The sequence below is a fragment of the Amia ocellicauda genome, chromosome 2 (genome assembly GCF_036373705.1).
Source record: "Amia ocellicauda isolate fAmiCal2 chromosome 2, fAmiCal2.hap1, whole genome shotgun sequence".
NCBI lineage: Eukaryota > Metazoa > Chordata > Actinopteri > Amiiformes > Amiidae > Amia > Amia ocellicauda.
This window is the reverse complement of record NC_089851.1, coordinates 35,498,687-35,613,413: the sequence shown is the minus strand read 5'-3', so window position 1 is coordinate 35,613,413 and position 114,727 is coordinate 35,498,687. Positions and strand designations below refer to the sequence as shown.

General features: G+C 39.5%; 1 protein-coding gene across 2 annotated transcripts; it reads right to left on the bottom strand.

The window, feature by feature from the left end:
- Positions 1-40,117: 40,117 nt before the first annotated feature.
- reck (reversion-inducing-cysteine-rich protein with kazal motifs) lies at positions 40,118-99,813 on the bottom strand. 2 transcript variants are annotated; one of them, XM_066723361.1, is made up of 21 exons: positions 99,621-99,813; positions 84,150-84,208; positions 76,279-76,353; positions 75,319-75,355; positions 74,990-75,075; positions 72,423-72,470; positions 71,214-71,247; positions 70,357-70,554; positions 69,201-69,468; positions 68,469-68,645; positions 65,617-65,829; positions 63,762-63,898; positions 59,433-59,573; positions 57,864-58,052; positions 55,320-55,442; positions 54,345-54,516; positions 52,230-52,425; positions 46,163-46,373; positions 44,682-44,755; positions 42,727-42,882; positions 40,118-41,645 (listed from the first exon to the last, which is right to left on the bottom strand). In XM_066723361.1, the coding sequence occupies exons 1-21, from the start codon at positions 99,688-99,690 to the stop codon at positions 41,439-41,441; spliced, it is 2,871 nt and encodes a 956-aa protein (XP_066579458.1). In that variant the 5' UTR covers positions 99,691-99,813; the 3' UTR covers positions 40,118-41,438. The 2 variants fall into 2 exon arrangements, with proteins under 2 accessions (XP_066579458.1, XP_066579459.1); XM_066723362.1 differs by having other exon boundaries at positions 99,752-99,770.
- Positions 99,814-114,727: the final 14,914 nt, after the last annotated feature.

Below are 114,727 nucleotides of genomic sequence, written 5' to 3'. Positions count from 1 at the left end.
CATGTGACACACCTTAATTGCACAGAGGTGGACTCCATTCAATTAATTACGTGACTTCTAAAGACAACTGATTTCACCACAGCTCAATCAGGTGTGTCATAGCAAAGGGGGTGATTACTTATGCATTCAAGTATTTTCTGTTTTATATTTGTAATTAATTTAGAAAAATCTGCAGATTCATATTTTTCATTTTGACATTATAGACATTTTTTGTGTTGATAAGTGGCAAAAACTCCTGATTAAATCCATTCTGATGTCATGTTGTAACGCAACGAAATGTGGAAAAGTCCAAGGGGGGTGAATACTTTTGAGAGCCACTGTATCTTCACTGAACTGCTTAATCAATCCTTAACAGTCTATAGAAAGAGATTCATTCATATAAATTGCACAGGGGATCTCCAGGACAAAGGCTGAACAACATGACCTATGGAATGAGTAGAAATAATAATCAATAATAATAAGAAAAATATATAGATATTTTAAAACCCTTTAACCGACTCTTCATAATATATACACACACACACACACACACACACACACATAAACAGATGTTCATTTATACAAGTTCATATATGTTTATGGGAACCACTGTTAAATTAGAAGGTTCATAATTTGTTTAAGCAAGAATCTGAATGTGATGTGATCACACTGAACCTGGTTTAATCACTCTGGGTGTTGCAGATATAATAATACTGGTGGTGAACTGAGAACATAACACATAAAGTTGGTCCACTGAAGCAGTCCATTTGGATTAACTGAAACAACACAACAGAAGGGGGATTGTCACTGTCTTACAGAATTCACCATCTGGGGGAAAAATAGGTCAATATTAGATGCAGTAAATATTTTACGTTGTGGGGGAAAATATATATATATTCTAGTCTTTCTTTGTATTTTGTGTGCCATGACTCTGGCCTGCATCGGGTCTTAACATTTCTATCACTCCCTTCTTCTGTTATCAGCAGTTCACATTCCTTTCTTGCAACGTTTTATCTGCATATTACCTTCCAATGCAACTGGCAATTTAGAGGTTAATGATTATTATTCATGAGTAATATTGATGAGATGGGAAGGCTTAGGGCTTAAATCAAAACTTTGACCCACCTGCTAACAGAAAACTACAGAACTGTACTCAGTTGCGGCTTCATTTTTAGTAAGATGCCACTTTCTTCGAATCAGAAATGTAACCGATATGATGTACTGGTTTGTACTTTGCGATTAGCGAGTGGGTCAAAGTTTTGATTTAATCCGGCCCTTAGTTTAGAATGCTAATGAAATCACTGCTATAGTTTGAAGAAATGACCAATCAGACACTGTTTATGAAATGTAATTCCCCTTGAGGGTATGTCCCAGAGGGGGTTTAAAATCTTTGTTCTACCTTAAAACCTTTGGGGAACAGTGTCATGCTCCAACACCAAAACTTTCTTACACCATAATCGTCACACGTCAGTCAAATAATGTTTTAATAAAACAAGGAAAGATAACAGAAAAAAGGTAAATGATTACTTAAATGATGGAAATTAGTAAATTATGAGTGTAAACTAGGGGTGGGCAGTATACCGGTATAAATGTGAATACTGGTATGAAGTTGTGCCATGATATGGATGTAGTCATAATGTGTATCTCATGATAAATTAATAAATTAATTAAATAAGGCGTTTAGGTCTATATAGTTTTTTCAAATTTTCAGTCGACAATTGTGCTAGACAATTCATCACGGACAGAATAAGACAAAAATATATCAAAAAGGTTTTCTGTAAGGAATCACTACTTATAGTCACCAGTTAAGGCCACAATATACAATTAGCTGTGCTAAAAATAAATAGCGCTATAATAAATCATAACTATGATGCAGATTCTGTGAAGAATGATTAAAGTCTGCTTGTTGCACCTCATGTACACAGGGTGCGAAGCTTAACAAAGTTAGTTTGAAAAGCTTACATTGTAATGACTGGTGTTATGCTGAAAACAGAATACTTTTAGAATTTGGAAAAAAAAAGACTTTTCACGTAGCAATAATTGTTTTAATTTTCTTTACATTGATAATTTAAATATTTTCATATTCATTTTTACTTAATACCAATTTAATGAATATACCTTTAAGTATGTTGTGTGTTTGCAAACTTTTGCTACAGAAAAAAAAACATTTGCACAATAAAAAAAGCTTTATATGTCCATAAGTCCAATGCCTCATCCTCTCAGGTCTTATATGGTTAAAAGCAATCTTTTGTCATTTATTATCTGAAGGGCTCATAAAATGTCATTCAGGTTTTTTTTGTATAGCATATCATATCATATTATCGTCCAGACAGTAGAAAATATCGTGATTACTTTCAGTTCATATCACCCACGCATAGTGTAAACTAAACTAAAAATGGGACGACTCATTAAAAAGGCTGTGTTTGTATACATTATAAAGTGTACCGCATCAGTTACCTTTCTCCTGTTCCATCTTGCATTAACGACAATAAGGCCAATATTTGACAGGAATAGCATTTAAAAACGGGGTAAAACATTAACGGCTGAAACAATGAGTTAACCTGGATGATATTCTGAACTTTGCTCAATCCAGTCGGTGGACTTCACAGTCAATGTCCACTAGGTCACACAACAGATGATATCCCATATCTAACCTTTTACAGAGACTTTCTCACCAGTTTTTGATTAGAGGGGAATTCTATGCTTCAATTAAAAGGAAATATGTAAGAATTAAAACACTACTTATTAAAAAGTTACAATTTAAAGGAGAGACACAGTAAGATGCTAAGAAATCCAGAACAGCTGTGGTCATACTTTAAAAGATAAATACTCAGGTAATGGAATGTTTGGCAGGATGTAGCAAAACATTATGGAAGAGAAAATTACAGGCTCAGTGTGAAAATAACACAAAGTAATTCCCCCACACTGATGCAGCCTCAGCAGGATAAAAACATTCAACACTTTAAAATGGGCGCATTAAATGGGAGGTAATCAAACAGGGATCTCTATAACATTCAGTGCACAGATCGACCGTACTTTCATTTATGCATGTATGCTGTGATATTTCCCCCAGGCTGTTCTTCATAATGAAATGCAGGAAACGCATTGGTGAAAAATGTACTTTCAGATCCAAGTAGGGAGGGGGTGGGCAGGGGGGAGTCCCTCAAGCCAGCGCTTTTAAACAGCACTTCACAACACACAGCCAGTTAGATTTCTGCTCATAAAAAGGTCAGTCAGCTGCTGAAAAGAAGTCTCACAAAGACAAGGTGGCGAGGAAGATTGGCTCACTATGCAATTTGTTAACGTCTCAAACATTTTACACATGTTGTTCCTGTAACTATCCCCATGGTCTGAGAAATGGAGAGCCCTGCAGTCACTCAAGAAATCTTCACAATTGTTAAAGAAACATTTATCAATGGCAAAAAGGGGGCAAAAACTGTTGCTGACTTGTTGCCTTGAGTGATCAACCTGGTGAACACATTCAAGTACAACTGGGAGTCACTTTGCCTTAGGACACCGCTCTATGTATTTTTTCTTACGTTTTATTTTTCATGCAAGGCAACATGTTAAATTCCAGCTGGTCATATTTCATACTGGTGACACATGGTTAAAGAAAACATGGGAACAATTCAATGAAATTAACATAGTATTTTGGAGAAACATTTTATTTTACAGGGCCAAACAAATTGGAATTCTTCAGACTTTTCAGGGCTCTCTATCACAAACAATTGAAATGTGACATTATGTGTTACTTAGGCACCATATTCTATACACCTCTATTACACTTAAGGTAACAAAATTAAAGACTTTTCAATCAATACTTTATTTATACAGTTACATCATCATATTCAGTGAATAATTAACATTGATATTAAGTGCAATAAAATAAAATTAATTGATAAAAAATAATTAAGAACTATCACTGCTAATTGGGCACCTAGAACTAATTTTAAGTCACTTATAATTAATCAACTTAATTTGATACAATTTATTTATGCACTTTAAATTAAACTAAATGAGAAGAAGGTTGTCCCAGTAAGCATATCTCCAGATTAATTTATTACAAGGCTTTAATAAAAAAATCTCGTCATCTCTGGAATGGACAAACATTGAGAACAAACACGTGGTCGCATATATACGAGAACGTTGCACGTTTTGAAACTGATTCTCCTGCTTGGATGTCCGCTTATAAATCGTGTTAAAATTTGCGTATCACAAGGGATTACTGTATTAATATTTAAAGAGACATAAGGATGCAAAAATAAAAGCTTGCAGTTAGCGCACCATTTTTTGAGAAGCAACTGAGTCAAAGGTGCATCTCCCAGGGGTTGCATTTCCAGTCTCTAAGGTTTAATGCAGGTTAAGATATTAAAACACTGAAAGTAAACGTGTTTTTTTGTCTTAAAATTACGAACTGCAATTAGTTCTCACCGTCAAGCCCAAATTCATATACAATACAATGACCATATATGTTTTATATTTCAGAAGAGCGGAATATTAAATCTCGCTCTCATTTGGAAAATCTACTTATATGCATGTTCCGCATTCATGAATATTTCAGAACTGTTAATGAAGATGAAATCAAAGTTTCATTAGTAGATGATTAAGAATTTCAATTTTTTGCATATTCATGAAAATGTAAATTAGTGCTGATCTCATTAATGGTTTATGAAAATAAAAATTCAGAGGCAGAGTTTCTAAAAGACTGTACTTATCAGTGGACCTATGATTGATGATAATGTACTTTTAAAAATTACAAGTTTTAATTTTTTTAAAGAAATCTTGTCACGGCTTCAATAAGGATGGGCAACTTCTGTTTTTTGTTGTATCGCAATATGAACCATGTGACAGTCCATGACCCATGTATCACATACACTGTTTCATTGTGAATGTGAAGGTAGAAATTAGAAACATCAATAAAATAGTCCACAAGGGAAAATATTGTGACCAGCTCATATTCACCCAGATTGAACAGACGCACAGGAATATCACTGGTTCTCCACCATGGTGTCAGTCCTGCTAGAATCCAGATATTTTGAAAAATAAATATCACTGAACATACTGACATTTTGCAGGCGTTTTGTTTCTTAGTCTGATGTCACTTCTCTTCAGAAAGCAACGCCTTGTCGATTCAATACAGAAAGATGAGCTTTGTCTACAAAGGTCAGGTCCTCCATTATAACTACTGAAGGTGTTGGAGGGTTAAGGTTGTGATGATCAGGGCCCTGTACTTCATGCAACTTATTTATTACTGTAATTCAACTGCAATGCCCTAGATGTCCCTACAGCCACTCCAGTTAGAGAAATCAAATTCACAATTCAACACATTATGCTTTGACTAATTAGAAAAATAAAAACTAATGATAGAGAAACACTGAGATACCTAAACATGGAGTCAAAGACATCACAATCAAAATTAAATTAATTAAAGGGATACTTTGGTATTTAGGCATTTTAGCCTGATTTCTTACTCCCCCAGAGTTAATGGAAACCTTTTTTAATTCTGTGCGTCCAGTTTGAAGGAATTTTAATTAATCATTTATTTAGCATAGTACAATTGGTGGAAGCAAGTGGTCTCTTGCTGACTCTCAAAAGCCAAGAAACAGACCTTTTACATACTCACAAGCTATTGTGCCTTGATATCTTACGTCCATCGAAAAATTACAATCTACTACTAGAAAATAGATACAATACATTGTGGGGACAAAAAAACAATGCCTTACTTGGGACAAGAATAAAAACAAAAATCAGAATAATAAATGTGCTAAGAACTTGTTTTGCTAGAGAAAAACTCTACATTATTCTTCCAAAGCACATTTAATCTTAGCAAGAGAAATTGTGTATGTATAAATAGTAGACCTATTTATAAGAGAGAAGCCAAGCTGCCTGTTTGGTAGCCTTAAAAAAATGGGTCTTCAGAAAGAAAATGCTCTCATTCACACAGAGATATTAAAGTCTACTTTATAAATGAACTCTTACGAGTCCTTAGTAAACATGCACACTTCAATGGTTAAATTCATATGAAGCCTAGGTATATGTATACAAATGTTAAAACTAAATAATTTATTTGCAGGTTTTATCTATAGCATTTACTATTACTTTGACATGTGGCAAAATTAAAATGCAGTAGGACTTTGGCTGTCAGAACATGTTACATAAAATTGGAAAGACTATATATTTCTATAAAATTTACTAGAGACCTTTAAATCCTTTTTACAACAAAGGTTTCTGTGTTGTGGGAATACCTCCATGCATATGGTTTTATACTGGCATATATATCAATTTGAGCTGCATGTTAAATGCATGCACATGACTGCTCTTATGATGGTGGAGGCTTTACCCTTCTGGAAACTGTGCAGACAAGGACATCATTACCTTTACCTGTTGGTGGAGTCGGCGGGTCTTTATTGCAGAAGTCCGTGTTGCAGCAAAGAGGGAAGATGCTGGTGTCACCTTTAACAGACGGAGAGCACAAGAAGGGCCGGTCCCTGGGAATGAGCTCATTCTCATCGATACACATGCTGTGCTGCTCGATGATCTTTTTACCAGTGCGTGTGATGGACACGATGCAGAGGCCATCTGTATTGCAGGTCGAGTTATGGCAAAGGTGACAATAACACTGTACAGCTGCAAAAGAAAGAGGGAGAGAAAAGGGGTTATACTAAAAAGGATCACTATTTAATGCAAAACAGCTTTTCTTATCAGACTGGGCATCGATGTTTGCATTTTCTGTGACACAATTTTATTTAAATTCATGGTAAAAGGGGGCTGAGAAAAGGTTCCTCCAGGCACAATATCAGAATGTGATGTTGACAAAGAATATGAATGTGGAGCAGTGCACTGTGGTTAACAGATTATGCATTATTGGGATAACAGTTCGTTCCCTTACCAAAGGATTTCAAAAGCTGAAAGTTACACAATAAAGCCATTATCAATGAAACAATGGGGAATCATCCAAAACATTTCACAATTAGCATAAGAAACAAGGCCTTAAACCACACTACTGTCCACCTGTTAATGTTATTTTTCTAAGTATTTTGTTTTTGATATGGCATGTCTCAAAACACTTTACTGGCCTACCTAGAATAAGATCTGGACACCTTTTGGCATAAATGAATTCCCTTGTAAAAGAGTACTTGGTGTAGTGGTTTCAGGTGCTGTGGTGGATGGACATTATGTGCCTGCAAAGTATCCGTCTTTACTGGCTAACAGGACCACGGACAGCACCAGAAAGCAGCCTACAGAGTCAGGACCAGGGACAGCTCAGCAGCCACATCCACACTGCAGCAGAGTGGAGCCACCTGGCCCCAGGGACAATCAAGTTAATCCTGCAAACAGGTGGCCCTGATCAGCTGAGCCTCTCTTTAACCGTGCCCTGTACTGTCTTTCTTTTGTCTTGGATCATGGCAGGTGAAGAGACAGGAGAGTGGTAGAAGTGAAAGAGAGCTAACAGAGAGAACAAACTGAACAGCCAACGCTGATTTAGGATTAGAATTGAGGAAGCACACTGGCACCTGAACTATCCATCTGCATGAGGACCCAACTTGGAAATGAACCCTGAAATAACTGATTACAAGACTGAACATTCCCTGTGGTGATACTGCCTGTCAAAACAAATAAAGCCACAGACTCAATTTGAACAGAATATTTTATTGTTAATGCTCTGTTCTCACCCTTTCCCAGAAGCCCACCTTACAGCACGCAGTGAACAACAACAACAACAACAACAACAACAACAACAAAATTAAACCGATAGGTTGCGAATGCAATCCCGGTTATCTGAAAAAGGTAGCACTGCCATAGGGGAGGGGTTTCTGCACACTTCCATAGGAACCCGATCGAAAACGTCACTCTATCAAAGCTGCCATTGGCCCCTGCGCTCGTCACTCAGAACAGGTCCCTTCCACTTCCTGTTCTATAAATACTGTTTTATTGTGTGTAGTATTTCACATTACATAAAAGAAAAACAATTCAAATTTTTAATACTTATGATTAAAAACTTTTAAAATCAATTCTTAAAATCACTTACAATTTTTTAAATCTTTGTGATTTAACGAAAAACAAAATAATTAACTTCAAATAAACATGTGCACAAAACAACAAAACAAACGTGATTAAAGCAAAACTGCTCACCAACATAAAAGTCAAATACATTGAAAATAACTGAAAATGCATTGGACAAAATAAAGAAACAATTAAAAAGATAAAAATAAAAAACAAACAAAAAAGGTCCAATGCATTTAAAATTAAATCCAAAACGGACAATGTATTTGACAAAAAAATATAACAAAACTAAACCAAAAAACCCCTTAACAATTAGTGATTTAAAAACAACTAAATCTTTAAAAACAGTTAAGAAACATTTTAAAAGTCATTTTAAAAACAATCATCCATAAAATGGTTAAAAGATCTTGGACTCGGGCTCCAGCAGGGGGAACTGACCGTCCCCGGAGGTGGGTCCCATCATGGGATCCTGAGCTCCCCCAGATCTTGTATGTGCCAGTTCTTATAGGCTTCCTCCTTGCCCCTCTGATGGACCTCCAGATTGACGTAGTCCCTCACGAGCACCATGCCCCTCCGTGCGATGACAATCGGGTCCAGCTCCTGCTTATTGAATAGACAGATGTTCCGTCCCTCCCACAGGGCCTGCTTCACTGCGCAGACGACACGCCACCAGCACCTCAGGGTAGAAGATCTTAGTCCCCTGGCAGGACCGTACAAGATCTGCTGGGCGGTCGCCCGCGCAGGAACGGCAAACCTGTGGAGGAACGGAGAAAACAGGAGCCAGACCCTGTAGGCGGAGGGGCAATCTCTAAAGATGTGAGCCTCCGTCTCCTTCCCCAGGCAACCCTTATAGGGGCAGGTGTCATAAGGAGCTATGCCCCTTCTGTGCATGAACACTCGGGTGGGGAGACACCGACTCACAGCCATCCAGGAGACATCTTTCTGTGTATTCGTGAGGCAAACGTGCGTAGCGTTAGCCCAGATAAACCGGCAGGTTTCGGGAGGGAAATCTTCTATCCGGCTGGTCTCCTGTGTAGATCTCATCTGACTACAGATGGTCTTATAATCCCAGGAGGCCAGCACGACTTTATGGAGGCCTACTTCGAGCGCAAAGGCTCGGAGCGCCCTGTAGAACGGCGGGGGATCCCACGAGTGCGGCCTGGTGTTATCCATGGCGCAGAGGCCGAATGGTCTCAGGCTGCTGGCAAAATAAAAGCGGTTCATGAAACTCACTTTCTTGCCAGCAGCCTGGATGTTCTTGACCACATAGGCCAGCCCCTGCGCCTTTATCAGCCGCACAACGTCCGGGACCCCCCTGCCTCCATCCAGGGTACCCTTCACCATCTGCACTCTTTTCAGCCTCTCCATTTTGCTCCCCCAGACAAACCGAAATATAATTCGGGTCACTAGTTTTGCGATGACCTTGTCTGGGGGGAAGATCATTCCTACGTAGAGGAGTATCGGGAAGAGGATGGCCTTTACGACCAGCACCTTACCAGCCATCGTCAAGGTCCTTGTGCTCCAGCCGTGGATCTTCTTTTGGACCTTCGATATGGCCTCCTCCCAGCTCCGGGTGCCCGTGTTGGTCCCGTCGATTGTGATCCCCAGAACCTTGATAAACGGCTTCACAGGGAACACGGTCGGCGGGCCCCGGCCGACAGGCCATGCCCTGGAGAGGTAGACCTCGCTCTTGGCCTTGTTGACAGCGGCCCCCGTCGCCCTGCAGAAGCCGTCCAGCAGTTCCTCGACCCTGGCCACGGACGGAGCGTCCGTGCAAACCACGGCCACGTCGTCCATGTAGGCCAGGGCCTTCAGTTGCTCTCCGCAGGAACCCGGGAGATGGAAACCTGTCACCCGGACGTCCCGGCGGATCGCCTGCATGAACGGCTCCAGACAGAGGACGTACAGCAGGGCCGACAGGGGACAACCCTGCCGGACCCCCGACCTGACCGGAAATGGTTCGGTCAGGTGGCGGTTCACAAGGACCCTGCTGCTTAGACCGCTGTAGATGATCTTAACCCACTTCCTCAGGCCAAGAGCGAGACCCATCCTCTCCATGACGAGCTGCAGGTATTCGTGGCCCACTCTGTCGAAGGCTTTCTCCTGGTCCAAGCTGATTAGGACCAGGGGAAGCCCTCTCTCGTTCGAGTAGGCCAAGACATCCCTGAGCAGCATGGCGTTGTCGGCCGCCGATCTCCCCCGGGCACCACAGACCTGGTCGGGACCCACGACTTGAGGGAGTGGCCGCTGCAGCCGGAGCGTCAGTGCTTTGGCCAGTATCTTGTAGTCGGTGCACAGGAGGCTGACCGGCCGCCAGTTCCTCAGATCTTTTTGGTCTCCCTTCTTGTGAAGAAGGGAGAGGATACTCTTCTTCATAGAAGGGGCCAATCTGCCCTCTCTGTACATCGACCCCAAGACCTGGGCCAGATCTTCTTTAAGCACCTCCCAAAAGATCTTATAGAACTCAGCAGGGATCCCGTCGGGACCCAGTGTCCTTCCAGAGTTAAGACTCTTTATCACCCGGGAGAGTTCAGTGGTGGTGATCTCTGGATCCTCCTCCTCCTCCTCGTCCCCCTCATTGCGGGACTCCAACAGGGACAGAAAGTGATGGATCAGATTTTGATCCACCACCTTCTGATCGTACAACTCCCTGTAGAAATCCCGCACCAGTGTCTCAACAGCCTCTCTGCCCTCCACCTCTTGCCCCGAGGAGTCGATCATGGAGGACATTGCAGGCCGCCTCTCCTTCGTTTTCTTGAAGAAGAAGCGGCTGCATTTCTCATCGTCCTCCATGATGCGGACCCTGGAAAGGACCTTGATCTTCTCTTGCTCCTCCCGATAGAGGGCGGAGAGACTCAGTTTGACCCGAGCCACCTCCTCAGCTAGGTCGAAGCCTCTGAGCTGTAAAAGACTCAGGCGCTGGAGGCAGGCGTTTAGATGGGAATATCTCGCCCGCCTCTCACGAGCTTTCTGTTTCCCCAGCTGAATGAAGTAGCCCTTGGTCCTTTTCTTCACCATCTCCCACCACTCTATGGGAGAAACAAAAAGGTCCTTCAGGGTCCTCCACTCCTCGAGGCGTCTGCTAAAGGTCTTAATAACACGAGGGTCATCGAGCAGGGAGGTGTTGAGCTTCCAGACCCCAAGCCCCGACTCCCGTGTGCTCGGGATGAGCACCTCTGTTGTCTGGAGCCTGTGGTCTGAAAAGAAGACCGCCTCCGAAGACATGGCGGTCCTCTCCAGTGGCTTGCTGAGGAGGACGAGATCTATCCTGGAGAAGGAGGAGCCAGAAGAACTCACCCAGGTGAACAAGGGGACCAGGTCCCGACCTGCGTCGCAGAGTTCAAAGTCCTCCACGAACGCAGCGAGGTCCCTGCTGGATCTATCGTTGCGGGGCTTACTCCAGTCTACATCCCTCAGAGCACAGTTCCTGTTCTATACAAGGTGATGTCAGCTCAGGTTCGTCCTCTTTTGCTCTCTGATTGGGGGCGGGGCCTGTGATACAGTTGCTGGGTCCGGGGCCTTAGCCAGCTGGGCCAGGTAACGGGCCAGCAGGCTTTTGGTGTTACGCAGGCGAGCTGCTTGGGCTCCAGCCTCGTAGGCCCTCCGGAGCAGGGTCTCCGTCATGCGACATTGCCTGTCAGGACAGGCTAAATCACGTGACCCCGCGGACATCAGGGTTAAGAAGACCAGCATGGTGATGGTGGAGTTCACACGGGGGAAGTCCACCAGGCCCGCTTCAGCCACACCCTGGGTTCTAGCATAGGCCTCCCCCGCCTGAGCCTGGGTGTGGGAGGGCCCGTGTGGGCTGCTGCGGCCGGTGCTCTCTCTCGAACCTGGAGCGTGGGGGGGTGGGGTCAGAGGGCCAGGGGATCTGCAAGAAGTCCACAGCCCTCTGCATCACGGCCCAAAACTCCCGGGCAAGGAACAGGGGAAGTGAAGCGGGGGCGAGAGGAGCTCATCGCCGAGCACACACGCGCGTGCACAGGGAAACGTGCAGCGGAGGCGTCTGTCAGTATTTGCACCAGGGGCACACAACAACTGAAATGCCGCTGCAACAAGTGGAGCACCTAGTGGGCTCGCCACTACAAGTGCGTCTCCACCCGGCAACGTTTATGTACACAGGAGCACTGTAACACCAACCAAACGCAACCTTGCTGTTGCCGGACAGAACGCTGTGTATGCAAGCACCAGGTGCTGGATACAAGCGCCATGTAAGCCCGTAGGCTTAACCACACCATGTGTGCCGGGTTTTCCGGAGACACCAGGTGACACAGAGTCCAGGGTCTGAGGGGGCCGAGGGTAGTAGACCACCAGCCGGAGCGGGATCTAAAACCGAGGCCTGCACACACAGACAATGAGGCTAAGCAGAGCTTGTTCTTAGCGAACTGAGAGAGCGGGCGAGATCTCTTATGACACACCGAGGCTCAGGCCGGGCAACTTGGCCTCGGATTTCACTGCCGCTGCTAGCGCTCCTGCCATCCTGTGGACAAGAAAAAAATAACACAGCGAGCAGTCAGAATATATAAGGCACTATATCAACATTTTTAAAGTGCGCTATTTGTAGCCAAAACTGAAACCGAAAGTGCACCGGAGTCCAGTGGATGATGTGGAGGCCTTCCTGAAATCAACTTGAGTGCACTGCAGAACAAAAGATGTGGCCCAAGCTAGGGATGGTCAGATCTGGAAGCAGAAGATGCCAGTGATTATGACAAACTGAAGAAGGAGATTGGGAGTTGGGAACTGTAGGAAGGACCACAAAACCATGAAGGGCACATCAACAATGAACAGGCCCATCGAGACTCAGCTACATCTCCCAGGGAGAAGAAAAGAGACAAGCCTCCCAAAACACACTCCATATGAAAGAAAAGTTACCAAGTTGATACTGGCCAGCCTGAGTTTCCTGTCCCACCTACCTGTCCTCCTTGGAGAGGACAATGCCATACCCAAAGAGGAAGAGACAGAGGACAGGACAGAGAATGGTGACTATGGGGATGAAGTATCCATTCCTGAGGAGGTAACCGGTCCAGAAATGGCAGAAGATGATGAGACTGAAGAACCTGAATGGCCTGCCAGCTCCAATGATACAGCACTATATCCACTAAGATTTGGGACTGCGCAGATGGAGGTCCCCACCCATTAAGGTAATTAGGGTAATTGATGGTATACCTTTAAACCCTGCTTCTGTTCTCACCTTTTCTCATTTTGCCTTGAAAAATAACCTCTTGTATCAGGTCACAGAGTCTAATGATGTCATCCTGGAACAACTGTTGGTACCAACTCCGTTTTGGAGAACAATCCTACAGAAGCTCTCAAAAGTATTCACCCCCCTTGGGCTTTTCCACATTTCATTGTGTGAATCAGAATGGATTTAATCAGTTTTTGCCACTGATCAACACAGAAAATGTCCATAATGTCAAAGTGAAACATAATCTGCAAATTGTTCTAAATTACAAATACAAAACAGAAACAAATTGAATGCATAAGTAATCACCCCTTCAAGCAATATTTAGTAGAGGCACCTTTGGCAGCAATTACAGTCATGAGTCTATGTGGATAAGTCTCTACCAGCTTTGTGTATCTGGACACAGCAATTCTTGCCCATTCCTCTTTGCAAAATTGCTCAAGCTCCATCAAGTTGCCCTATCCTCTGTTTGTCCTGTCCCACTCCCCTTGTCTTACCTCTTCCTTCTAGTTCTCTTCTGCCCTCCTGGTCCACTTGCCTCCTTCCTGGATGAACTCAACTTCCTTCTCTCCTTCCTCCCCTCACTGTCCTCACCTACCATCCTCCTGGGAGACTTCAACATCCACCTCTCCAATCCCTCCCACTCTGCCGGATTTCTGCCCCTCCTCCACTCTTTTAACTTCTCTCTTTCTTGGACTCGGGTTTCCCTCCAATAGTGAGAGAAACCTTTGTCCAGCAGGGGGCATCGAACTGTACTTGACAGTCTTTTTCTTTTCCTTGCAGGGAGCTGATCCATCAGGCCAGACCAGACGAGACGGGGAGGTGCCGGTTGACAGAGCTGTAGAGTCCTGGGTCCTTGGAACGGACCGGGAGCGACAGGGGACCTAGCCAGAGGAGTCGGCGGACTCCTCACGGAGTGGGTCCCATCCAGAAGCCCGGCCGACCATCTACCCGGAGCCCGGCCTGACCAGGACTGCTCCCTGCTGACGTCACCAGCCAGGATCCAGGAGAGGCCTCGGATCCCAGGGACCGACCAGGCCGATCGGCAACGTCCCTGAGGGAGGCCTCCTGCAGCCAGGGCCCGGACTTCTCCCCGCAAGGCCCGCTCCCTGCAAGAGCCCCGGAGGTGGAAGCTGCTCCCCAGCCAGGTGGACTTGCCCCGACCTCCGGATTGAGAGCCTCTGGACCCTTCTCCCAGGTAGGAAAGCGCAGCATGGCCCAGCGAACCGCCGGTGTGAGGCGCCATAATGCGGTGCGCTTCAGCCGTGAGGCTGGAGCCGAGACCGCGGCCCTCACCCGGCTGGAGTTCAGCAGGTCCGTGCTGCAGAGGGGCCTGGGCTTTGTCCCTTCTGAGCTGAACTGCGTGGTTAAACTGCCTGGACCTAGGGACGTGTTTGAGGTGAGTTTTAAGAACCCTCAAGTGCTGGAGAGTTTTTGGAATCTATATAGAGAAAAAAAAGATAGTATGCCCCTGAGTGACTTTGTGGTCGATGCCCTGACTGATAGAGAGATAAAAATAGTAACTATTCAGTTCTATAATGAAGCAGTGGCAGAGTATGATGTAGTGGTATGGCTGAGGAGACACTGCGAGATCCTGTCTGAAAGCAGGAGAGTTAATGATGAGGATGGGGTCTGGACCGGTGCTCGGCGGTGGCAGGTGCGCCTGCAGGTGGAAGTGGCCGCCATCGGCGGAGTACGCCATCTGCCCAGCACCGTGGCATTAGGAGCAAATAGGGGGCTTGTCTTCTACCATGGCATGCCCAAATTATGCAGGAACTGCGGGGCCCTGGGTCATTTAGCCGCAGCCTGCACTGTTGTTAAGTGTAAGGTCTGCGGCAGAGAACATCTGACCAGGGCCTGCAAGCAGGAGAGGGCCTGCAACCTGTGCGGTGGGGGAGGGCATCTCTTCAGGAATTGTCCCTCCTCCTATGCAAATAGGGCGCGGGCCCTCGGGGGTGGTGGAGAGAGAGAGAATCAAGTGGAGGCTCCTCCAAAGGTGATACCCCAAGATGGGGGTAGAGAGGAAACAGTCCTCAGGAGCCTCATAGGCTCCCTCTCTGACTCTGGGTCAGAAGTGGAGGCAGAGGGGGAGTGGACAGTGGTAGCGGGGAAGAGGAGGAGAGCAGAGAAGAGGAGCATGGGTAGGGGGGGTATGATGAATAAAAGGATCCACTCTGCAGATTCTCCCCCCCCTGCCAGCTCCTCCCCCGCTGCAGAGACCTCTCCCTCTAATTTCTACACACCCCACTCTGACTCCGGAGAGGAGAGCAGTGGGCCTTCTCCACTGCCCCGAGTGAGCAGCCTGGTGGATGAGAGGCCCCCTAGAAATAACATTCCTCCTGCCCCACAACTGAGACTCTCCCAGGGGAGGGGTCAGGTATGCCCTCCTGGCAGTAGTGGGAGAGCCGCAGGTCCTCAAGAGACGAGAGTCGGCGCCAGTGTCCTTTCCCATAAAGACCTCAGGGACGTAATGGCAAGGTCACTGGCGCTGGGGGAGGAGGCCTGCGGCGGCAGACAGCCGGGAAGGGAGAGACCACCCCCTCCCCCACCATTAGTTAAAAGAACAACTAGCGGGGTCTACACAGTTTTCTCCCCAGTTGTACACAAAGCCTCTGCCCTGCCATCTGCTCGTCGGGCCTCGGCCACAAAGGAACCAGGGAGAACCTCCAGCACCACGGGCCCTGAGCCCAGTGGAGTTTCGCCAGCCTTACCGGGTGGCGGGAGCCGAGCCCCCCCCATAGTCTTCCTAGAGGATCAAGCGGTGAGGCAAATGATTGAAATGATGGGTGCTAGCGCTAAGCTAGGTGAGGGAGAAGAGAAGAGTGGGGAAGAGAAAGGTTTCTTTACATGATTGTTACGGAGCGGGTAATTGCCCTCACAGCCATCATGGCATTAATTATTATATCAATAAATGTGAGGAGCATTGCTGAGGTGAAAAAGAGGACCGATGTTTTAAACTCTCTGGCTGGAATGAAGGCGGATGTCATCTGTTTGCAGGAGTGCGGCATCCCGTTCCAAAAGGAATATAAAGATCTCCGGGACACTTGGACCCTAGGAGAATCTTTCTGGTCGGGGTCCAATGTGTCCCGAGCAGACGGGATTGCTGTACTCCTGAAAAACCCCTTCATAGAGGTTAAAGCGTTTAAGATTATAGAGGCGGGCAGACTGGCCAGCCTCGATTTTAAATACAAGGGGGCTGTATTGAGGCTGGTCAATGTCTATGCCCCCACCAGCCAGAGAGAGAGAGTCCTCTTTCTCCCTCAGCTATGCCCGCTCCTGATCGGCACCTTACCAGTTATCATTTCAGGTGATTTCAACTGTGCTCTGAGGGATGTAGACCGGAGTAAGCCCCGCAACGATAGATCCAGCAGGGACCTCGCTGCGTTCGTGGAGGACTTTGAACTCTGCGACGCAGGTCGGGACCTGGTCCCCTTGTTCACCTGGGTGAGTTCTTCTGGCTCCTCCTTCTCCAGGATAGATCTCGTCCTCCTCAGCAAGCCACTGGAGAGGACCGCCATGTCTTCGGAGGCGGTCTTCTTTTCAGACCACAGGCTCCTGACGACAGAGGTGCTCATCCCGAGCACACGGGAGTCGGGGCCTGGGGTCTGGAAGCTCAACACCTCCCTGCTCGATGACCCTCGTGTTATTAAGACCTTTAGCAGACGCCTCGAGGAGTGGAGGACCCTGAAGGACCTTTTTGTTTCTCCCATAGAGTGGTGGGAGATGGTGAAGAAAAGGACCAAGGGCTACTTCATTCAGCTGGGAAAATGGAAAGCTCGTGAGAGGCGGGCGAGATATTCCCATCTAAACGCCCGCCTCCAGCGCCTGAGTCTTTTACAGCTCAGAGGCTTCGACCTAGCTGAGGAGGTGGCTCGGGTCAAACTGAGTCTCTCCGCCCTCTATCGGGAGGAGCAAGAGAAGATCAAGGTCCTTTCCAGGGTCCGCATCATGGAGGACGATGAGAAATGCAGCCGCTTCTTCTTCAAGAAAACGAAGGAGAGGCGGCCTGCAATGTCCTCCATGATCGACTCCTCGGGGCAAGAGGTGGAGGGCAGAGAGGCTGTTGAGACACTGGTGCGGGATTTCTACAGGGAGTTGTACGATCAGAAGGTGGTGGATCAAAATCTGATCCATCACTTTCTGTCCCTGTTGGAGTCCCGCAATGAGGGGGACGAGGAGGAGGAGGAGGATCCAGAGATCACCACCACTGAACTCTCCCGGGTGATAAAGAGTCTTAACTCTGGAAGGACACCGGGTCCCGACGGGATCCCTGCTGAGTTCTATAAGATCTTTTGGGAGGTGCTTAAAGAAGATCTGGCCCAGGTCTTGGGGTCGATGTACAGAGAGGGCAGATTGGCCCCTTCTATGAAGAAGAGTATCCTCTCCCTTCTTCACAAGAAGGGAGACCAAAAAGATCTGAGGAACTGGCGGCCGGTCAGCCTCCTGTGCACCGACTACAAGATACTGGCCAAAGCACTGACGCTCCGGCTGCAGCGGCCACTCCCTCAAGTCGTGGGTCCCGACCAGGTCTGTGGTGCCCGGGGGAGATCGGCGTCCGACAACGCCATTCTGCTCAGGGATGTCGTGGCCTACTCGAACGAGAGAGGGCTTCCCCTGGTCCTAATCAGCGTGGACCAGGAGAAAGCCTTCGACAGAGTGGGCCACGAATACCTGCAGCTCGTCATGGAGAGGATGGGTCTCGCCCTTGGCCTGAGGAAGTGGGTTAAGATCATCTACAGCGGTCTAAGCAGCAGGGTCCTTGTGAACCGCCACCTGACCGAACCATTTCCGGTCAGGTCGGGGGTCCGGCAGGGTTGTCCCCTGTCGGCCCTGCTATACGTCCTCTGTCTGGAGCCGTTCATGCAGGCGATCTGCCGGGACGTCCGGGTGACAGGTTTCCATCTCCCAGGTTCCGGCGGAGAGCAACTGAAGGCCCTGGCCTACATGGACGACGTGGCCGTGGTTTGCACGGACGCTCCGTCCGTGGCCAGGGTCGAGGAACTGCTGGACGGCTTCTGCAGGGCGACGGGGGCCGCTGTCAACAAGGCCAAGAGCGAGGTCTACCTCTCCAGGGCATGGCCTGTTGGCCGGGGCCCGCCGACCGTGTTCCCTGTGAAGCCGTTTATCAAGGTTCTGGGGATCACGATCGACGGGACCAACACGGGCACCCGGAGCTGGAAGGAGGCCATATCGAAGGTCCAAAAGAAGATCCACGGCTGGAGCACAAGGACCTTGACGATGGCTGGTAAGGTGCTGGTCGTAAAGGCCATCCTCTTCCCGATACTCCTCTACGTAGGAATGATCTTCCCCCCAGACAAGGTCATCGCAAAATTAGTGACCCGAATTATATTTCGGTTTGTCTGGGGGAGCAAAATGGAGAGGCTGAAAAGAGTGCAGATGGTGAAGGGTACCCTGGATGGAGGCAGGGGGGTCCCGGACGTTGTGCGGCTGATAAAGGCGCAGGGGCTGGCCTATGTGGTCAAGAACATCCAGGCTGCTGGCAAGAAGGTGAGTTTTATGAACCGCTTTTATTTTGCCAGCAGCCTGAGACCATTCGGCCTCTGCGCCATGGATAACACCAGGCCGCACTCGTGGGATCCCCCGCCGTTCTACAGGGCGCTCCGAGCCTTTGCGCTCGAAGTAGGCCTCCATAAAGTCGTGCTGGCCTCCTGGGATTATAAGACCATCTGTAGCCAGATGAGATCTACCCAGGAGACCAGCCGAATAGAAGATTTCCCTCCCGAAACCTGCCGGTTTATCTTTGGCTAACGCTACGCACGTTTGCCTCACGAATACACAGAAAGATGTCTCCTGGATGGCTGTGAGTCGGTGTCTCCCCACCCGAGTGTTCATGCACAGAAGGGGCATAGCTCCTTATGACACCTGCCCCTATAAGGGTTGCCTGGGGAAGGAGACGGAGGCTCACATCTTTAGAGATTGCCCCTCCGCCTACAGGGTCTGGCTCCTGTTTTCTCCGTTCCTCCACAGGTTTGCCGTTCCTGCGCGGGCGACCGCCCAGCAGATCTTGTACGGTCCTGCCAGGGGACTAAGATCTTCTACCCTGAGGTGCTGGTGGCGTGTCGTCTGCGCAGTGAAGCAGGCCCTGTGGGAGGGATGGAACATCTGTCTATTCAATAAGCAGGAGCTGGACCCGATTGTCATCGCACGGAGGGGCATGGTGCTCGTGAGGGACTACGTCAATCTGGAGGTCCATCAGCGGGGCAAGGAGGAAGCCTATAAGAACTGGCACATACAAGATCTGGGGGAGCTCAGGATCCCATGATGGGACCCACCTCCGGGGACGGTCAGTTCCCCCTGCTGGAGCCCGAGTCCAAGATCTTTTAACCATTTTATGGATGATTGTTTTTAAAACGATTTTAAAATGAATCTTAACTGTTTTTAAAGATTTAGTTGTTTTTAAATCACTAATTGTTTAGGGTTTTTTTTGGTTTAGTTTTGTTATATTTTTTTTGTCAAATTGTCCGTTTTGGATTTAATTTTAAATGCATTGGACCTTTTTTGTTTGTTTTTTATTTTTATCTTTTTAATTGTTTCTTTATTTTGTCCAATGCATTTTCAGTTATTTTCAATGTATTTGACTTTTATGTTGGTGAGCAGTTTTGCTTTAATCACGTTTGTTTTGTTGTTTTGTGCACATGTTTATTTGAAGTTAATTATTTTGTTTTTCGTTAAATCACAAAGATTTTAAAAATTGTAAGTGATTTTAAGAATTGTATTTTAAAAGTTTTTAATCACAAGTATTAAAAATTTGAATTGTTTTTTTTCTATGTCATGTAAAATACTATACACAATAAAACAGTATTCTCTCTTTCCCCGTCTCCCCCGACTCATAAGGCTAGCTAGATCTCATCTTGAGACTCCTCCCCTTCAACGCTCTCTCTGATACCCCTTGACATCTCAGAGCACCACATCTTCTCCATCTCCCTTTCTCTCCCCTCCTGATCTACTCTCCTTCATCTCCTCCCTCCTCAACTCCTCACTCCTCTCTGGTTGTTTCCCCTCTACATTTAAACAAGCTGCTTTCAATCCCACTCCTCAAGAAACATACCTCTCCTCAGAACTACCGCCTTGTCTCCCTACTCCCCTTCCTCTTAAAGACCCTCGAGCATGTGGTCCACCGTCAGCTCTCTGCATTTCTTTCCCATCACTCACTTCTTGATCCTCTGCAATCCAGCTTCCGCACAGCTCACTCCACTGAGACGGCTCTCCTGGCTGTCACTGACTCCCTCAGCTGTGCTCGGGCGCCTCCCTCTCCTCAGTCCTCATCCTCCTTGATCTCTCTGCAGCGTTTGACACTGTCGATCACTCCATCCTCCACTCCTGCCTCACTGACCTTGGAATCTCTGGGACTGCTCTCACCTGGTTCTCCTCCTACCTCAGCGACCGGTCCTACCAAGTGACATGGCGAGGCTCCTCATCCACCCACCAACCTCTCCTCACAGGTGTACCCCAAGGCTCCGTCCTGGGCCCCCTCCTGTTCTCTCTCTACACTCGCTCCCCGGGCCCCCTCATCTCATCCCATGGTTTCTCCTACTACTTTTAAGCAGATGATGCCCAGATCTTCCCGTCTTTTCCTACTCTGACCCTCTCATCCCCTCTTGCATCTCTTCCTGCTTGTCTGCTATCTCCGCCTGGATGCACTCGCACCACCTCAAGCTCAACCTCTCCAAATCTGAGCTCCTTTTTTTTCCCCCCTCTTCCTCACCTTCTGCTAACTTCTCCATCTCAATCCCCTTGGAAACTACGATACTCTCTCCCTCTTCTCCCACTAAGAACCTAGGAGTCACCCTCGATCCTGCGCTCCCCTACACTTATTGACATGCACCTGCAGATTCTTCCTGAGCAACATACACCGAAACCATCCCTTCCTCACCAACTACTCAACTCTGCTGCTCGTCCAGTCACTGGTGCTCTCCTGTCTGGACTACTGCAACTCCCTCCTGGCCTGTCTGCAACTATGCCCGCCTGCTCCAGCTCATCCAGAACTCTGCGGCTCGTCTGGTATTCTCTCTGCCCCAATTTGCACACGCTACTCCACTGCTCCGCTCCCTCCACTGGCTCCCAATACCGGCACGCATTCAGTTCAAGACACTGACCCTCACCTACCGCTGTCTCGACCACACTGCACCGAGTTACCTTCAGACCCTCGTCTCTCTATACATCCCCACCAGACCACCGCAGTCTTCCCGGGCAAAAAGACTAAGACACCATTGACACTTATTAGGCCGGCCCCGGGCCGCCTTACATTTAGTCCGGCTTTTTTTCTGATCCCGTTCACAGTTGAGGTTTTAGGAGACCTAAGAGCATTCACATATGCAGCTGAAAAGGGGGCCCAAATGAAATTGGAATTAAACAAATCTGTTCAAACAAACACACAGTTACGCATGACATTAGATGTGCTTACAGGTGTATGTAATGTACATTCACAACCTATTAATATTGATATATATATATATATATATATATATATATATATATACACTCACCTAAACGATTATTAGGAACACCTGTTCAATTTCTCAGTAATGCAATTATCTAACCAACCAATCACATGGCAGTTGCTTCAATGCATTTAGGGGTGTGGTCCTGGTCAAGACAATCTCCTGAACTCCAAACTGAATGTCTGAATGGGAAAGAAAGGCGATTTAAGCAATTTTGAGCGTGGCATGGTTGTTTGTTCCAGACGGGCCGGTCTGAGTATTTCACAATCTGCTCAGTTACTGGGATTTTCACGCACAACCATTTCTAGGGTTTACAAAGAATGGTGTGAAAAGGGAAAAACATCCAGTATGCGGCAGTCCTGTGGGCGAAAATGCCTTGTTGATGCTAGAGATCAGAGGAGATTGGGCCGACTGATTCAAGCTGATAGAAGAGCAACTTTGACTGAAATAACCACTCGTTACAACCGAGGTATGCAGCAAAGCATTTGTGAAGCCACAACACGTACAACCTTGAGGCGGATGGGCTACAACAGCAGAAGACCCCACCGGGTACCACTCATCTCCACTACAAATAGGAAAAAGAGGCTACAATTTGCACAAGCTCACCAAAATTGGACAGTTGAAGACTGGAAAAATGTTGCCTGGTCTGATGAGTCTCGATTTCTGTTGAGACATTCAGATGGTAGAGTCAGAATTTGGCGTAAACAGAATGAGAACATGGATCCATCATGCCTTGTTACCACTGTGCAGGCTGGTGGTGGTGGTGTAATGGTGTGGGGGATGTTTTCTTGGCACACTTTAGGCCCCTTAGTGCCAATTGGGCATCGTTTAAATGCCACGGCCTACCTGAGCATTGTTTCTGACCATGTCCATCCCTTTATGACCACCATGTACCCATCCTCTGATGGCTACTTCCAGCAGGATAATGCACCATGTCACACAGGTCAAATCATTTCAAATTGGTTTCTTGAACATGACAATGAGTTCACTGTACTAAACTGGCCCCCACAGTCACCAGATCTCAACCCAATAGAGCATCTTTGGGATGTGGTGGAACGGGAGCTTCGTGCCCTGGATGTGCATCCCACAAATCTCCATCAACTGCAAGATGCTATCCTATCAATATGGGCCAACATTTCTAAAGAATGCTTTCAGCACCTTGTTGAATCAATGCCACGTAGAATTAAGGCAGTTCTGAAGGCGAAAGGGGGTCAAACACAGTATTAGTATGGTGTTCCTAATAATCCTTTAGGTGAGTATATATATATATATATATATATATATATATATAGGCTATTGATCGGTTCTATATTTTCGTTGAAAGTAATCTTAACCCTTTGCAGCCGAAGCTTTCTAATACAATTAAAAACAAATTGCTGGTTCAATGGGGAATCAAATTTCCCTTTTCAAATGTATATCTTCGGTTTTGCAAGTCTAAAAGTGCTGTTATACAATTCACCCGAAAGTGAAGCACATTTAGTAGGACATCGACATTAAATCACAAGAAATCGTATGCATTAGTTATCAATAGCCTATTGAGATTTATAATCTGAAAATGTGTATTACATACACACACACATGCATACAGTACATACAGTGAGGGAAAAAAGTATTTGATCCCCTGCTGATTTTGTACATTTGCCCACTGACAAAGAAATGATCAGTCTATAATTTTAATGCTAGGTGTATTTTAACAGTGAGAAACAGAATATCAAAAAAAAAAAAAAAACGCATTTCAAAAAAGTTAAATTGATTTGCATGTTAATGAGGGAAATAAGTATTTGATCCCCTATCAATCAGCAAGATTTCTGGCTCCCAGGTGTCTTTTATACAGGTAACGAGCTGAGATTAGGAGCACTCTCTTAAAGGGAGTGCTCCTAATCTCAGCTCGTTACCTGTATAAAAGACACCTGTCCACAGAAGCAATCAATCAATCAGATTCCAAACTCTCCACCATGGCCAAGACCAAAGAGCTGTCCAAGGATGTCAGGGACAAGATTGTAGACCTACACAAGGCTGGAATGGGCTACAAGACCATCGCCAAGCAGCTTGGTGAGAAGGTGACAACAGTTGGTGCGATTATTCGCAAATGGAAGAAACACAAAATAACTGTCAGTCTCCCTCGATCTGGGCCTCCATGCAAGATCTCACCTCGTGGAGTTTCAATGATCATGAGAACGGTGAGGAATCAGCCCAGAACTACACGGGAGGATCTTGTTAATGATCTCAATGCAGCTGGGACCATAGTCACCAAGAAAACAATTGGTAACACACTACGCCGTGAAGGACTGAAATCCTGCAGCCCCCGCACGGTCCCCCTGCTCAAGAAAGCACATGTACAGGCCCGTCTGAAGTTTTCCAATGAACATCTGAATGATTCAGAGGAGAACTGGGTGAAAATGTTGTGGTCAGATGAGACCAAAATCGAGCTCTTTGGCATCAACTCAACTTGCCGTGTTTGGAGGAGGAGGAGGAATGACCCCAAGAACACCATCCCCACCGTCAAACATGGAGGTGGAAACATTATGCTATGGGGGTGTTTTTCTGCTAAGGGGACAGGACAACTGCACCGCATCAAAGGGACGATGGACGGGGCCATGTACCGTCAAATCTTGGGTGAGAACCTCCTTCCCTCAGCCAGGGCATTGAAAATGGGTCGTGGATGGGTATTCAAGCATGACAATGACCCAAAACACACAGCCAAGGCAACAAAGGAGTGGCTCAAGAAGAAGCACATTAAGGTCCTGGAGTGGCCTAGCCAGTCTCCACACCTTAATCCCATAGAAAATCTGTGGAGGGAGCTGAAGGTTCGAGTTGCCAAACGTCAGCCTCGATACCTTAATGACTTGGAGAGGATCTGCAAAGAGGAGTGGGACAAAATCCCTCCTGAGATGTGTGCCAACCTGGTGGCCGACTACAAGAAACGTCTGACCTCTGTGATTGCCAACAAGGGTTTTGCCACCAAGTACTAAGTCGAAGGGGTCAAATACTTATTTCCCTCATTAACATGCAAATCAATGTATAACTTTTTTGAAATGCGATTTTCTGGATTTTTTTGTTGTTATTCTGTCTCTCACTGTTAAAATACACCTACCATTAAAATGATAGACTAATCATTTCTTTGTCAGTGGGCAAACGTACAAAATCAGCAGGGGATCAAATACTTTTTTCCCTCACTGTATAATATATTACAGTAGTAGTACTTCAAAAGTGTCTGTCTCTTCGGTGCTGTCTGCTGCAGGTCGAGGTGTCCCATGCAGTCCAAGCTGCTGCTCAGTATTTCTTCTGAGTTCCTTGGAAAAACATGCAACCTTTTCTCTGGACTCCACTGCATTTGTTATCATTTTTAAAGTCTGAACTTTGCATTTTTATTTTCCTTTTAACTTGATCGGGTGAGTAATTGATAGCCATCAAAAGAAGCCTTCTGTGATAGCTTCTATAGTTATATCCTCATAGACAGCAGCGCTCGTACACTTCCTCGGTTTCTGTTTTAACTTTATCTTCATCCACATTGTAAACAGCGCTTTCATTTCTGCATCGTCCCAGTTGTTTCCTCCAACGCCAGCACGTACTGCTCAGCTCAACATAATTGCCTGTCGGATCGCATAGTAAACAGCAGGTCTCATTTTAAAATGCATTGATTTGAATGGAAACCTGCTTCGGTTAAATTTATATTGTTTTAATGCACAATTCAGATAAGTGAATAGTTAAATGGTCCCGTTCACAATTTTACAATGCATTTTACACCTGAAAATTGCATACTTTTGAAGTTCAGACTTCAATCATACATAGTAGAAGAGTAGTTTGAACTATTTACACTGAAACTCATTACTTAGCCCAGGGGTGCCTAACCCGGTCCTGGAGGCCCTGCTGGTTTTTGTTCCAACTGAGATCTTAATTATATAATTGAGCCTTATATTGCATTGTTAGTTCAATTAAGGAATCAATTAAGCAATTCAGATTTCGATTGGATTAAAAAACAGCAGGGCAGGGGGGCCTCCAGGACCGGGTTGGGAACCCCTGACTTAGCATATATATATATATATATATATATATATATATATATATATATATATATACATACTTAGCCTTCAACTGCACTGTATTATTGCATTTTGTATTGGGCTTACATTTTGAATGTCACCCTGGACAAGGGCGTCTGCTAATAAATAAATAAATAAATACATAAAAATAATTAACAGAGCAGTGCCAATCACAGGCCAGGCAGACTAGAGCTATAGTAGGTGTGATTCTTCAATTGTTTATCAAAACTAGTGCATATACATAAACCTGAACAAACTAATAATACAATACACTTTACACAATAAACTGTGTAAACTGGTGTAGAAATTGAAATGCACGTTAGCAGACGTACACAATTATAAAACATAAATAACCAGATATTAAAATAGCATAAAACTAAATATAGCATCTTATGCAACGTGAAAGCATGTCCGTCTATTACAATGTGGCTTGTTAACTTTACAGACCCCAAACACTAAACACTGAACACGCACTGACAGGCGTCTTGCCGTCTTCACGGAGGTCCGCTCAGAGACAGCTGTCCTGGAAATGTGTTGATGCTTCTGACGGACAGCTGCTCCTAATGTCTCCAATCAGGAATCAGCTGAGCGCACCAGTGTGCATTATTAGGTCGGGTACATTGCGTTGTGAATGATCAGTTACATGAGCTAATCTGTACCAAAACTGCCTACACATTTTCATATATTGTTCTTTACATACACACATCACACATCGCATCAGCACAAACGTATTTACAATCATGTTCTGATGGGGTGCCATTGATCTGCCATCAAACTTCTCCAATCCAGAGCCCTAGATGCATCTCCCCCCGGCTCTGCGGTTCTGCTTACCTTGGGTCTCATGAAGCCCAGTCCCAAAGAGCAGGACTATTAACGTTAGACAACAAGGAACCGCATCCATTGTGATTCAGATTTACTCTCCAGACTCGCCGTCTCTCACACACAACTTCTCTAGGCTCAGCTTGAGGGCAGCGCTGATTGGTCCACAGCGTCACCACACCCCGCCCAGACGGAGTATGATTGGTCCTCAGCGTCCCCAGGCCCCGCCCAGCCGGAGTAACACACTCACACACAGCGTCTCATTGCAATTGGATGCTACATGGTAAATAGATTTAAAAAACTGGAAAACAGCATCCCAAACTGGGGAGGAACACCAGTAACTCTTCTCTTGGAAAAATCAAATGCATACGCTAAATCGAGAGAAGAATGCATAGCTGTGTCAGCTATGCATTCTTCTCTCGATTTAGCGTATGTATTTGCATTTGCATTAGTATCAGTATTTGCATCAGTATCCTAATGATATCAGTGTGTGAGTTTGTCCGGTATAGTCACACCATTGATAAAATGTAACAAACCGTTGATTTAAAAGAATAAATCCAATCTTTGTTTCTAAATGAAAATTTGAGAAAAAAAGAAAAATGCACAGAGTAATATCACGTGTTTTACAAATAATGGCAGAACAATCCTGTATGAACTCGCTGTAACTGTCTGGAATAGGAAGCTTCTTCTAAACTTTCCATGAGGTATAAAGGCAGTTTATACACAGAAGCACCCCCCCAAGTTATCCAGAGAAGAAGGCTACTTAAACATGTTAAACATAAGTTAAATATGTATTGCAAAATCATTATGAAATAAAAGTATTTAGTCATACTATTTGCACCATTATTGGCTGAAGCCATTTTATGTGAACCTGGAGTTGTATTGGTTAAAATAGGCGCGTCTGCTCCGATTGGCTAGAAAGACTGAAGTGGGTTTGGCACACAGCATGATTGATAGCTGGTCTGTTCGTCTGGAAGTTGGTCTGGTTGTCTAGAAGTTTGTCTGTTTATATGAATTAATAGCCACATTAATTTGGCTGAAAAATTACAATGACCAAATTGACGGACGAACATTTTTGGCAAAAATGGCGCTCCATAATTATTATTATTTATTGATTGGCAGACACCCTTATCCAGGGCGACTTACAAAACATGAGTGCCCTGGATCTTTAATACAGGAGTACAGGATGTGTGTTTTCAGTGTTTTCACAGTCAAAGGGGATACACTGAACACTGTACATAAACAGTGGCCCCCACATTTATTCATACTCTTCAAATATTATAACAAAGAGTTGATTTAACAGAATAAATGAAAGTGTGACATCTTTTTTTCTCAAATAAATGAAAATATGTAACATTTTTACACTAACACCACCACACAGAGCAACAACCTTTGTTTACAAATAGTGGCATATCTTTGTAACTTTCTCGAGTCACTGGCTGTTTTACCAATTAATTCCAGAACATTAAGATGGACAATATTTGGGACAAGCATTATGGTAGTGATTGAAAAATAAATCTCCATAATCAAAATGAGAAAGATACTGTTACAGCTGAAAATGACAAAATTGCCAAAATAATGCATGTTGTTTTTACACAGGATTCAGATTATACAGCTTTCCTTGTCTTGTGATGTAATCACTTAATACCAACCAGCTCACAGAAGTTGTCAGATATGTTATATCGTGGACAAGTTAATCCCAAGAAAGACTGTGTGTCACTCAATAATTACATTCAAGTTTAAGGTGGAATCACACTTACTGAGAACACTGAGATACAATTGTTGTCTAAGAAGGTCCAATGTTTCATGTCGGCTCTAGGGGTGTGTTGCTGGGCAGACTTCAGCTGGTGACCTCTGACCTTTGTTGTGAATACTTTACCCTTATTTCACAGATGCTTTGGGTTCAGGAGTCTTATGTTTGAGAAAATGGAATACATGAATGAAAAGGAAGCATTTTACTAAACATTCATATGCATGGGAATATATGTGAAGTGAAGTGTTAACATCCAAGGATAGAATCATTGGTAGAATCAAACACAGTACTGACCCTTGCAAATCAACAGGGCTTGGAGAATGGTGGGCCAAGAGTCCATTGCCAGAACATTTTTAATACATGGGAGGAAAAGCCTACCAAATTGAAATTGAATATATGCATCACAATTCCTACACAAAAAGGAAAATAATAAATAACTGTAGTAAAATGTGTTGTTACCTAGTATGCTATATGCTATTGTCATGTCTGTCATGTTGGAACAGACAGGGGTGTAGCTGATTCAGGTGCAGGGTGTAATCAGGTCAAAGGAACAAGCGAGGGGTCAAGAGCCGGGGAACAGGGTTTTGTAGGGAATCCAGAAGACAAGGTCAGAAAACACAAGCAATGGGTTATTGCTTATTCATAACTATGTGTTAATCTCAGAATAATATAATAAATGTCAATATAAATGAGAAAATAACAGGAAATCAAAAAGTATCATAACACAGATACATAACATTCTCCCCACACAAACATTTTGCTAACCATCTGGACCTTGGCCACTGCAATCTCTCACCATTACAACAGGATGGACATGACAGGACAACAAAGCTACTGGCAGGCCACCTTCAATGGCAGGTTTTAAGATCTATCAGACTGATTCATATACTGTACCCTCTCTATGTCTGCCTTTATAGTTGCCTCTAATGCAATAACATAAAAAGTGGATTATAAGTAAATCTTACCAAATCATTTTATATGACATATTTTTCCCTTTGCACAAATTAATCACAATAAACGCTTCTGTGCCTTTGGAGTTTTAACATTGTTGAAAATACTTCTCAATAGAAACTAGCCATTACTGGTTACATGAAATATAAGAAACATTTACAGTAAAGTGCTGAGAGCAATTTAAAGGAAAAACACACACACAATAATGAGTCAGTCATGTACAGACAGTCATTTAAAAATGCGCACTTGATAATTTTCAGTCTGGGTTTATTCTGATTAAAATACTGAAAATAGTGGTTCACATGCTGTTCTTAAAAAGTACATTTCACACTGTACACTTGAGCATACAATTCTGAATACATAACAAGCTATTTTCACGATTCTTAATTGGTTTGTCTAGCATCTGAATAAATATAGCATTGCGTGGATTGTCAATTAAAATGGTCCAATGTCACCACAACACTTCTTGAGACTTAGTATAAATTACAATCCATTACATACTGTACTCAATGGGCCTAGGTCCCAGCTGCTGATATATTCATTGTATATTCTGGTTCTTGTTTGGTGCGAGTAACAGTAAAATATTAGTAAAGCTGTTGATATTCATATGGCAGGATCTGTATTACTTCACATTCCCACCCACACATACACTGCTGTAATAAAGTCTAAGTCAGAATCTTAAACTAGACTGTTTACTTCAATTTCAGACACAATTATGTAGATATGTGGTTACAGGTAAAATCGTTTTGGCTAAAAAAAGTAATTCCCCATATTAGGTGCATAGACGTTGTGTCATTCCCCTGTACAGTCGAGCTTCAGACTCCAACAGACGGAGCTCATCCTCTAACCACACCTGGAAGTTATAATAATGAAAAACTTATTTTCAAGACAATAATTTGTTCTGTTTTCTGTCATTTTTAAAATTGTTTTGGGTCGTAATTTCCCATCAGATATATATTTGTTTAATTCCCATACGAGTATTGCTCAAGTAACTCAAGTGAACTGTCTGTAATTGTATGATAAAATCATAAGAACAAATGCTATATAATCAATCTTGTTTTGAAGATTAACTTCTGACCTTTTCACTGCATGCATCTGCACATGAATGGCCAAGGTCTGGACGTGTTCAGGAGTACACAGTGCTTGTGAAAGTGTGTTTACCTTGGTAAAGATGTTCCAGTCAAATGCATGGTTTTGCAGAAAGTGTGTGAGAAGTGGCTGCAGCCAGGTGGACGAACAGCGCGGGAGCCAAGTCAAGCAGGGCAATGTGACAGGAGTGAATATTAACTCAAGCGCTACTTTGCTAATGATATGGGATGCAGAGAGGACAGATGGTGCAGCTCGTGGCTCTGGAAGACTCTCTGTTTTGGACAGCTGGTGAAACCCCAGCAAAACCTACAGAATATGTGTCCTCTAGTTGAGAGCATGTATACATAATAACTGTGCACTGATTATACAGCGCAAAGTCATACCCAGAATTTATACAAAAAGCAGTACTTTGCAGTAGCAGAGAAAAAAGTATTGGCACCCTTCTTTCTGCTCAGCATTGTTATTATTGATAATAATTAAAAAGTATATAATTTGGCTGATGTCCTTATAAAAGGTAACTCACAAGGGCTCAATATAATCAATATACAATCAACAATACCATTCACAAAATAATTTATTTAAATAAACATTTAAAAAACACTTCTCAGACACATAGACTTTATCATTTACATTTCTAAAAGTGAATTAATCAGTTTATTCATGTCCAGTTGAACTAAATGCTCTGGTGGATCACAGTGAGTGAAAGCAGAGTGCCCATACTTATGTCTGCATCTTCATAGACATCTAGTGTTGCAGACGTTCAGTAAAGGCAGCACACGTGTTAACTCCGATAATGTGCTTGGGATAATTATTAGAACACATTGAGAGACATTTGTGTTCAATAATCTTCTAAGAGATGTGATTGATACATTTAATAAGCAATTTCTACAGGAGTATTTCACATCAAGAGTGACCTAGGTTTGTTTCTGGCCCTGGGTGTCTGTCTGTGTGGAGTTTGCACGTTCTCTCTCTGTCTGCTTGGGTTTTCTCTGGGTGCAACGGTTTCATCGCACTTCCCAAAGACAGCCTGCTTAGGTTGATTGGCTACTCTAAATTGCCCTGTAGTTGTGTGAGTTTGGTGTATGTGTAGTTTATTTTACCATCAAAGGGCACTTACTACTACTTACAAAAACAAATTCGATTGGGTACAACTTTGTAATTCAAGGTATATATTTTCTATAGTAAATGGAAAAGTCAGTATAAAAATAGAGTTCTTGTGCTTGCATTCCTAAGGGGAAAAAAAAGTTGAGTCTGGAAACTGTTACCATTATTACAGACACTTTCTTGGGATCAATTATGCAACATTTTCTTCCCTCTTCCTTTGATACATGTGTATCCTTAGAGACAGCTGCTAGTTGAAACTTGGGAGTCACAAGAGAACATATCTTTTAAAATATAAAAAAAGTCTCTTGACCATTCCTTCACAGAAAGCTCTGGACGTAGAAAGGAATAAGGAATGAATGACAGGTGGATCTCACCCAGTAACAGAGAGCAGGGACAGGAGACAAAGTGTGAAATAAGTAATCTTCAGTAATTGTTGCTCCCTGTATGACAACTCAAACATTAAAGGAAATGCGTACCGCCTCTGTTTTCAAACAGGAAGGTTTGTCCTTTGTGTGTAATTCACCAGTGTCTGGACTTTGCAAGACTTCCAGCATTTCAAAATCACACACTGACTAACACATTTTTAAGAACATATCCAATACTAATATGATACCCATTCATTGCCTGACCTAACATCTAAAAAAATGATGACTGCAGCAATACAGAGATGAACTCACTTGAACTCACTGGCTAGTGTGAGTTTTTATTTTGATTCTCGAATCTTCCCATTTCATTTTCATTATTTTTGTAATTTCAGTCATAGGAAATTACAACCAGTATATAACCAAATACCTATATAGTCATTAAACAAAGTGACAGGAATAATGAAACCCAGATGAAGACTGTGAGATTCACAGGATTATTTTAATTCTTCAAAAGAAAGTAATTTTCCCATATTAACTGAAACAGTTCTGTGTACTGTTCACTTTTTGCAAATTAATGTTTTATGTACAATATGGCAAATCTTGATAGCTATTTTATTATACATTGTATCATATACCTCGTAAATTACATTAACTAAATGAATATGATAGAAAAGAACAGAAAATTAAACTAACCAGGGTTTAATATATATACAAACTCCCTGTATACACACATTTCCTAAGTTTAGACCAATAAGTTACCGATATAAAAGGTTGAATTACCTCTGAATTAGTTTAAAGGTACATACATACAGCAGTGTATCGATATACACCAATCAGCCATAACATTATGACCACTGATAGATGAAGTGAATAGCACTGATAATCTCGTTATCATGGCACCTGTCAGTGGGTGGGATATATTAGGCAGCAAGTGAACATTTTGTCTCCAAAGTTGATGTGTTAGAAGCAGGAAAAATGGGCAAGCATAAGGATCTGAGCGACTTTGACAAGGGCCAAATTGTGATGGCTAGATGACTGGGTCAGAGTATCTCCAAAACTGCAGCTCTTGTGGGGTGTTCCCGGTCTGCAGTGGTCATTACCTATCAAAAGTGGTCCAAGGAAGGAAAAGCGGTGAACCGGCGACAGGGTCATGGGCGGCCAAGACTCATTGATGCATGTGGGAGCGAAGGCTGGCCCGTGTGGTCCGATCCAACAGACGAGCTACTGTAGCTCAAATTGCTGAAGAAGTTAATGCTGGTTCTGATAGAAAGGTGTCAGAACACACAGTGCATCACAGTTTGATGCGTATGGGGCTGCGCAGCCGCAGACCAGTCAGGGTGCCCATGCTGACCCCTGTCCACTGCCGAAAGTGCCTACAATGGGCACGTGAGCATCAGAACTGGACCACGCAGCAATGGAAGAAGGTGGCTTGGTCTGATGAATCACAAGTTCAAGGTGTTGACTTGACCTCCAAATTCCCCAGATCTCAATCCAATCGAGCATCTGTGGGATGTGCTGGACAAACAAGTCTAATCCATGGAGGCCCCACCTCGCAATTTACAGGACTTAAAGGATCTGCTGCTGACGTCTTGGTGCCAGATACCACAGCACACCTTCAGAGGTCTAGTGGAGTCCATGCCTCGACGGGTCAGGACTGTTTTGGCGGCAAAAGGGGGACCTACACAATATTAGGCAGGTGGTCATAATGTTATGGCTGATCGGTGTATTATGATTATATGATTATAATATATAGAAAGATATATAGATAGATATAGATATAGATATTTCACAGTGAGATTGGAATAAGAACATGAGAACATAAGAAAGGTTACAAACGAGAGGGGGCCATTTGACCCATTTTGCTCGTTTGGTGTCCATTAATATCTAAGTGATCCAAGAATCTTATCCAGTCTATTTTTAAATGTTCCCAAATTTCCAACTTCAACCACATCGCTGGGGAGTTTGTTCCAGATTGTGATGACTCTCTGTGTAAAGAAGTGTCTCCTGTTTTCCATCTTGAATGCCTTGAAGCCCAATTTCCATTTGTGTCCCCGGGTGCGTGTGTCCCTGCTGATCTGGAAAAGCTCCTCTGGTTTGATGTGGTCGATGCCTTTCATCATTTTGAAGACTTGGATCAAGTCCCCACGTAGTCTCCTCTGTTCCAGGGTGAACAGGTTCAGTTCCTCAGTCTCTCAGTAGGACATTCCCTTCAGACCTGGAATAAGTCTGGTTGCTCTCCTCTGAACTGCCTCTAGAGCAGCGATATCTTTCTTGAAGTGTGGAGCCCAGAACTGCACACAGTATCCAGATGAGCTCTAACTAGTGCATTGTACAGTCTGAACATCACTGCCCTTGTTGTCAATTCTACACTTTTGACAATATATCCTAACATCCTGTTTGCTTTTTTATTGCTTCCCCACATTGTTTGGATGGAGAAAGTGAGGAGTCCACATAGACTCCTAGGTCTTTCTCATGCGTTACTTCATCTAGTTCTATTCCTCCCATAGTGTAATTATAGTGGACATTTTTGTTACCTGCATGTAATACCTTGCACTTGTCCACATTGAATTTCATCTGACAGGAGCTGAATATTATCTAAGTCCCTTTGAATAACCTGTGCTGCTGAGATTGTATCTGCTGAGCCACCTATTTTAGTATCATCTGCTAATTTGACAAGTTTGCTAACTATCCCAGAGTCCAGATCATTAATATAGATTAGAAAAAGCAAAGGCCCTAGTACTGATCCCTGTGGAACTCCACTAACAACCTCACTCCAGTTAGAAGTTACTCCTCTTATCGACACCCTCTGTTTCCTAGACATCAACCAGTTCATAATCCCTCTACTTACATTACCCTGAATGCCTACAGCTTCCAATTTGAGGATCAGTCTTTGGTGTGGAACCTTATCAAAAGCTTTTTGAAAATCTAAGTATATCATATCATATGCTTTCACGTGATCTACAGCTGCAGTTGCATGTTCAAAAAATTCTAATAAATTAGTAAGACATGATCTGCCTCGTCTAAACCCATGTTGACTATCTCCAAGAACATGGTTTTCATTAAGATGCTCCTCTATTTTCTGTCTAATCATTTTTTCCAACATTTTACAAGTAATGCAGGTGAGACTGATTGGTCTGAAATTTCCTGGCTCAGTTTTGTCCCCTTTCTTGTGAATTGGTTTGACATTTGCTGTCTTCCAGTCAGTTGACACATCCCCTGTTCTAAGTGTCATTTGGAATATTTGAGTTAGCAGCCTATAAATAATTTCCCTAATTTCTTTAAGTACTGTTGGAAATATCCCATCTGGCCCAGGTGATTTGTTTGTTTTTAATTCTGCTTGTCCCTTTAGTACCTCCTCCTCATTTATCCTGATCTCTCTTAGGGTTTGACTGAACTGGTTGTTAACCTGTGGCATGTTATCCATTTTTTATTTTGTAAAAACCTCTGTGAAATACTCATTTAGAACATTTGCACATTTTGTTTGAATATACTAATGACGTTGGCCGAACGCAACCAAAACATAACCTACAGATAACACTATGGGTACGTTACCTGTCTGCTGGGTGGGCACGAATATCAAAGCATTTCCTACGTTTTCAGACTGTTTTTTGCGCTACGACCTAAGATCAGAAACGGTCGGAAAGACTGAAAAGAGTTGGAACCACAAATCCAACAGTTTGGGAATGTTGAGGCGAGTACCTAATTAGTATACATACTGTACCAAAATCAAAGCTGTCAGCAGGTAGTTCCTGACAAAAATATATACCTATTTCAAGCTGTCCTAGTGGAATTGAACAATTTGAAAGAGGTGCTATCAGCAGACGCTAAAATAAAGCGATAGGTTGCGAATGTAGCCCCCGTTATCTGAAAAAGGTAGCACCAAGGTGAGGGGATTCAGCGCACTTCCGTTGGAACCTGATCGAAACATCACTTTATCAAAGCTGCCATTGGTCCCTTCCCACTTCCTGTTTGTATAAAAGGTGAAGCGTACACAGGAACTTCTTCTTTTGCTGGGATACTTGAACTGCTGCGCGACCTTGCAACCCTTGGGCAGTGCTTCCTTTTTCAGATAACCAGGGTTGCATTTGCAACCTATCATTATCTTTCAAGTCAGAAGCACTGCCCAAGGGGGAGGGGTTACTGTATAACCAAACTGTAGCAAGGGAGGCTGCAGTGGCCCCTTCCATGCAGCACAGTAGCAATCTCGCTCAACTGAAAGTAAAGAACGGGCAAACAAACTATATATAGTTAGGTCCATAAATATTTGGACAGTGACACAATTGTCATCATTTTGGCTCAGTACACCACCACAATGTATTTGCAGGAAACAATCAAGATGTGCTTTAAGTGTAGACTTTCATCTTTAATTTGAGGGTAGTTACATCCAAATTGGGTGAACGGTGTAGGAATTACACCCATGTGGTCCCCCCAATTTTAGGGGCTCAGAAGTATTTGGACAAACTAACATAATCATTTATAAAATTGTGAGTTTCAATACTTGGTTGCAAATCCTTTTCAGTCAATGACTGCCTGAAGTCTGGAACCCATAGACATCAGCAGATGCTGGGTTTCTTCCCTGGTGATGCTCTGCCAGGCCTGCACTGCAGCTGTCTTTAGTTCCTGCTTGTTCTTGGTGTTTTGCCTTCAGTTTTGCCTTCAGAAAGTGAAATGCTGCTCAATTGGATTCAGGTCAGGTGATTGACTTGGCCATTGCAGAACATTCCACTTCTTCACCTTAAAAACGTCTTGGGTTGCTTTTGCAGTACGCTTCGGGTCATTGTCCATCCGCAGTATGAAGATGAATGATTCTGTGTACTATATATGTCATGTGACCTCACGTGACATGGAACGTCAGCCAAATGTGAAGCATGATGGGCGCAGTATTTCATTGTAGTGAGCTCTGGTGGTATAGTGCATATTTTGGTGAATGTAGCAAGCCATCTAGGTACTTTCACTACACTACAAATTCATATACTACGTCCAAAATTGCATACTACTGAAATGTGGGAATGTAGTATGTGTAATATGGGTAGTATGCACAAATCTACTGATGAGGGATGTTTTCTAAATAGTTATTTATAATGTGTTAATTTTATTGATGTTTCCTGATTAAAAAAAAAAAATCGTTATTTTTAACTCTACGAAATGTTTAGTTTTTCTTTTTACCACACAACATGTCTACCACGTGAGGTCACATGATATATGTACTGTACTACTTACTAGTCAGAAAATCAGTATGTAGCATGCAGTAAGTACTTATGCAGTATGTAGTATATAGCAGAGTAGTATGTGATTTTGAATACAGCCTATGTATTGCTCGAAAATAAAGAAAACAGATGTTAATTAGTATGCATTTTTGATATACAATAAAACTTGATTTTAATTAGTAGCCTATTGTTATTATATCAAAAATAAAACTGGATTTTAATTAGTAAGCATTTTTGATCTAAAAAATAAGAACCGGATGTTAATTAGTATGCATTTTTTATATCAAAAATACAGTGCATCCGGAAAGTATTCACAGCACTTCACTTTTTCCACATTTTGTTATGTTACAGCCTTATTCCAAAATTGATTAAATTAATTATTTTCCTCAAAATTCTACTAACAATACCCCATAATGACAACATGAAAGAAGTTTGTTTGAAATCTTGGCAAATGTATTAAAAATAAAAAACAAAAAAAGCACATGTACATAAGTATTCACAGCCTTTGCCATGACACTCAAAATTGAGCTCAGGTGCATCCTGTTTCCACTGATCATCCTTGAGATGTTTCTACAACTTGATTGGAGTCCACCTGTGGTAAATTCAGTTGATTGGACATGATTTGGAAAGGCACACACCCGTCTATATAAGGTCCCACAGTTAACAGTGCATGTCAGAGCACAAACCAAGCCATGAAGTCCAAGGAATTGTCTGTAGACCTCCGAGACAGGATTGTATCGAGGCACAGATCTGGGGAAGGGTACAGAAAAATGTCTGCAGCATTGAAGGTCCCAATGAGCACAGTGGCCTCCATCATCCGTAAATGGAAGAAGTTTGGAGCCACCAGGACTCTTCCTAGAGCTGGCCGCCCGGCCAAACTGAGCGATCGGGGGAGAAGGGCCTTAGTCAGGGAGGTGACCAAGAACCCGATGGTCACTCTGATGGAGCTCCAGCGTGTCTCTGTGGAGAGAGGAGAACCTTCCAGAAGAACAACCATCTCTGCAGCACTCCACCAGTCAGGCCTGTATGGTAGAGTGGTCAGACGGAAGCCACTCCTCAGTAAAAGGCACATGACAGCCCGTCTGGAGTTTGCCAAAAGGTCTGGTATTCTCTCTGCCCTGATTTGCATACGCTACTCCACTGCTCCGCTCCCTCCACTGGCTCCCGATACCGGCACACATTCCGTTCAAGACACTGACCCTCACCTACCGCTGTCTTGACCACACTGCACCAAGCTACCTTCAGTCACTCGTCTCTCCATACATCCCCTCCAGACCACTGTGCTCCTCCAGCACCAGAAGACTAACTCTGCCTCCTCTGCACTCTCCTTCCTCCAGAGCCGCTCCTTCTCATCCCTGGCCCCTAAGTGGTGGAACGACTTGCCCACCGATGTCAAAACAGCAGAGTCCTTGACCTCATTCTGGCGCTTACTCAAGATGCGTCTTTTCCGACAGTACTTGTAATATTAGTCGTTTTATCCCAGCTAGATAGCACTTCACAGTTTTATTATGCTTCTTGCGTTCTTGATTGTTTTCCTCCTTGCTCCTTCCCATAGCCCTTGACTGTGACCCTACATCTTGACAGCACTTAGCTTTCACCGTCCAGGATGTAGGACCTCACTTACAGTACTTGTGTAAATTGTAATTTGTAAAATATATATTGAATTACTATGTTTTAGTTAAATTGAATTTGTAATGATTGATGCCTTGTACTTAACTGTATTTCTGCACTTTGTTTTGCACTTATGTTGTAAGTTGCCTTGGATAAGGGCATCTGCCAAGAAATAAAAATAATAATAATAATAATAATAATGTGGCAGAGGGAAAACAAGAGGAGGAGCCAGGGATTCGAGAGCAGCATCATGAGGCTGAGGGCACACTGGCACAAGTCCTGTAGGACTCCCAGTGTGTTCATTCTCTGATTTTCATTGAGAGCAGTTTTTCTATTCTATTTGATTCTTCATTTTACTACAACATTCTTCCCCCGCCCCCAAACAACAAAAATATTAATTATGACAAACACCACTACAACTTCATCAGCATAGGCCTAATTGTTTTTTAGCTGGTTTAGCCTAATTGTGGGATTTAGGCTGGGATTAAATCAAAACTTTGACCCACCCGCTGATAGAAAACTACTGAAATGTACTTTTTAGTTAGATGCCACTTTCTTCTAATCATAAATGTAACTGCTATGTAGTTTGCTATTAGCCTGGGGGTCAAAGTTTTGATCTAATCTGGTCCTTAGCTAGCTTGCGAACTATTATTACCTGTCCGACATGTTTGTTTACCATTTTTCCATTGGTTTATTGTTCTCAAATGATCCGATTTTGATTTTTCAATACAAGTTAATGTGCGAATTAAGTATTTATTTTCAATAAAGTTTGTGTCTTGGATAAATACAATGTCACGCATGCACTAAATTTAGATTTATTTCTCATTGTTGCAGAGCAATTTGTGTTCATACATACACTGAGTTAAATCACATTTCCAGTGAATGTTGCCCCAGTGAAGCCACCCCATGTATGAAATCCTGGACACACCACTGGTGACGCAGGCCTTCGTTTTGCAAGAACATCACTCTGACAATTTAATATGAATGCAGAATAATTCTTTCAAATACTGATGCAGCTGCAAGGTATACAAGGTACGCAAACCTGACAAACACAGATGGGAATATTGCTGTGTTGGCAAGAAAACAAAAATAAATTGTAGCTTAAATTGAATTGACAAAGTTGACAAGATAGATTACACAAAACTCACTGAAGGTGGAAATACTTAAACCTGCAGATTCAGACAAGGCTTTTGTTTGGGGACCCTTTGTAAATAAAATATTTTCTCCAGTCTCAAACAACTGCAGATTACAAAGTATTTTTCCATATCTAAGTTTGTACTGTCCCCTGGTGGTCAGCCTGTCATTTCACATGCAACAATACTTAATACAATTATTTCTATACATGTTGAAATTCCACATTACATTTGGTAACTATTTTTCATTACAAATGCAAACCAAACTAGAGACTTTGTTTTATGATAAACCTAAACACAGAAACAGATTTGGAAAAAGAAAAATGTAGGAGATGCATATTTTTGAAATTGAAGAAAGCGTCCGAGAAATCTCACCTGCAGTTAAACTCAAGACACAAACACACAACCATGAAAGGAGTTTGTTGGATTGGATTTTATACTTAATAAAATATGCATTGTTGGCATTTTAACAACTCACAAGTTACTGGCAATTTAACTAAAACACATTGATGCAATAAATTGAGGTTTACAGTTATGTAAGTGCCTACATTTATATAAGTTCTATATTTTGGCAAATCACATTTACATTTGTAAAAATAAAGAAAAGGAATGAAAAGGAACAAATCAAATTCTGTAAATATGTTTAATACTACAAAGCTGCCTAACACAATAATACTGAAACAAGGGAAATACTTCATGTGGCAGGTAGCACTGGCATATAGACAGGACGAAACAAACAAACAAACAAAACACATATGTGAAAGTAATTACAATACATTCTGGAATAAAACACTTCATAATTAGTTATCATGCATGTATAATAACATTTGTAATGGCACATTATTTTTAACTTGCTCCTTTAAAAAGATTATCCTGTCTCAAGGATCAAAACAACAAACACAGTTTTTGATTCTCCAAACCAAAATAAAACAAAACAAAACATTATAAAATTATTGCATTTTTATATATGAATTCTGTATAAATCTTAAGCAAGGCATCTTGTCGTATTACCCACACGTGGATAAGCAATGATTGTCATTATCAAAATGGCTATTATTCTTCACTTGAGCACAAAAAATATATAATATATACAGAGGAACATAATTATTCCCTTTTTCTCTTTCAGCTTATGAAGGATATGCTTTGCTATGTGTTGGCTTTCCAGTTTGATTTTATCAACCCTGTATTTCTTATTCACAATAAGAAATATTTAAAACCTAGATACTAAAGCTGTGTATACTAAAATAAGCCTTTGAGACTTTGCTATTTCTTATGCTAATCATTTCTCTGCTTCTTCAATGGTGTTACATCCCTTATTCACAAATGTACTGCAGTATAGCAGCTGAAAACCTCAGTATAGTGTGGAAAAGCCATGGGAAAACTACCAAATCACTGTGCAAAATTTACTGTGGTCAACTTCATAAGGGAATGTTTACGAATATCCGTCACAGAGTCCTGAATGTTTATCAGGAACTCGGCACGTGCACCGTGAAGCATATGAAAAAAAAATAGGTTTTCATTTTCTACACGGGTCAACGTTTTAAGCCTTGATAACAGTGATGGTAATGCTCCGTCGCTTTTTGGAGGGGCACCTCGCTTTTTTTTTTTTTTTTTTTTTTTTTCCTTTCTCGGTAACCTGACAGTTTGTGAAACGAGCTGAAAGCCCGCCCTGGATACAAAAAACCCCACAACACTGTGTTCTTCACACTCTCTGCAGGCACAAGTGTCTCGCAGTCTTACAGGTTAACCCAAACAGTGAGGACAAGACTCAAAAACAGTGAGAAAGACAGAGACAACGTGGGGGCACACCCTGAGAAGGTCAGTGTGGACACCTTCACCTCAGACGTAAGGAACGCCGACAGGGGGACGTGTGACACCAGCGTGGGACTCCCGTAGTTTATCAGCGAGTCGATCTTCTCTGCCTCCTTATTGCAAGCTTCAACCTGAATGATACAAATAAAGGGACACTTGAGGATGGAATAACAGTCCAGCACAGGGCGATGGAGAAAGGGACAATTATGAATTTTCCTCAATGTAGCTAATAATTAGTTAAACTGAGGACTGCAGTTGTGTAGTTCTGATGATGTCATTAAAAACAGGACAAGCCCTGAATTTGCATGTATTGTATTAACACCCTGTGTCTGAAACTACATCTCTGCGAGTTATTTAACAGAATGAATGGTGTTCAATAAACTATACTTATTTGATGAACAGATTTAAACAGAACAGATTCCTGTTGACTGGAGAAAGATACGGACTGTATGCTATTAAGTGCTTAAACCTTATGAGATACCTGAGAGCGAGAGAGGGCAAGGGATGAACTGAGCAATTTGGTTTGCTTCCACTTTCAGACCATTCTTCATTACAGCAGGTTTTATGGTCGGTACAGAATGACTGGGCAATCCATCAGGACACAATTGACTTTCACCTTACACACATCAGGACTGAAGATTAACTGTAATTCAACTCCAGTGTGATTCAAAAGGGGCCCAGAAATCCATCTCCTCTCGTCAGAAATGATTATAGTCAATCTGAGATGCAGCTTTTCTCACAACTCAGTAAGACATAGCCGAGGGACTACAAACAAAAGCTGTCATTTATTGCGTCCCATTCAGGGATTACAACACGCACACACACACATACACACACACACACACACACACACACACAGTAATATGATGGGATACAACTTCTAACACCTCAATCTCAGCTTGCCATCAGCAGCAGATCTTAAACACAGCTGGTAATAAATAAAAGAGCACGTCTTGTTATGGATTCATTAAGAGCGTGTAATTTGTTTTGTAGAAACAGAAGACCTATCACTAGCTATAAGTATGCCTGTGGGTACAGTTGAATGGCTGAACAGATTTAGGCACACACTAACTCCAATCCATATCATAATATCCTTGATCAGGCTGTGCTTTGAAGCACGGAACCGGTTACCACTTAGATTCAGCTACTTGTTAATCAGGAACTAATGGTTCCTCCAATTGTAGTGTCTGTCGGTTATATACGGGGACCCACCTGCAGAGACGTGGGCTGCTGATCAACCGGAACGATAAGGATCACGATCTCAGATTCGATACTCAGATATCCAAATATGTCACACTGTGGCACTGAGATATGAAGCCTCAGGATCTGAAGGATGTCATGGATAGTCATGGGCTGATTGTGATTGATCTGCAAAAGAAATTAAAAAAGGATACAGGTCAAAAACTGATTGTGTAAAACAAACAAAAAAATGTAATCCCCTTAAAGACACATTTAGGCACACATATGGCACACATATTTGGGAATTTTGTTGAAAGCTGGTGTTCTTGAAGCCTAATATTTGACAACAGACGGATTCACTAATTTTCATCTCTTCAGATACAGAATTAAATATTTGAAGATATTTATAGGTCTTCATTCAGTGTGATGCGTTAATGTTATTTTCTTTTCTGTACACCCGTGGTTTTCCATCGAAGTGCTTCGTAATTTCAACTGCATTTCAAATCCTTGACAAATGCAAGCTTCATCATTCCGACCAAAAGTAGCTGCTGTTCTTTTGAACCCGTCGTCATTTTTTCTGTCGCACCGGCTCTCCTTTCACATCAGTGTTTTCGAATACGCTGTTTTCATGGCTCAGAATTGCTGTATTATTCTGAAAGCTAGAGGAATAAAATCCCACCCTTTATATTCTGAATGTTCAGATCTGGAATATTGCCTTTCCTGTGCCCAAAATGCTGTTTAAAAGGTTGAATACTGTATATATTTGAAATTTTCAGTATTCCGAATACTAGTGGAATATTAGTGGCCATGTAGACACAGTGAGTGTTCAACTATCCTCCAGTGGCACTTTTGATGACATCTCATGATTTTACGGATTGCTTTTTGATTTGTCTTCTTGTCTATTTTTGTTAAAGTAAATGAAAACTTAACTGTGCGCTAGGTTCATGAGGGAGGCAACTGCTAAAAACAGCTATAGATCTCTGAACCACTTACTATAATAGTTTGTGCCTTTAATGCAGTAACTTTTTTTCCACTCCCTACCCACAAAAGTAGGGGGGTTGCAGTTAAGTAGGTGTTCTGCAATTAGTTATTTCAATTAGTCAAAAGCAGAGAGACAAACATATGCAATATCAACCAATATTGCAAAGATACAGTTTCCTCTGACTTTAAAACATTGTCGTGATGTTTACTATTAAGAACAAAACTACAGATAGCCTCCTTAAAATACTGGTAGCACTTATTTACCTCAATATCAGATAACAAACATTCCATATACTAGAAGATAAAAGAAGATTGAATAACTGATACAAGAATATGAATGGATTAGATTTACTGAGCTGACTCCCTCATTTCAAGGAAAGTAAATGGGAGAGCACTCAAATAGGCAAACTTGATTATAAAAGATAATGTCATTGGACAAGAAAGCTGCGATTTTGAAATTCACAGCTTCCTCAGAGCATACTAAATACAGTATTTATTCATTATAACAATGTTTCTTAATAAAGTTGTATTAATAGTGGTTTATAACTACATAAGGTTTTCACAGGTTTCTATTCACCTTAAAATTATATTATATAAACTATTAATTAACTTGAATTCATGCAATCTTATTATAAAATGTTGAATGCCATATTTGTTAAGAATTCTCCAGCTTCTTTAAACTACTTGTCTGGTGGTGTGAACAAGTCCAAAGCACATTTTGTACCAGGCTGAACCAGTAACAGATGTGCCTTATCGGTATCTGTCCACAATGGCTGCTTTCTAGTCGAAGCAACTATGACACTACTACATCAGCTGAAACCTAACTTCATATATCAAGGCCCAAAGTAATCCACACAAGTGACATGTTGTACATAAGGACCCGGAAGTTGTGCTTCCTCATTGCCCATTCATCTCTCAACACTTAAATCGGGTTACCTGTTAAATAGGGACTGAGGAAAGTACACACACGAGGAATGCAAAAGAAACAGAAGTGTGCGTACGCTTACCTCAGCAAAGACGTTCATTTGGTCTTTTGTCCACAGAATCTGTAGCATGCCGGCACACAGAGGACAGCAGGCCCCTACAAGCACAAACACACAACTGGTTCAGTTCCAGGGGATTCTGGGAGATTTTATAGTGCAAGGAAAACTGTTCCTCAGGAGAAAAGCAATGCCGTGCTTGACAGAGAAACTATATTGCCATCCTTGTAAGTCAGTTGCAATTGATTTCCTGTACATTTCTACACCTTTTTAAAGTTGTTGGTTAGGTTCCCTAACTTTATTATAATTATATAAAAGTTGCTTTTGGTTGAGCACCACAATCGGTCACAGCACAAGCTGATAAAACTATACTCTTTTGCCTTCTTTGTGCACAAGGATGGCCTTAGAAAGCTGCTGCTCAATTACTTAATGTGAAGTGTTTTCCCTGTATTTTATGTCACACAAGTTGCTTCACCAGGGGAAGACTTTATACTAGGACAGCACTACACTGTTCACAATCTGTTCACACACATCTTCACTGCGCTGCTGAGATGTCAATTATATTCTGTATGACTTTAAAAGGCCACACAGTGCAGCTCAGTACTTTATACAAGTTAGTATTTATGAACATCTGATGTGTCATTGGCTTCGTTTCCACAGGCGGTTTATTCTTCCCTGTCTAGGTGAAGCCAAAATTAAGAATCAGCATTTCCATGCAGAGCCCTAAAAATGCCAACTGCTGTATTAAAACCCAAGAAAGGCATATGTTGGGCAAAAGTTCTCATATGTTTTTTTATTTTTTTAAACTGGTCCCAGAAAGTTTGCATGGAATTAACAGAACACACTGGCAAACCCATAGCTGTCAGCTGACAATGTTTTAAGAAGGTACTAAAATGTATTTAAATGTAGCATCTTGTTTTAGTGTTTTATCTTAGTTGGTGACTTGAAACGTTTATCTTGCAATCTATAAGACCTCTTTGTAGACTTTGCAACAATGAAAGTGTGTGGAAATGTTGAAGTCTGGACTCTTTGAAAAGTTCTTTCCAGGTTGTTCTGTTTTCTCAAGGGGTTGGAAATGTCTCTATTATTGAATAGTGCTGCTAGATACATTCCTCTTGTATTCACAGGGCTCCCCTTGGGATTATTACAGTTGTGCAGGAAATAGCACAATGTAATCCACATTCCTGCCTTAACTGATGTATGTCAAGGGGGCTTTCTCTTTCCATTGTCTTGGCCTGCCTTGCACAGTGAATGGCAGTCATAGTGGGTCAAAACTTGGAGCTGCAGTTTTGCTTTTTACTGACTGACAGATAAATGCTGGTGTGGCAAAGTTAAAAATGAGCAACATGTAGATTGTGTAAATGGATGATATGTCATTGAAAAAAGAGCTGATTAAAAAGGTATCACATTTGTTGACCTACAACCATATGATAGTTTTGTAATACATGGACTAACAACCAAACACAACAAACACAATAGACATCTCATGCAGTGGGGTGGAAGCTCACCAGGTGGAGTCACTGGGTTGCACCCCTTCGTTGAGAGAGTTGGACAGCTGATGGAAGCACACCCCGACTCCGAACTGTATTCAGACACTATGCCCACAGCGTGGCATCGTCCATAGTAGTCCACAGCCACTCGGTCCGAATAGGCTGCACACACAGTGCTGTAGGTCTCCCCATTGTGGCCACAGATGGGTTTGGAGCACTTACACGATTCCTTCAAAGAGCAGTTTTATCAAATTAGCATTCAGAACAGCATGTTATGTTGATGGTTGTTAATTTACAAATGTTGACATATTGCAATTAATATACACGTTAATAAGTCATTGGTAAAATGCAACATTTACATTTAAGAAACCTTACATAAGATTCCTGGAAATACACATCTGCATATTTAAATTTGAATGTAATTGTGTTGCTGTAGCTTCTTCGCACACACCTACTTCACTACCTACTAATAAACAAAAACAAACACTTTCAACACTTCAACTTATTATCTGGCCCATAAATCTTTTGCATACCTATCCCTCTTTTCTCTGGAAACAGTGCAGTGAAATGTAGTCCAAAGTACCCAGTTATAGAGAGGAACTATGATATCAAAGAGCTCTGACATTAATAATCACCAAAGTGAACTCATTCAAAGACTTAGGAGAGCAGAGACACTGAGCGACTGAGAGAAGCCACTTTATGATACTGAGAGCTGTTCATGTACTTTACACATAAGGGTGTGTTTATTGATTTTTTTTATTTGCTTGAAAATAATGACTAATTATGTTTTTCATATGTGCTCTTGACAGTTGTTCTTCAACCTGGCTCTCAACTATGGCCTGTAGATTACAGCTCAGGACAGCTTACACATGTCCTTCCAAAAATGCACATAGCATGGGCAGTACAGCTACACACAGAGCATTATAAGAAAGCTCTCACTGATCAGTCTGTGAGTGTTCAGGTGCCCAGTAAAGCACAAGAGTGGCAGTTGTGTGGAAGGTTGGGGAAATCCTGGCCAACTTTAACTCCACCACACCCCTGCAGAGCTGCGTCTGAGGGGAATCCTGACCACAGACTGCTATGACAAAGCCCGATTTAAAACCAGTCATGTCTGCACTATAGTGCCCCCCCTCTCTGATGCTCTTGGGAGAAATGAGAGAACATGCACCCTTCCCCCTCTATTTTAGATAAGCTTAAATAGGATTTTATCACAAATAAAGAATATACTAGCAAAGTTATCAAATTCAACATATATTCTTCAAATAGACTGTATTAAGAACTCAACAGAGACTGAAAAACTGTTACAAACAACAAAGTGGTGTTTGACCAAAGCAGCGGACATTTAGACAAACACGGGCACTGTAATTGTCCTGCACTTAATAAAACAGGGACATTTCGTCCCAAAATGACCAAGAGAACATTATCCTAAATAGCAGGTAATTCAAACACAGGTGTCTTAATACAGGTGCTTTGTATAAAACCCATAGGGAGACATCAGAGATACCTACAGAGTGTAAGTCTTTGTCCGTCGCTACCAAAGTGCAGAGTGGGGAAGCCCCATGGAAAATTGGCAAGAGAGGAAAAGACAGAATTAGGAGAACTGAGAAATGGACAAAGATTTCAGCATCTACAGCAGATGAGGAAGAGAAAAACAGCAGGTTAGGAGAGAAAAGATGAAAGGAAAAAAAACAGCAGACCAAAAAAATAAAAGAAAAGGAAAAGGCGCTTGATGTCAGTAAGTGGAGAAAATGGTGTTTACAATCCCTGCGCTGAGATTTCCATCAGGACTGTACTCGACTGTGTGAAAGTGCGTCATTGACAGTGCATGCTGACAAATTAAATCCAGCTTGCTTTTAAGCATTTCCAAGCTTGTTGCTACAATTCATTACAAGGACAAGTTGTTTACTACATTTACAGGGCTAGCGGTCTGGGAATAAGGAGGTGACTGGTGGTGAAGTGCTTCACTGATTTTCCAGAATGTATCTATTAAGCATTCATAACAATCCATCACAAATCTTCTGTAAGTAAAGGTAAAAAAACATACTGTTTCCTATGGATTATTAGTTTTTATCCCTTGCAATACAATACGTTTGATTTAAACACAGAACGTGGAAATCTTCAGCCCATTCTGTGGTCCTGAACCAGGGATTGGAAGAGGGTTCTTTTACAATAGCAAGCGTTTTGGAATTCTGGGAGAGAAAACTTGGAAAGATATCTATTGCTGGCAGGATTTGACATGATCACTATACCACCTCAATAGCCTGTTAAGCTTTGGTACATGTTATAATAACAATGTTTTTACAGCTATGTCTATAATTTGATAAACATACCGCTATAAGGATACATAAATTCACCCTGTTACGGTGTAAGCACGGATAAGTAAATAAAACCTGTTTTGGCTACCTTATACAATCTCAGACTTGAGGCATTTAACCATGACTCTGGGTTACTTACCAGTGTCGCACAGTATACCGATACTGAAAAAGTACTAAATGGCTACAGAAAATTGGTGTTGTGCTCACAGATGATACTGTAAACTACCCACACTGCCCTTGTAAGAAAAGCATCACTTGCAAATGGAACAGAACCTGTACTTTGTCTTCAGTGTTTCCTTCCGAATCCAGTTTTTGAATCTCGACTGTAGTTTTCCCTTTAACTGTTTGTAACCCTGCAGTGTGTGTGGATACTGTGTAGCTCTAGTGATGGGATACCATACATTTGTGCTAGTTTTATTTGATAATTTCCCTTCTAATGCACAATGTTGCCACAATGTAATTTACGTTGCCTCAAAGTTGTACAATGTTTTGGCAACGTTGTGTGTTAGCAGGGTTGCCTAACATTATCATACCTCAGCGTTTAAAGAGCTATTGGTTAAAATACAAGGTTTAGGCTCTTGTAGGTAGTTCAAAATGTCAGCACTTCTAGTGTTTACCGAATAATCGCAAGTCATTATAATAGAAACAAAAATAAAAAAAATCTGCTTGATTAAATAGAGAAAATATTTATCGTCAATCAATTCATTCGTTGATTAATAGACCCGATTAATCGAGGCATCCCCAATAATAATACATCTATGATGCACAATAAAGCTTTAACATTTAAATTAATCAATCTTTTTTTTTTTTTTTTTTTTTTTAAGTATCGAGTATTGAAATTCATTTGGTATCGGTACCGGTACCAAAATTGTGACATCGTGACAACACTCATTTATGTTGGTAAAGGATTTACTAATGAGTTAGAGCAGTTTATTAGAGTTATTGTAGTATACAGCTTATCGTAAATTAGTTGCAAAAAGCCACCCTAAATCATCTTAATTTGAAAAACTGCAAACTGAATTCAAATTGCTGGTCTTATTCATAAATTAATTATGTAGCACCTATGGAACATTAGGCTGATTAGGCTCACATGGCTTCATCTCAGTAAGCAAATCAGCGAGTCTGACTTTTAGTAGCATATACCCTCTGCCTCCTTCATATCCTTTTATCTTACGTTCAGCTCTGCAATGTAGTGCAGATTTTACACCATTGTTTTTCTTTTTACTTTTAAAAACATTTTTCCTTATGCGTTTCTCTCAAGCAGATAGGTGTGGTGGTCTGGAACAAACTCCCCTAGCCATATTGTCAAAGCTAAATTCTTGGGATACTTGAAAAAAAAATAAAAAATTGAAGCAATTCTTGGCAAATGTTTTACCGTAACTAATTAAATTTCTATTTGTTATAGCAACGTTTAGGTAGTCATTGAACCCTGATAATATGGAGTATTCCAGCATTCACTGAAACAGTCAAATTATATAATAATTATGTATAAATATATAAAATATAATATAACATTGTGAAAATAAATATTAGCTTTTAACACTCGAACCACCATAGCCGCACTTTAAATGGTTTTGCCATTCAAATGTAAATATCTTTGTGTTTGTTCATATTTTGTCAACAGCTGTCAACAATCACAACATAGTACATATAGCTGACCGCCCTTCAAGGAACCTCATCAAGTTGGTCATGAGCGACCTTTATTATCTCGTCATGATAACACTGAAAACCACTTATAGTGAACAATGCCTTGATGAGCCACAAGGAACATCTTTTTCAGGTGTATGTTAATTATTTTGTATTCATAAATACAAATATTAAGTTGTATCCGATAGGTTGTTTTTCATTTTTATATCAAAGTTGTTTTAAAATGTAAGCTGCACATGCGGGTGTGTCGGTTGTATGTCGTTTGAAATCCTTGGGGTTCTGGCGTTAATGGGAGAGTCTAAAATGCTTAATGTAGAAAACACCCAACGTGGCCCACTGTATATAAAATGTAACAATTTTTTTCCAAACTTCACAAATTACAAGACTGGCACCATCTACACTGATACACCAAAGATTAATTTTTAAAGTGATATTAAAAGTATTTATCTTGTTAAGCCCTATTGTAGCCAAGCGTGTTGCGCTTAACGCTGAGTTAATGTTTCATGCTTCTTTTTAAACTAATGTTTGAAACTTACTCACTAAATTGTTGCTTTGATTGTCAATATATGATTTTCAATTGTAGCTCAATTCACAATATCTATGAATGTAGTAAAGCAAAACTTTTAAATCATATCAACAAAACATACAGTATTTGTTTAAACAGTTTGTCTTTTAATACAGAGTCTAAACTGAACAGCTGGAAGGTGCTAAAGGTCTGAAAACAGTATCAGTGCTGGGTGAGGTCTCTCCAAACAGCGTTCCCCTGGTCAGTGGGGTAAAAGGGATTTTAAACTTAAGACAGTAGGTTCTGCTTTACAGTAGTATCTACATATCTTATCTTATAGCAACTCACTATGGATGAGGCTCTTAGTCAATACGCTAAAATCAACAAGTCAGCTATGACACTTTGGCACTATGGTTGTATCTGTTCCACAATAATTGAATAATTGTCTCAGCTACCCTTAACTGGAAATGGCTGTGTTAATATAAGTGCCATGGATGTGTCTTTGAGGAATTTTGTGAGTCAGCTACATGACTTAATAAGAATAATGACCGAATATAGTACTGGATGCTGTATGCGGTTTTAATATGGCATTGCATCCCCATTCGATTCACCATTAGTCCTTGCTGTTGAATAGAAGTTTGGGCTGAAAAGTCTGAGCTGGTTCATCTTCCTGTGATAGTAATGAGTTAGATTTAAAATTGAACACTGGTCAATTTGAGGGGGGTGGGGGCACACCAAGAAATTTAACAAAACCTATTTAAAAGCCATGTGACTTACACGTTTATGTGGAGCCAAGACTCTCATGAATGTGGAATTCAGAGGTACTTTTAAGTCTCTGCATTTACTCATACTGCTGGGATACAGAATCTGTTCTTTTCCACCACTGACCACATGTGTGGGTTTGCTGTTTAAACCTAAAGCACATTTTCACAGTCCTCTCACCACAGACAAACATACTATTGTTTTTTACTTAATATTCAGATAAAATAAATATGTGTAAGAAAGACATTATTTCTGTGGCTTGCCATCCAGGAACATTTAACCATCACCATTCTTCTACAAATCCCTAACCTATGTATTCTGAGAGGCCAAGCTGGAGACAAACATTTAACAAGACAACTCACACAACTCACATCAAGCTTTCATTTAAAAAACAACAGCCAGTGGTCGGGGCTCTCACAGAAACTTTCCCACTTACAAAAGTTACTGCGTTTCATTCTCTAGGAGTGCAATAGATGTTCTAATATTTATTTAATATTATTGTTTACTGGTAGTTATTTCCAGACTGGATGAGGAACCTTGGAGATATCAAGAACCCATTAAAAGGGCCAAACTCTCAACAAAATTCCCAAAAGCCTGATAAATCCTTCACAACTTTACTATCAGTTGTAGCACAGACATACTTTTCTAAAATGGGGAATATGCAAAATTAACAGGTTTAAAAGATTTCAACACAAGATATAACAATGTAATATATACAATTTTTAAGACATCATGTATCTATTTTGGTGTTCATTTTGTGAAATATGCAGGAAACACACAAAAATCAAGCCCTGGCTTCACTGGCCCCCTGCCTCATTCCTGTCCCCCTCTAACCCAAGCGGATTCGTGTTCTTACCTGACAGTGGCCTGTGTATGCAAGTACTTTCTGTCTTTGGTATAGCATGCAGAGATTAGGATGCTCGTTATTTTCCGTGTCACACACAGGGTCCAGCAGGGACCTGTCACAGCTTGAAGGCCTGCTCACACATTCATATTGGTTGCAGGGATATTTGCTGATGCTTGTAAGGCACACTTTTCGTTTTGGTATACATCTGAAACAGGGAAAATAGGTACATGTAAACCATAATCTCAAGTTTGTTCATTATTAATTATGATTAGGCAAACAGAATAAACTCCTGTATGAAAATGTATAAAGTTTATTTTAAAGAAATGTAGCCAAGGAAGTATATTTTTATTGTAAACTTCTCCATCAGACTACAATGATTCACTGTGGTTAATGTCAGGCACTTGGGGACATCTAAATATGAATGTCAGCAGGATACTCTCTTTTTCTTTCTTACATTCTTTATTTGGTTTAAAAACACTATTTTGTCTGGCTATGTGGCCATAGCAAACCTGAAAAAGTGGTAACCCACTAGTCAAAGGGCTGGACCAAATCAAACCTTCTATATTGGCTTCTATCTTTTCTGTCAGTGGTGATTGTACTACATACTGAAGAAAAATATTGAATTTTATGCACCGAATACATTTCATTGTGAAGGGTAACTATGGATATGCCATCTGCCCAGAGTAACAGTTTCTTAGGAATAACTGATTGAATATGATTGTGAAATGTATTCAGTAGGATTTCAGTAAGATCTCCAAGTGACCCCTTTGTTTTCACCTGTCTGCTCCATTGATCTGCCATTGTAGCAAAGCAAATGCAGCAACGTCAGAAAGCCTTGACATGTTTAGTCTATTCCTGAACAGTGGAAGAGTTTAGACGGAGTACTTGCAGCGAGGTACATTGAAGATGAAAGACTACGGCCCTTTAATCTTAACACCGCAGTTTTGCAAAGAGCTCTTCTAAAGGGCCTTTGCCAAAGCTTTCTCCTCATGGCAAATAGGGCTGGATTTTCCACTTGTCTGTCCAGCGAATTCAATAGGAAAATAGCAATCAGTTACATTGTATGATTTTGTTTATGAAATAGCTTACATTACTGCTGACACAATGGCGGTTCTTTGAAACTCCTGCCAAGAGCCGCAGTTATGTAACATCTTACTCACATTTTAGGGTGGATTCAAAATATACTTTTTGAAAACAGAAACAATTAAGTGAAGTGGGTGAACTGCTGCACTGGAATGAAAAATACTTGCATGTTTGTTTTTCAGAAAGCAGAGGTATGTTAAAGGCAGATGTCAAATATTGTGTTTGAAATTGAGCTCGTATTGAATTTGTATTATGCAGGGAACCAGGTCAAAATCAGATTAAAGCTGCATTCCTCTATTATCTTTACATTATAAATTAGTGATCAAAACACTTTTCTAATATTGGTAACATATTACAACCAGCTCTAAACCATGAAAAACATCTAAATATTAGAAATGTAAAAGTACTATATTCCAAAAATAATACAAGTAAACTATACAGATTTAAGGTGCTTTATCTTGTCTCTGAGAGATTATTAGAGCTAACTTTAGGCAGGGATGAACTGTCTTTAGTGTAGACCAAATAACTTCTGATGGTCCTCATTAACCAGGCCTCAATATTTAGCATAGTTGTGTAACATTTATATTAGACAGCTCTGAATGAATGTTACAATTTTCCGAGTAAAGTTGGGACAGGATTTTCCAGGTTGGTGAACCAAAGAAGAAAGTAACAACCAGATGCACTGTATGATTTTGTTTATGGAATAAAATATATTCCTATGAAATAAGAAAAAATAACCTTTCTTCTTAAATCTATAGTGTGATTATTAACTAACAATCGTTACGTTTCATCTCCTTAGTCGAATACAACTGTAACTGAATTTCAAGGCAAAGTAAGAATATGAACGAAAAACCCCAGGAAAGCTTGAATAACATTTTCTTTGCTAGCTAAGAGTCCAAACTGACTTCTACTTAACGTTCCACTTGAATAGGTAATTTTACACAAAGATTCAAGCATGCTCAAGAACCAAAACTTAGACTGGATTTGGCAAAAACACCTTGTAAATAAATCTTATTAACCATAACCATACAGCCACCTTACCTTTGACTCTTAAGGCAGGGATTGGGCGAGCATGGGTCACTGTCTCGACAGGTGCCATACTCAAACTGATTGTCTGTCAGGCCCATACAGCGGGCCACACAGGCACTTGGGTATGTGCGCCCATTCTTGGCACACACTGGCACAAACTGGTCAGGACAACCACATGGTAGACCTAAACACAAGAGGTGACATTCCCTCATGTCAAAATGTACTCCAAGAGCCTTTTTCGTAATTTAAAGAACAAAACAAGAAAATATTTGCCCTGGTCCTGATAATCCCCATTCCATCAGGTTTAAACAGTCACAAATGGAGTATTGCTGTGACCCACTCACATACAGACATTTAAACAGGGGTTTCCTCCTCTGGTGCAAGGCAGATCCCAAACCCAATAGGTTTATAGGTTACTCTGATCAATGAGCAGGAGATGTGGTTAAGTCAGTGGTTTATAAGCCATGTGGAAATACCTGAATACCATTCAGCCCTCAATAACCCGATTTATCTTCACTGAACTGCTTAATCAATCATTAACAGTCTATAGAAAGTGATTAATTAATATAAATTGCACTGGGGATCTCCAGGACCAAGGCTGAACAACATGAGCAATAATATGATACGAGTATAATTTAATTTTAATAATAATAATAATAATAATAATAAATATATAAATATAAAAGCAGAGATATTTTAAAACCCTTTAACCGACTCTGCATTTATAAAGTTCATACACGTTTATGGGAACCACTAAAAAAACAAATGCATTATCAATCAGAAGGTTAAATCATTTGTTTAAGGAAGTATCTGAATGTGATGTGTCCACACTAAACCTGGTTTCATCACTCTGGGTGTTGCAGATATAACATTACTGGTGGTGAACTGAGAACATAACACAAAGTTGGTCCACAGAAGCATTTACTGCACAGTTTAAATTCTCATGGTATGACCTTTGCTAAGAACCCCCAAATGACTCCACAGTACCTGTAAAGCGCTGTCTGTCCTCCTCAGAGATCAGCTTGCTAAAACACTGGCGGCGAGAACAGACAATTTCTCCAGCATAGCAGGAACAGGGATTGCAGTCTACTTTGAAGGATGTCCCATGACCTGAGACACGACAGCTTTGATTAGTGGTCTCATCAAGAGAAATTGAAGCCCTATTCACAGTCAGTTAGCATATGATCAGATAAATGTCATGGCAGTCTCTGCAAAGGGACTGCATCAATATAATATCTGTTTCCAACTGGGAGGATTTAGTATTTCTGGACCCAGTTTAAATAAAGCAAATTTCCCCTAGAACTTGTTTGGAATCATTGTCACCCCCTCCCCCCTTAATTAATTAAATTCGATCACATCATTATTTAATTTACTATATAATCATGAATTACATTTTACTGTAGAATTAGAAAAGTAGTACAAAAAATGTAACTACTCAAATTAGTAATGCTCAGATAACAAGAACAAAAAAACATTTTTTTTTTTTTATATATATATATATATATATATATATATCATATTTCTTCAAAATCTTTTTTGATTGTCAGGTCATTAAAACTAATAATTTATAACATTTCCTGGAGAGACTATGAAGGGATTTGTCTGTTTTTCATGTCAATATGGCACAATGTCCCATGTGTTACAAATCTTGGGACAGTTGGTTGGAAATTCGTTGTGCAAAGAAAATGTTTCAACCACAAGGTGGCAATGGTACAAAGAAAAAGCTTTTTGGTATGACTGCTTGGTCACTTCTGGATGTGGTTTTAGTTTAAACTGAATTCCACGAGCACTGCAGTGCGCACACATGGCGATGCAAGGCAAATAGAGTAGGGTATTCTGGCAAGATATTTCTTTCATGTCAGGACAGTGAAATTGTGGGTATACCACAAAGACTCCACAGGAAGGAAATACCAGGGTGCGGTTGCTTTATTTTTCTTTTTATATTTAGAGCTTGTGAGTCAAATCCTTATAAATGAAGGAGAGTGTTACTGGTTATGGTAATCATAACAGCACCACGTGAGGCTTCAATCATCTCAACACTCAGTCCTCAACCTTTTCTCAATGTGATTATGGTAACTTCTACATCAAAGGGAGCATGTCAAATACTTTGTAAAAACATGCTGCTTAATTGTGCAAAGTGCCCTGTAGTATTTTAAAGGTTTAGTTGACAGTTTGCTTTACTATATCAGAGTAAAGTGCAGTAAATCAGAAGTAAAACCATGGTTAAGCATGGAGAACCATAGCTAACAAAGAAATATGGTTCAACCATAAGAAAATGTTCATATATATGTTATACACTGTAGCGGGAAAAAAATAACAACTAAAGAAACTTCCTGATAAATACGCATTATTCAAATGTGATGTGTTATAATCCTTTATCACACTGGCTGCAGTTGATGTGTCTTGTACTGTATTTTACTTCAACACATTATTGTACACCGATCAGCCATAACATTATGACCACCTGCCTAATATTGTGTAGGTCCCAAAACAGCCCTGACCCGTCGAGGCATGGACTCCACTAGACCTCTGAAGGTGTGCTGTGGTCTCTGGCACCAAGATGTCAACAGCAGATCCTTTAAGTCCTGTAAGTTGCGAGGTGGGGCCTCCATGGATCGGACTTGTTTGTCCAGCACATCCCACAGATGCTCGATTGGATTGAGATCTGGGGAATTTGGAGGCCAAGTCAACACATTGAACTCATGATTCATCAGACCAGGCCACCTTCTTCCATTGCTCCGTGGTCCAGTTCTGATGCTCACGTGCCCATTGTGGGCGCTTTCGGCAGTGGACAGGGGTCAACATGGGCACCCTGACTGGTCTGCGGCTACGCAGCCCCATACGCAACAAACTGCGATGCACTGTGTGTTCTGACACCTTTCTATCAGAACCAGCATTCACTTTTTCAGCAATTTGAGGTACAGTAGCTCGTCTGTTGGATCGGACCACACGGGCCAGCCTTTGCTCCCCACGTGCATCAATGAGCCTTGGCCGCCCATGACCCTGTCACCAGTTCACCGCTTTTCCTTCCTTGGACCACTTTTGATAGGTACTGACCACTGCAGACCGGGAACACCCCACAAGAGCTGCAGTTTTGGAGATGCTCTGACCCAGTCGTCTAGCCATCACAATTTGGCCCTTGTCAAAGTCGCTCAGATCCTTACGCTTGCCCGTTTTTACTGCTTCTTTGAGGACAAAATGTTCACTTGCTGCCTAATATATCCCACCCACTGACAGGTGCCATGATAATGAGATTATCAGTGCTATTCACTTCATCTGTCAGTGGTCATAATGTTATGGCTGATCGGTGTATATTACAGTTTGTGTTAAACCACTCTAATGATTGGACCTTTGTCAACCTTTTTTGAAGTTTGGCTTTTGAACGAGTCTTTGCATGTGATTCATGGGGATAATGCCATCAGATAAACAAATATGAAAGTACTTTCATGTTCAAATAATGCAGGATACACAATTCTAAACAAAGAGAATCGGCATGCTTGCATATTAACAAACAATACACGGAGATCGTACTTCTTCTTTGGCCTCCAACGACGCACGTTTTATCTATGTCAACACAGGTCATTTCCACACAGTTCTCCAGACGTCCACTTTGTCCGCAGGTGCATATTTCATAGCACCCTACTGTGCCTTTAGAGGAAGGCACCTGAATGAGAGCGTCTAGGTGGACAAGGAACTCCGAGGCCTCTCCCAGCTTACAGCCTAGTAGACGGAACAAAACAAGTTTACTGATGTAGAAAATAATGCTAAAGTGTTGTTTTTACCTTATAAAACTAGTTTTGTACCAGATACTCATCATGCTCTGAATCAAAACTCAGAGTCAAGATGTTCTTGACCTTACGAATTTCACAAACGTTTTGGGTAAACCTTGTTCTTTAGGCTGAGGAAGCACAGAGCAGCACCTGAAGGTCACTGGTAATTCCTACATAAAGATCCTAAAACAATAGTTATTTGGAGACAAATGTGTTTGATAAGATTACAAGTTATGTACGTGATTGTGCGAGGACGGCATCTCAACTTCACAGGTGTGAGTCGGGTGCTGGGTTGCGGCAGTCTCATACGGGACAGCTGTGCTATAGTGCCGTTTTGACAACTCCCTGATTGCGCACCTGTCTGCGGTGTTGCTTCACTGTGGCGAGCAGCCTCACCACACCCATATTCTCCCTTCCATAATCCTCTCTCCTTTTTTCCCACCAAGTAGTAGTGCACTCAAAACCAGACACACATGGAAGATGGAAAATTCTTGCTTTCTTTCCTTTTTTTTATTTTAACTTATTATTTAAGAATTTTTGACTGCTACCCTGAAGTAGTTGAAATATTCTAATTGTCCTTAAAAGCGTGGAATGAGTTTTCTCTTGTACCCCAGTTCTCTCGGGTCTTGCTTACTGAGGCTAATGCAATGATGTGCGTCTCTTAGTATACCATACTAACAAATATATATATATACAAACTGGGGGGTTTCAGGCTTGAATTGTGACATTCCTTTGCTGTAACGCAGAGTACAGGGTTCAGTCCACACATCTTGATCCCAAAGCATTCTCATTCTGTAGAAGTGAGGTAATGTGACGTATATTCTCTGAATATGAGAGACCACTTATAAAACCTGATACTTACCTTGGCAAGCCAGCCAATACATGTGAAAATAATCTGGAGAGGGTAAAAACAGCTTTACAAACCCTTTAGTCTTTTTATATTTACTAAGTTATAGTACAGCTTTAAAATTGTGTGCTTTTTCAATTCCTTTTTTAATTTTATTGCACATGAGAAAAGCATAAGCAGGAAATTTTGCATGAGAGGAAAGAACATAATAGCAAAACATATAATAATGACAGGAGGTCTCTTATCCCATCTAGATCATTTTTAAACAAAAAACATTTTTTTAAATATTGATCTTCATGTAGAGAGAGGATTCTGTGACGAAATCAATTGCATCTGTCTAGGCAGACTAACCTGAATTAACCTGCATTGGCATTAACATAAAATATATGCAGGGAAATGTTAAAATGTCACTTGAGTTCCATTTTAATGTAATATCTACAGCCATTATGCCCAGTGTAAACGAGAATTGGCGACTGTAGATACCTTGCACACAGAAGTAAGGTAGGCATTCCTGGCCTGACTGGCATCCCTTTCTGTTCACCTCACACAGATGGTTGCTGGGACAAGGGTTTGGGTTACAAGGGTGAATGACCTCCTCTATGATGTTTCCTAGGGAACTTGGGCCTGTAAAGATACAATGTCAATGAGAAACATGCAGAGGAGTAACAACAAGAGCAGATCAGCCATTCCCCCCCCCAAAAAACAACAACAACAACAACAAAGTCTTCAAGCCTCATGCTCAGTTCCAGGTACGATGCCTGATGCTTCTTCTTCTTCTTCCCTCCCAATCACTGAATCCATTAACTTTCTCCATTACACTGGGGAAAAACCAAATACAGAAGTGTCTATGATATTCCAGAACTTGCCTAACCCTGGTTCAATGTGCCAACACTGTAATATCCTGAATCAATATAACTTTTGAAAATCACACTTCTAAGCATTTACACTGTTTTAAAACACAACCATTTATGGAATATGACCAGACACTTGCAGAGGCAGGCAGTAGAAAGATGTGAGGGGCTGCCAGAGACAATTGCAGTCTACTTGACATTAAACATCTTTTGGAGAGAGAACTTAGTAAAGATACACTTTAAAGGAGTTCAGTGCACAAGCACATCATAATGTCACATCTGGGTGATTTACCAGCAAATTGAGATTTTATTTAAAACAATATAAGATACGTAATCAACATATGACACTTGAATGCTAAAAAAACAGCATCAATTCTACATCAATTCTAAAATCTGTACATGATAAAGTTAATTGATAGAAAGGTTTTTGTAATTATTTATTTGTAAATAGTTTGGACTTTTGCAATGCATCTTAAATTTTACATTTTTATAATGCATCAATATGTGTTTTCAAATAAACACAATTCCAATTAACAAATAAATACATAACATGCAATGGAGAAACGTTATTACTGAAGAGATTCGCACGAGGCATAACATCATATTTATGTTTGCAATGCAAAAGAAAAACAAAAGATTCAAGTGAATTTAAAGAAAGCAACAAGACAAATCAAATCACAAACAAATAACAAGCCATTCTGCTGTTGACAAGTGCACAGGTAAAGGAGAACTTTTTACTTGTTTCATTGGATTGAAAATATATATTTAAATGTTGTGATTTGACAAAAGGGCCCACAGGAATTTTAGATGTATACATTCAGTTTATTCTTAAAATTGAAATGTTCCTATTCCGGTGCATAATGTAAACTGGGGTGATAGGCTTGCATAGCCTTGAGCCTTCAAGTTATCCCTGAGTAAGTTTGGAAGTGAAATGAAGTTTGGGGGTGATTTGATTGTTGTGAATCTGGCATAAGACAGGAAATAAACAGCACATTTTACATCAACAGAAAACAAAGGGAAATGAAAAAGCATTTAAAAATAAACAAAATCTCAAGACCTCGTAGTCAAAGTTAAAGATGGAGGACTGGCTGTGATTCTTTTGCAGGCAGGAGTCTGGTGCCCTGGCCAAGATAAGTCTTCAAAGGAATAACACAGGTGCACAGTATATACAGATGTTTCCTGCTTTTCGCTGACAACTTTGCCGACAAAGAATGCTGGGATTATGCATCAGAAACCACTAAACCCGCTGAACAAGCTCATAAACCTCTGAGCTTACTGAAACCAATGAATCATGAAACACATTTGATAGACGACACCCCACGGATTTCGAAATACGACAGAGCGATTGGAAACGTACTTTATTTCACATGATGAGAATCCATACTTTTTCTGTCAATGAACCACACTACTGGTATACTGCAGAATATAGTTTCTATTCAATGTAGTCATAAGTGATACAGAAGGTATTTAGTATGTAATTTTAACCTCTGAGGTACTGACCACTGAAACCAACAGGCAAGAACCATCAACCATCATCCTAGAGAGTCCAAGTTCAGACAGTCTTACAGGTCACCCTAAATCACCAATTTCAACTGGAGCACACGTAATTTTATACTTTAACAAAGCACTTGCTCCCTTAAGAGAAATCTAGTCTTTATGATCTGAAGGGAATCCATGTGTTTGTTCTAAAGGATCTCTACATTACTGAGTTTACTATCTATCAATTCACCATTGCTGGGTGACCCATAAATACAACGGACAACAGCTTTATCCAGGAGCAGGTTGTGACATTGCTGCTCTGAGATCATTATGTAACTGAATCAAGCCAATACTGAACTAACACAATAGTGTAGCTTTAAATATCTTAGTAAAATTAAGTTTGATACCAGAACCTAAAGTCCTAAATAAATCACTATCAATTTACTGCACTTATGTATCACACTCAGTCCAATAGAAAAGGCTCGACAATCTGAAGGGTCTCTGATCTCTGAACCCATTGCCAGGGAACATTGCAGGTGGTTTTCCCCCAGCGGTGATCGTGTCTTCATGTGCTCGTACTGTTATTCTTCAGTGACTGTACACTTTTGTTGTTGGCTGCTTGAACATAAAAACAGTGTTGCACGTCTGTAATGCTTACAGATAAAAATGTTTACTGGAAACTGGAGTGTCATGTTTTTAATGAAAAATTTTACTTTTTTTCCTGAGGTTGAATGTAAGCCAGTTTGCCTGATTTGTGGAGAAGCAATGCAACATGAAGTACATTACATATGAAGAATTTGAAGGAGAGCTGCATGCAGACAAAATGAAAGCTCATAAAAATAATTTGAATAGGCAGCAAGCAATGTTCAAAAGACCAAGCAAGGAGATGGGACAAGCCAAACAACATAGGCCTCATTTAGAAGGAGAGTGAAGAAGTGCATCATTGTGACTGCAGCTTTACTGGCTCCAGACAAACTTACATTATTTTTGTTAGCTTATCTCGCAGGACTGTGTCGGATCAATTTAATGATATGGTGCAGGATATTGAAATATCTCTGAAAGAATCTGCGTCTGATTTTGAGTTCTACTCTTTGCCTATTGACGAGACAATTGTGTAGAATCAAAGAAGGTTTTGAGATTTGAGAGGACTTGAAGATATTTTACGGTTTTAGGTTACGTCGGCAGTGCATCATTTGAAACATTGATTGGTGCTCCAGCTACAGTTGAATCTCAGAAGGGATTAGTTACCCTAGTCAAAAATAACTGGATTGCCTCCAAGAAAGCTGACTGTGTCATTGCATCATTCATCAAAACAATTTAGCCATGCAGTCCATGCGACTGAACAACGTAATGTCAGTTGTGTCCCCGGGAAGAAGGCTAGCATTAATTCAAAACACCTCAGTAAACACAGAATGTTTATTCGCTTCACTATTCTCTCACCACACTTCAATAGATCAATAGTGTTCAAAATAGGCAGTGCCCTCTTCAGTCTACATAACAGTAGCTCTGACTACAGACACAAAAATGTTGATTTTAGTATCCAGCATTAACTTTACTAAAAGTAGAGGCTTAACCAGTATAAAGAGCTAATGAAAGACCATGAATCAGAGTATGGTGATATAGTTTATTACTGTGAAGTGCAATGGCTAAGCCCAGGGAGCATGCTGATGCGGTTTTATGAACTGAGGGATGAAGTGAAACTTTTCATGGAGATGAAGGAAAAACCTGTGGTTGAGCTGAGCTACCCCAAGTGGCTGTGTGAGCTGGCACTCATGGTCGACATTACTCAGTACTTGTCAGAGCTCGATGTCAAATTGCAAGGGCAATTCCCTAATTCCCTTCTTCAAATGTACAATCATTCGAAGCAAAGTAAAAGCTGTGGCAAATGCAACTGAAAAAGGGCAACAAGGTGCATTTTCCAACCCTGCCGGTACAAAAACCAACATCAACAGTAGAGTACGCCAGGGAGTGCACAAATATACACTAGACGTTTTGTGAGTGATTTCAAGACCCAGTAAAATTGAAGGAACTGCATTTGCAAACTTGAGGAGACATGCGCTGAAAGTTGCATCGCTATTTGGTACTAGTCAGTCACTGTAAGCATTCTATATTTTCACTGTACACAGATGGAGGTATGTGGATATATATGTAACACACATTTAATTTATTTTTGTTGAACATTTTGTTTACATTTTGGCATAACCGAGAGCATTTGCAGGTTATTTTCTTGCAGGTATTTCTTTGATTTAATATCTGCAGGAATGTGGCCATTCCCACGGTTGCGCAAAACAGAAGAAGGGTGGGGGGAGTAATCAATAATTTTTTTACTATGAAAGTTTAGCTGTACAAGATAATTTTTTTCTTTCATTGGCTCATAATGTGTTTGTTGACTTAGTGTAACCTTCTCTGCTGCTTCAAAATATGAAACTACAATAAACAGACATTGAAACCCACTCCCACCCACCAACCCTTCACTACTTACTGAGGTATCTTTCCAGAGGAATACAACGGTCTGGGTCATCTGTAGGTGAGAGAAGGTCACAGATAGATTCAGGACTAATTCCCTCGTGAAATTTACTAAAGTCTCCACAGTGTGTCAATATTTCCACACAGTCTGATCTGTAAAGGGGGGGAAAAAAATGTTATATTAATAGTTTTTTGGGCAATTAGTTGTCCATTAAGGTAGACCAGGTCTTTGAGGTTTTCAGATTGTGACGATAAATTCGAGTCTATGGCCAGCAGTATTAAAAACATTAAGTCTTGAGTTTAAAGGTATTTCACAAAATACTTGAACACGATTAAGTCAATGGGCTAATTAAGGGAGTTAATGCATCAGATCCAATACTTTAACTGTTCAAAACTTCATGAGTTTTATACAAACATATTTTACATATAGGCAAGAAATGTATGATCATTATATTTTTCATGTACCAAAATTAACCAATTTCTACTATATTTAAATCATATGGGATACATTTTAAATATATTTTAATCTGTAAATCAAATATTTATTGTGTATACTGTAAGCATAAGGTAGACAGAACTTTACCATATATTTTAAACATGGAAAAGGAATGATTTAATTACTGGCCATTTGTTTAACGGAAATAATACTAATTAATTTAGCGTTTCAGTATAAATGTAATAATAGTGTAGAACTGACAGGGTCTGTGTTTCCACATTTCTATGGCTCTGGGCGTGCCAGTCTAAATTCTGATTAATGTCTTTCAGGTCAAAAGGAGTAATCTTTCAATGTCACTCAGAGTCTGTCTAACAACAACAAGGTGAGTACAATTCTGACAGGAGAGAAAATGGGTGGCCTATTATTGAGATGGACTGAACCACAAAATACGAATTTCACCTTCCTTACTGTCTCAGTCTCTTTTTTTTATTCTGCAAGAACAAAGGAGGTTCGTGTGTATGGGGGAAAAAAATACAAGGAGATGCGACAAATCACATTTCACAAAAATCTTAATTCTTCAGTTGGAAATACAAGTGGATTTTAATAAAGGTGAACATTATGAAAGATTAAAATAAATACAGCTGCTGGAGTCCAGAGTTTGTGGAATGTCTAGTACACCTCTGGGTATTTTGGGGACAGTAAAAACAAACATCTCCTGTTGACTGTTAGAAGTTTGTGTTACATTCTGTTACCCTGTAGAATGTCTGTCTGTTACATAGTCTCAGTAGCATCAAAACTATTAATTCATTAAATCTCTGCAGCTTTTGTGAATGCATCACCAAGCAGAGATAAAATACTAACCAGGGCAACTTTAGCTACAGTGTTTAATGAATTAATAATAATAATAATAATAATAATAATAATAATAAATCATAATAATAATACAAACTCCTCATTACACAACTCTGTTTAGGTTGATATCGTTTCTACACCCCCACTAACAGGATTTACCATTAGTGGTCTGCAATTATTAACAATAGACCCTGCTTTGATCAATATGTAACGAGTTATAACACCCGCAAGGGCACAAATTCCAACCAAAGTCTTCGGCTGCAAAAGTATTTCAATTCATGCTTTGAGACAATCTTGCCCTATTTTGTGTATATTTAAAACATATATGTAATCCATTCTATTAAATAAACATATGGATTACAGACTTAAGTATATTTCAAATACATTTTATATATATTAAATATATATAAAAAAGGGGCACATTTTGGCATATAAAAAATATAAGGAAAACATTCTCGCATATAGTCAAAAACTATGATTGTTCTGTATGGGTCAAACGTCTTTAAGGTCTTATGTAACTTGCATTCAAAACAAAACACACACAAAATCCCCCACAAAGCATAACATATGATTATAAACATACTTGCAGATTACACTTCCCCGAGATTTGCTGTAACATGGCTTGATTTGGAGAGAGCATGCTACAGCCTTCCACATTTCTGGGCGGCACTTGCGGATGTCCAGGACTGGGATATTCATGAAGGGCATTTTGATGCTGCCCTTTTCCCAAAGTTTGATATCGCTCATGGCCCCTTGGTCGGACTGAGCATTGCAACTCCTGAACAGTTCTGTTGGTCTTGAAGAGAGAACACATAAAATAATCAAGTCAATGCTAACCACATGACAAGAGTGACTTTTAACAAAATGCTAATTCAGCTTCCTGTGTGCATCCCCTTCCCCTACGGTTTTATCATACCTGTGCAATGTCCTCGCTAGTTCATTGAATGAGATTAATTGGTAATAGAGACAGTATCTCTAAGGGTAAAAGGCTGCAAATTGCATCTAAAAACAGTTGTCTGTTTTCTGGGTATACGGCATATCAAACTCAATGTAGAATATGGCTTTGAGCTCTTTCCAAAGGTTATATTTAGGAGCCTTTTCTGCAGGGGCTTTTAGGAGGTCTATGGTCAGCGAGTTTTTACAAAGGTTAGCAGTTCCCAGCTGCTTCCTTTTACTTTTTGAAATAACTCAAGGCTTTTCCTGCACTGAGAAGTAATCACACTATACACAATGGTCTGCTTTTTCAAACTGTGGGTCGTGACCTTAGTGGCCCCAGACTGACCTCAGGCATTCAGTAATGGATTGGTAAGAAAAAAACATGCTTCCTTTTACTGTCCTGGGAAAAGGCAAGATATCTTATCATTTGAAAATAAAATGTATTTGTTTACATACAAGCTTTATTTTCAGGGTCAATTATTTGCACTTATTAACTGTTACAAAGTTACAAATATTAATACAAACAATAAAAACAATATTGGTTATAGATAATAATGTATTATTACTTATTTATCAGTGGTATCTGCTCAAAGTTACACAATTGTAACTTTTCATTGCATGATTATTAATGGTATCTTCTAATAGATGTTTCCATGTTGTTATCTCAAACCCTATCCCTCAGACAAATAAATAAATACATAAATAAATAATCTGTTAAGTAACAATTAACAACAAAATAAATCCATACACTTATTTATCACCCGATTGTTAACAATTATTACATGCCCCTTCAAATAAAGCACAAAAGTACATTAGAGCTACCCAAGCACTTTTGCATACAATTTCACAACAAAGCAATCTACAAAGAGTTTGTTTTGGTATTCAGTAAAATTATTCAAAAATGGAAATAAATCTATTCATATGCTATACTAAGATATATAAAAGTGGTATTCAGGATGTGTCCTGAAGTTGAAAAATATATTAAGATCAACTGTGTTAAGACTTCTCTCTTTAAAAAACTCAGTTACTACATTTTGAGCCTGATGAATAGATTTTTTTTTCCTTAAGAAACATAATATCAATAAAAGATTACAATTCATGTTTTAGGGGTGACGTTAAGAAATAAAGATGATTTATGTTTAATTGGAGTCAATAATGTTCTTTTGTACTTCAGGCCTGGCATTTATTTGCTGACCGTTTTCAAGTGCTCACAAGCTACTATTTGTACAAAAGAATCCAGAACATAAAAGGCTCGAGTTTCCTAGTTCTGAGATAATGTTTTTTTAACTTACTAAGGCCAAGATAAGACACTTTGGTCAAAGAAAAAACGTTGCTTTGATCCTGTGGGTTACGATACATACAATTTCTTGGAGGAATTGCCCAAAGGAAATTAAAGTGAATGTTTTTATAGGCAGCATGACCATCTATCAAATAATTAAAATAATAAATGTGACTTTAATAAATATTTCCACATTTTTTATATAATTAAATGTAGGATCATAGATTTTATGTATCAAAGAACATTCTACACCTAACATATGGCTAAATTATATATTTTTAATATTTAACAGCCCAAAGCAGAGATATGCTCAAATACAGAAATATTTCAGATGCTTCACAATATGTTTCTATTAATAATCTAGATCTAAGGAATGCCTCAGTTGTTTTCAAGAAAGTAAATTCTGCAGTCCACCAGGACCATGTAATTCAAGGTGAAGAACAAGAAGAACAAAAACAAGATGAACCTCCACACAATGCAAGATTAACTTTATACATAGTGTATAATGTATGCCAATTTATACATTTATTTATACGACTGTTTCTCAAATTTAAGACCTCTACATTAGCATCTTCTGTACTAGTAAAAATACCCTTAATCTATGTGTGGATCTTCACACAATGTCCACTCCAGGCAATATATTCACCCCCCTGTTGTGCCATAAGTGTTTATATAAAAGTATTTGTATTTTAGCTTCTCCCTCCGACTTGTTTGATTCCAATATAATTTCTGTTCCAGAAAGAGATGAAATGTATCAAGCTGTGTTTTTTCCTTCTAACATCAACTATCTTTGATTAATCCAGAACCCCCAGTCATCCTTGTATGGTACTAAAATCCACTGGAATCAAAAGGAACCACAATTGTCTGAGTGGCTTCAGAACAGCGTGCTCTGAAATGCCCACGACAGTTGAGCACCACAATACGAGTCTGACCAAGCTATAATCAATTACAGTTATATAAGCCCTCATGTATATTTGTAATATGCTTTTCACATTCACATATTAGTTTCAACTGGCACAAGAAAAAATAAATACATTGAAACCACATTTTCATTTCCATTTACACTAATTTGCCTCCATTGTTGGGAATGCTCACACAATGATGCTGAGGTCACTGAGTAACTAAATGAGTTACTGAAGAACACTGTTTATAACTGAAAAGTGTCAATACTTTCAGATCGAGCTGTGTACTCTGGATACTGGTGGAGAAAGATTAGTTACCTGTTGTTGAAGTTAGTACAATATGCCAGATCTTTACAGCCCAACTGACATGGCTCCCGGACATCAGCCAAGCAGTTGACCATGGCCGTCTCCATAGGATTGTATTCACAATGCTGATAAAACTCCTGCCAGCTTTGCGTACTGCCCCAGTTGGTACTGACTGTGTAGCACAGCTCTCTGTCAAAACACAATCCCAAAAGATGAGGTTAAAGCATGCAAAACACTGAATTATTATATATACTTCCCATTATATATGACCATTTTCCAAGATGGACATTTCTGTCATTCTCCCCAAAAATTTACGCTTTCCACTTTTTAATGTATTTATTTACTTAGTCATGTATTTGTTACTATATGCTGGAGTAGCACTCAACCCTTGTCCTGCAGAGCTGCAATCCATTTTCATAGGTCTTTCAAAATGTGTAATAACTGGGAACACATGTCAGTTATTGATTAAGCAAGTATACTTGTTTTATTAAGGTAAATCTGATGCCCAGGGCACAGGTGACCTACAAAAACGGTTGTATCAAGGTTCTCTAGGAAGAGGGTTGGGCATCCCTGATACTTTGAAATGGTCATTCAAGATGATCAGCTCCTATCTCAGAAGTAAATACTTACATCCAAGGCTGTAATACTTCAGGAAAGATTTCAAAAAGTCATATAATGTATACTGCCGATGTCCAATTGCTGCCATTTTACACCATGACAAAAAGATGATGGTTCTTCACTGACCTACAGATTGTCGTATTCGCCTTGTAACAGCAATGCAGCTTTGCCCCATCCAGCCCGGTGGAGGGAGACGTATCTATCGATTCACCATTGCCCCCAGGTCCAGAACTTCCCAGAAAGCACTGCCAGAGTGGGTCTTGGGGGAGGGGCTGTCTATCACACTCCTTGATGAGTCCGTCTATGATCTCGTGTTCTGTTTTCATTGTCCTCAGGATGTTCTTGCAGGCAGTCTGGCAGTGAGTGTCATCGGCTCTGTCGCAGCAATACAGGCCTGTTAATTGAAACAGACAAACGAAGCCCGGTTTTATTCTAGGCTTTATTTGCAAAGCGTGTGAAAGACACTTATAGCAAACAAAAATAGATGTATGCTGGTTTCGTGCCAGCCCTTGATCACACAAATGCAGCAAAGAACATGTTGTGTACAGACTTTGTTGAAAAGATTTCTAATAATTTTGATCAATTTTGATCACTTGTCAAGAAGAAACACATTTGCATGGAGATGAAAGCCAGAGTGGGATTTCATGGAAGGAATCTGGATTGATACCCAAAAACTGAAGCCAACTCTTAAGTGCAAACACTGTAGTGGGTTACTGATTTAAGAGTAACAGAGGTTTATTGCAAGTAGAGATATTTAAAGATATTGTGAATCTAAACAAACTAAATACTGTATTAAAGCTAGTTTCTGTGAAAATATCTGTATGTTAATGTATTCCAAAAGTAGATTGCAGATGTAATAACATGTAGCGGTTTTGGGAAAAGTCGTAACTTTACTACAAACCATAGTAGGACTACATTTTTGCCTATAGTTACCTTACAATGAGTACTGTAAGTCTTTTACACTAAACTACATTATTGGTTTGTAGAGACAGATGTAAACTAAAACTGTGCTTAACATAGTGCTTACAAATACAGTTAAAATTCACACTGTTGCACATATGCTGATATTTACCATAATATTACTTAGTTAAAACTGACTTAGTTACTTAGTTGTTCTACAACCATTGAAAATATTAAAACTAGACTTTCCACAAACTACCTCAATAAGCTACAATTTCCCCCCCTCTGCGATATTACATTGATTATTGAATTTATTATTATTTTAAATTCAATACATAAAGGAAACACAAGCAATTATGAATATTAACTACATTTTACTTACTGTCAATGGGGCTTTTAATGGGATAGGATTTTGTGTAGTTTCCAACACAGCTTATTAACTGAGGGCTGATGGTTTGACAGTAATCTTCGACAGCTTTAATTTGCGAGAGTGTAGGTGAGGAGTCTGTGCGAAAAATCGCTTGGCAATACTCTCTGCAGTTTGTATGTCTGCCTGCATAGCTGCAACAGACAGATCCCACTTGGGGAAAGAAATAAAATAATTATTCAAAATAATTTGAAAGACAAAACAGACAAGCAAAAGCAAAATCAATATTAAAGAGAGTCATGAAAAGGTTTTAAATGTAAACCCATTACATCAATTTTCAACACATACACTTCCATTTGAAGGTTCTACGGATCGAAGTTAAAATAAAGAGAATCAATGTTTAGAATTGTTTTGATACTGATCTGTTTCAGGCTATATTTTTCATGAGGAAAAGAGTTGAGGTGTTGGATTGAAGACTCTGGGAAAATCGTTGTTAAAGCGTTCAGAGCGTTCATATACAGAGCTACTGTAAGATTCTCTGTAAGCAGTTTGTCTGTCTTATGATGTCTTCGAAAAAAGAAAATAAGCAATTCATTCATTCTTGAGTTCCGTGACATACAAAATCATTCCAGCTAAGCAGGGGTCTTGACCCGGCCCTGGAGGCATATAAACAATGCTTATCAGCCAGGGTGGCAGCTAATTTCCTTTTCTGACAGATTCCTGCTCTATTCAGCTGCACAGGGAAAAGAAGATGTGCTTTTTGGGGGTTTTTGGAATAAAAACAAAACCATTACAATGCAGTTTTCAGCACAGCGTATTTTGCATTTCATACAGTGCACCTAATTCAGGAAAAAAAACAAAGACCAACTTACTTTCATTTCTGCTGATACAGCTGTAGAGAGCATTCTAGGAAATCAAGAAGGGAACACAGATTTGAATCAATATGTTTTCAGAATGAGCTGCACAGTGGAAAAATAAACTGGAGGAAAAATTAATTAATATCACACACTTTATTTATTTGTCACAGAAAGCTGAGGTAATGTTGCTTAATTACAGAGGCAAGGAATTGTTTGCTTAACCTCACATTTCTGAGACATCAGATTTCAAAATGTTTGTTTCTAGACTGAGAATCGTTTACAGAACAATCAAAAGTGGCATACAAGTTTATTCTCTTTTGTAAATAGTGCAGCCCCTTTGTGCTGTTTTGCTCCTTTTTTTGCAAGTCTTGAATTTTGCACAACCTACAAAATGAAGTACCTAAACAGCATAAAGTTCAAGTTCCCTTACAAGGGAGTTAAACTGGGCAGTTTACAGTAATTTACAGCATTCAAATATTCTGGCAATGCTCATAGCCATTCGTTTTGGATATTCTCTCTATGTTGCAACACAGTGATAAATATATGTACTTTTACCAGAAGAGGCAATGAACTTAACATGTTCAAATACCTTGGCTTTAGCAATCACCATCTATTCAGCTTAAATGAATATACTCAATACACAACAAAAGAATTACAGACAAAACAGAGACTTTTCGATGTTCACACATTTTATACTTTGTATTAGAGATAACTAAGCATGCTGGGATATGAGCCTGATCCTAAAAAGACAGGAGGATCACCTGTTTCCTGCAGGCATTTTACCCAAGACCAATTAACATAAAGGGGGTGATATACAGGTATTAAAAATTGCAAAACAAGTGACATGCTTTGTCAGTAATAAGAAAATAGAGTTAAGGCATAAAACAGGATTCCTATTTTCAAACAAATTAAGAACCTACAGCAATTAAGATTCTGACATTTCTCTGGCTGCAATTAATGTCTGTTTATGTGTTTAAGAATGACTGCCCTATTTATTCAGTGCCAAGACATTACAAATTACATTGTATATAGATCAAATCTTTTAATTTGAATTAAATCATTATAATAAGTCAAGAGTAAACGCTAATGACAGGTGAAAGGAAAGATAAACCCAATCCAAATGCCTAGTAATGCATTTCTCAATAGACTCATATTCCACCTCCAAAAAATTAATTCATAGCAAGCTTAGAAACATAAACTTGTAATATACAAAAGGTTACATACCTCAAATTCCTTCTTGCATACTTTTGTAATATCATTCTTGGAGGATGCCTATAGGAGAAGAAAAACAATCAATTTATAACAAAGTAAGGGAAAGAAAGAGAGAAGGGTCAAAATTCAAACTTGTACTTGCATCAAGTTTTTCTTTTTTAATCCAATAAAGGATATATGGTTGCACCTGACTAGCAACACAGAACTTTGCTGATGATTGTTCTGAACAGACCTGATCTCTCTCCTGTAGATTTGATGCTGTTTTAATTCCCAGTTCAGACCTGGGTGTAAATTTCAAAATTGTTTTTCTTTCTATACAAGATTTGCATGGTCTTTCTTGACCTGATACTGGGAAATGTGTATATTATTTTCACACTGCTACATTTAATTACGGTCATGGTCAATGTGCTGGTATTGCAAAAATAATAAATATACTCTAGTTTTTCTGAAAATGTTTTAGATTCTATTTCCCCAAATCTAGGGAGTACTGTTATATGACTTCACTTCACTTTATGCTGGCAGCCTGTTACATTTAGAACTGATTTTTAGATTATGCTGTAGATGTTTAAGGCACTGTGCGACTCATACTTGCCTCCCTACTTCAATCCATTGCTTTCTAACACTGACTGTATTCTCTCCTCTACTAATGCTGGCCAATTGTACAATAAGCAAGACTGTTTATTTCTGTACTTCATGGCACTTATGCCCTGTTTCCATTGGCTTAAGCGTCTGGATGGTTAGCAGGTCTGTTGTATAAAAGCCCTGCAAAGAAAATCAGTGTGAAGGCGAACACGATTTAGCCCAAGTTAAATGAATGAATAAGTAAATACAACAGATCTGGGTTTCCATCTAAAACATTGAGGACTGGTTTAATAAATGCGTCCATAAGTCCTTAAACACCATGACAAACGTGTACACTGTTAAATTATAACCTGCTATATTGTAGCTGCTGTTACTGTACGATTAATCATGAAATGTAACTGTAACTTGCCCTGGTTATGGACGGTCTGCTAAGTAAATTAAAAATAATACAGCAAAAAGTGTCGTTTGCAGTTACAAATCTGTAGTAATGGTAATAAGTTAAGGGAGTCAAGTTGTGCCATTTAAAATACATATCTACTATCACATATCTTGATGATGATTACAATAATAAATAAATAATAAATAGCAAATATTTATTTTATTGTTGCACATGGAAACGTTTTCTTACAGTAATGTAATATAATGTTGTCTATACACGTTTAGCTCTTCTTAATATCTCTTAATAGAAAAGTGTATTTATTACGCTGTCTCAAATCATGTAAAACATAAAGAATAAAATAGACACAAAAGTCCTTTCCACATCAGGCTCTATCGCTCGTAGTGTTTTCTGTCTTTGTTTTTAAAACGAAACACAAACCAAACCCACAATCGCTCTGCTCCTACCACAACAGGGACGGACTTGCTACAATGGCCTGGCTTGACAAAAAGCTCTGGGACGCGTCCGGCGCGTCATGGCACGGCATGGCACGGACGCTTAAGACAGTGGAACCAAGGCATTAGTTAGGACTCGAGAAAAAATTTACTGTTGAGGTAAAACCCTTTACCTCAACAGTCACTACTACTTTTTTAAATTACATTGACTAATTCAATATTTACTGTAGGGCTGCAAAAACTAAAATCGATAAAATCGATTACTTTGATTATTAAAAATCGTTGGCAACGAATTTCATCATTGATTAGTTGGGTCTACCGGGGCGCAGCTACAAATAAAAAAAGTAATAATTTAAAGATGGTGGAGGCTGCAGCTCCACCCGTGCCAGGTAAATCTTCTAAAGTATGGGAGCATTTTACATTGAACACTTCAAAGAAGACAGTTTGCTACAACATGTGCAAAGCTGAACTCACATATGCGTGAGCACCTGAAGGGAAAACACATTGGAGCCATGATGACAGAGGATGAAGACGCTCAGCTTAACCACTTATTGAATTATAGCTACAGTAGGTACCATCCATGCCCAACTCCTCCATGATTACTTGCCATATTGTCGGTCTATATTTATTTGCTCTGTTGTATAATATTTGTGGTTAGACATGCATATGTTAAGCTTTGCATATTCGTATTGTCTCTCTCATTTCAGAAAAAATGTAATACTTCTACCTCCATAGTCCAGTATTGGACTGCCGTTGAAGCTATTTCATGTAGAAAAGCCTGTAAACACTGAATTTAATGTTTTCTTCATTTTTCATTATTTATCAAAACAGTTTAGCACCTTTCAAACTGAAGAGTAAAACAGCTTTGAGAACAATGTAAAAACACCTGCTGCTATATGCAATAAAATCCTTTATTTTTTGCACATATGTTTTCTATTGGTTTTATAACATTATGCAAGATGAGGATAAACTCAAAACTATTTTTTGTTATTAAACACTTACAATTAATGGTAAGAATTATTTTGAATCGATTAATCGATTATCAAAATAGTTGTTTGTTGCAGCCCTAATTTGCTTGTTTGTTCTTGATCTTTGTATTCTACTCTTACACATACAGCACCTTGGGTTTTGCACCCTTTTGTTTCCCCGCCAAATATATCTCTTACCAGTTTACACTTCCGTCGACACTCTACATCAATTGCTAATTCACAGCAGCCGAGTCCAACCCAGCCTTCAGATTTTTTGGATGCACCTATAAATTAAAAGAGGAATAGGTTGTTTTTAGCAAGCTTTAGTAGCAACAACATTTGTTTACTTTTTTTTTATTGGTGAGTTATTAAAGCTTGGATGAGTGTAATTTTTTTTTTCTTTTTAAACTCCCACAAACATATTAGGCCATCTCTCATCACTCTTGTACATTTGTCTAGAAAAATATAATAACAATTCAACAAGAACACCCAGGTGTTAATACTGATTGCTCTGTTTAATATCTTACCAGGTAAGGTGGAGTTGATGCAAACCCAAAGGTCACTCTGAAACAACACAACAAACCGAGAATTAGATAAAGAAAATCTAATCTATCTAAAATCAAATTAAGAATGGTATCTGGTGATATGAAGAAATAAGAAAGGAAAGGAGACACAATTCGCCTGCTTATTGTTCATAATTTGTATTTCAGAAACCCACCATTAAATAACTACTACTCTTGTTGAGATTCACCGTAATTCCCTTTCTGTTTTAGATGTGTTCCAAAACCCATTTGTTTTGCTTGAAAAACTTGTCTTAATTCTGAAGTCTAGACATGTTTCTTCAAGAACATGGTTTCTACTATTATACTGTACTCTTCTACAGATTTGAATTAAGAGATCTGGGGGGGAAATCCACTGGCCATCAGCAGGCAGGACTGGTTAAGAAACATACTTATCAACTGAGAAATTATTAAATGTAATCAAATAATGTCCTGGAACCTATTATGGATGTCTTGAACTTAATTGTAACATCGTGAAATCACACTCTATCCGTATGTTTTCTGACATCACTTAGTTTTGAGGGACTAATATGACTCATGAAGTTCCACTAATGGCCTGGTGACTGATATGTTGTTGATTGTTCAATTGTGCAAAACGGCAGGAGCCATTTTAATGTAACTGAACTGTAATTAAAACCAAATTCTAAGCAAGAGAACTTGTGGGCAAAGATGTGTGGTTAAATAAAATCATTCAAAAAAATTAAACAAACACTCACATGGTTACTGAAGACAGAAAATAAATTTTGAAGAACACAAACAAACACTGTTATGAAGTACTTTCAGCCTCCAAACTGCATTTTGACAAGACAGTTAATTAAATAAACCCAATATCGTCTGAAACTAATTTAATATTTTGAAAGAAAGGCCCTATTTTACTTTTTTTTTTATAACACACTGCATCATAATAGATATACAATTCACCCTTACCATAGATTCTGGACAATAGCTTGGTAATCGCTGTAGTAGATGTTTCAAACGGGATTCACTTTTTATAGTAGAGAGCTATGGAAATAAAAAAGGTGCGACAAGATTTAATTTCCAATATTAATAAAGTATAATCACTGGATACACTTCAGAGCACCATTTTTTCCATTCCAGAAGCCTTTTTCAAGGTCACTATTTTTCGGAGATGCACAAGAAAAATAAAATCACCTAAATAGCAAAATGATCACGCATCAAGGCATTTATTGGACAGGCAAAGAAGTACTGGAAGCATAGAACAGCAACATGTTTGTGCTCATGTATTGTAAAGTGCTTGGTAAGGATTGAATAATCATTATCAGGAGGTATTCTGTGTAAACAGGTCGCTCAGGATAAGTTTAACAGCTGTACCCTCTCTGAATTTTCACTTTTAGGTTTTCCAAGTACACCTGAGGTGACCTTTATTCATATTTAGCAGAACTGCTGGGAGTATGGGTCAGCATCCTTTTTAAAAGTCTATTCTTTTTCTAGGGAACACAAAATCAAACCTTATGCTTCTTTTTAATTTTATATTGAAATCTCTCATTATTTGTACACCCAACTGGTCATCTTAGTCCACTGCCGTGCATCTGTACTTCTACAGGAAGAAAAGGCCCAAAGCATGTGTCCTCCGAAGCACACGTTGTCAGTGCCTTCCCCTAGATTTCATACTATTATGCTATTACAGACATCACACCAATCAAGAGGATTTGATGCAGCCCGAATTCCTAAAAACCCCAAACCACCAGGCGCCTTGAGAGTCAATGGTGAACTGAGAATTACCCGGCTGACTCCTACCCACCCCTCCCTGTCGGTGCTCGGCCACTTGTGTGCTGCCTCCTGCTAACTTCTGGAGAACGCTTGCAATAGCATAGCAGTGACTAGAGATCACCTCAATTCACACATAAGACCACATCTTGCACTTCATGCAGATGCTATAGGACTTACGAGTCAGAGCTGTATTTTATCAAGAAGTATGTCAGCATTGTAGACCAATTAAAGAATTGCCACTAAGCCACAACACTCAATGAGCAGAGGCTCTAGTGATTGGCTTTATTAGTGTAGTTTGTAAGTCTGAATAAAATCAACAGGAAAACTGCAACAATGCCTGCTGCCCCAAGATGAGGGGTCTGCACTTTTAAAAGAAGTAAACACACTATATAACCTGCCACAGAAAGTGTTGATGTAAATAGAACTCAAAATACATTTCAACAACCATTTGGTTAGATATTTCATTATTTGTCCTGCCGGTAGTTTTCGTGGTTGTCTCCAACAAATTGGGGGGGGAATTAAAAGAAACAGGCAAGTTTCTACCAAGTTGAATTGTAAATAAAAACTGACATGCATAATCACCCGTGGTAATTAATCACCTTAAGTGAGGGTGAAATTGAAAAACAGAGCTTTGCAAAAGTAAGACCAGACATGGATACGGGCCTGTTTAAGCCTGTGTTGTATTACTAATATATGCACAGTGCCCATAGTATTTACACTCACACACACTGTGAAGCCCTTGATCTAAATGCAGGTTACTTTCACCTCGATAAATCTTTCCATCTCATGCGAGCAGACAGAAGACACGGTCTCTGAAATAAAATGCACAAATCCATCCTTTTCAAAACGCGACCCTGCCAAAGGAGCCATCCATCATAAAGAGTTTGTCAGAAATGATACAGTAGCAGGCATTACAATCCACAATGATTTGCACTGTTGCAGCTGCCCCTTTATATGGGGTTACATGGAAAATTATATTGAAATCATACTTTGAAGGGTCAACTGTACTTATGCATGATTTAATATCCTTCTGAAAATGAAACCGCACATTGCATATGTTTAACAGCATGGTGCATACATTTATTTTTTCCTTTAGTTATGCAAACACTACTACCACTGTCAATGGAGTGTACATTTCCCTCTATGTCAGACGGCTGCAGACAGCTTTCAAAACTAGCTGACACACGAGACAGGAACATTCTGGACAAGCGATCTGCTGATAGGCTAGGTAACCATCTGCTGCTTCTTTTAAGTGAAGAGAGTGAAATAAGCAGAAGAGGAATATCAGTAAGTGGGTTACCATGGCTGCAGAGGAGGAAAAACCATTATGATCGTGTAACTACAATCTGGAAAATAGCAAGAAAAGTAAATGTTTAGGATCACAAAGCACAAACTGCAATCAACAGACAGAAAAAGGAGGTAAACAAACAATTGTGTCAGCTGCAATAACAAAGAAAACAAAAAAAGAGAAGATGGAGAGACTAGTTACCACTACCACTCAACTTGCTTCTGATTGTATTTAAACTTTAAACCTTTACACCAAGGTTTGAATGACAGGAGGTGACCTTGTTGTTAGGGGGAGAATGTCATCTCTAAAATACAACAATAAGTCAAAAGAGTATTGTGGAAAAGTGTTATGGGTGGATGAAAGAATGTTTAACTTTGCAGCTCCAAAAGAAAACAGTATGACATGAGAAAAACAATACAAAATTGTCAAAATGCTGTGTAATGTCTACAGTAAATCAAATTTAATACTGACCACAAACACATAGCCAGATTGTACCTAAATTACTCAAATGGGATTTGAAAGCGGTGCATAGACCTTGCCAGTTCGGTAACCTTTAACCCTAACTGAACTATTATTATATAAAGTGTCTGATAGGATAGTAGTAACTACAAATGTCAGTCTACGAATTTCCAAAGGTTAATATACCTGCTGTTCTTGAGGAATTTTCAATACTTAACCCGAATCAAAAGTTTTGCCTAATCCTGCCATAGCAAATTACATTTCCAATATTTTATGACATTTTTTCTTTTGAGGAATCTCCCTTTGACCTCATGTAAACCCGTCATCTAAAACAGTTTTGATTCTGTGGTCCGAAGAAACAGAAATTGAACTGTGTCTGGTCTGGGCTATTGTCTCTTTAAAATAAACACTGCACACTCCTTTTTAAATAATATGCATAAACAGAATATGCTGTCAAATTCTCGTGACACTTGGTTTCATAAGTAAAATTAATTAGTTTCTTGTTATCCTGTTATGCTCCAAAATATGCATGTAGAAAAACACAATTAATCTTCATAAACTGTTGGTTCTCCAGGGCCTTACTGAAGACTTAAGTGTACCCAGAATTCACTGGCGTGTGAAGTAGATTCTCTTAATTACTCTGCTTAGATATGCTGTGGGTTCATGCTCCCTGAACATTCCTTTCAGTTCACAAATCAGCCAAGAACTGAATGTATTCACATTTTGAATAAGCCAACTGCTATTCATATGCACTGTACACATTACATCCTTTATATATTTTAAAAGCTACTGTAATGAGGTGCAACTATACTTTTATATATGTTAAGCTTAAATATTATGCATGCTTAATACATTCAAATACATAAAAATGATTTACTATTCAGTACACAAAATGTGCCTTTCCCTTATAAACAAACCCAAATTTGTTTATAAAAGGTCTAGAAATACTAGCTCAGGCGGGAGACTAAAGACTGTTGACACACATATAATATCCCTACAATATTTAACAAAAGACACAAGAGGACAGAAAAATGAATAGTGAGGCTTGCAAAGCACTGCTTAAAAATATGTTTTATATAAATATTTGTTTTATGAGATTATAAAAAAAAATATATGATTTGCTCCAAAAGATCAGAATTGTTATTATTTTTCGGTTTTGGAAGCTAAAGAAAGAAATCTGCAGAACATTATAAACAAAGAAGCTTTGGCTGTGGAAAGGGATGACAAAACGTGGACTGTTATTAAACTTATATACCGGCTCAAGCCTTGCATGCCAGAGCTTTCTGACCATGATTTCTTACTTTCAGTAGAGCAGATTGGCAGCTTCTCATCAAAGAAGCAGTCTTCCATCTGGGTGTGCTTGCAGTACGATTATAAAGCACTAAAGCATATCTAAACCTTCCCCCCCCATAGAAATGACAGGAGTTTTGCAGACAGTAACAAGACTTGTATTATCTTTCACCGTCTGTCTGTATCTTTACTTGTGGCAGGTGCAGTAAGAACAGGAGGCCGTGTAGCCAGCGTTTGGGAATACTAGATGGTTTTGAATGACTCACTTTCATAGTTAGGGAAAGCTCAGATCTCCAAATTACCCACTACCAACAGGGTCAATAGAGTTCTGTGGGTGCAGCACTTTATGCAGAAAATGGTCTTTCAGATATTTCTTTTATGTCCCGAGTGAACAAGAGCAGGGAGACACACAGGCATCTGTGAAAGTCCTCGCGCCGGATTCCTTTGTATACTATAAATCTCAAGAATGGGAAAGTTTGGAGTTTGGTTCTTAGTGCTGGGAGAAAGTATTTTATTGCCATGAATAGCATGGCCTTTCTCATCTTGAAACTTCAAACGAGATTTTTTGTTTTTCTTTAATCTGACTTGAATATGACAGATTTCATTAAAAGGCTATAACTGAAATTGGGTCTGTGCTGTCCCACTCTGTGGATTTGAGTTGTGCTCAGGTTCGTTTGGGTTTGCTTGTGGATTTGATGGTTTGAATACTGCATTTGGATTTCAGGTATAATCTGTTCAAACAGAAACAGAGCTAACTCCGTGAACAATTAAATATGTCTGTCTGTTTTGCTTAGACTCCAAGAATGCTGAATTATTTTTGTAACAATACAAATCATCTGCACAAAGAACATTGGCATTCTCTACTCTTTTACACTTTACAAAATACAGCAAAGGACATCTTAAATGGGTTGAAGAATGTATTGGAGAATTGTTAATCAGTAGGCTACACATATCATTTTGACAAGATTTCAAACATCACTGACAGACAAACACTGAAAACATTAAATATTCTTCTATGGTGTTAAAAACTGGCAGTAAGACCATCAGCTGTCTACCATGGATAGGGTACAGCTTTAAATCTCATGGAAAACAGCTGGAAGAGGATTGGTGGTAAGCTTTTCAAGAAGAAGCCACACTGATGAAACTGCAAGAATGTATCATCCATATTTGGTTGACTGGACTGACAGTTAATCACATCCAACAACTCATTTAATCAATGCCAGATTGCTGCTGTGTAATTAAGGCAAAGGGTGGATCAATAAATGATCAGATTCTCAACAGTGTAAAACAAAACGTTTGGAATATGATCAATGCTGCACGTTTGGTCTTTTGATTTAAACAATTTTGAAATGAGCAGATAAAGTTTTGAATCAAAGTTTAATTGTTTAGAATATAATTGTATAGATATTACATAATTTACAGTATATTACACTAATAAAATATGTACAAATAGAAGAATGTAAGGGTGATGCAATTTTTGGAACACAACTGTATAGAATGTGAATTGTTACCAATAAAAGGACCTAAAACTTGTGAATATTCTTATAACATTCAGTCAACTTAACAGTGCAGTGTTCTCAATACAAAAGGAATCAAGTGCAAACTTTGGGGTGTTATCTAACTTATGTGGAACACAGCAGTATTCACACATCAGAAGATAGGTAGGTACTGAAAGATAGGTAGGTGACAAGGGACATTTTTTAGAACTTTTAATGGGACTTGCTGAAAGTAATAGGCAACCCTGTATACTCCGTAGCCTGGGGAACGTACAGAAGTGGTATACGGAAGAGAAATAAGCCAGCTATGTGGATGGGTTAATTGGAAAGTGGTCTGAGAGCCTCATTGTCTTTGGGGAAGGCAGGGATGAAAGAAGATGAGAACAGGAAATGCACTCAAGCCCAACTGTAAATGGATGCTCTCAATACATTTGGCCAATTCAGAGAGTGTTCTCCAAAACGGGTGCATGTGGTCTGAAGCAGAGCAACATGTTGTCATCAGAGAAGTTGCCGTACTGAGGAAAGGGGCTACGGGGGTCTTTTAGGGGAACCAATGGAAATATTCAGATTAGTATGCAATGCATAGAAAAAAAAGTGTTGTGGACTTTGATATGCTCCATTTGAAGTGCCCTAGTGGCAAGGCTGTTGAAAGACATCAGATCACTAGTGAATCTGAGAAGAACGCAGGATGAGAATAAACAGAAGGTGTGTTGTAGAGAGCGAGGGGAAGGACAACCAGCAGGAGTGATACGCTGTAGAATACAATTTGTTCCCTCCTTACAAAATGTCCGGTTTCATTTTAATTTATAAAATAAAGTCTTATTTCACATTATTGGCAGGGTCATCCTCTAGCAAAGATATATTTTTTTTATATAAATGGTCAAGTTATTAAGGTAAGTTTAACACGAGCGCAACTGTGATGTCATCAAGAAGTGCCAGATTCTGACTTTGGTAATTCTGTTTATGGCAAACAAGACGGACAGACAAAAAGAACATTTACAATAATACAAACACTCTCATCGCCATCATGTAACAGGTACAAATAAAGAGTATTCACACATCCAACATGTATAACAGCCCCATTTTCATTTAAAAAAATACAAAAAAAAATTGTAACCTGCGAAGTTACGTACCCTGGAAACTATTGTATCTTACAACATCCTCACTTATTGTGTTGCCAGGTCTAGGACAAGAGCTGAAATTTGCAGTAAGTTGGGTTGGCATTATAATGGGGCTGTACAGCTATACAGTAACGCAAAACAAATTAAATAAAACACTACCCGGGTGGTGTTATAAGTGGGGTAGACAGGGACAAATGCACTAAAATACTACTCAAACTAAATAAATAGGTCTGTAAGGATTGTCACTGGGTACAGCTAAATAAATTCATGCTGTGCTGTTTTTATATATATATATATATATATATATATATATATATATATATATATATATATATATGAGAGAGAGAGAGAGAGAGAGAGAGAGAGAGAGAGAGAGAGAGAGAGAGAGAGAGAGAGATAAACATAAAGGCTGGTAAGCTGAGACAGATAATATTTAAACAGCTTTTGTGATACCACTCAAACTAGGAAAGGACTTGCTAAGAATGTGTTAATCGTCAGATGAGATTTCCTGTCTGCTCCTACAGTTTCAAACACTTTACTCGCAGAACAATTCCACTCTCTGGTGAAGCAAAAGCCTCTTCTGGCAAACTCAACCAGAGAAGTTTTCAGTACAATGTAGAGGCAAATTTCTGTGATGAACATTTGCATGTGTTTTAACAGCAGTATATTCAAGTCAGCAGAAAATATGGACAAAATAAACAGAATAAACAGAACCAGCAAGAATAGATCAACAGCATCAGTACTGTGAAAAACAGATACTTTAAACCAGATATTTTAAACCAGGAAGAGAATCTGGTTATTGTCAGGGAGGTCCACAGAAACCGATTTTAAAAAAAGGACCAAAGAAAGAAAGAAAATGAATTACAGCAAATGTAAACATCTTTAATTGTAATAATCAAAACAAAGCCGATTTGGCTTTTAGATAATAGTTCACCCAGTCTGCTAGAAAGGTCGGGCAGCTTCGTAACCTAATACTCTGAGGAGGTCAGGGGAGCTAAGGCCAGGAAACGGCACAAGGGCTGAGTGCTGAGAGAGCAGGCAGAGAGGCTGATAGCAGACAGCTCTGTAATAGGAGACAGGCAGGGCAACACAAACCAGGTCTTCTGCACCAGGTTGCACGAGGCCTCTCTTAAGGGTTGACTGAGCAAACTGAGACAGCTGACTGTGCACCTCTCACTTGAAATAACGGTATTCTTCCATTAATTTAGTTTAATAACTTTTGGTCCTTAAATTATGCTTATTTATGCAGAATATCTTTCCAGAGTTTGCTAGGGAGTTAAAAAGGGTGGTGTACACTATTTACTGTGACTCAATAGAAATCAATGAAGTTGTGTGCTAGTAACTTTGAAATCTTCCATACTTAGAGCTGGATGTTCAGGCACATTTACTGATTGTAGCTTAAAGGCATCTTACCTGATCACATGCTTCCCTACATCGTGAGAGATCTCCTGCATGATGACAGCATGATGAATCTATTGATTAAAAAGGAACAAAAGAATACAAAATGTTGGCATTTTATTTTTGGTAAATTCCAGGACCAACTGAACAGGAAAATGCTGCTTTTGAACACACAGTCTTAGTATTAAATACACAACATTGATCATGATTCATTGGAGACTCCATAGCAAACAGCAATATGTTACTTTGTTGTTCCACCCTCTGCCTTAATTACAGCACAGCAGGAATCTGGCAATGATTAATTTAGTTGTTGGATGTGATTAATTGTCAGATCCAAATATGGATGAGAGGTTCACACAATTTCATCATTGTCTGTGGCTTGTTCTTGGAAAATTTTGCACCAATCATCTTCAAGCAGATCTCGATGGAAGTTAAATCTGTGTTTTTTTCCCAGGCATGTCTCACTACATTCCTTCTGTGACACGATGCAGAAACCTCCACAAAGATACAGCTATCGGTGTCGCCGATTGTTTCTATAATGTAAATGTATTCATCAGAGTTAACTGTTCAATGAGGAGCTAAGCAACACCAGAGTATGAAATACACTCCCATATCATTTAGCAGGAATTTCACAACAGACACCGGGGCTCCAGATTAACATTTTCCACTGGTGGCACTAACTTTTTTAGTTGGTGGTACCAGTACCTGCTTTGTTTGCAGCATTTTTTTTTTAGGACATTCATATATAAGAAAAAAAATGTAATTTTAGAAATTATTATAGCAAAGCTAAATCAAAAGCTCATCAAATGTCACAATTTGGTCACTGTACTGGGACAAATAGTGGCATAGAGATGACATTTTGACTCATAAGCAAAAATCACAGACTTTCACTGTTCTGCTGTTCAATTGACATTGTCCTTAGCCTACTGTGAACTAGCAGAATGTTTTTGGGCAGTGAGCTAAGCTTTCATACATGGATACTATGCCACAAACTCTGCAGACATTTTTAGAAAAAGAATCACTCCTGCATGTTCTCAACTATATGAATTCCTTACAACTCTATTTTAGGATGCATTTCACAACTGCTTACATCCACTTTCTTTCTACTGGGCCACACTAACTGTTACACAAAATGGCACACATTGTGTGTTTTTAAAGGGAACTAAGCCACAGAATCCTAAGACCAACTTCAATAAATTCTTATTCTTACATTATATATATATATATATATATATATATAGTGACACCATGTGGTGCATCTGTGGCTCTCAGGCGGGGCTTAGGAAACACAGAAGCAGGGATATTTTGCAAAGAGGTGTCTTATTTATATACATAGTGCACGATTGCTCCAAACAAAATAGACACACAAAAACTATAACAAAACCCTAGCTCCTCTGTAGCCTAACTAAATGCATAACTAATAATAATAATACAAACACTGACAAACACACTGGCAAACAATCAAAGTCTGTAATCTGAAATCCATATTTCATGTCCAAATCCAAGGCCCATCACGCAATCCTCTCCTTTGCTCTCTCTCTGTCGCTATATCACCTCCCCTTCACATCCCAGCTCTCCTACTGCCTCTCCAAACCTGGCGCTTCCTGTTTTATCAAGGGGGAGCCAGTCACGCAATGAACAGCGGTCAGGTGTTTCCCCATGTAATTTTCCTCTCCTGGAAGTCCAGGACGGTTTGGGGCAGATTCACACCCAGCACAACATCACAATATATATGTATATGAACAGTATATAGGCCTATATATACACAGCTCTGGAAAAAATTAAGAAATCAATGTTAAGTGGTCTCTTAATTTTTTCCAGAGCTGTATATGCTAAAATGCACAGGGATTCTAATGTGCTTCTACTCACAACTAAGCAGACATTATAGAACAAGGGAGCACTATTGAATCTGAACATCCATCTCAGCTGAAAGACTGTAGTGTACTTTGTAGACCAGACAGAGATCACACTTATAAACCAAACAGACTTCAAGCATCACTTAAACAGTTTGATGGAAACATGTTTCAGAAATAAGTCCAGTAAATGGAAGCTTTTCCAGTTTTACCCAAAGAGACAACATTCACACTTCCCTGGCATAACCATAGCCATGCACACTGCATGCACTCACTCAACCACATACAGAGAATGCTGAAAACCTCATCCATGTTATATGACAGCTTCTTCTGTAAGGCCTTCTGTTTACAGCATGTCTGGTTCTCAATAACAGCATTCCACAGACATTACCTGCTCTGTGAAGGACAAATACGTTTTACATTACATAAATACCTTTATTTTGCACTTTAAAAGCCTCAAGCTGAAATAAAGTTAATAAATGTTCTATTTCTGCGTAAAGGGATAGTGTTCACTGCTTTATGGATTTACCTAGATCTGATCAACTTTTTTTCATGTATTTATTTTTTATAAATTCCCTGTAATGTCTGTATGAATTTATATAAAGTATTTGAAATGTCTTTTTGGAAATAAAAACTAAGTGGCCTTGGATAAAGGCATCTGCAAAATGGCTTACATGTATATGTATATAGTAAACAATGCCCATTTATTACACAGACACTGAAAGGAAATTCAGAAACCTGTATGCACAACCCAAACAGCTTATTCAAGATGACCAGTGACCACTGCACACAAAAAAGAGAGAATGCTCTGAAACTATTTTCATCAGTGTACTTCATAATCAAAGACCATCACTATCAGTACAGTTTTTCTCCCCCTCCGTCTTTCATCTAAAACCAGACACTGCCCTCTTCGATATGCATCTAGTTCAAGATACACACTTTTATCAAGTTGATTCTATCTCGGTATTCTTAAGTGCAACTCCCATATCAAACACAGACGTGAATCACAACAAACCCTGCGCCTCATGTTTGGATTAAAATATTCCCACTGCAAAGCACAATTTCCCCCCCTTTCTTCTGCATCTAAATATTTCTGCGGTGAGTCAGTAAACAGAGGGTGATAGAGTGCTTCTCTATCCATTTCTTTCCATTAGTGCTAGTGAGCAACCATCCTTTGAACCCTGAAGAGGAATGCTACTTTTCAGATCAACCAAACAATCCATTTTAATTAGATATATTATTGTTGGTGATCTCCACTTAATCGAATGCCAGTGGAAGCAAACGGAAGCTCGATTAAACAATTTTACTATTGAAAATAAAAACAAGAGCTTTTAAATATTCTTCATGCAAAAAAAAATATATATATAAACAATACTACTACTACTACTACTATAAACACTACTGTTGCCATGTGTACACATATTTTTCTATGTTTGTTGTTTTCGTTCATCACTTCTAATATCATGTTCCAAACATGCTGTCAAACATACACATTTGTTAAAGTTCTATTGGACTTTTTCAAATGTACTTTTCATTGATCTATTCAGGAGATTGATTACATTCATGTGTTGGCAGTGGAAAAATCCAACTTCTTTAGACCCAATCCAAACCCTAAATGTATCAATATGCATAGAAACGTATGGTGTGGCATGCACTAAAGAAGGGAGAGCACCAAAGCTTAAAAACGGTCTTAAACTTCCACATCAGAAAAGAGATTGTTTTCAGAAAGAAAAAAAAATCTGAACTGCCTATATGTCTGAAACTGGTTGGAAGTGACAAAAGTTTATTTATCTTTTAACGCTGTTTAACCAGAGCATTGGCATGAATCCCATAGAGAATACATGCAGGGACAACTTAAGATAGGCAACTGGTATAAAAACATTGACATACCACTAATGTGTCCACACTGAATGAGAGACACACGCAGCTACAGTTTAATCAAGATCCAGCTAACTAAAGACCTTGTCAAGGCATGACATGCTACTTAAGGACATGTGCAACATTTTCTTACTTTTAAAAAAAAAAAAAAAAAAAAAAAAAAAATCCACCACGTGATTGATATGCATGAGTATTTAATTCAAATCCTTAACCAATCATTTTAAATTTAAACAGGCCTGAACCAAACTGCGTTGACCAAAGATAAATCGTAAAATCACCATACGTCAATTTAATTTCGCTTCCAAGAATCTAACTTTTTTTTTTTTTTTATCACTTATAAAACAAAAAACTGCATTCAATTTAAACTACCCACGCTGCCGTCATCTACATTACAGAAACTTACGAGCTCAAAACGCAGGACTGTCAATTGGAGACAGTCAAGACAGAATACGAGAGGCATCACCACAATTCGAGGACTAATTTCAATCGAAATGAAAAGAAAAAAAAAAAGAGAAAACAGATTAAAGGAAAGAAAAAAGAAGAATGGAGACACGCACGAGAGTTGGTCAAACATCTGGCACACTGCAGGAGTCTTTCCTCTCAGTGCCTGGGAGTAGTTCACTTTAAACACTGCACACATATGCATCAAAGGCTTCAATCAACTTCAGAGCACCAATGACTCTCATTTATATACAGAACTGCATTTAGCATTCCCTGCTTTTATTTACACTTTGAATTCAACGGGGATTTTTCTGTACTTCCATTCTTTAGTTAGTTACTAGGTACGCCGAAACCCTAACGAACATGTGCTAGTAGTTTAAGGGCAGCTACTGTGTCCTTGTTTTCGAAGGAATAAAAAAATAATGCCACCCACAAGCCACATCAAAGGAATCCCCAGCTATTCCGCCCTCCAGACCTGGCCCCAGGGACCACACTCTCATCTGCTTTAAATGCCAAATTCTTTTGCAGCAAACAACACAGCAGAGCAACTTCATGTGCGAAAGTCTATAAAGCACTCATTTGATGTCCAAATTTGAATCTCTGGCAGGAATTAAAACAACTTAAAAGGGCAGCACTTGACAGCCACGCACAACTGATCAAACAGGAATGGAAACCAGATACAGACAATTTACTATTACAGACATGTACTTCGGTCCCTCCACCGGCTTTCCAGTTCTCTTGGATTTCCTCTTTACCAAACCAGCAGGGTGAGATAATGCAGGGACAATTTGATTTGTTTGTCTGCTTTGTCCTAATCTGTTCCTTCAAGGAGACAAATTAGAGGGATCACTATTCTTTCTTCTTTGCCTCAAAGCTAATTTTGTATTTTTTCTGAGGCACTTTGAATTGTATTGCTTAAGAAAACTAATATCAAAACAGTTTCATGTAAAACTTACAGAGGGCAGCACATACCTCCATAATGTGCGGTTTAAGGGATTGCATCGTTAAGTTCTCATCAGTTATTGTGAGTGAACATAAACAGCAGGCAGGCTATGTACTTGACAATGACTGCTGCCAAGCGTTTGCATTGTCAATACAAGTGCAAACCAAAGACTGCCATTGGCTGCAGCCTGCCCCATAATGGGCTGCCATATTAATTACAGTTGTAAGTGCAGTGGACCATTTAGTTAACCCCCTCCCCCGCCTATCTTCAACTTTTACAATACTGAGCCTTTAAAGAGAGAAATAGGTCAAGCAAGGGAAAGTACAGAACCTGTTTATAAAAGACGAACAGAGTATCAGGGTCAATGATGTGACGCATGCATTTTGATGTCCCAAGCACATTACAAATATTACAAATATGTATTTCTTTGTTATTAAAACTGAATTATATGTCTCAACACTCCTATCTTTATTCACTGATAGGAGTATTTGTCATGAGTATTTAAAATTTTAGTAGCTATTAATCTCCAATCATCCAAAATGTCATACCAGATAACTGTCCACACCTAACTAAAAATGTTACAAAAACTTAAACAAATATAAAACCTTAGATCTAACAGTTGGCCATAATTGTGTGAATATTTGCATAATGTATACAAATATTGCAAAGACTCTTGTCTTGGAAAAACCCTCATTCTGGACAACAGACATTCTCTCCTAAAATGTTAATAATTTGACCTTTTTGATCACTGGTGCACTAGGGTACACAATTCTGTGTCATACTGGACAACACAATGTATATTTAATGTGAAAGATGACATTGAATAGTTGTAGGTCAAAGTAATACATTTATATAAATGTTTAAGTAATTGCCTGATTCATAAGTTAAAACTTGTATTTTGTCATACCGGAAAATGATTTTGTCATATATATATATAGCACAATTCCTATATATTTAAAATGTTATGATATCAAAACGTTCAATATACTGCTGAAATGTTAATGCATTGAATTGACTTCATGTCATAAATGAGTTACAACATTGTTGTTGCCATTTTTTTGTTTTTTAATGGCATATGTTTACATGTTTACAAGTCAGTGTCCTTGAGTCGGATACAACAATAATCATATCATTTTTATTAGATAGCATTTTCAGACATTTCCCATAATTTTTCACTATTCAGCATTATGTTTTGGGTGACTAACATCAAAAAATGCAACAGCGTCGATAGAAAAGACCAAATTTGTGAGATTAATTGTGATTTTTTTTTTGGGCTGAATATGTTTGTTGAGATCAAACTATGAATACTTATAACCCACTCTATGCTGACAAAAAACTAAAGTCAAATCATTTGCAAATCTATCACTGTTATCTGGTATGACATTTGTGATACTAGAAATATGATTTATAATAAAAAGTATAAATTATTATTTTGAGAAATAAAACTTTGAAATATATGCATAACATTCTAATGAAGACAGAGAGAGCTTTGATCTGTATTTTAAACTTTTTTTTTACCATTTTATAATCCTTACTCATCACTGACCCATCAACAGTTTCACAATTTTACAACAATGCCATATTTATTATTAAATCTGATGCAAACAAGCAATGCTTCATTTGATGTAAACATTGTTTCTCCTGTTATACATTTTCTAAACAAATATGTTTTCAAGATGCAGTCGTTAATAGTTGCTCCTTATTTTATTATTCTATTTCTTGTTGCTATTTTCAGTATTTAGGAGGGCCTTCCTTTGCTTAAAATAACGACTTGTAATCTGACTGCAATATCACACCCCAGTTCTCTTGCTAAACATCTGTCTGGGTGTTTAAAGTCTGGATAAACATGCACTTGTCTTCTCCACAATCATGACTTTGTGACATAACACATGTTTCATGACAAAGCAGAAGCACATCCCTCAAGGCGGTAGATCTTTCAGGGCAGGGTCAAACTCTTTCTCACTTTTAAAATAGCTTCACAATACACAGTAAAGAGGAACAGGATTCATACATGAGTCTAAGGACATTTCAGGATCTCACGTTGTTGTGCAGCACGAAAAAAGGGCCAACATGCAGAAACAAAATTCAAATGCTGGAATGTTCTTTTTCACGACATGTGGGGTGTTCTTCCTAAATGAGTGGGGGGATGTATACATTTTAATATCCCCTCCCATATATTACTATGGATTGAGTAATTTGCATAAGTATTGCTGGTTTCTCTACCTGCATAGCAATGCATTTCCTCAGAGGCAAGGCCAAAACCAATCACACATTTTCCATGTAAATGCTGCCAGGTTTTTCCACAGTTCAGCCTTACATTATGCAGTTCCTCTCATTCTCCTGGAACCCTGATTGCCTCACAGATTAAACTATGATTTGCTGATTCTGGGGGACAGGTCTTCCACCCACTCCACTTTCTCTCCTACACACTTGATCTTGTTGAAACAGAAACCTGATTAAATATGTCTTTGGAGACCTCTTCACATGCCCCTGAAAAACATCCCTGTTGCACATTTCTGCCTTCAATATGGGTTCTACCACTAGAGGTTTGCAAATACTGGAAACCAACAACCCCTCTGCATTAAAGGCCATGTAATAGGTATAATGGTAGGACATTTATATTGTTAGGCATGTATTAGTACAATATCTGTGACTTCTCTGTTCAATTTGATCATATTAGCAATGTTTGAAACTCGGAATTGAACTGTCAACTGCCTAAAGGAGCCTGGCTTTGGAGGTAAGTAAAGCACTGCTTGATTTTATGTCCAGTTCACATGGAATGTACTTTTTGTATAAGCTTTTTAGACTTTATAAGCTAGACTGAACCAGTTAATGTTCAAGGTCCTTCAAACTTTGCAGTTTTTGCAATCTAGTTGCCAACTCCTCAACGGCCAGTTCAGACAGCCTAAATACAGTGGTAACACTGTCTTTAGTGTTACATCTTTATATAAAGGGCAGGCTTTGCGTTTACTCTGACACACAAGGTGGAAATAAACTGACATTCAATTTCAATTGCAAGCCAAAACTGAAAAAATAAAAACAAATGGACACACTCAATATCAGTTGGTTAAAAAATGCACTGTATTTTAGAAAGTAAGAAGATATTATGTTTTAATGTAGAGAGTTCATATTTTAGCTTCTGTGACCTGTATCAAGAATAACCACAACTAATCCTACATTTCTCAACCGACCATGAAAATAATATAAATTCAATTGACGTGTCTTTCCTGGATTCAATTCTGCTCATTTGTCTTTCTAAACTAAGAGAAAATTGTGCTTTTTTAACATGCTGGTCTACCCATCTACTCTATTAATAAAAAATCTTCCTTTATAATTTCATCCTCCCGGTTCTGAAAAATCTCAACACAAACACTATCTAGAAAGAGCTAGCCTAATCCATTTTCATTATACTGAGACACCAGTATAGAAACTTTACAAAAGGAAAAAGACACAGACTCAAAGTACCTTCCCCAGGCTTTTTACAAAATTAAAATGAACAGTTCTGAGGATGTGACAAAGCTGCATAAGTGTTCATTCTTCTCATTTTTCATACACAAATAACCTTCTGTGGTAACACTATTCAATAAAGGAAGGGAATATGGTATAGAGTCAAAGTTCATTTCCTGTTACTTAGGCCGTCCTGCATTACTGTTTAAAGTGTTGAATCATCCCGGCCAAAAGGGTCTACGTAAAAGCTGTAGGCCCTATGTCTAAAACAAGGTCAGTTTTGTCTCACCTCACTGTCGGTGGTCTTCTTCATTAACTTAGCTTGGCAAAAATAGATCTCTGTATCTATCTATGCATCATGACTTCTGTACATTTTAATCTCCTTCAGAGTTTTGTCAGATTAACTGAATACAATAAAAAGCTTATGTTAGGAAAGGCTGATGAGACAATTAAACAGAATTTGCAAACAATTTGTAGTAGTTTTCAGACTGAACAGTTGTGTTAAATTACACGTAGACTGCTCTAAAATGGTTTGCAATAACATAAATAATGAGGAAGGAAAATTTAAGAAGAAAATGGGAAAAGGGCATGCAGGCCTTGCAGAGTTTGGTTGCTCATGCTCATAATTAGGGCCGTGCTAGATTTGCTCTATAATTGTAATCTCTTTCATTTAGTCAAACCACCACCACATTTCAGTTAAATAAAAACTCCTTTTACCACTTTTTATAATTGGGTAATTGTTCAATTATTCTGAATCTTTATATAGTCAGCTTTTTTTAGAAATGACACAAAGTTCAAAAATGATAAAGGGTACTTTTATCTTTCATCATATGGGTGATGGTGGCATTTTGGTTTTATTCTAATATTCTAATTGATGCAAAACTCTTATCCGGAATATAAAATTCATAATGAACCATCTTCCAAACAAGAAAGATGGTCTGAACTGCCTGCTCACCAGAACTGTCGTGAAGGTGGGGGCAATTAGACTATTACCTTTTCCCACTTATGGCAGTAGTTACAGCACTCATCTCTTGTATTTTCCTTGTTGATGTACTGGTGTGGCTATAGTGCTTTTAAACGTATTTTACTTACCAGCTTTCATAACAATGATAATGAGAAGAAGATGACATTTTGGTAAAGATTTTAAATATACTGTCTAGGTGAATCATTCAGTGATTCATCACTAGAAATGTGAATTGTATATTATAAGGCTGTACCTTGAGTTCAATAAGCTGTGTCTGCACTCTGACAATTGAAAGACCACTAATTGCTGAGCAGTCGAGCCCCAAGACGTCCCATTACAAGAAATTCCACGTTCTCAGTAAACGTGAATAACACATCCTTCCTGATTCATCTAAATCAGGGGTGTCAGACTCCAGTCCTGGGGTGCCACAGTGTCTGCTGGTTTTTGTTGCAACTGGAGCCCCAAATTACATAATTAATGTCATTATTTACTCAGGTAGTCTTATCTAAAACTTTCATATTTTATAGAACTTTTCAGAGTCTTAAGTGTTAAATTCATCCAGTTAATTGTTTAATTAGACCAATTAAGGAGCCAAGCGCTGGGCTGGAATGAAATCCAGCAGACACTGTTTAATCGAAGGACTGGAGTCTGACACCCCTGATCTAAATGCATGAAAAAAAACTAATTCTGTGAGAGAGTACACAAGCTTCTCTCACCTACGTGCAATTCTCACTATAACTCACAGAGAAGTGAGAATGTTTACAATCCTGCAACTGATTAATCTTTAAAAACGTATTTCTTAACTATAAATCTCCGAACCCAAAAGCAAAAACTATTGTAAAAACTACAAATAGGAAAACGATGACCCTCTTCACATCTGCCCAGGTATAATACCGTGGCGAAACATGAAATAAAATCTTTTGGCACAAGATGACACAGAAAATGCTGCACTCCATTACATAAACATTTTATCCCTCTCTCACACTGAGGTGGTGCGCAAGTGGTGGAGGTTTCAATTAGAACAGTATCTTGCTCTGATTGTAATGTACATTACTATAAAAGATTATAAAACATTCAAACTTGAATCCCTTGTAATTACTCATGTTAAATTGTGCAATCTGATTAAAACTATTGTCAATAATGCATACAAAATCCAGCATCAAGATGAGAACTAGTCCATCCTGTTAAGAAAAGAGCTTGATAGTTAATTGGTCAGCATGGGGCACATGACAACTGTCACAATGAAATGTCAAAAATTGAGTAATGAGAATGGATTATATTTAATGGAACATAATTCTGATAAATCCTGTTCCTAGACATCTGACCTCAAAAAGCTAATGGGTGGTTACATCAGAACACCTAGCCTTTGGTGGCAGGATTATTTTAACATATATTTCATTAGTAGTACATGCTGATGTTTACCTAAGCTCAGAGTGGGATTGCTTACATTTGACTTCTAACCAAGGGTGCCAAATACAACACATTCCAAGCTGCTTGACTTCTAAATCAATCCTTACATTTAAATACAAACCTATGCTTGTATACTCTTTAGAAGCATGTCTGAAAGTGTGCTGAATAAAGTAAAAGCAGCCTGGCATTTTCACACACAAAACTACTTAAATTGCATTAGTAATAATATGCCCACTCCATAAAACGTGCTGTTGCTTTGTAGATAGCACATAGTACATAGCAGTAACATGGAGTTACAGTGTTTATCAATTCTGTTCTCTTGCTTATTCAAATTCTGTGTGGCTTAAGGTATTTAATTGTAGTGTGTCTGCCTCCTTGGACTTGGAATTGAGACATTGTGCCAGTAGGTCTATAGCATTCATTTGTAGGTTTCAATGTAGTGTTATACTGTACTTAGACACTGCCTATTATGAACATAAAGGAATCAGCAACATCGATTACTGATTGGTATTGCTGAAAAATAAGCCATGATAGATACTGTGTAAAACCAGTAGTTAAAAACATAAAATGATCATTGTATAACATGCCAAACACAACATATAATCTTAAGTGTGTCACTTTTGCCAATACAGGACAATATTTTACAGGTAAAAACGTCTTGGTTAATTAAGACACCAGGCAATTTTTTCAAGAAATACTTTTAGTGTCTATCCAGCCAGCAAGAGTCATTCTTTACACATCATCTACTCCAAGAGTTGTGTAAAGCTCATATAAACTATATACAGTACATACTACGCTATGCTCAGGCATACAAATACACTTAATAGCAGGCCTCACCTTACCTTATCTCAGCAACGACATCAGGGATGAAATTAACCACAGGCTTGGGACCAGCTGTACAGAATATATTGAGCTAATGAATTCCTTAACTTAAATTCACCTTATTGTTCACGGCCTGAGATGGAAAAATCTGAAGCTGACTCCGGGCTTCAAAGGAACAATGTTAATGGTTTACTATGGTTTACGAGAGATTTTATGCCAATAGAACAATTAACATCCCAAACCTACAAGTGGCTTATAACCTGGGAACCAAAGTTAACCCCAGGTGATTTTCACCAATCCACACTAACTCTGGTAGACCATGGCCGACTGCGCACTGCCCTCTGGGAACTCCTGGATAGTAAGGCCAGAAACAGACTTCACTGAACCAGCAACCCCAGCCGGTTGGATCTGCACCCTGCACTCCAGTGAAGTTTTATTCCAAATGTGTTACTTGGGAGACTCTCTTTGCAGCTCTTGTGCCAGTCCCAAAGTGTGTGTTTTGGCTAGTGATATCATATTCTGACAGCTGCCTAAAGATGTATTTTTGGCTTGTTTTCATACAATATTTCTACAAACAAATCTCAGTTTTTATACACATTTCATTATTGTTTAAAACTTGCTGTAAAATCAAGGCAAAACCATCTAACTACACATGTCAGCAAACTACATCCTCCTGTGTTACAGAAATACAAGCATTCATATACCGAGTGAAAGCTATCCAAATCCCACTGTCCTTGTTTGAAGAATATGTAATGTAAATTATACAATCAAGAATGCTGATAAAAGGAAAGCATATAGTTTTGAGTGTTTCCACATTTTACAGGCTACATTGCACATAACAGCAGGAAAATCAAACCTCCATGCAGAGATGCACTAAAGCATACTGGTTAAGTATACCAAAATACCAGGCAATAATTTGGATGCATGCTCATGAAGAAATACCCAATATTCCAAATCATGATCAATAAGGGATCGTTATAAAGCAATCCAAAATATTTCCAGCCACTTAACAACTTAAACTAAATGAAAAGCCTTGTTGGATATATATGTATTGATTCTGATCTTAAAGCAAGCTGGAAATAGTCCTGACATTTTCAGGGAGCTACATTTATGAAAAAGAACGTAAAAAACAGCTTCGATTGAATTTTCTGCAGCATCTGTTTCAAGGTAAAGACAGATACAAGCAATACTGCTGACATGAAAGAATGAAGTCTTCCAGACAGAAGAAATGTGCACATCAAAGCACAGCTCTGGATCAAAAGTAACACCTTAGGGTGACCAGAAAGCTAAGTTGGAACAGTAAGGTTTTAAACTCTGTGCCGACTAGTGAAGCATCTGTTTTGCTAACATTAAATGGATTTGTCCTGTTTTGGATCTCAGAGGAACAATTTGACAGCACCAAAGCAGCACCAGATAAGTATTATTGTAACTCAGTGACTATTTAACGCAATAAGTGTCTTTAAGTAAAAAGAACACAAAATCTGAAATCTTATTTTGTAGCCTAAGTGATGCAGGATTTTCTGTTTTTCATTCTATCTCTGCTCCCAGTTACTTAACTGAACCAATTATTGGCCTTATTACTCAAGATTAATTTGATCCGTAGCCACTGAACCAAGACACCTATAAATCCTGAGAGAATGAGGCTGTCCAAGACTGGAGTTGGAAGACCACTAGTTTAGGATCGTCTTAGTAAAGTGTCATCAGTAGATATTCCTTTAAACAAAGTACACCGCAGTCCAAACATTTTCATATTTCAAAGCCCAATACATACATTGTCAAACTACACTGATCAACAAATACACTTATAAATGAATGAACAGAAATTAAGAGTGTATTTCCCATTTTCTTTCCAGTTTCATCCTTAACCCTTACTCTGACTTTCAACTGAATTCTCTTGAAAGCAGTTAAAACATGAGGGGGAAACACTCTTCATTACGAAGTGTATGCTTGTACCTTTCTTTGTGTGTTCATTGTGCTTTACTTTGTACAGCTGTGCTTCGGAAACCTGCTCTGAAGCTCTGTTACTCTTACACACGACTGGAAAGTGTTTGTTGGTCTGTTTGTGTGTTTAAGGTATTTTGAGACAAAACAATTGTGTTAAAAATCACAACAAATACAGACAGCACCCAACAGAAGGGAAAGCAAAAAGTACAGTGTTAATACTGAGGTAAGGGTTGCCATTTTTCTCTTTCTTTTTCATGTTACTGACTGAACTGAAAGGGAAAATTGGTAGCAGATGTATTGTCTGCAAAGGAGGGTGACCAATCTCAAAAGTCCAACAAATAGCAACTGGGGCGGGAGTAGGTGGGATGTGGTTACCATCTTAGAGCAAATGTTTTATAAGATTGCTGTGATGAGACAATACAGTGAAGTGTTAAACAACTTCACACAATAAACACAGCAGTATGCAAACTCTTATAATTCAAAGAAGAATAGAAGTATCCTATCAAAAAACTCAGAATAAATACAAAAACCGGGTTCTCTGACAGTTTACTACACAGCATCATGCATTATAAAGACTGCTGAACTCCTTTCACAACATATATGCATGCATTTTGATCACCTTTCCACCTTTGCTTAATAACAGAGCTGGACCCTGTGATGCCCTCAATACTGACCCTTTTTTCATGTGCGCTGCATACTGCGACAGATGTCTCCTGTCTGTAACTCTAGACCCATATTTACCCCCAAAAAATCCACATCCTGGGAACATGTGGACAAACAGCGCATTTCCAGACTTCAAAGTAGACCCAGATGCGACTTGAATGCCCCCCACCCCCACCGACCAGCCCAAATGTATACAGCTTTCACGAACATCAATGAGTGCGTTTATTTTTAAAGTGGTTATCCATTTCTTCCACTCACTATACATATCTTGAGCTTCAGCTGATGGAAAACAACGTCGTTTCCCCCCTGAATCTTGATGCTTTTGAAAATACATACAACTGTGACACTTTATTACGTGTTTGTACTTCACTACGTTATCAACGGATACATGCAGGCGAATAACTTAACACTGAAAAGGCTACATGTTTCTAAGACAGGGGGGAGGAGGTCCAGTTGAAACCAACAACAAAGAACAGCAAGCTGCCATAAATAAACTAAATGTATCCAAATTATGACATCTGGTTTACAGAAATACTTACTCTCACTCACAAAACACTTAGATCCTAAAAACACCCCGTTAAAACATCAGCCTCCCTTCTAACACCGACACATGATCTGATTTAAGAAGTGGAAAAGTTTGAGTATTTGTTTCATGTGTCAAAAGAAATAGCACACGCATGTACACGCCGGTATTGTATGTGTGAAGACTCGCGAGCCACAAAAAGTGGCCAGTCGTGTATTTGTCAAAAGACAGGGGTAACGCAAAAGTAACTGTTAAACAAACTGCTACTGTAATGTATGTAAGGTAACTTTTATCTACAATATAACGAGTATAGAGACATGGTTGTATGGCTGAGATATTCCTATATACTGTACAACGGTATGGGGTCTTTTTATGACTCTCAGAAGTGCAACTGGTTGACTGCACTGCTGCAAACAACACCAGATTCCTCTCATACCCCATAACAGACTAAATACAACATTTTATACAGCAGAAAGGAGCATAGGGGAAGAGCATGCTCATTTTACAGTATCTGCACACAAAAAAGGGCCTGGCGTGAGCTAAAATGTACAAAAACATACATGTCCAATGAGACACACGCACACATAAAGTCACTCACCCTGAGCCCGGGCGAAATCGTAGAGGTTGAAGGCGAGGAAGAAAATGATCATCTCAAAACACGCAAACATCTTATTGAAATCCTAAAGTGCATTGTGGACGAAAACAGGAAGGAAAGTGGGGCGCACTGACCAGCTCCATGAGACCCGCATCACTCGGCACCGCGGCGCTGCAGTCTGAGCCGCGCAGGCCACGGAGCGCAGATGGAGACCTGGCCCTGCGGTCAGCGCCGCGCTGCGCATGCGCGGCTGGGAGAGCTCGCCGGGCAGGAGAGGGCTGGGTCTGCGGCGACGTGAAAGCTGGAGCGGTTTGTGAAGGGGGGGTGGGGGGAAGGGATGGTTTGATGGGTGCATTGGCCCAAACCGGCCGGTGAAAGGATTACAGTTGACCACGATGGTGATGGTGATGGTGATGATGAGTATGGCAGTGACAGGGTTCCTGCTCCCTGGTGGCATGGTTCTTTGTTAGCACACGCTCTCTTCCACGTTGATTTCAACTTGTCACCAAACGTAGCTTCACTTTTCACAAAGCCTACTACAGTAAGATCGGAAAGGAAATGTGCATGAGTCTGAGGAGGTGTAGCTCAAGTAAAAACAAATGTGGTCATAGTAAAATCAGTGCCATGGGGTCAAAACAGGTATAATATTTGTTGTCAAGTTCATTACCTGGCTCATGGGTCAGTTCGTCCCTGTTTTCTAGTTCTGCAATCCCCACCATAAGAGACTGTGTTGTCGCCATTTGTGCCTCATGCCATGTCATCTATACATATTAGGTCAGAGGTCCCCAACCCTGGTCCTGGAGGACTCCCTACCCTGCTGGATTTTGTTCCAACCGAGCTCTAAATTACTTAATTAAACCCCCAATTGAACTAATAATTTCCTAAATCAGAGCCTTTTCATTATTTTAAACAGTTGGGGGTTTAAGTTAAGTGTAGAAATGTATAAAGAACATATTAAGGATCCAACTATTTTATTACACAATTGAAAAAGTCAAATCTAAGCAGATTGTTACTTCAATGAAGGTTCAATTAAGTAATTGAGAGCTCAGTTGGAACAAAAGACAGCAGGGTAGGCGATCCTCCGAGGCCAGGGTTGGGGACCACCATATTAGATAGCCAGGAGTTGGCATGCTCTGAGATCTATTTTTATTGTAGTGACATTTCAGGACTGTTATGCTAATCAGTGGCATTGTTTCTGTCTGTGTCCATCAGTTCAATGTGTTTGGGGATCTGCTTCAGGTGACTCCCCCATCCCCATAATTGAGGGGGATAGTGGTGGCTTCTGGGGTCACACGTTAATGCCACACAGGAACAATAGCTGTGATTGAGAAGGGAGGATCCTGAAGGCAAAAGGTATGTATAGGGGTGCCCCTGTCTCTTCAGGTTAGACGGACAGTAGTGTTGTGTATGGAAAGGCTGCTTTACTTTGGGAAAATACAAATGTGCATGAGGCGGAGGCACAGTGAATCAACGGATGGGTGGTGGCTGACCAAAGATACCACCCCAGAGTTGGAGGTGGTTGCCCGTGCTGCATGTGAATGATGCAGTGGGGGTGCACACCTGCTGGCCCCAAACATTTCAAATAAAGATTGGCCCAAAGGTTGCAAATCAGGGGTTGATTCCAGATCAGCAAGTGAGTAAATCGACTGGTCAGGATTTTGGATGGCCGATAGGGGGAAGCTGGGACCTCTCCAAATACTGAGGATCTTCGGGGCTGTTAGAGTAGCTGGGCTTGTTAGCAGCTGCCCAAATGAGTGGCTGCCCTGATCCTGGGGGGACTGCTTTGTAAGGACATTAAGGGGGCCCTGGGGGTGAGTACAGCCACCCCAATATGGACGCTAAGCTGAACCTTGCCCCCCTTGCTCGCCCCTCTGCTTCTCCGGGCCCCCAGTGCAGTTGTCTGTTTCCCTCCAGGAAGAGAACACTTTCATTCCAGATCATTACCAAGATTTTGTCTTTCCCCAGGGATGAGGGACTGATGGGGGGTGGTGTTTGGGGATGGAGGATCATAAGAGCAAAATGCATATATTAGAGTAGTGTTGTGTATAGAAAGGCTGCTCTACTTTCCTGACTTGTATTACTTGTATTTGTCTGTAGCTGACGAATCTAGCTAGCCAGTGAAAACATTAACATATATCACTATAACATGAACCAGCAAAAAAGCCAAAAACACAGAGACAAGAAAATAAAAACAAATAAGAAAAACAAGGAACCTACCAGACCTACTTTAATTGCTATGCCCCATTCATTTCAGATACACACGAAGAATTCCCAATGCTCACAATTTGTCTACATGACATTTAGCTCGTAAGCTTGTCAAAAATATATTTCTGATACCCACCTTGTATTAAATGTCAGCTTGTCTGTATGTCTGGTTTCTAACTACAAAGTTTCATGTCTACAAAAGGAACAGAAAGTTTCCTATATCTTTAGAAAGGAGCATATATATGGCCCTATAAGGAAAATGGTATGTATCTTCCAATAAGCTGAACATTAACCTTGTTGTCTGGTAGAACTGACTGATGTATGTTGCCATATTTGCTATATAACACTATGCAAGATCTGAACTCTTTGAGACCTTCTGCGAGATTTACTGAAGAGTGTCTCCCCTGCATGCTTGAATGAAAGAATCAATCTTCTACACAACCACTTGTCCTGAATTATTTAATTTACTCTGCAACACACATCCGTTCCATGTACATCATGTCATGAGAGCACTGCCTTTTTGTGAATATCTCATACCCTAAAGGTAAAGAACACCACAGGGCACAAATTTGTTTTTGTTAAGGTGCATGAGGGTTATACAGGCCTATAAACAGTATAAATTGTGCATACAACTATCCCACCATTTTTAACATACAAAGGAAAAATACATCTATAGGATTTTTCTAAAATATCAGACAGCAGACAGATCTGCAGAACAAAGATACAAATGAGACCTTTTTCACATTCCATTATCTACATTTCTATACAGACAGTCATACAACAGACAGAACGTGCAAAATGTTTTAATTTGAGCACTACAATCAATCATCTGATATCATGTAAACACCTCTGTCTTCATTATTTTTGTGAATTAGCATTTTTTCTTCTTTTCATCTTTTCTTCATCAGTTGTCAGATAGGCTTACAGTGCAAACTCAAAAACAGACGTCATGCATTGTGTAAAACATCAGACATTAAGAATACAATGATCAGTTTGTACACATTGAACTACAGAGGGTAAACGTTGTAAAGAAGTGAAAACCACCCAAAATATTGTTTGACTGACTCTTGATGAACCCTGCGTTGATATCCTCTAAAGGCAATCACAGCAACAAAGGCACTTGTCAATATCAGAGTAAGTGCCCATATGTTGGCAAAAAGCACAGTCGAAGTACAGAAGACAACATAACTCAGCTTTTGTACCCTGAACATGCATATCATTGTCTACATACACCATCTTAATAAAATTAGTCACACTGAACATCAGGGGATAATTTGAGCTGTTATGCCCTTCTGGCGTTATAAGAGGCACATTAACCTTGACATGGTTCACATGACTTGTTTGACCTCATGTGCAGCTTGGGTGCCCCTTCAAATCAGTAGTCACTCTGTAGCTTGAAGACTCAAAGGAGAAACACTCAGATATGGGAGGAACAATGAGAAATGCTGAAATCAACATATTTTGTCTACATCGATGATTATTCCAGTACAGAGTGTAGAGGGAGTATTTATCTCACTGAAATAGAAATAACACAAGCGGAGGAAACAGAGAACTTTCACATTAGGTTACACAGATCACTACCTTTAATTGTTTCAAGATTATACAATATTAAATGTATATATATATATTATATATATTATGATAAAATATGTGAATTTCAATATAAGCAACATAAAATGCATGTTGCACAGTTTTACTACAACCTTGTTCATGTGACTCAAGTGTTTTTAAATTAAATGCTTTTTGTATCTACTTTCTGTACCTTTAAACTAATTGACTTTGCTACAAAAATCAGGCTTTTAAAATGACTGTGTGACTTATATTGGTGCCAATTCTGAAAACAATGCTGACAATGTGCCATTTGCACTGATCTGGGAAAAATTGAATTGATGGAAACAGGGAGTGTGAAATACAGTGGGAATTCATATGCTGTCAAAATAACTCACGGGTTCCACACTTCCTATCCTTGCGCCACTGTAAAGAATGTAATAAAAAAAACAATGAAACTCTAAATAATAAATGTTATTTATATTTTGATTTTACATTGACGTTTATATAATGCCTTTTGCAGTGACTCCAATAATTATTACACTGTATGCATATTGAGTCTTTTTATGTCAGTATTTCAAGAGAGATCTTGCCTTTCAGGTATTTCCATCACTTGCCTATCCCACAATGTTCGGCTTTTCCAGATCATTTGTCTCCCCTGTAGGCTAAAAGTTAAATGTTTCAACACTTGTCAGAAATAATGTTTGACATTTTATTATTTCTGGAACAGGGCTTGTCTATTTCCTTTGGCAACTGGGTGTGAGTAAGGTTAACTGTTTTCAGTAATTTCACGTAACCTAACTGCCAATACAAAAGTGGGAGCTCTTGATATCACCCTATTGGATGCAATAATTAAGAACATAACATTTTCAAACGAAAAATAAAAACATACCAAAACAAAAAGGCTTCATGCCATTTTATACATTTGTCATGTTTTGCTTATTTTTTAGTATATAAATGTGGATCAAACATTGTTCACAAATTCATTCAACGTCTATTGGTAAGATGTGTTATCAGAATATAAGCAACAGAGCAATAAATAACAACAGTCCTATCCAAGTTAAATAAGCCAGAGATCAGCTGTATTTTCCAGTTGTGCATTCAGGGTTGGACATGATTTTTTCCTCTTGGTTGTAAGCCTGCGCTTATATTTAGCAGTTTAAAGTTTAACAGTTTAACAGCTTAAAGGATAGGACCTGACGGAAAGGCAGCTGCAGAATATTGCTGCCACAACCTGTTACTTTATTTGCCAACTTATATTTTCATTAGCACCCGCACAATGTATTTATATATTTCTGAAAGTTTAATGAAATAAGGTTTGGTCCTGTGGGTAAAGCAGACCTTTCGATGAGGCATAACTCTTTAAGTGTGTCTGGTTTAATTTTACATGTAACTTTATAGCAACAATTAAATTTTACACATCGTTCGTTCCATATTCATGGTCAGCTCTGCCATATCCAAGGTTTTTTTTATTTGCGGCTTTTTAAAGGAAATGATTTAATCTCTTGTATTTTCATTGGTGATATCACATCACTGAGGGGGTGGGGAAATAAGCATTTGAGGGCTGTACTTTGCAAAAATCTGTTCTATTCTATTTAGGGGTTTTGCTTCCGGAAGCTTCTCATTTCATTGAACTGGTAAATGTCCCCTTGAAAGATTAAAGACGGGAGTGAGACACAGTCTTGGCCTAAAATTGTACTTTAAATGGGCAAATAAGCAGCACTGGTTTGCAACATTATTATAAAACCCCACCCTCAAATTTACTGTAAATGAGCTGGGCGGTTGAGGAAGTTCTCTGCAGAGCAGTTCAGACAGGCACAAATGTTGTGGTGGAGAAGAAAAACTAAAAACAATTATTTAGTGTTACAGTATGGGACTGAAATATATATATACAAAAATGATTTGTGAAATCCAAGGTTTTAAATGTGAACACTCTCATTAAGCTTTAATAATCACAATGACAAAAAGTATGATAGACAATAATGTACATATACAGGGAGCTGGAAAAAACTGTTTTTTGATTGCTTTTGATAGGGTATTACAGGTAATTTGCTAGACAGGCCTTGTCTCATGTAGCCATCTAATGGTGAAAGGAGGAACTACTCATAAAGACTTCATAAAGACCAAATCAAAACTCTGACTTGAATCACAAAGTACAAAGCTGCACTCTATCACGGCTCAATTTATTGTTAGGAGACTTTTTCTACTATTTATAAATAAAATATGTGATACAGTAGAGTCAACGTTTTGATTTGGTGTCAGGGTTACCAGTATTTTGGGGGGAAACTAAAGCTATATAATCTATATTTAGGCAATGAAGAAAAAAAGGTTATGTGAAACTTAAAGTGAAAGATGGGACTCCTATTATTCTTTTCCATAAAAGGACATACAGTGAGGGAAAAAAGTATTTGATCCCCTACTGATTTTGTACGTTTGCCCACTGACAAAGAAATGCTCAGTCTATAATTTTAATGGTAGGTGTATTTTAACAGTGAGAGACAGAATAACAGCAAAAAAATCCAGAAAAACACATTTCAAAAAAGTTATAAATTGATTTGCATGTTAATGAGGGAAATAAGTATTTGACCCCTTCGACTTAGTACTTGGTGGCAAAACCCTTGTTGGCAATCACAGAGGTCAGACGTTTCTTGTAGTTGGCCACCAGGTTGGCACACATCTCAGGAGGGATTTTGTCCCACTCCTCTTTGCAGATCCTCTCCAAGTCATTAAGGTATCGAGGCTGACGTTTGGCAACTCGAACCTTCAGCTCCCTCCACATATTTTCTGTGGGATTAAGGTCTGGAGACCGGCTAGGCCACTCCAGGACCTTAATGTGCTTCTTCTTGAGCCACTCCTTTGTTGCCTTGGCTGTGTGTTTTGGGTCATTGTCATGCTGGAATACCCATCCACGACCCATTTTCAATGCCCTGGCTGAGGGAAGGAGGTTCTCACCCAAGATTTGACGGTACATGGCCCCGTCCATCGTCCCTTTGATGCGGTGCAGTTGGCCTGTCCCCTTAGCAGAAAAACACCCCCAAAGCATAATGTTTCCACCTCCATGTTTGACGGTGGGGATGGTGTTCTTGGGGTCATTCTCCTCCAAACACGGCGAGTTGAGTTGATGCCAAAGAGCTCGATTTTGGTCTCATCTGACCACAACACTTTCACCCAGTTCTCCTCTGAATCATTCAGATGTTCATTGGCAAACTTCAGACGGGTCTGTACATGTGCTTTCTTGAGCAGGGGGACCTTGCGGGCGCTGCAGGATTTCAGTCCCTCACGGCGTAGTGTTTTACCAATTGTTTTCTTGGTGACTATGGTCCCAGCTGCCTTGAGATCATTAACAAGATCCTCCCGTGTAGTTCTGGGCTGATTCCTCACCGTTCTCATGATCATTGAAACTCCACGAGGTGAGATCTTGCATGGAGCCCCAGACCGAGGGAGACTGACAGTTATTTTGTGTTTCTTCCATTTGGGAATAATCGCACCAACTGTTGTCACCTTCTCACCAAGCTGCTTGGCGATGGTCTTGTAGCCCATTCCAGCCTTGTGTAGGTCTACAATCTTGTCCCTGACATCCTTGGACAGCTCTTTGGTCTTGGCCATGGTGGAGAGTTTGGAATCTGATTGATTGATTGCTTCTGTGGACAGGTGTCTTTTATACAGGTAACGAGCTGAGATTAGGAGAGTCCCTTTAAGAGAGTGCTCCTAATCTCAGCTCGTTACCTGTATAAAAGACACCTGGGAGCCAGAAATCTTGCTGATTGATAGCGTTTTTCTGGATTTTTTTGTTGTTATTCTGTCTCTCACTGTTAAAATACACCTACCATTAAAATTATAGACTGATCATTCCTTTGTCAGTGGGCAAACGTACAAAATCAGCAGGGGATCAAATACTTTTTTCCCTCACTGTAACTTCGCATGGCTATAAATCTATCATTGTTAAACTGCAGCCCCATGTCTCTCTGCATCTCTTCCTTGTGTTCACACTATTCACTTCCCATACAACTGTTTTTTATTTCCGTGCTTGGTCAAATAGGTCTCCCTCGTCAGTCGGGGGAAGGACTTTTTCCCCACATTGTCTAGAGAGGGAAAATGAAGAGCCAACATAAAAACTATATTGATACTCAGTGTTACAGGCAGGACAGAGATTATCAAGATATCAAAATTAGTTAAAATGATTATCAATACAATTGTTATCACAATTAACAACCAATCAATGGAGAGCTATATGCAGATTTACTATCAATATGGTAAATAAGCACATTTTGGGACATAATATTCTTCATTCCTTTAAGAATGGTTATATTGTGTTTTAAACCTGTCATCTTTTTTTTTTTACTTGGTATTTTATTGCTTTTAATACTATTACATTTAAAGTTAAATGAAAACATACCACAATATACAATTGGAGTGAAATACAGGAAATATGTGATTATTCAAATTAATGATCAGACTTAAAAAAAAAATGTGAATTTGAATATCTCATGAATTTACATTTAATGGCTTTTGATTCAGGTTTGCTCTTCGGGTTTAAAACGAATAAAATTTACATTTGTGAAAGTGAAAGGTAAAATCGTATGCCATGCAAGAAGATAATGCCTGTCTTTAGGAGGGAGACTCTGTACCATAAAAAGGTCCCACAATCCAGTTACAATAATCATTCCAACTTACAGAAATGTCTGGGCAAACAATACGCTTTAAATAACCATGCCATGCTTTATAAATGAAATCTTGGAAAATGAAAATACACACAAGATGCCCAGAGCATGGGGCTGTCAGGAACACTTTGGCATTGCTCCTCTAATGACTTCAACCTGTCTTTATTAAATTGTCTGTTTCATGCAGCCAAAAATGCAAAACCATTAATTTGAGCGTTTACGTTGACGTGATTAGGTGGTATTTCCTCAGGAGGATGTGGAGTCTTACTGTGCTGGTTTAACACTGAACAACACACGTCTTTGGAGGTTAAACGCTGAACTCAGAAGCGATTAACCTCACACTCATAGTAAGCTGTAAAGTGAGTGCAGGAAAATACTTGCTATAGGAGGAAGGATGTGCATTTAATGGACATTTGCTTCTGCAGATGGTAGTGCAGTATTGGAGATGGTTGTCTGAATATGGGAAGCAGCACTTAATGGTGTTTGAGTAAAGCAAATATAAAATTGTCTTAGGAAATCTAAAATATAGAAAAATAAATAATGCCATGATAAGATGTCGACTACATCAGCCAGCAAAAATATATAAATATATATTTAGTATAGTACTGTTCTCACTTATTTGTGAAACATGGTACTTATACTAAATTTATACAACAAACTGTGGAAGGAAACAAAGAAGCATGGGAAGATATGTGCTTGGAATACCTTGAAGATAGATGTTCTCCTTTGAGATAATGTGACAATGTAGAAAGAGGGAACATTTTAAAATGACAATGGGCCTGACACTATGTAAGAAGAACAGGTCAAAGATGTACAACTGAAGTTATTGAATATATCCCAAGAGATGAAAAAGACGCTGGAGATGACCACATAAAATGGTGAAATGATACACTTTGCAGGCGTAACATGGAAAAGAGAAACTGTCGATCGAAGCAAGTGGAAACATCTTGGGGAGGCCATCATCCAGCAGTGGATCAATATAGGCTGATGTTAATGGTGATGGTTATATAGAAATAAGTAATTCAGAATATATTAAAAATAGGAGACGTGACTTCCGACAATAGCTTCAGAAGCCTCAGCAAGCAGATAGATGAATGTCTGAATGAAAAATACAGTCAGACTAAAATGATCACTAATGTGCTTAAAGTATTATACCAGGGAATGGCAAAAGTGATGCTTACTAGCAAAGATGTTCCAACTGACTGTGGAAAGTACCTCTGTAAAATCACATCTTGTTGATAAAAGCATTAAAGCTTTTCAAAGTACCCACAAGTGCTTGGAAATTTGATACTGAAACACCACTACAGTGCAGTATGAGCCTGACACCAAATCAGACTAGGACAGTTTGGGGTGTTTATATTCACACTTTGCACCAACATCTCCATGAGAAAAATGCAGACATTAGTGGAGACATGAAGCCACAATTTACTGAATTGACACCGATGGTCACGAATTATGAAACACAGAGGCAAGAGGTTAAGCACAACTTCACATAGGAATGCTACCACAGTACAAAGTGTTCAGTCAGAACACTGAAATCAAAACCAGCAAAGCCAGCAAAAGGGCAGCATTGACAAAATGTACAGGTTAATTGGGGAGCAATATTGGAGTTAAAGAAGATACGTGGGGACTTTTTTTCAAGTCATCAAAATCATGAAAGGCCACATCAAAAACCAGAGGAGCTTTTCCAGATCAGCAGGGACACACGTACCCAGGGACACAAATGGAAATAGGGCTTCAAGGCATTCAAGACAGAAAACAGGAGACATTTCTACACACAGAGAGTCGTCACAATCTGGAACAAACTCCCCAGCGATGTGGCTGAAGCTGAAATCTTGGGAACATTTAAAAATAGACTAGATAGGATCCTTGGATCACTTCGTTAGTAATGGACACCAAACGAGCATGATGTGTCGAATGGCCTCCTCTCATTTGTAAACTTTCTTATGTTCTTATGTTCTTCTTAAACAGCCAGTTCTGCTGAAAAAGTGGTGGACACAAAGACAGACAGTGGAGTTCCCCCACAGTCTCCCATAGGGAAGGAGTCACAAAGACTGTGCCAAAATTGTGCAAAGCAGGGGAATTCTGATTGCTCTCATTGTTTCTTTTGTGGCGAAAGTGGGCATAGAGGTATTGGATGTCTTGACAAACCACAGAGGTTGGGAAAATGGGAAATGGTGGCTGCAGAGGGACAACCAGTAACTGCAGAAAAACTGTATGTGTAAATCAAGCAAACAGCAATAACAACCCCAGTTAAACAGGTGATTTAAGTGATAATGTAAAGGACTTTGAAGCACAGACACAAACCTATCAATCAGTTAGTTTTTTATTTAAAATATTTATTTAAATCTGATCTGAATAATATTGCATAATAGTAACACATTCCGTGTAATATGTTTAGATGGATGGAACATTTTTTAATATATAAATGTTTCACTTTTAAAGCTTAACTCTTAGACTGAGAGCTGTAAGACTCCAATAACACATATGGTAATAATTACTTGACAGAAAACAAGGGAGAAATGTCCACAGTAGTAAGAAGCTGTGCAACCCATCAAATTAATATTCTCACATATTCCTGGACTCTTTAATTTATTATGATTATGGACGTCCCACCCCATTCATTTATGATTATTATTTTTAATTATTATTTTCATATATTTATATTTAATTGTAGCAGTGCAGAGAAAGAGAGAGACTCAAACCCAGAGAGAAACATATACACAGGGAGAGACAGAGACATCGACAGAAAGATACCAAGAGAGTCATACAAACATAAAACAAGGACAAATGTAATTCAAACAATGTCTTTATTGGTTACAAGGTTACATGTTTATTTTAATTATACCGGTTTACACACAGAAAAAAGTTTATTTATTAATATACTGACATGAATAATTAAGAATTAAAGAGTTTTGAAAATTGTGCCAATGGTTTCAAAAACTTGATTTGTAGCAACTGAAAAAAAACTGTAGGAAATGTGACACCTGCAGATCTCATTTCATGGAACTAAGATACCTGCACAGAACAGGAATCAGTAAATATGTATTTAATGTATTACTGTAGTAAAAATACAGCAAACTTACTTGTAAATAGTCATAGTCACCTACTCACTGATTGGGTCAGGAAGAACCGTCACTCAAACCTGCTGGACCAATGGAGACCCAGGATCCACGCCTCCCTGTAAATCCCACCCTCACGACAAAACGGCGAAAGCAAAAACTGCAGCATCTCAACACTTTTTTTTTTTATGCGATACTTATGGCGCTAATTTGAGCCCATACCCACCCCCCATGTTGAGATTTGTTTCAAATGAGCTCTCAATTACTTGATTGAACCCTTAATTTAACTAATAATATCCTAAATCAGAGCCTTTTAATTATTTTAAACAGAAGGGGTTTAATGTTAAGTATAACATTTTATAAGGAAATTATTATCTTATTAAGGAACATAATTTACATAATTTAATATAATGTAAGAAAACTATTACTTCAATTAAGAGTTCAATTAAGTAATTGAGGGCTTATTTGGATCTTGAATGTGGTCTAAATGAATAAAATAATACTCTTTTAATGTATTTACAGATAAGCAATAAATGTGTTGTACCTGGATGGACTCACGACTTAGCCACGACTTAGCCATAACCGCTACTCCACACTGCTAACCAAACTGTACATACATTACAAGAGTAACCCTATCACTGTAAACAAATCATACACAAATCAGAGAGAGTGTCCTGTAAGGATACATCAAGAGCCCCCAAAATAAGGTAAAAACACTTCTCCCATGGCTCTCTGTTTGTATTTAAGCAGTATATTAATTTGCTTCATAGCACCTTCATGATGCCAAAATGCCATTGAAACAAATAGGTGGTGCAGCAGCAGTCTCTGGGGTCATGCACTGATGCACGGTATGAACAGGTACTGACACAACCTCAAAGATTTGCATAATGTCTGTGTGGAATTATTAATCATTTGGGTTTTATCTTAGACCTCTAAGAATTTGAGGATACTGTAGCTTTAGAATTATTAACATAAAATATATGTTGTATTATTTAATACTGAGACATTAAACGTGATTGGGAGTTGGCTATGATTAATATGAACTTGGTTGTCAGTTTTGCATTTGACCATGTCTGTCTTAGAAATGTAGACCTACCTGCAATTCTGTACTCCTTCAATGCACAATAAACACTCATTCACAAAATATTTGGCATCCCCCTTGAGACCTAGATATTTCAGTATGCCTGCTGTAATATTTGGCACCCCCTGGAGCGCATGCGCCAAATCAACCTGGAGCGGTCTGGGCATGTGCGAAATCACAGTGATTGCTAGAGGATGCACGATATCCAGAGGGGGCCAGTTTCGTCATTTCACCTGGTCAAAAAGCTGGACTAGTTTTCACCTGGCCCAGGGCCAGCCTAAATCTAGAATGTGAACGGGGTCTAAGTTTCATATATTTTCTGCAAGTTGACCAATTTGGGGTTTTTATATAATTGTAATTTCAAATTGACATGTCTTTTCACCTTATTTGGTTATTATTTTTCTTAATGAAACTGCTGACTTATTTCATCAGTAAGATACAATAGGTTACACATACAAGGCAGTGTTTCCCCTCACATAATACAGTCCCCCACCAGCACAACGATCGGTCAGCAGAACCCCACCCACCCCCGCTCTGTTTTGATAAATGTGCTAATGATGGTTTAACATTAGCAATTGAGAAAAACAATAAAACCCACAGGGCTGTGACTCACCAGGACCAGGAGTGAGTCTCACTGCCCTAAATATTTCCACTTCCTATGATTAAATCAAGGCCAGATTAAAGAATATAAATAAAGTCACTTGCGTGTAGTGAATGCTGCCTACAGCGTGTGGCAACAGCCCAGTAAATTGAGCCAGCTCTATTATGCCAGTGGTAGTGTATATCTACCGGGATCCTGGACAATCTGGGGTCAGGTCATGCCCAGAGAGTTCAGAAGCAAAAGGTTCATTAAGTGGTTAATATACTGCAGATCTGTAAATGCAAGTGCTACTGTAGAAATATTTATATTTATCAAAAGTCAGGGATCAGCAGGGAGCCTGGGTGCATCAATGTTGATATCAAATTTATTCTTGGGATTTGTCTGCAGCTGTGTTTTTTAAGAACACATCACAAATTGTGTCCTGAAGCAAGAATGAAAGCGTGAATCTAGGTAATCTTGTCCATTGATTGAAGTAATGTAGCATGCTTTAATTTAGGGAGTGTTAGTGATTTTATCTGAGAAGGATAAACAGACATTAATAAACACAAGAGTTTACATGAAGGATTTGAAATAAGGAATAGTCTTCCACTGCGAAATAGGAGGCACTTTCATTTACATTCTTCCTTATATTTTAAAGTCATTAGTATAGAAAGTTTGGAGACCAAAGCCTCCTGCCAATTGCCTAATTAAAAACCTAATATGAGAGAATAAAAGGAAATTACAAGGGAATTTATTTGGTCTTTATTCCACTCCTTGTCCCCGCCCCTCTGTTCTCTTCATTTCAACATATTGAACCTCTGAGAAGTTGAGCAATAAATGGCACGCACTTCTCATTACCACTGACTTGCAATTACAAGGCAGACAGCAGATGTAGCAGCCAGTTAATTCAAATCAAGATCTTTCCAACAGTGGAACACTTCTTATTTTTTACAGACAGATAAATCATCAAAGCATAACAAAGAGTGATGTCACCCCAAAGTGGCACCAACAGCATGTGGCGTGACATCCGTAAATAAACCAATTTACGGTCCTCGGGGCTAACCAAGATGCGATTTATACCAACACTTTAAAGCATTCCTATTATTCACACTAAACAACTGCAGCTTTTAATAGCTGTGAGTTTGAAAGATGGTAATAAGAGTTTGGTAGAGACATTTTCACTCACTTTCCAAGGTAAAAACCATCCTGCTGTTTTTTCACTTTTAAAAATACAGTGGTTCTCAAAGGTATTCACCCCCCTTGGACTTTTCCACATTTCATTGTGTTACAACATTAACTCAGAATGGATTTAATCAGGAGTTTATGATTAAAACAAATATTGTATGTTTTGTTTTTGTAATTAATTTAGAAACATTTGCAGATTATATTTCTCACTTTGACATTATGGATATTTTCTGTGTTGATCAGCGGCAACAACTGCTGATTAAATCCATTCTGATTTCATGTTGTAACAATGAAATGTGGAAAAGTCTAAGGGGGTGAATACTTTTGAGAGTCATTGTACTTGGCCGTTTGAAGAGACAGATCCCTTTTGGGCTTTCATCATTCTTCCAGCTACATTCAAATTGTAAGTTATGTCTTGCTTATCAATGCTCTTATCTTGTATTTAGGGAAACTAAGCCCAGGCTTTAGTGTGAGCCTTACATTTTCAACTTGGGTTATTCCTTCCCAATCCATCTATCTTCAATTACTGCTTCCTGCAGTACTGGGTTACAGTGAGCTGGAGCCCAACCAAGCAGGTACTGGGCAGAAGGCTGGGTAGACACTGGACTGAACAACCAGACCATCGCAGGGCAGCACACACGACTACAGGGCAATTTAGAGTAGCCAATCAACCTACAATAAATACTTTACATTTTCCTAGTGTCTAAGATGGTCTGTCTGGTTTAAAGAGAGACAACTTGCATCATTAGTCACTCACAAACGCTTTTGGACACTTTCTCGACAAAAAA

Bases quoted from the DNA above. Each gene is read 5' to 3' on its own strand.
- reck (XM_066723361.1), bottom strand. From the start codon at position 99,690: ATGTTTGCGTGTTTTGAGATGATCATTTTCTTCCTCGCCTTCAACCTC. The intron at 84,209-99,620 runs GTGAGTGACTTT...TTTAATCAATAG, and splicing joins CGATTTCGCCCGGGCTCAGG to ATTCATCATGCTGTCATCAT. The intron at 46,374-52,229 runs GTAAGAACACGA...TGCTCTTTGAAG, and splicing joins CATACACAGGCCACTGTCAG to GAATCGTGTAAGTGCTCCAA.